This window comes from Ascaphus truei, chromosome 15 (genome assembly GCF_040206685.1).
Source record: "Ascaphus truei isolate aAscTru1 chromosome 15, aAscTru1.hap1, whole genome shotgun sequence".
Lineage (NCBI taxonomy): Eukaryota > Metazoa > Chordata > Amphibia > Anura > Ascaphidae > Ascaphus > Ascaphus truei.
In genome coordinates this window covers 44643316-44785576 of record NC_134497.1, presented here as the reverse complement: position 1 = coordinate 44785576, position 142261 = coordinate 44643316, and the positions used below count along the sequence as shown (strand labels likewise).

At 56.7% G+C, this 142261-nt stretch overlaps 2 protein-coding genes across 4 annotated transcripts; one reads left to right on the top strand and one right to left on the bottom strand.

Annotated features, from left to right (window-relative positions):
* Positions 1 to 39941: 39941 nt before the first annotated feature.
* On the bottom strand, positions 39942 to 65902 carry LOC142466889 (uncharacterized). Its single transcript, XM_075572475.1, has 3 exons — positions 65776 to 65902; positions 60957 to 61068; positions 39942 to 41452 (listed from the first exon to the last, which is right to left on the bottom strand). Exons 2-3 carry the CDS (start codon positions 61063 to 61065, stop codon positions 40035 to 40037), a joined length of 1527 nt encoding a protein of 508 aa, XP_075428590.1. The 5' UTR covers positions 61066 to 61068; positions 65776 to 65902; the 3' UTR covers positions 39942 to 40034.
* A 5425-nt stretch (positions 65903 to 71327) lies between these two features.
* On the top strand, positions 71328 to 131905 carry GSS (glutathione synthetase). Of its 3 annotated transcripts, none has more exons than XM_075572467.1 (13): positions 71328 to 71745; positions 74691 to 74829; positions 105115 to 105260; positions 105818 to 105893; positions 107955 to 108094; positions 114747 to 114863; positions 115168 to 115248; positions 116988 to 117065; positions 117571 to 117637; positions 122868 to 123062; positions 124822 to 124903; positions 127812 to 128001; positions 129845 to 131905. In XM_075572467.1, exons 1-13 carry the CDS (start codon positions 71561 to 71563, stop codon positions 129966 to 129968), a joined length of 1620 nt encoding a protein of 539 aa, XP_075428582.1. In that variant the 5' UTR covers positions 71328 to 71560; the 3' UTR covers positions 129969 to 131905. The 3 variants fall into 3 exon arrangements, with proteins under 3 accessions (XP_075428582.1, XP_075428583.1, XP_075428584.1); XM_075572468.1 differs by lacking the exon at positions 71328 to 71745 and adding an exon at positions 72645 to 72728; XM_075572469.1 differs by lacking the exon at positions 71328 to 71745 and adding an exon at positions 72739 to 72812.
* The last annotated feature ends 10356 nt before the right edge of the window (positions 131906 to 142261 follow it).

Here is a 142261-nt window from a genome sequence, read left to right as displayed (position 1 = left end):
TGCAGGGGGGGGAGATGTGTGCCATGTGCAGGGGGGGGGGGAGATGTGTGCGATGTGCAGGGAGGGAGATGTGTGTGCGATGTGCAGGGGGGGAGATGTGTGTGCAATGTCCAGGGGGGGGAGATGTGTGCGATGTGCAGGGGGGGGGGGAGATGTGTGCGATGTGCAGGGGGGGGGAGATGTGTGTGCGATGTGCAGGGGGGGGGAGATGTGTGTGCGATGTGCAGGGGGGGGAGATGTGTGTGCGATGTGCAGGGGGGGAGATGTGTGCAATGTGCAGGGGGGGGAGATGTGTGTGCAATGTGCAGGGGGGGGAGATGTGTGTGCAATGTGCAGGGGGGGGAGATGTGTGCGATGTGCAGGGGGGGAGATGTGTGTGCGATGTGCAGGGGGGGAGATGTGTGCAATGTGCAGGGGGGAGATGTGTGCCATGTCCAGGGGGGGGAGATGTGTGCGATGTGCAGGGGGGGGGGGAGATGTGTGCGATGTGCAGGGGGGGGGAGATGTGTGTGCGATGTGCAGGGGGGGGGGAGATGTGTGTGCGATGTGCAGGGGGGGGAGATGTGTGTGCGATGTGCAGGGGGGGGGAGATGTGTGCGATGTGCAGGGGGGGAGATGTGTGCGATGTGCAGGGAGGGAGATGTGTGCGATGTGCAGGGGGGGGGAGATGTGTGTGCGATGTGCAGGGAGGGAGATGTGTGTGCGATGTGCAGGGAGGGGAGATGTGTGTGCGATGTGCAGGGGGGGAGATGTGTGCGATGTGCAGCGGGGGAGATGTGTGCGATATGCAGGGGGGGAGATGTGTGTGCGATGTGCAGGGGGAGAGATGTGTGTGCGATGTGCAGCGGGGGAGATGTGTGCGATGTGCAGCGGGGGAGATGTGTGCCATGTGCAGGGAGGGAGATGTGTGTGCGATGTGCAGGGGGAGAGATGTGTGTGCGATGTGCAGGGGGGGAGATGTGTGCGATGTGCAGGGGGGGAGATGTGTGTGCGATGTGCAGGGTGGGAGATGTGTGTGCGATGTGCAGGGTGGGAGATGTGTGTGCGATGTGCAGGGGGGGGGAGATGTGTGCCATGTGCAGGGGGGAGATGTGTGCCATGTGCAGGGGGGGGAGATGTGTGCCATGTACAGGGGGGGGAGATGTGTGCGATATGCAGGGGGGGAGATGTGTGCGATATGCAGGGGGGGAGATGTGTGCGATGTGCAGGGGGGGAGATGTGCAGGGGGGGGAGATGTGTGCCATGTGCAGGGGGGGGGGAGGGAGATGTGTGCCATGTGAAGGGGGGGGGAGATGTGTGCCATGTGCAGGGGGGAGGAGATGTGATCGATGTGCAGGGGGGGACATGTGCCATGTGCAGGGGGGGGGCGATGTGTGCGATGTGCAGGGGGGAGATGTGTGCCATGTGCAGGGGGGAGATGTGTGCCATGTGCAGGGGGGGGGAGATGTGTGCAATGTGCAGGGGGGTGGGGAGATGTGTGCAATGTGCAGGGGGGGAGATGTGTGCGATGTGCAGGGGGGGAGGTGTGCGATGTGCAGGGGGGGAGATGTGTACGATGTGCAGGGGGGGGGGAGATGTGTGTGCGATGTGCAGGGGGGGAGATGTGTGTGCGATGTGCAGGGGGGGGATGTGTGTGCGATGTGCAGGGGGGGGGAGATGTGTGCGATGTGCAGGGGGGGGAGATGTGTGCGATGTGCAGGGGGGGGAGATGTGTGCGATGTGCAGGGGGGGGGAGATGTGTGCGATGTGCAGGGAGGGAGATGTGTGCGATGTGCAGGGGGGGGAGATGTGTGTGCGATGTGCAGGGGAGGGAGATGTGTGTGCGATGTGCAGGGGGGGAGATGTGTGCGATGTGCAGGAGGGAGGTGTGTGTGCGATGTGCAGGGGGGGAGATGTGTGTGCGATGTGCAGGGGGGGAGATGTGTGTGCGATGTGCAGGGGGGGGAGATGTGTGCCATGTGCAGGGGGGAGATGTGTGCCATGTGCAGGGGGGGGAGATGTGTGCCATGTACAGGGGGGGGAGATGTGTGCGATGTGCAGGGGGGGGAGATGTGTGCGATATGCAGGGGGGGAGATGTGTGCGATATGCAGGGGGGGAGATGTGTGCGATATGCAGGGGGGGGAGATGTGCAGGGGGGGGAGATGTGTGCCATGTGCAGGGGGGGGGGAGATGTGTGCCATGTGAAGGGGGGGGAGATGTGTGCCATGTGCAGGGGGGAGGAGATGTGATCGATGTGCAGGGGGGGACATGTGTGCCATGTGCAGGGGGGGGGCGATGTGTGCGATGTGCAGGGGGGGAGATGTGTGTGCGATGTGCAGGGGGGGAGATGTGTGCAATGTGCAGGGGGGAGATGTGTGCAATGTGCAGGGGGGAGATGTGTGCCATGTCCAGGGGGGGGGAGATGTGTGCGATGTGCAGGGGGGGGGGAGATGTGTGCGATGTGCAGGGGGGGGGAGATGTGTGTGCGATGTGCAGGGGGGGGGAGATGTGTGTGCGATGTGCAGGGGGGGGAGATGTGTGTGCGATGTGCAGGGGGGGGGAGATGTGTGCGATGTGCAGGGGGGGAGATGTGTGCGATGTGCAGGGAGGGAGATGTGTGCGATGTGCAGGGGGGGGGAGATGTGTGTGCGATGTGCAGGGAGGGAGATGTGTGTGCGATGTGCAGGGAGGGAGATGTGTGTGCGATGTGCAGGGGGGGAGATGTGTGCGATGTGCAGCGGGGGAGATGTGTGCGATATGCAGGGGGGGAGATGTGTGTGCAATGTGCAGGGGGGGAGATGTGTGCGATGTGCAGGGGGGGGAGATGTGTGCGATGTGCAGGGGGGGGGGGGGAGATGTGTGCGATGTGCAGGGGGGGGGAGATGTGTGCGATGTGCAGGGAGGGAGATGTGCAGGGGGGGGAGATGTGTGCCATGTGCAGGGGGGGGGGAGGGAGATGTGTGCCATGTGAAGGGGGGGGAGATGTGTGCCATGTGCAGGGGGGAGGAGATGTGATCGATGTGCAGGGGGGGGACATGTGTGCCATGTGCAGGGGGGGGGCGATTGTGTGCGATGTGCAGGGGGGGAGATGTGTGCCATGTGCAGGGGGGAGATGTGTGCCATGTGCAGGGGGGGGGAGATGTGTGCAATGTGCAGGGGGGGGGAGATGTGTGCAATGTGCAGGGGGGGGAGATGTGTGCGATGTGCAGGGGGGGAGGTGTGCGATGTGCAGGGGGGGAGATGTGTACGATGTGCAGGGGGGGGGGAGATGTGTGTGCGATGTGCAGGGGGGGAGATGTGTGTGCGATGTGCAGGGGGGGGGATGTGTGTGCGATGTGCAGGGGGGGGGAGATGTGTGCGATGTGCAGGGGGGGGAGATGTGTGCGATGTGCAGGGGGGGGAGATGTGTGCGATGTGCAGGGGGGGGGAGATGTGTGCGATGTGCAGGGAGGGAGATGTGTGCGATGTGCAGGGGGGGGAGATGTGTGTGCGATGTGCAGGGGAGGGAGATGTTGTGTGCGATGTGCAGGGGGGGAGATGTGTGCGATGTGCAGGGAGGGAGGTGTGTGTGCGATGTGCAGGGGGGAGATGTGTGTGCGATGTGCAGGGGGGGAGATGTGTGCGATATGCAGGGGGGGAGATGTGTGCGATGTGCAGGGGGGGGAGATGTGTGCCATGTGCAGGGGGGGGGAGGGAGATGTGTGCCATGTGCAGGGGGGGGAGATGTGTGCCATGTGCAGGGGGGAGGAGATGTGATCGATGTGCAGGGGGGGGGGAGATGTGTGCCATGTGCAGGGGGGAGATGTGTGCCATGTGCAGGGGGGGGGGGAGATGTGTGCGATGTGCAGGGAGGGAGATGTGTGTGCGATGTGCAGGGGGGGAGATGTGTGTGCAATGTGCAGGGGGGGAGATGTGTGCGATGTGCAGGGAGGGAGATGTGTGTGCGATGTGCAGGGGGGGGAGATGTGTGTGCGATGTGCAGGGGGGGGGAGATGTGTGCGATGTGCAGGGGGGGGAGATGTGTGCGATGTGCAGGGGGGGAGATGTGTGCAATGTGCAGGGGGGGGGAGATGTGTGTGCAATGTGCAGGGGGGGAGATGTGTGTGCAATGTGCAGGGGGGGGAGATGTGTGCGATGTGCAGGGGTGGGAGATGTGTGTGCGATGTGCAGGGGGGGAGATGTGTGCGATGTGCAGGGAGGGAGATGTGTGCGATGTGCAGGGGGGGGGAGATGTGTGTGCGATGTGCAGGGAGGGAGATGTGTGTGCGATGTGCAGGGAGGGAGATGTGTGTGCGATGTGCAGGGGGGGAGATGTGTGCGATGTGCAGCGGGGGAGATGTGTGCGATATGCAGGGGGGGAGATGTGTGCCATGTGCAGGGAGGGAGATGTGTGTGCGATGTGCAGGGGGAGAGATGTGTGTGCGATGTGCAGGGGGGAGATGTGTGCGATGTGCAGGGGGGGAGATGTGTGTGCGATGTGCAGGGGGGGAGATGTGTGTGCGATGTGCAGGGGGGGGAGATGTGTGCCATGTGCAGGGGGGAGATGTGTGCCATGTGCAGGGGGGGGAGATGTGTGCCATGTACAGGGGGGGGAGATGTGTGCGATGTGCAGGGGGGGGAGATGTGTGCGATATGCAGGGGGGGAGATGTGTGCGATATGCAGGGGGGGAGATGTGTGCGATGTGCAGGGGGGGAGATGTGCAGGGGGGGGAGATGTGTGCCATATGCAGGGGGGGGGGGGAGATGTGTGCCATGTGAAGGGGGGGGGAGATGTGTGCCATGTGCAGGGGAGAGGAGATGTGATCGATGTGCAGGGGGGGACATGTGTGCCATGTGCAGGGGGGGGGGCGATGTGTGCGATGTGCAGGGGGGGAGATGTGTGCCATGTGCAGGGGGGAGATGTGTGCCATGTGCAGGGGGGGGGGAGATGTGTGCAATGTGCAGGGGGGGGGAGATGTGTGCAATGTGCAGGGGGGGGAGATGTGTGCAATGTGCAGGGGGGAGATGTGTGCAATGTGCAGGGGGGGGAGGTGTGCGATGTGCAGGGGGGAGATGTGTGCGATGTGCAGGGGGGGGGGAGATGTGTGTGCAATGTGCAGGGGGGGAGATGTGTGTGCGATGTGCAGGGGGGGGGAGATGTGTGTGCGATGTGCAGGGGGGGGAGATGTGTGTGCGATGTGCAGGGGGGGGGAGATGTGTGCGATGTGCAGGGGGGGAGATGTGTGCGATGTGCAGGGAGGGAGATGTGTGCGATGTGCAGGGGGGGGGGAGATGTGTGTGCGATGTGCAGGGAGGGAGATGTGTGTGCGATGTGCAGGGAGGGAGATGTGTGTGCGATGTGCAGGGGGGGAGATGTGTGCGATGTGCAGCGGGGGAGATGTGTGCGATATGCAGGGGGGAGATGTGTGTGCGATGTGCAGGGGAGAGATGTGTGTGCGATGTGCAGCGGGGGAGATGTGTGCGATGTGCAGCGGGGGAGATGTGTGCCATGTGCAGGGAGGGAGATGTGTGTGCGATGTGCAGGGGGAGAGATGTGTGTGCGATGTGCAGGGGGGGAGATGTGTGCGATGTGCAGGGGGGGAGATGTGTGTGCGATGTGCAGGGTGGGAGATGTGTGTGCGATGTGCAGGGGGGGAGATGTGTGCCATGTGCAGGGGGGAGATGTGTGCCATGTGCAGGGGGGGGAGATGTGTGCCATGTACAGGGGGGGGAGATGTGTGCGATATGCAGGGGGGGGAGATGTGTGCGATATGCAGGGGGGGAGATGTGTGCGATGTGCAGGGGGGGAGATGTGCAGGGGGGGGAGATGTGTGCCATGTGCAGGGGGGGGGAGGGAGATGTGTGCCATGTGAAGGGGGGGGAGATGTGTGCCATGTGCAGGGGGGAGGAGATGTGATCGATGTGCAGGGGGGGACATGTGTGCCATGTGCAGGGGGGGGGCGATGTGTGCGATGTGCAGGGGGGGGAGATGTGTGCCATGTGCAGGGGGGAGATGTGTGCCATGTGCAGGGGTGGGGGAGATGTGTGCAATGTGCAGGGGGGGGGAGATGTGTGCAATGTGCAGGGGGGGAGATGTGTGCGATGTGCAGGGGGGGAGGTGTGCGATGTGCAGGGGGGGAGATGTGTACGATGTGCAGGGGGGGGAGATGTGTGTGCGATGTGCAGGGGGGGAGATGTGTGTGCGATGTGCAGGGGGGGGATGTGTGTGCGATGTGCAGGGGGGGGGAGATGTGTGCGATGTGCAGGGGGGGGGAGATGTGTGCGATGTGCAGGGGGGGGAGATGTGTGCGATGTGCAGGGGGGGGGAGATGTGTGCGATGTGCAGGGAGGGAGATGTGTGCGATGTGCAGGGGGGGGAGATGTGTGTGCGATGTGCAGGGGAGGGAGATGTGTGTGCGATGTGCAGGGGGGGAGATGTGTGCGATGTGCAGGGAGGGAGGTGTGTGTGCGATGTGCAGGGGGGAGATGTGTGTGCGATGTGCAGGGGGGGAGATGTGGTGCGATATGCAGGGGGGGAGATGTGTGCGATGTGCAGGGGGGGAGATGTGCAGGGGGGGGAGATGTGTGCCATGTGCAGGGGGGGGGAGGGAGATGTGTGCCATGTGCAGGGGGGGGAGATGTGTGCCATGTGCAGGGGGGAGGAGATGTGATCGATGTGCAGGGGGGGGGAGATTGTGTGCCATGTGCAGGGGGGAGATGTGTGCCATGTGCAGGGGGGGGGGAGATGTGTGCGATGTGCAGGGAGGGAGATGTGTGTGCGATGTGCAGGGGGGGAGATGTGTGTGCAATGTGCAGGGGGGGAGATGTGTGCGATGTGCAGGGAGGGAGATGTGTGTGCGATGTGCAGGGGGGGAGATGTGTGTGCGATGTGCAGGGGGGGGAGATGTGTGCGATGTGCAGGGGGGGGAGATGTGTGCGATGTGCAGGGGGGGAGATGTGTGCAATGTGCAGGGGGGGGGGAGATGTGTGTGCAATGTGCAGGGGGGGGAGATGTGTGTGCAATGTGCAGGGGGGGAGATGTGTGCGATGTGCAGGGGGGGAGATGTGTGTGCGATGTGCAGGGGGGGAGATGTGTGCGATGTGCAGGGAGGGAGATGTGTGCGATGTGCAGGGGGGGGGAGATGTGTGTGCGATGTGCAGGGAGGGAGATGTGTGTGCGATGTGCAGGGAGGGAGATGTGTGTGCGATGTGCAGGGGGGGAGATGTGTGCGATGTGCAGCGGGGGAGATGTGTGCGATATGCAGGGGGGGGAGATGTGTGCCATGTGCAGGGAGGGAGATGTGTGTGCGATGTGCAGGGGGAGAGATGTGTGTGCGATGTGCAGGGGGGAGATGTGTGCGATGTGCAGGGGGGGAGATGTGTGTGCGATGTGCAGGGGGGGAGATGTGTGTGCGATGTGCAGGGGGGGGAGATGTGTGCCATGTGCAGGGGGGAGATGTGTGCCATGTGCAGGGGGGGGAGATGTGTGCCATGTACAGGGGGGGGAGATGTGTGCGATGTGCAGGGGGGAGATGTGTGCGATATGCAGGGGGGGAGATGTGTGCGATATGCAGGGGGGGAGATGTGTGCGATGTGCAGGGGGGGAGATGTGCAGGGGGGGGAGATGTGTGCCATGTGCAGGGGGGGGGGGGGAGATGTGTGCCATGTGAAGGGGGGGGAGATGTGTGCCATGTGCAGGGGGGAGGAGATGTGATCGATGTGCAGGGGGGGACATGTGTGCCATGTGCAGGGGGGGGGCGATGTGTGCCATGTGCAGGGGGGGAGATGTGTGCCATGTGCAGGGGGGAGATGTGTGCCATGTGCAGGGGGGGAGGTGTGCGATGTGCAGGGGGGGGAGATGTGTGTGCGATGTGCAGGGGGGGGGGAGATGTGTGTGCGATGTGCAGGGGGGGAGATGTGTGTGCGATGTGCAGGGGGGGGGATGTGTGTGCGATGTGCAGGGGGGGGGGAGATGTGTGCGATGTGCAGGGGGGGGAGATGTGTGCGATGTGCAGGGGGGGGAGATGTGTGCGATGTGCAGGGGGGGGGGGAGATGTGTGCGATGTGCAGGGGGGGGGGGAGATGTGTGCGATGTGCAGGGAGGGAGATGTGTGCAATGTGCAGGGGGGGGAGATGTGTGTGCGATGTGCAGGGGAGGGAGATGTGTGTGCGATGTGCAGGGGGGGAGATGTGTGCGATGTGCAGGGAGGGAGGTGTGTGTGCGATGTGCAGGGGGGGAGATGTGTGTGCGATGTGCAGGGGGGGAGATGTGTGCGATATGCAGGGGGGGAGATGTGTGCGATGTGCAGGGGGGGAGATGTGCAGGGGGGGGAGATGTGTGCCATGTGCAGGGGGGGGGGGGGGAGATGTGTGCCATGTGCAGGGGGGGAGATGTGTGCCATGTGCAGGGGGGAGGAGATGTGATCGATGTGCAGGGGGGGGGAGATGTGTGCCATGTGCAGGGGGGAGATGTGTGCCATGTGCAGGGGGGGGGGAGATGTGTGTGATGTGCAGGGAGGGAGATGTGTGTGCGATGTGCAGGGGGGGAGATGTGTGTGCAATGTGCAGGGGGGGAGATGTGTGCGATGTGCAGGGAGGGAGATGTGTGTGCGATGTGCAGGGGGGGAGATGTGTGTGCGATGTGCAGGGGGGGGGGAGATGTGTGCGATGTGCAGGGGGGGGAGATGTGTGCGATGTGCAGGGGGGGAGATGTGTGCAATGTGCAGGGGGGGGAGATGTGTGTGCAATGTGCAGGGGGGGGAGATGTGTGTGCAATGTGCAGGGGGGGGAGATGTGTGCGATGTGCAGGGGGGGAGATGTGTGTGCGATGTGCAGGGGGGGAGATGTGTGCAATGTGCAGGGGGGAGATGTGTGCCATGTCCAGGGGGGGGGAGATGTGTGCGATGTGCAGGGGGGGGGGGAGATGTGTGCGATGTGCAGGGGGGGGGAGATGTGTGTGCGATGTGCAGGGGGGGGGAGATGTGTGTGCGATGTGCAGGGGGGGGGATGTGTGTGCGATGTGCAGGGGGGGGGAGATGTGTGCGATGTGCAGGGGGGAGATGTGTGCGATGTGCAGGGAGGGAGATGTGTGCGATGTGCAGGGGGGGGGAGATGTGTGTGCGATGTGCAGGGAGGGAGATGTGTGTGCGATGTGCAGGGGGGGGAGATGTGTGCCATGTGCAGGGGGGGGGAGATGTGTGTGCGATGTGCAGGGAGGGAGATGTGTGCGATGTGCAGGGGGGGGGAGATGTGTGTGCGATGTGCAGGGAGGGAGATGTGTGTGCGATGTGCAGGGAGGGAGATGTGTGTGCGATGTGCAGGGGGGAGATGTGTGCGATGTGCAGCGGGGGAGATGTGTGCGATATGCAGGGGGGGGAGATGTGTGTGCGATGTGCAGGGAGGGAGATGTGTGTGCGATGTGCAGGGGGAGAGATGTGTGTGCGATGTGCAGGGGGGAGATGTGTGCGATGTGCAGGGAGGGAGATGTGTGTGCGATGTGCAGGGGGGGAGATGTGTGCGATGTGCAGCGGGGGAGATGTGTGCGATATGCAGGGGGGGAGATGTGTGCCATGTGCAGGGAGGGAGATGTGTGTGCGATGTGCAGGGGGAGAGATGTGTGTGCGATGTGCAGGGGGGAGATGTGTGCGATGTGCAGGGGGGGAGATGTGTGTGCGATGTGCAGGGGGGGAGATGTGTGTGCGATGTGCAGGGGGGGGAGATGTGTGCCATGTGCAGGGGGGAGATGTGTGCCATGTGCAGGGGGGGGAGATGTGTGCATGTACAGGGGGGGGAGATGTGTGCGATGTGCAGGGGGGAGATGTGTGCGATATGCAGGGGGGGAGATGTGTGCGATATGCAGGGGGGGAGATGTGTGCGATGTGCAGGGGGGGAGATGTGCAGGGGGGGGAGATGTGTGCCATGTGCAGGGGGGGGGGGGGAGATGTGTGCCATGTGAAGGGGGGGGAGATGTGTGCCATGCAGGGGGGAGGAGATGTGATCGATGTGCAGGGGGGGACATGTGTGCCATGTGCAGGGGGGGGCGATGTGTGCCATGTGCAGGGGGGGAGATGTGTGCCATGTGCAGGGGGGAGATGTGTGCCATGTGCAGGGGGGGAGGTGTGCGATGTGCAGGGGGGGGAGATGTGTGTGCGATGTGCAGGGGGGGGGAGATGTGTGTGCGATGTGCAGGGGGGGAGATGTGTGTGCGATGTGCAGGGGGGGGATGTGTGTGCGATGTGCAGGGGGGGGGGAGATGTGTGCGATGTGCAGGGGGGGGAGATGTGTGCGATGTGCAGGGGGGGGAGATGTGTGCGATGTGCAGGGGGGGGGGAGATGTGTGCGATGTGCAGGGGGGGGGGGAGATGTGTGCGATGTGCAGGGAGGGAGATGTGTGCAATGTGCAGGGGGGGGAGATGTGTGTGCGATGTGCAGGGAGGGAGATGTGTGTGCGATGTGCAGGGGGGGAGATGTGTGCGATGTGCAGGGAGGGAGGTGTGTGTGCGATGTGCAGGGGGGGAGATGTGTGTGCGATGTGCAGGGGGGGAGATGTGTGCGATATGCAGGGGGGGAGATGTGTGCGATGTGCAGGGGGGGAGATGTGCAGGGGGGGGAGATGTGTGCCATGTGCAGGGGGGGGGGGGGGGAGATGTGTGCCATGTGCAGGGGGGGAGATGTGTGCCATGTGCAGGGGGGAGGAGATGTGATCGATGTGCAGGGGGGGGGGAGATGTGTGCCATGTGCAGGGGGGAGATGTGTGCCATGTGCAGGGGGGGGGGAGATGTGTGTGATGTGCAGGGAGGGAGATGTGTGTGCGATGTGCAGGGGGGGAGATGTGTGTGCAATGTGCAGGGGGGGAGATGTGTGCGATGTGCAGGGAGGGAGATGTGTGTGCGATGTGCAGGGGGGGAGATGTGTGTGCGATGTGCAGGGGGGGGGAGATGTGTGCGATGTGCAGGGGGGGGAGATGTGTGCGATGTGCAGGGGGGGAGATGTGTGCAATGTGCAGGGGGGGGAGATGTGTGTGCAATGTGCAGGGGGGGGAGATGTGTGTGCAATGTGCAGGGGGGGGAGATGTGTGCGATGTGCAGGGGGGGAGATGTGTGTGCGATGTGCAGGGGGGGGAGATGTGTGCAATGTGCAGGGGGGAGATGTGTGCCATGTCCAGGGGGGGGAGATGTGTGCGATGTGCAGGGGGGGGGGGAGATGTGTGCGATGTGCAGGGGGGGGGAGATGTGTGTGCGATGTGCAGGGGGGGGGAGATGTGTGTGCGATGTGCAGGGGGGGGGATGTGTGTGCGATGTGCAGGGGGGGGGAGATGTGTGCGATGTGCAGGGGGGAGATGTGTGCGATGTGCAGGGAGGGAGATGTGTGCGATGTGCAGGGGGGGGGGAGATGTGTGTGCGATGTGCAGGGAGGGAGATGTGTGTGCGATGTGCAGGGGGGGGAGATGTGTGCCATGTGCAGGGGGGGGGAGATGTGTGTGCGATGTGCAGGGAGGGAGATGTGTGCGATGTGCAGGGGGGGGGAGATGTGTGTGCGATGTGCAGGGAGGGAGATGTGTGTGCGATGTGCAGGGAGGGAGATGTGTGTGCGATGTGCAGGGGGGAGATGTGTGCGATGTGCAGCGGGGGAGATGTGTGCGATATGCAGGGGGGGAGATGTGTGTGCGATGTGCAGGGAGGGAGATGTGTGTGCGATGTGCAGGGGGAGAGATGTGTGTGCGATGTGCAGGGGGGAGATGTGTGCGATGTGCAGGGGGGAGATGTGTGTGCGATGTGCAGGGGGGGAGATGTGTGTGCGATGTGCAGGGGGGGAGATGTGTGCCATGTGCAGGGGGGAGATGTGTGCCATGTGCAGGGGGGGGGAGATGTGTGCCATGTACAGGGGGGGGAGATGTGTGCGATGTGCAGGGGGGGAGATGTGTGCGATATGCAGGGGGGGAGATGTGTGCGATATGCAGGGGGGGAGATGTGTGCGATGTGCAGGGGGGGAGATGTGCAGGGGGGGGGAGATGTGTGCCATGTGCAGGGGGGGGGGAGGGAGATGTGTGCCATGTGAAGGGGGGGGAGATGTGTGCCATGTGCAGGGGGGAGGAGATGTGATCGATGTGCAGGGGGGGACATGTGTGCCATGTGCAGGGGGGGGGCGATGTGTGCGATGTGCAAGGGGGGAAATGTGTGCCATGTGCAGGGGGGGAGATGTGTGCCATGTGCAGGGGGGAGATGTGTGCCATGTGCAGGGGGGGGGGGAGATGTGTGCAATGTGCAGGGGGGGGGAGATGTGTGCAATGTGCAGGGGGGGGAGATGTGTGCAATGTGCAGGGGGGAGATGTGTGCAATGTGCAGGGGGGGAGGTGTGCGATGTGCAGGGGGGGAGATGTGTGCGATGTGCAGGGGGGGGGAGATGTGTGTGCAATGTGCAGGGGGGGGGAGATGTGTGTGCGATGTGCAGGGGGGGGGATGTGTGTGCGATGTGCAGGGGGGGGGGAGATGTGTGCGTGTGTGTGCGATGTGCAGGAGGGGGAGATGTGTGTGCGATGTGCAGGGGGGGGGATGTGTGTGCGATGTGCAGGGGGGGGGAGATGTGTGCGATGTGCAGGGGGGGGAGATGTGTGCGATGTGCAGGGGGGGGAGATGTGTGCGATGTGCAGGGGGGGGGGGAGATGTGTGCGATGTGCAGGGGGGGGGAGATGTGTGCGATGTGCAGGGAGGGAGATGTGTGCGATGTGCAGGGGGGGGGAGATGTGTGTGCGATGTGCAGGGGAGGGAGATGTGTGTGCGATGTGCAGGGGGGGAGATGTGTGCGATGTGCAGGGAGGGAGGTGTGTGCGCGATGTGCAGGGGGGGAGATGTGTGTGCGATGTGCAGGGGGGGAGATGTGTGCGATATGCAGGGGGGGGAGATGTGTGCCATGTGCAGGGGGGAGGAGATGTGATCGATGTGCAGGGGGGGGAGATGTGTGCCATGTGCAGGGGGGGGGGGGAGATGTGTGCGATGTGCAGGGGGGGGAGATGTGTGCCATGTGCAGGGGGGAGGAGATGTGATCGATGTGCAGGGGGGGGAGATGTGTGCCATGTGCAGGGGGGGGGGGGAGATGTGTGCGATGTGCAGGGAGGGAGATGTGTGTGCGATGTGCAGGGGGGGAGATGTGTGTGCAATGTCCAGGGGGGGGAGATGTGTGCGATGTGCAGGGGGGGGGGGGAGATGTGTGCGATGTGCAGGGGGGGGGAGATGTGTGTGCGATGTGCAGGGGGGGGGAGATGTGTGTGCGATGTGCAGGGGGGGGGAGATGTGTGTGCGATGTGCAGGGGGGGAGATGTGTGCAATGTGCAGGGGGGGGAGATGTGTGTGCAATGTGCAGGGGGGGGAGATGTGTGTGCAATGTGCAGGGGGGGGAGATGTGTGCGATGTGCAGGGGGGGAGATGTGTGTGCGATGTGCAGGGGGGGAGATGTGTGCCATGTGCAGGGGGGAGATGTGTGCCATGTCCAGGGGGGGGAGATGTGTGCGATGTGCAGGGGGGGGGGAGATGTGTGCGATGTGCAGGGGGGGGGAGATGTGTGTGCGATGTGCAGGGGGGGGGAGAGTGTGTGTGCGATGTGCAGGGGGGGAGATGTGTGTGCGATGTGCAGGGGGGGGAGATGTGTGCGATGTGCAGGGGGGGAGATGTGTGCGATGTGCAGGGAGGTAGATGTGTGCGATGTGCAGGGGGGGGGGGAGATGTGTGTGCGATGTGCAGGGAGGGAGATGTGTGTGCGATGTGCAGGGAGGGAGATGTGTGTGCGATGTGCAGGGGGGGAGATGTGTGCGATGTGCAGCGGGGGAGATGTGTGCGATATGCAGGGGGGGAGATGTGTGTGCGATGTGCAGGGGGAGAGATGTGTGTGCGATGTGCAGCGGGGGAGATGTGTGCGATGTGCAGCGGGGGAGATGTGTGCCATGTGCAGGGAGGGAGATGTGTGTGCGATGTGCAGGGGGAGAGATGTGTGTGCGATGTGCAGGGGGGGAGATGTGTGCGATGTGCAGGGGGGGAGATGTGTGTGCGATGTGCAGGGTGGGAGATGTGTGTGCGATGTGCAGGGGGGGGAGATGTGTGCCATGTGCAGGGGGGAGATGTGTGCCATGTGCAGGGGGGGGAGATGTGTGCCATGTACAGGGGGGGGAGATGTGTGCGATATGCAGGGGGGGAGATGTGTGCGATATGCAGGGGGGGAGATGTGTGCGATGTGCAGGGGGGGAGATGTGCAGGGGGGGGGAGATGTGTGCCATGTGCAGGGGGGGGGGAGGGAGATGTGTGCCATGTGAAGGGGGGGGAGATGTGTGCCATGTGCAGGGGGGAGGAGATGTGATCGATGTGCAGGGGGGGACATGTGTGCCATGTGCAGGGGGGGGGCGATGTGTGCGATGTGCAGGGGGGGAGATGTGTGCCATGTGCAGGGGGGAGATGTGTGCCATGTGCAGGGGGGGGGGAGATGTGTGCAATGTGCAGGGGGGGGGAGATGTGTGCAATGTGCAGGGGGGGGAGATGTGTGCGATGTGCAGGGGGGGAGGTGTGCGATGTGCAGGGGGGGAGATGTGTACGATGTGCAGGGGGGGGAGATGTGTGTGCGATGTGCAGGGGGGGAGATGTGTGTGCGATGTGCAGGGGGGGGGATGTGTGTGCGATGTGCAGGGGGGGGGAGATGTGTGCGATGTGCAGGGGGGGAGATGTGTGCGATGTGCAGGGGGGGGAGATGTGTGCGATGTGCAGGGGGGGGGGAGATGTGTGCGATGTGCAGGGAGGGAGATGTGTGCGATGTGCAGGGGGGGGAGATGTGTGTGCGATGTGCAGGGGAGGGAGATGTGTGTGCGATGTGCAGGGGGGGAGATGTGTGCGATGTGCAGGGAGGGAGGTGTGTGTGCGATGTGCAGGGGGGGAGATGTGTGTGCGATGTGCAGGGGGGGAGATGTGTGCGATATGCAGGGGGGGAGATGTGTGCGATGTGCAGGGGGGGGAGATGTGTGCCATGTGCAGGGGGGGGGAGGGAGATGTGTGCCATGTGCAGGGGGGGAGATGTGTGCCATGTGCAGGGGGGAGGAGATGTGATCGATGTGCAGGGGGGGGGAGATGTGTGCCATGTGCAGGGGGGAGATGTGTGCCATGTGCAGGGGGGGGGGAGATGTGTGCGATGTGCAGGGAGGGAGATGTGTGTGCGATGTGCAGGGGGGGAGATGTGTGTGCAATGTGCAGGGGGGGAGATGTGTGCGATGTGCAGGGAGGGAGATGTGTGTGCGATGTGCAGGGGGGGAGATGTGTGTGCGATGTGCAGGGGGGGGGAGATGTGTGCGATGTGCAGGGGGGGGAGATGTGTGCGATGTGCAGGGGGGGAGATGTGTGCAATGTGCAGGGGGGGAGATGTGTGTGCAATGTGCAGGGGGGGGAGATGTGTGTGCAATGTGCAGGGGGGGGAGATGTGTGCGATGTGCAGGGGGGGAGATGTGTGTGCGATGTGCAGGGGGGGAGATGTGTGCGATGTGCAGGGAGGGAGATGTGTGCGATGTGCAGGGGGGGGGAGATGTGTGTGCGATGTGCAGGGAGGGAGATGTGTGTGCGATGTGCAGGGAGGGAGATGTGTGTGCGATGTGCAGGGGGGGAGATGTGTGCGATGTGCAGCGGGGGAGATGTGTGCGATATGCAGGGGGGGAGATGTGTGCCATGTGCAGGGAGGGAGATGTGTGTGCGATGTGCAGGGGGAGAGATGTGTGTGCGATGTGCAGGGGGGAGATGTGTGCGATGTGCAGGGGGGGAGATGTGTGTGCGATGTGCAGGGGGGGAGATGTGTGTGCGATGTGCAGGGGGGGGAGATGTGTGCCATGTGCAGGGGGGAGATGTGTGCCATGTGCAGGGGGGGGAGATGTGTGCCATGTACAGGGGGGGGAGATGTGTGCGATGTGCAGGGGGGGAGATGTGTGCGATATGCAGGGGGGGAGATGTGTGCGATATGCAGGGGGGAGATGTGTGCGATGTGCAGGGGGGGAGATGTGCAGGGGGGGGAGATGTGTGCCATGTGCAGGGGGGGGGGGAGATGTGTGCCATGTGAAGGGGGGGGAGATGTGATCGATGTGCAGGGGGGGACATGTGTGCCATGTGCAGGGGGGGGGCGATGTGTGCGATGTGCAGGGGGGGAGATGTGTGTGCGATGTGAAGGGGGGGAGATGTGTGCAATGTGCAGGGGGGAGATGTGTGCCATGTCCAGGGGGGGGAGATGTGTGCGATGTGCAGGGGGGGGGGGAGATGTGTGCGATGTGCAGGGGGGGGGAGATGTGTGTGCGATGTGCAGGGGGGGGGAGATGTGTGTGCGATGTGCAGGGGGGGGAGATGTGTGTGCGATGTGCAGGGGGGGGGAGATGTGTGCGATGTGCAGGGGGGGAGATGTGTGCGATGTGCAGGGAGGGAGATGTGTGCGATGTGCAGGGGGGGGAGATGTGTGTGCGATGTGCAGGGAGGGAGATGTGTGTGCGATGTGCAGGGAGGGAGATGTGTGTGCGATGTGCAGGGGGGGAGATGTGTGCGATGTGCAGCGGGGGAGATGTGTGCGATATGCAGGGGGGGAGATGTGTGTGCGATGTGCAGGGGGAGAGATGTGTGTGCGATGTGCAGCGGGGGAGATGTGTGCGATGTGCAGCGGGGGAGATGTGTGCCATGTGCAGGGAGGGAGATGTGTGTGCGATGTGCAGGGGGAGAGATGTGTGTGCGATGTGCAGGGGGGGAGATGTGTGCGATGTGCAGGGGGGGAGATGTGTGTGCGATGTGCAGGGTGGGAGATGTGTGTGCGATGTGCAGGGGGGGGAGATGTGTGCCATGTGCAGGGGGGAGATGTGTGCCATGTGCAGGGGGGGGAGATGTGTGCCATGTACAGGGGGGGGGAGATGTGTGCGATATGCAGGGGGGGAGATGTGTGCGATGTGCAGGGGGGGAGATGTGCACGGGGGGGAGATGTGTGCCATGTGCAGGGGGGGGGAGGGAGATGTGTGCCATGTGAAGGGGGGGGAGATGTGTGCCATGTGCAGGGGGGAGGAGATGTGATCGATGTGCAGGGGGGGACATGTGTGCCATGTGCAGGGGGGGGGGTGATGTGTGCGATGTGCAGGGGGGGGAGATGTGTGCCATGTGCAGGGGGGAGATGTGTGCCATGTGCAGGGGGGGGGGGGAGATGTGTGCAATGTGCAGGGGGGGGGGGAGATGTGTGCAATGTGCAGGGGGGGGAGATGTGTGCGATGTGCAGGGGGGGGAGATGTGTGCGATGTGCAGGGGGGGGGGAGATGTGTGCGATGTGCAGGGGGGGGGGAGATGTGTGCGATGTGCAGGGAGGGAGATGTGCAGGGGGGGGAGATGTGTGCCATGTGCAGGGGGGGGAGGGAGATGTGTGCCATGTGAAGGGGGGGGAGATGTGTGCCATGTGCAGGGGGGAGGAGATGTGATCGATGTGCAGGGGGGGACATGTGTGCCATGTGCAGGGGGGGGCGATGTGTGCGATGTGCAGGGGGGGAGATGTGTGCCATGTGCAGGGGGGAGATGTGTGCCATGTGCAGGGGGGGGGAGATGTGTGCAATGTGCAGGGGGGGGGAGATGTGTGCAATGTGCAGGGGGGGGAGATGTGTGCGATGTGCAGGGGGGGAGGTGTGCGATGTGCAGGGGGGGAGATGTGTACGATGTGCAGGGGGGGGGAGATGTGTGTGCGATGTGCAGGGGGGGAGATGTGTGTGCGATGTGCAGGGGGGGGGATGTGTGTGCGATGTGCAGGGGGGGGAGATGTGTGCCATGTGCAGGGGGGAGATGTGTGCCATGTGCAGGGGGGGGAGATGTGTGCCATGTACAGGGGGGGGAGATGTGTGCGATATGCAGGGGGGGAGATGTGTGCGATATGCAGGGGGTGAGATGTGTGCGATGTGCAGGGGGGGAGATGTGCACGGGGGGGAGATGTGTGCCATGTGCAGGGGGGGGAGGGAGATGTGTGCCATGTGAAGGGGGGGGAGATGTGTGCCATGTGCAGGGGGGAGGAGATGTGATCGATGTGCAGGGGGGGACATGTGTGCCATGTGCAGGGGGGGGGCGATGTGTGCGATGTGCAGGGGGGGAGATGTGTGCCATGTGCAGGGGGGAGATGTGTGCCATGTGCAGGGGGGGGGGGGGAGATGTGTGCAATGTGCAGGGGGGGGGGGAGATGTGTGCAATGTGCAGGGGGGGGAGATGTGTGCGATGTGCAGGGGGGGGAGATGTGTGCCATGTGCAGGGGGGGGGGAGGGAGATGTGTGCCATGTGCAGGGGGGGAGATGTGTGCCATGTGCAGGGGGGAGGAGATGTGATCGATGTGCAGGGGGGGGGGAGATGTGTGCCATGTGCAGGGGGGAGATGTGTGCCATGTGCAGGGGGGGGGGAGATGTGTGCGATGTGCAGGGAGGGAGATGTGTGTGCGATGTGCAGGGGGGGAGATGTGTGTGCAATGTGCAGGGGGGGAGATGTGTGCGATGTGCAGGGAGGGAGATGTGTGTGCGATGTGCAGGGGGGGAGATGTGTGTGCGATGTGCAGGGGGGGGGAGATGTGTGCGATGTGCAGGGGGGGGAGATGTGTGCGATGTGCAGGGGGGGAGATGTGTGCAATGTGCAGGGGGGGGGAGATGTGTGTGCAATGTGCAGGGGGGGGAGATGTGTGTGCAATGTGCAGGGGGGGGAGATGTGTGCGATGTGCAGGGGGGGAGATGTGTGTGCGATGTGCAGGGGGGGAGATGTGTGCGATGTGCAGGGAGGGAGATGTGTGCGATGTGCAGGGGGGGGGAGATGTGTGTGCGATGTGCAGGGAGGGAGATGTGTGTGCGATGTGCAGGGAGGGAGATGTGTGTGCGATGTGCAGGGGGGGAGATGTGTGCGATGTGCAGCGGGGGAGATGTGTGCGATATGCAGGGGGGGAGATGTGTGCCATGTGCAGGGAGGGAGATGTGTGTGCGATGTGCAGGGGGAGAGATGTGTGTGCGATGTGCAGGGGGGAGATGTGTGCGATGTGCAGGGGGGGAGATGTGTGTGCGATGTGCAGGGGGGGAGATGTGTGTGCGATGTGCAGGGGGGGGAGATGTGTGCCATGTGCAGGGGGGAGATGTGTGCCATGTGCAGGGGGGGGAGATGTGTGCCATGTACAGGGGGGGGAGATGTGTGCGATGTGCAGGGGGGGAGATGTGTGCGATATGCAGGGGGGGAGATGTGTGCGATATGCAGGGGGGGAGATGTGTGCGATGTGCAGGGGGGGAGATGTGCAGGGGGGGGAGATGTGTGCGATGTGCAGGGGGGGGGGAGATGTGTGCCATGTGAAGGGGGGGGAGATGTGATCGATGTGCAGGGGGGGACATGTGTGCCATGTGCAGGGGGGGGGCGATGTGTGCGATGTGCAGGGGGGGAGATGTGTGTGCGATGTGAAGGGGGGGAGATGTGTGCAATGTGCAGGGGGGAGATGTGTGCCATGTCCAGGGGGGGGAGATGTGTGCGATGTGCAGGGGGGGGGGGAGATGTGTGCGATGTGCAGGGGGGGGGAGATGTGTGTGCGATGTGCAGGGGGGGGGAGATGTGTGTGCGATGTGCAGGGGGGGGAGATGTGTGTGCGATGTGCAGGGGGGGGGAGATGTGTGCGATGTGCAGGGGGGGAGATGTGTGCGATGTGCAGGGAGGGAGATGTGTGCGATGTGCAGGGGGGGGGAGATGTGTGTGCGATGTGCAGGGAGGGAGATGTGTGTGCGATGTGCAGGGAGGGAGATGTGTGTGCGATGTGCAGGGGGGGAGATGTGTGCGATGTGCAGCGGGGGAGATGTGTGCGATATGCAGGGGGGGAGATGTGTGTGCGATGTGCAGGGGGAGAGATGTGTGTGCGATGTGCAGCGGGGGAGATGTGTGCGATGTGCAGCGGGGGAGATGTGTGCCATGTGCAGGGAGGGAGATGTGTGTGCGATGTGCAGGGGGAGAGATGTGTGTGCGATGTGCAGGGGGGGAGATGTGTGCGATGTGCAGGGGGGGAGATGTGTGTGCGATGTGCAGGGTGGGAGATGTGTGTGCGATGTGCAGGGGGGGGAGATGTGTGCCATGTGCAGAGGGGAGATGTGTGCCATGTGCAGGGGGGGGAGATGTGTGCCATGTACAGGGGGGGGGAGATGTGTGCGATATGCAGGGGGGGAGATGTGTGCGATGTGCAGGGGGGGGAGATGTGCACGGGGGGGAGATGTGTGCCATGTGCAGGGAGGGAGATGTGTGTGCGATGTGCAGGGGGAGAGATGTGTGTGCGATGTGCAGGGGGGAGATGTGTGCGATGTGCAGGGGGGGAGATGTGTGTGCGATGTGCAGGGGGGGAGATGTGTGTGCGATGTGCAGGGGGGGGAGATGTGTGCCATGTGCAGGGGGGAGATGTGTGCCATGTGCAGGGGGGGGAGATGTGTGCCATGTACAGGGGGGGGAGATGTGTGCGATGTGCAGGGGGGGAGATGTGTGCGATATGCAGGGGGGGAGATGTGTGCGATATGCAGGGGGGGAGATGTGTGCGATGTGCAGGGGGGGAGATGTGCAGGGGGGGGAGATGTGTGCCATGTGCAGGGGGGGGGGGAGATGTGTGCCATGTGAAGGGGGGGGAGATGTGATCGATGTGCAGGGGGGGACATGTGTGCCATGTGCAGGGGGGGGGCGATGTGTGCGATGTGCAGGGGGGGAGATGTGTGTGCGATGTGAAGGGGGGGAGATGTGTGCAATGTGCAGGGGGGAGATGTGTGCCATGTCCAGGGGGGGGAGATGTGTGCGATGTGCAGGGGGGGGGGGAGATGTGTGCGATGTGCAGGGGGGGGGAGATGTGTGTGCGATGTGCAGGGGGGGGGAGATGTGTGTGCGATGTGCAGGGGGGGGAGATGTGTGTGCGATGTGCAGGGGGGGGGAGATGTGTGCGATGTGCAGGGGGGGAGATGTGTGCGATGTGCAGGGAGGGAGATGTGTGCGATGTGCAGGGGGGGGAGATGTGTGTGCGATGTGCAGGGAGGGAGATGTGTGTGCGATGTGCAGGGAGGGAGATGTGTGTGCGATGTGCAGGGGGGGAGATGTGTGCGATGTGCAGCGGGGGAGATGTGTGCGATATGCAGGGGGGGAGATGTGTGTGCGATGTGCAGGGGGAGAGATGTGTGTGCGATGTGCAGCGGGGGAGATGTGTGCGATGTGCAGCGGGGGAGATGTGTGCCATGTGCAGGGAGGGAGATGTGTGTGCGATGTGCAGGGGGAGAGATGTGTGTGCGATGTGCAGGGGGGGAGATGTGTGCGATGTGCAGGGGGGGAGATGTGTGTGCGATGTGCAGGGTGGGAGATGTGTGTGCGATGTGCAGGGGGGGGAGATGTGTGCCATGTGCAGGGGGGAGATGTGTGCCATGTGCAGGGGGGGGAGATGTGTGCCATGTACAGGGGGGGGGAGATGTGTGCGATATGCAGGGGGGGAGATGTGTGCGATGTGCAGGGGGGGAGATGTGCACGGGGGGGAGATGTGTGCCATGTGCAGGGGGGGGGAGGGAGATGTGTGCCATGTGAAGGGGGGGGAGATGTGTGCCATGTGCAGGGGGGAGGAGATGTGATCGATGTGCAGGGGGGGACATGTGTGCCATGTGCAGGGGGGGGGGGTGATGTGTGCGATGTGCAGGGGGGGGAGATGTGTGCCATGTGCAGGGGGAGATGTGTGCCATGTGCAGGGGGGGGGGGGAGATGTGTGCAATGTGCAGGGGGGGGGGGAGATGTGTGCAATGTGCAGGGGGGGGAGATGTGTGCGATGTGCAGGGGGGGGAGATGTGTGCGATGTGCAGGGGGGGGGGAGATGTGTGCGATGTGCAGGGGGGGGGGAGATGTGTGCGATGTGCAGGGAGGGAGATGTGCAGGGGGGGGAGATGTGTGCCATGTGCAGGGGGGGGAGGGAGATGTGTGCCATGTGAAGGGGGGGGAGATGTGTGCCATGTGCAGGGGGGAGGAGATGTGATCGATGTGCAGGGGGGGACATGTGTGCCATGTGCAGGGGGGGGCGATGTGTGCGATGTGCAGGGGGGGAGATGTGTGCCATGTGCAGGGGGGAGATGTGTGCCATGTGCAGGGGGGGGGAGATGTGTGCAATGTGCAGGGGGGGGGAGATGTGTGCAATGTGCAGGGGGGGGAGATGTGTGCGATGTGCAGGGGGGGAGGTGTGCGATGTGCAGGGGGGGAGATGTGTACGATGTGCAGGGGGGGGGAGATGTGTGTGCGATGTGCAGGGGGGGAGATGTGTGTGCGATGTGCAGGGGGGGGGATGTGTGTGCGATGTGCAGGGGGGGGAGATGTGTGCCATGTGCAGGGGGGAGATGTGTGCCATGTGCAGGGGGGGGAGATGTGTGCCATGTACAGGGGGGGGAGATGTGTGCGATATGCAGGGGGGGAGATGTGTGCGATATGCAGGGGGGGAGATGTGTGCGATGTGCAGGGGGGGAGATGTGCACGGGGGGGAGATGTGTGCCATGTGCAGGGGGGGGAGGGAGATGTGTGCCATGTGAAGGGGGGGGAGATGTGTGCCATGTGCAGGGGGGAGGAGATGTGATCGATGTGCAGGGGGGGACATGTGTGCCATGTGCAGGGGGGGGGCGATGTGTGCGATGTGCAGGGGGGGAGATGTGTGCCATGTGCAGGGGGGAGATGTGTGCCATGTGCAGGGGGGGGGGGGGAGATGTGTGCAATGTGCAGGGGGGGGGGGAGATGTGTGCAATGTGCAGGGGGGGGAGATGTGTGCGATGTGCAGGGGGGGGAGATGTGTGCCATGTGCAGGGGGGGGGGAGGGAGATGTGTGCCATGTGCAGGGGGGGAGATGTGTGCCATGTGCAGGGGGGAGGAGATGTGATCGATGTGCAGGGGGGGGGGAGATGTGTGCCATGTGCAGGGGGGAGATGTGTGCCATGTGCAGGGGGGGGGGAGATGTGTGCGATGTGCAGGGAGGGAGATGTGTGTGCGATGTGCAGGGGGGGAGATGTGTGTGCAATGTGCAGGGGGGGAGATGTGTGCGATGTGCAGGGAGGGAGATGTGTGTGCGATGTGCAGGGGGGGAGATGTGTGTGCGATGTGCAGGGGGGGGGAGATGTGTGCGATGTGCAGGGGGGGGAGATGTGTGCGATGTGCAGGGGGGGAGATGTGTGCAATGTGCAGGGGGGGGGAGATGTGTGTGCAATGTGCAGGGGGGGGAGATGTGTGTGCAATGTGCAGGGGGGGGAGATGTGTGCGATGTGCAGGGGGGGAGATGTGTGTGCGATGTGCAGGGGGGGAGATGTGTGCGATGTGCAGGGAGGGAGATGTGTGCGATGTGCAGGGGGGGGGAGATGTGTGTGCGATGTGCAGGGAGGGAGATGTGTGTGCGATGTGCAGGGAGGGAGATGTGTGTGCGATGTGCAGGGGGGGAGATGTGTGCGATGTGCAGCGGGGGAGATGTGTGCGATATGCAGGGGGGGAGATGTGTGCCATGTGCAGGGAGGGAGATGTGTGTGCGATGTGCAGGGGGAGAGATGTGTGTGCGATGTGCAGGGGGGAGATGTGTGCGATGTGCAGGGGGGGAGATGTGTGTGCGATGTGCAGGGGGGGAGATGTGTGTGCGATGTGCAGGGGGGGGAGATGTGTGCCATGTGCAGGGGGGAGATGTGTGCCATGTGCAGGGGGGGGAGATGTGTGCCATGTACAGGGGGGGGAGATGTGTGCGATGTGCAGGGGGGGAGATGTGTGCGATATGCAGGGGGGGAGATGTGTGCGATATGCAGGGGGGGAGATGTGTGCGATGTGCAGGGGGGGAGATGTGCAGGGGGGGGAGATGTGTGCGATGTGCAGGGGGGGGGGAGATGTGTGCCATGTGAAGGGGGGGGAGATGTGATCGATGTGCAGGGGGGGACATGTGTGCCATGTGCAGGGGGGGGGCGATGTGTGCGATGTGCAGGGGGGGAGATGTGTGTGCGATGTGAAGGGGGGGAGATGTGTGCAATGTGCAGGGGGGAGATGTGTGCCATGTCCAGGGGGGGGAGATGTGTGCGATGTGCAGGGGGGGGGGGAGATGTGTGCGATGTGCAGGGGGGGGGAGATGTGTGTGCGATGTGCAGGGGGGGGGAGATGTGTGTGCGATGTGCAGGGGGGGGAGATGTGTGTGCGATGTGCAGGGGGGGGGAGATGTGTGCGATGTGCAGGGGGGGAGATGTGTGCGATGTGCAGGGAGGGAGATGTGTGCGATGTGCAGGGGGGGGGAGATGTGTGTGCGATGTGCAGGGAGGGAGATGTGTGTGCGATGTGCAGGGAGGGAGATGTGTGTGCGATGTGCAGGGGGGGAGATGTGTGCGATGTGCAGCGGGGGAGATGTGTGCGATATGCAGGGGGGGAGATGTGTGTGCGATGTGCAGGGGGAGAGATGTGTGTGCGATGTGCAGCGGGGGAGATGTGTGCGATGTGCAGCGGGGGAGATGTGTGCCATGTGCAGGGAGGGAGATGTGTGTGCGATGTGCAGGGGGAGAGATGTGTGTGCGATGTGCAGGGGGGGAGATGTGTGCGATGTGCAGGGGGGGAGATGTGTGTGCGATGTGCAGGGTGGGAGATGTGTGTGCGATGTGCAGGGGGGGGAGATGTGTGCCATGTGCAGAGGGGAGATGTGTGCCATGTGCAGGGGGGGGAGATGTGTGCCATGTACAGGGGGGGGGAGATGTGTGCGATATGCAGGGGGGGAGATGTGTGCGATGTGCAGGGGGGGGAGATGTGCACGGGGGGGAGATGTGTGCCATGTGCAGGGGGGGGGAGGGAGATGTGTGCCATGTGAAGGGGGGGGAGATGTGTGCCATGTGCAGGGGGGAGGAGATGTGATCGATGTGCAGGGGGGGACATGTGTGCCATGTGCAGGGGGGGGGGTGATGTGTGCGATGTGCAGGGGGGGGAGATGTGTGCCATGTGCAGGGGGGAGATGTGTGCCATGTGCAGGGGGGGGGGGAGATGTGTGCAATGTGCAGGGGGGGGGGGAGATGTGTGCAATGTGCAGGGGGGGGAGATGTGTGCGATGTGCAGGGGGGGGAGATGTGTGCGATGTGCAGGGGGGGGGGAGATGTGTGCGATGTGCAGGGGGGGGGGAGATGTGTGCGATGTGCAGGGAGGGAGATGTGCAGGGGGGGGAGATGTGTGCCATGTGCAGGGGGGGGAGGGAGATGTGTGCCATGTGAAGGGGGGGGAGATGTGTGCCATGTGCAGGGGGGAGGAGATGTGATCGATGTGCAGGGGGGGACATGTGTGCCATGTGCAGGGGGGGGGCGATGTGTGCGATGTGCAGGGGGGGAGATGTGTGCCATGTGCAGGGGGGAGATGTGTGCCATGTGCAGGGGGGGGGAGATGTGTGCAATGTGCAGGGGGGGGGAGATGTGTGCAATGTGCAGGGGGGGGGAGATGTGTGCGATGTGCAGGGGGGGAGGTGTGCGATGTGCAGGGGGGGAGATGTGTACGATGTGCAGGGGGGGGAGATGTGTGTGCGATGTGCAGGGGGGGAGATGTGTGTGCGATGTGCAGGGGGGGGGATGTGTGTGCGATGTGCAGGGGGGGGAGATGTGTGCCATGTGCAGGGGGGAGATGTGTGCCATGTGCAGGGGGGGGAGATGTGTGCCATGTACAGGGGGGGGAGATGTGTGCGATATGCAGGGGGGGAGATGTGTGCGATATGCAGGGGGGGAGATGTGTGCGATGTGCAGGGGGGGAGATGTGCACGGGGGGGAGATGTGTGCCATGTGCAGGGGGGGGGAGGGAGATGTGTGCCATGTGAAGGGGGGGGAGATGTGTGCCATGTGCAGGGGGGAGGAGATGTGATCGATGTGCAGGGGGGGACATGTGTGCCATGTGCAGGGGGGGGGCGATGTGTGCGATGTGCAGGGGGGGAGATGTGTGCCATGTGCAGGGGGGAGATGTGTGCCATGTGCAGGGGGGGGGGGAGATGTGTGCAATGTGCAGGGGGGGGGGAGATGTGTGCAATGTGCAGGGGGGGGAGATGTGTGCGATGTGCAGGGGGGGGAGATGTGTGCGATGTGCAGGGGGGGGGGAGATGTGTGCGATGTGCAGGGGGGGGGGAGATGTGTGCGATGTGCAGGGAGGGAGATGTGCAGGGGGGGGAGATGTGTGCCATGTGCAGGGGGGGGAGGGAGATGTGTGCCATGTGAAGGGGGGGGAGATGTGTGCCATGTGCAGGGGGGAGGAGATGTGATCGATGTGCAGGGGGGGACATGTGTGCCATGTGCAGGGGGGGGGCGATGTGTGCGATGTGCAGGGGGGGAGATGTGTGCCATGTGCAGGGGGGAGATGTGTGCCATGTGCAGGGGGGGGGGGAGATGTGTGCAATGTGCAGGGGGGGGGGAGATGTGTGCAATGTGCAGGGGGGGGAGATGTGTGCGATGTGCAGGGGGGGAGGTGTGCGATGTGCAGGGGGGGAGATGTGTACGATGTGCAGGGGGGGGGAGATGTGTGTGCGATGTGCAGGGGGGGAGATGTGTGTGCGATGTGCAGGGGGGGGGATGTGTGTGCGATGTGCAGGGGGGGGGATGTGTGTGCGATGTGCAGGGGGGGGGAGATGTGTACGATGTGCAGGGGGGGGGAGATGTGTGTGCGATGTGCAGGGGGGGAGATGTGTGTGCGATGTGCAGGGGGGGGGATGTGTGTGCGATGTGCAGGGGGGGGGAGATGTGTGCGATGTGCAGGGGGGGGAGATGTGTGCGATGTGCAGGGGGGGGAGATGTGTGCGATGTGCAGGGGGGGGGAGATGTGTGCGATGTGCAGGGAGGGAGATGTGTGCGATGTGCAGGGGGGGGAGATGTGTGTGCGATGTGCAGGGGAGGGAGATGTGTGTGCGATGTGCAGGGGGGGAGATGTGTGCGATGTGCAGGGAGGGAGGTGTGTGTGCGATGTGCAGGGGGGGAGATGTGTGTGCGATGTGCAGGGGGGGAGATGTGTGCGATATGCAGGGGGGGAGATGTGTGCGATGTGCAGGGGGGGGAGATGTGTGCCATGTGCAGGGGGGGGGGAGGGAGATGTGTGCCATGTGCAGGGGGGGAGATGTGTGCCATGTGCAGGGGGGAGGAGATGTGATCGATGTGCAGGGGGGGGGAGATGTGTGCCATGTGCAGGGGGGAGATGTGTGCCATGTGCAGGGGGGGGGGAGATGTGTGCGATGTGCAGGGAGGGAGATGTGTGTGCGATGTGCAGGGGGGGAGATGTGTGTGCAATGTGCAGGGGGGGAGATGTGTGCGATGTGCAGGGAGGGAGATGTGTGTGCGATGTGCAGGGGGGGAGATGTGTGTGCGATGTGCAGGGGGGGGGAGATGTGTGCGATGTGCAGGGGGGGGAGATGTGTGCGATGTGCAGGGGGGGAGATGTGTGCAATGTGCAGGGGGGGGGAGATGTGTGTGCAATGTGCAGGGGGGGGAGATGTGTGTGCAATGTGCAGGGGGGGGAGATGTGTGCGATGTGCAGGGGGGGAGATGTGTGTGCGATGTGCAGGGGGGGAGATGTGTGCGATGTGCAGGGAGGGAGATGTGTGCGATGTGCAGGGGGGGGGAGATGTGTGTGCGATGTGCAGGGAGGGAGATGTGTGTGCGATGTGCAGGGAGGGAGATGTGTGTGCGATGTGCAGGGGGGGAGATGTGTGCGATGTGCAGCGGGGGAGATGTGTGCGATATGCAGGGGGGGAGATGTGTGCCATGTGCAGGGAGGGAGATGTGTGTGCGATGTGCAGGGGGAGAGATGTGTGTGCGATGTGCAGGGGGGAGATGTGTGCGATGTGCAGGGGGGGAGATGTGTGTGCGATGTGCAGGGGGGGAGATGTGTGTGCGATGTGCAGGGGGGGGAGATGTGTGCCATGTGCAGGGGGGAGATGTGTGCCATGTGCAGGGGGGGGAGATGTGTGCCATGTACAGGGGGGGGAGATGTGTGCGATGTGCAGGGGGGGAGATGTGTGCGATATGCAGGGGGGGAGATGTGTGCGATATGCAGGGGGGGAGATGTGTGCGATGTGCAGGGGGGGAGATGTGCAGGGGGGGGAGATGTGTGCCATGTGCAGGGGGGGGGGGAGATGTGTGCCATGTGAAGGGGGGGGAGATGTGATCGATGTGCAGGGGGGGACATGTGTGCCATGTGCAGGGGGGGGGCGATGTGTGCGATGTGCAGGGGGGGAGATGTGTGTGCGATGTGAAGGGGGGGAGATGTGTGCAATGTGCAGGGGGGAGATGTGTGCCATGTCCAGGGGGGGGAGATGTGTGCGATGTGCAGGGGGGGGGGGAGATGTGTGCGATGTGCAGGGGGGGGGAGATGTGTGTGCGATGTGCAGGGGGGGGGAGATGTGTGTGCGATGTGCAGGGGGGGGAGATGTGTGTGCGATGTGCAGGGGGGGGAGATGTGTGTGCGATGTGCAGGGGGGGGGAGATGTGTGCGATGTGCAGGGGGGGAGATGTGTGCGATGTGCAGGGAGGGAGATGTGTGCGATGTGCAGGGGGGGGGAGATGTGTGTGCGATGTGCAGGGAGGGAGATGTGTGTGCGATGTGCAGGGAGGGAGATGTGTGTGCGATGTGCAGGGGGGGAGATGTGTGCGATGTGCAGCGGGGGAGATGTGTGCGATATGCAGGGGGGGAGATGTGTGTGCGATGTGCAGGGGGAGAGATGTGTGTGCGATGTGCAGCGGGGGAGATGTGTGCGATGTGCAGCGGGGGAGATGTGTGCCATGTGCAGGGAGGGAGATGTGTGTGCGACGTGCAGGGGGAGAGATGTGTGTGCGATGTGCAGGGGGGGAGATGTGTGCGATGTGCAGGGGGGGAGATGTGTGTGCGATGTGCAGGGTGGGAGATGTGTGTGCGATGTGCAGGGGGGGGAGATGTGTGCCATGTGCAGGGGGGAGATGTGTGCCATGTGCAGGGGGGGGAGATGTGTGCCATGTACAGGGGGGGGGAGATGTGTGCGATATGCAGGGGGGGAGATGTGTGCGATGTGCAGGGGGGGAGATGTGCACGGGGGGGAGATGTGTGCCATGTGCAGGGGGGGGGAGGGAGATGTGTGCCATGTGAAGGGGGGGGAGATGTGTGCCATGTGCAGGGGGGAGGAGATGTGATCGATGTGCAGGGGGGGACATGTGTGCCATGTGCAGGGGGGGGGTGATGTGTGCGATGTGCAGGGGGGGGAGATGTGTGCCATGTGCAGGGGGGAGATGTGTGCCATGTGCAGGGGGGGGGGGAGATGTGTGCAATGTGCAGGGGGGGGGGGAGATGTGTGCAATGTGCAGGGGGGGGAGATGTGTGCGATGTGCAGGGGGGGGAGATGTGTGCGATGTGCAGGGGGGGGGGAGATGTGTGCGATGTGCAGGGGGGGGGGGAGATGTGTGCGATGTGCAGGGAGGGAGATGTGCAGGGAGGGAGATGTGCAGGGGGGGGAGATGTGTGCCATGTGCAGGGGGGGGAGGGAGATGTGTGCCATGTGAAGGGGGGGGAGATGTGTGCCATGTGCAGGGGGGAGGAGATGTGATCGATGTGCAGGGGGGGACATGTGTGCCATGTGCAGGGGGGGGCGATGTGTGCGATGTGCAGGGGGGGAGATGTGTGCCATGTGCAGGGGGGAGATGTGTGCCATGTGCAGGGGGGGGGAGATGTGTGCAATGTGCAGGGGGGGGAGATGTGTGCAATGTGCAGGGGGGGGAGATGTGTGCGATGTGCAGGGGGGGAGGTGTGCGATGTGCAGGGGGGGAGATGTGTACGATGTGCAGGGGGGGGGAGATGTGTGTGCGATGTGCAGGGGGGGAGATGTGTGTGCGATGTGCAGGGGGGGGGATGTGTGTGCGATGTGCAGGGGGGGGAGATGTGTGCCATGTGCAGGGGGGAGATGTGTGCCATGTGCAGGGGGGGGAGATGTGTGCCATGTACAGGGGGGGGAGATGTGTGCGATATGCAGGGGGGGGAGATGTGTGCGATATGCAGGGGGGGAGATGTGTGCGATGTGCAGGGGGGGAGATGTGCACGGGGGGGAGATGTGTGCCATGTGCAGGGGGGGGGAGGGAGATGTGTGCCATGTGAAGGGGGGGGAGATGTGTGCCATGTGCAGGGGGGAGGAGATGTGATCGATGTGCAGGGGGGGACATGTGTGCCATGTGCAGGGGGGGGGCGATGTGTGCGATGTGCAGGGGGGGAGATGTGTGCCATGTGCAGGGGGGAGATGTGTGCCATGTGCAGGGGGGGGGGGGGAGATGTGTGCAATGTGCAGGGGGGGGGAGATGTGTGCAATGTGCAGGGGGGGGAGATGTGTGCGATGTGCAGGGGGGGGAGATGTGTGCCATGTGCAGGGGGGGGGGAGGGAGATGTGTGCCATGTGCAGGGGGGGAGATGTGTGCCATGTGCAGGGGGGAGGAGATGTGATCGATGTGCAGGGGGGGGGAGATGTGTGCCATGTGCAGGGGGAGATGTGTGCCATGTGCAGGGGGGGGGGAGATGTGTGCGATGTGCAGGGAGGGAGATGTGTGTGCGATGTGCAGGGGGGGAGATGTGTGTGCAATGTGCAGGGGGGGAGATGTGTGCGATGTGCAGGGAGGGAGATGTGTGTGCGATGTGCAGGGGGGAGATGTGTGTGCGATGTGCAGGGGGGGGGAGATGTGTGCGATGTGCAGGGGGGGGAGATGTGTGCGATGTGCAGGGGGGGAGATGTGTGCAATGTGCAGGGGGGGGGAGATGTGTGTGCAATGTGCAGGGGGGGGAGATGTGTGTGCAATGTGCAGGGGGGGGGGAGATGTGTGCGATGTGCAGGGGGGAGATGTGTGTGCGATGTGCAGGGGGGGAGATGTGTGCGATGTGCAGGGAGGGAGATGTGTGCGATGTGCAGGGGGGGGGAGATGTGTGTGCGATGTGCAGGGAGGGAGATGTGTGTGCGATGTGCAGGGAGGGAGATGTGTGTGCGATGTGCAGGGGGGGAGATGTGTGCGATGTGCAGCGGGGGAGATGTGTGCGATATGCAGGGGGGGAGATGTGTGCCATGTGCAGGGAGGGAGATGTGTGTGCGATGTGCAGGGGGAGAGATGTGTGTGCGATGTGCAGGGGGGAGATGTGTGCGATGTGCAGGGGGGGAGATGTGTGTGCGATGTGCAGGGGGGGAGATGTGTGTGCGATGTGCAGGGGGGGGAGATGTGTGCCATGTGCAGGGGGGAGATGTGTGCCATGTGCAGGGGGGGGAGATGTGTGCCATGTACAGGGGGGGGAGATGTGTGCGATGTGCAGGGGGGGAGATGTGTGCGATATGCAGGGGGGGAGATGTGTGCGATATGCAGGGGGGGAGATGTGTGCGATGTGCAGGGGGGGAGATGTGCAGGGGGGGGAGATGTGTGCCATGTGCAGGGGGGGGGGAGATGTGTGCCATGTGAAGGGGGGGAGATGTGATCGATGTGCAGGGGGGGACATGTGTGCCATGTGCAGGGGGGGGGCGATGTGTGCGATGTGCAGGGGGGGGAGATGTGTGTGCGATGTGAAGGGGGGGAGATGTATGCAATGTGCAGGGGGGAGATGTGTGCCATGTCCAGGGGGGGGAGATGTGTGCGATGTGCAGGGGGGGGGGGAGATGTGTGCGATGTGCAGGGGGGGGGAGATGTGTGTGCGATGTGCAGGGGGGGGGAGATGTGTGTGCGATGTGCAGGGGGGGGAGATGTGTGTGCGATGTGCAGGGGGGGGGAGATGTGTGCGATGTGCAGGGGGGGAGATGTGTGTGCGATGTGCAGGGAGGGAGATGTGTGCGATGTGCAGGGGGGGGGAGATGTGTGTGCGATGTGCAGGGAGGGAGATGTGTGTGCGATGTGCAGGGAGGGAGATGTGTGTGCGATGTGCAGGGGGGGAGATGTGTGCGATGTGCAGCGGGGGAGATGTGTGCGATATGCAGGGGGGGAGATGTGTGTGCGATGTGCAGGGGGAGAGATGTGTGTGCGATGTGCAGCGGGGGAGATGTGTGCGATGTGCAGCGGGGGAGATGTGTGCCATGTGCAGGGAGGGAGATGTGTGTGCGATGTGCAGGGGGAGAGATGTGTGTGCGATGTGCAGGGGGGGAGATGTGTGCGATGTGCAGGGGGGGAGATGTGTGTGCGATGTGCAGGGTGGGAGATGTGTGTGCGATGTGCAGGGGGGGGAGATGTGTGCATGTGCAGGGGGGAGATGTGTGCCATGTGCAGGGGGGGGAGATGTGTGCCATGTACAGGGGGGGGGAGATGTGTGCGATATGCAGGGGGGGAGATGTGTGCGATGTGCAGGGGGGGAGATGTGCACGGGGGGGAGATGTGTGCCATGTGCAGGGGGGGGGAGGGAGATGTGTGCCATGTGAAGGGGGGGGAGATGTGTGCCATGTGCAGGGGGGAGGAGATGTGATCGATGTGCAGGGGGGGACATGTGTGCCATGTGCAGGGGGGGGGGGTGATGTGTGCGATGTGCAGGGGGGGGAGATGTGTGCCATGTGCAGGGGGGAGATGTGTGCCATGTGCAGGGGGGGGGGGAGATGTGTGCAATGTGCAGGGGGGGGGGGGAGATGTGTGCAATGTGCAGGGGGGGGAGATGTGTGCGATGTGCAGGGGGGGGAGATGTGTGCGATGTGCAGGGGGGGGGGAGATGTGTGCGATGTGCAGGGGGGGGGGAGATGTGTGCGATGTGCAGGGAGGGAGATGTGCAGGGGGGGGAGATGTGTGCCATGTGCAGGGGGGGGAGGGAGATGTGTGCCATGTGAAGGGGGGGGAGATGTGTGCCATGTGCAGGGGGGAGGAGATGTGATCGATGTGCAGGGGGGGACATGTGTGCCATGTGCAGGGGGGGGGCGATGTGTGCGATGTGCAGGGGGGGAGATGTGTGCCATGTGCAGGGGGGAGATGTGTGCCATGTGCAGGGGGGGGGGAGATGTGTGCAATGTGCAGGGGGGGGGAGATGTGTGCAATGTGCAGGGGGGGGAGATGTGTGCGATGTGCAGGGGGGGAGGTGTGCGATGTGCAGGGGGGGAGATGTGTACGATGTGCAGGGGGGGGGAGATGTTGTGTGCGATGTGCAGGGGGGGAGATGTGTGTGCGATGTGCAGGGGGGGGGATGTGTGTGCGATGTGCAGGGGGGGGAGATGTGTGCCATGTGCAGGGGGGAGATGTGTGCCATGTGCAGGGGGGGGAGATGTGTGCCATGTACAGGGGGGGGAGATGTGTGCGATATGCAGGGGGGGAGATGTGTGCGATATGCAGGGGGGGAGATGTGTGCGATGTGCAGGGGGGGAGATGTGCACGGGGGGGAGATGTGTGCCATGTGCAGGGGGGGGGAGGGAGATGTGTGCCATGTGAAGGGGGGGGAGATGTGTGCCATGTGCAGGGGGGAGGAGATGTGATCGATGTGCAGGGGGGGACATGTGTGCCATGTGCAGGGGGGGGGCGATGTGTGCGATGTGCAGGGGGGGAGATGTGTGCCATGTGCAGGGGGGAGATGTGTGCCATGTGCAGGGGGGGGGGGAGATGTGTGCAATGTGCAGGGGGGGGGGAGATGTGTGCAATGTGCAGGGGGGGGAGATGTGTGCGATGTGCAGGGGGGGGAGATGTGTGCGATGTGCAGGGGGGGGGGAGATGTGTGCGATGTGCAGGGGGGGGGAGATGTGTGCGATGTGCAGGGAGGGAGATGTGCAGGGGGGGGAGATGTGTGCCATGTGCAGGGGGGGGAGGGAGATGTGTGCCATGTGAAGGGGGGGGAGATGTGTGCCATGTGCAGGGGGGAGGAGATGTGATCGATGTGCAGGGGGGGACATGTGTGCCATGTGCAGGGGGGGGGCGATGTGTGCGATGTGCAGGGGGGGAGATGTGTGCCATGTGCAGGGGGGAGATGTGTGCCATGTGCAGGGGGGGGGGAGATGTGTGCAATGTGCAGGGGGGGGGGAGATGTGTGCAATGTGCAGGGGGGGGAGATGTGTGCGATGTGCAGGGGGGGAGGTGTGCGATGTGCAGGGGGGGAGATGTGTACGATGTGCAGGGGGGGGGAGATGTGTGTGCGATGTGCAGGGGGGGAGATGTGTGTGCGATGTGCAGGGGGGGGGATGTGTGTGCGATGTGCAGGGGGGGGGGAGATGTGTGCGATGTGCAGGGGGGGGAGATGTGTGCGATGTGCAGGGGGGGGAGATGTGTGCGATGTGCAGGGGGGGGGAGATGTGTGCGATGTGCAGGGAGGGAGATGTGTGCGATGTGCAGGGGGGGGAGATGTGTGTGCGATGTGCAGGGGAGGGAGATGTGTGTGCGATGTGCAGGGGGGGAGATGTGTGCGATGTGCAGGGAGGGAGGTGTGTGTGCGATGTGCAGGGGGGGAGATGTGTGTGCGATGTGCAGGGGGGGGAGATGTGTGCGATATGCAGGGGGGGAGATGTGTGCGATGTGCAGGGGGGGGAGATGTGTGCCATGTGCAGGGGGGGGGAGGGAGATGTGTGCCATGTGCAGGGGGGGAGATGTGTGCCATGTGCAGGGGGGAGGAGATGTGATCGATGTGCAGGGGGGGGGAGATGTGTGCCATGTGCAGGGGGAGATGTGTGCCATGTGCAGGGGGGGGGGAGATGTGTGCGATGTGCAGGGAGGGAGATGTGTGTGCGATGTGCAGGGGGGGAGATGTGTGTGCAATGTGCAGGGGGGGAGATGTGTGCGATGTGCAGGGAGGGAGATGTGTGTGCGATGTGCAGGGGGGAGATGTGTGTGCGATGTGCAGGGGGGGGGAGATGTGTGCGATGTGCAGGGGGGGAGATGTGTGCGATGTGCAGGGGGGGAGATGTGTGCAATGTGCAGGGGGGGGGAGATGTGTGTGCAATGTGCAGGGGGGGAGATGTGTGTGCAATGTGCAGGGGGGGGAGATGTGTGCGATGTGCAGGGGGGGAGATGTGTGTGCGATGTGCAGGGGGGGAGATGTGTGCGATGTGCAGGGAGGGAGATGTGTGCGATGTGCAGGGGGGGGAGATGTGTGTGCGATGTGCAGGGAGGGAGATGTGTGTGCGATGTGCAGGGAGGGAGATGTGTGTGCGATGTGCAGGGAGGGAGATGTGTGTGCGATGTGCAGGGGGGGAGATGTGTGCGATGTGCAGCGGGGGAGATGTGTGCGATATGCAGGGGGGGAGATGTGTGCCATGTGCAGGGAGGGAGATGTGTGTGCGATGTGCAGGGGGAGAGATGTGTGTGCGATGTGCAGGGGGGAGATGTGTGCGATGTGCAGGGGGGGAGATGTGTGTGCGATGTGCAGGGGGGGAGATGTGTGTGCGATGTGCAGGGGGGGGAGATGTGTGCCATGTGCAGGGGGGAGATGTGTGCCATGTGCAGGGGGGGGAGATGTGTGCCATGTACAGGGGGGGGAGATGTGTGCGATGTGCAGGGGGGGAGATGTGTGCGATATGCAGGGGGGGAGATGTGTGCGATATGCAGGGGGGGAGATGTGTGCGATGTGCAGGGGGGGAGATGTGCAGGGGGGGGAGATGTGTGCCATGTGCAGGGGGGGGGGGAGATGTGTGCCATGTGAAGGGGGGGGGAGATGTGTGCCATGTGCAGGGGGGAGGAGATGTGATCGATGTGCACGGGGGGGAGATGTGTGCCATGTGCAGGGGGGGGGAGGGAGATGTGTGCCATGTGAAGGGGGGGGAGATGTGTGCCATGTGCAGGGGGGAGGAGATGTGATCGATGTGCAGGGGGGGGACATGTGTGCCATGTGCAGGGGGGGGGCGATGTGTGCGATGTGCAGGGGGGGAGATGTGTGCCATGTGCAGGGGGGAGATGTGTGCCATGTGCAGGGGGGGGGGGGAGATGTGTGCAATGTGCAGGGGGGGGGGAGATGTGTGCAATGTGCAGGGGGGGGAGATGTGTGCGATGTGCAGGGGGGGGAGATGTGTGCGATGTGCAGGGGGGGGGGAGATGTGTGCGATGTGCAGGGGGGGGGGGAGATGTGTGCGATGTGCAGGGAGGGAGATGTGCAGGGGGGGGAGATGTGTGCCATGTGCAGGGGGGGGAGGGAGATGTGTGCCATGTGCAGGGGGGAGGAGATGTGATCGATGTGCAGGGGGGGACATGTGTGCCATGTGCAGGGGGGGGCGATGTGTGCGATGTGCAGGGGGGGAGATGTGTGCCATGTGCAGGGGGAGATGTGTGCCATGTGCAGGGGGGGGGGAGATGTGTGCAATGTGCAGGGGGGGGGGAGATGTGTGCAATGTGCAGGGGGGGGAGATGTGTGCGATGTGCAGGGGGGGAGGTGTGCGATGTGCAGGGGGGGAGATGTGTACGATGTGCAGGGGGGGGGAGATGTGTGTGCGATGTGCAGGGGGGGGAGATGTGTGTGCGATGTGCAGGGGGGGGGATGTGTGTGCGATGTGCAGGGGGGGGGAGATGTGTGCGATGTGCAGGGGGGGGGAGATGTGTGCGATGTGCAGGGGGGGGGAGATGTGTGCGATGTGCAGGGGGGGGGAGATGTGTGCGATGTGCAGGGAGGGAGATGTGTGCGATGTGCAGGGGGGGGAGATGTGTGTGCGATGTGCAGGGGAGGGAGATGTGTGTGCGATGTGCAGGGGGGGAGATGTGTGCGATGTGCAGGGAGGGAGGTGTGTGTGCGATGTGCAGGGGGGGAGATGTGTGTGCGATGTGCAGGGGGGGAGATGTGTGCGATATGCAGGGGGGGAGATGTGTGCGATGTGCAGGGGGGGGAGATGTGTGCCATGTGCAGGGGGGGGGGAGGGAGATGTGTGCCATGTGCAGGGGGGGAGATGTGTGCCATGTGCAGGGGGGAGGAGATGTGATCGATGTGCAGGGGGGGGGGAGATGTGTGCCATGTGCAGGGGGGAGATGTGTGCCATGTGCAGGGGGGGGGGAGATGTGTGCGATGTGCAGGGAGGGAGATGTGTGTGCGATGTGCAGGGGGGGGAGATGTGTGTGCAATGTGCAGGGGGGGAGATGTGTGCGATGTGCAGGGAGGGAGATGTGTGTGCGATGTGCAGGGGGGAGATGTGTGTGCGATGTGCAGGGGGGGGGAGATGTGTGCGATGTGCAGGGGGGGGAGATGTGTGCGATGTGCAGGGGGGGAGATGTGTGCAATGTGCAGGGGGGGGGAGATGTGTGTGCAATGTGCAGGGGGGGAGATGTGTGTGCAATGTGCAGGGGGGGGAGATGTGTGCGATGTGCAGGGGGGGAGATGTGTGTGCGATGTGCAGGGGGGGAGATGTGTGCGATGTGCAGGGAGGGAGATGTGTGCGATGTGCAGGGGGGGGGAGATGTGTGTGCGATGTGCAGGGAGGGAGATGTGTGTGCGATGTGCAGGGAGGGAGATGTGTGTGCGATGTGCAGGGGGGGAGATGTGTGCGATGTGCAGCGGGGGAGATGTGTGCGATATGCAGGGGGGGAGATGTGTGCCATGTGCAGGGAGGGAGATGTGTGTGCGATGTGCAGGGGGAGAGATGTGTGTGCGATGTGCAGGGGGGAGATGTGTGCGATGTGCAGGGGGGGAGATGTGTGTGCGATGTGCAGGGGGGGAGATGTGTGTGCGATGTGCAGGGGGGGGAGATGTGTGCCATGTGCAGGGGGGAGATGTGTGCCATGTGCAGGGGGGGAGATGTGTGCCATGTACAGGGGGGGGAGATGTGTGCGATGTGCAGGGGGGGAGATGTGTGCGATATGCAGGGGGGGAGATGTGTGCGATATGCAGGGGGGGAGATGTGTGCGATGTGCAGGGGGGGAGATGTGCAGGGGGGGGAGATGTGTGCCATGTGCAGGGGGGGGGGGAGATGTGTGCCATGTGAAGGGGGGGGAGATGTGTGCCATGTGCAGGGGGGAGGAGATGTGATCGATGTGCAGGGGGGGACATGTGTGCCATGTGCAGGGGGGGGGCGATGTGTGCGATGTGCAGGGGGGGAGATGTGTGCCATGTGCAGGGGGGGGGGAGATGTGTGCGATGTGCAGGGGGGGGGGGAGATGTGTGCGATGTGCAGGGGGGGGGGAGATGTGTGCGATGTGCAGGGAGGGAGATGTGTGCGATGTGCAGGGGGGGGGAGATGTGTGTGCGATGTGCAGGGGAGGGAGATGTGTGTGCGATGTGCAGGGGGGGAGATGTGTGCGATGTGCAGGGAGGGAGATGTGTGTGCGATGTGCAGGGGGGGAGATGTGTGTGCGATGTGCAGGGGGGAGATGTGTGCGATATGCAGGGGGGGAGATGTGTGCGATGTGCAGGGGGGGAGATGTGCAGGGGGGGGGAGATGTGTGCCATGTGCAGGGGGGGGAGGGAGATGTGTGCCATGTGCAGGGGGGGAAGATGTGTGCCATGTGCAGGGGGGAGATGTGATCGATGTGCAGGGGGGGGAGATGTGTGCCATGTGCAGGGGGGAGATGTGTGCCATGTGCAGGGGGGGGGGGGGGAGATGTGTGCAATGTGCAGGGGGGAGATGTGTGCAATGTGCAGGGGGGGAGGTGTGCGATGTGCAGGGGGGGAGATGTGTGCGATGTGCAGGGGGGGAGATGTGTGTGCGATGTGCAGGGGGGGGAGATGTGTGTGCGATGTGCAGGGGGGGGAGATGTGTGCCATGTCACCTACTTTTTCCCCCCGCTCCCCCCCCCCCTCTTCACCAACGCTTCTTCCCACCCTCCCGGGCCCTACTCATTTAGCATGGTGGGCAGAGTCTGCCTGTGCCCTACCCCAGTGCCCGAGAGGGCCCACCCTGGGAGACAATACCAGAGTTTGGCTTCCGTGTTTGTCCCCCACCCCGGGGGAGAATTGTCTGTTAACTGCGTTCATTTCAGCCCCCAGTACCCCACCCTGATCCCCCGAGATAAATAATAAACACCAGGAAAGGTAGCGCCTGCCCTTCTGTGTATTTAAACCCCCAATCATGTGGGCCAACAGGAAGCTGCGGTGTGCCAACAGGAAGCTGCGATGTGCCAACAGGAAGCTGCGGTGTGCCAACAGGAAGCTGCGGTGTGCCAACAGGAAGCTGCGATGTGCCAACAGGAAGCTGCGGTGTGCCAACAGGAAGCTGCGGTGTGCCAACAGGAAGCTGTGGTGTGCCAACAGGAAGCTGCGGTGTGCCAACAGGAAGCTGCGGTGTGCCAACAGGAAGCTGCGATGTGCCAACAGGAAGCTGCGGTGTGATCCGCGTGACCTGGGAGATGTAACTGCCATTTTGTTACCTGTACACGTACGAATCTCAGGAACCAGAGAACATAGCACGCTGAAGCTCCAGAGACCCCCGTCCTCCCACCCATGTGAAAAAGAAGGGGGTGGTAAAAAAAAATTAAATAAGAGTACGGGGGACTGGGCATACTTTGAACTAATCTAGGACACTTGGTAGCAGCCGTTTCATCGCGACCAGTTGACCGCCAGTTTTAGCCGCAAGTCAACGCAGCAACAGCGCTAAGGCAAGTCTCTACCCTTAGCCCTTACCCTCAAACCCCCTAATCTTCACCTCTCACACTAACGCTACACCATATCCTACAAACCTTAACCCCATAGACTAAAGTTAACCCCACTCCCGCAAAACGTACCTTATCGTAGCAGCGCCAGCGGTAGAGAAGTCCAGAAGGGGAGCAGCCGCGGGTCCCTCTGCGGCCACACGCCGCAACCAAATGTCCTATTCCGACTTTGAATATTACTTCATACCAACCAACAAAAGTCTCCCAAAACTGGGGTGAAATACAGCCCGGTCGTCCAGCAGTTGTAGAGCCGGACGACTCTTTAAAAAAACCCTCTCAGTGTTGATTGAACTTGTGATCCCAACCGGGACGATTTTTCGAAACTGTCGACACTACCCATAATCCTTTGAAATCGAAAAAGGGACCAACAATGTGAGATCGTGACAAAGAAGAACCCACACACAAGACATGCCCCGTTTACAATCAGACCCACAATTATTATCTCAGCTTTATTATGTTTGTCGCTGGAAACTTGCAATGAAACAGAACAATGTCTCGGCTGTGAAGCCATTTTATTTCCCCTCTAAGCGGTGTCCATTCTTGATTCGAGTCACTCGGTTTAGCCTTCGACTTAAATGTACACTAATTCTATCCGCTGCAATGGCCACATTCATTTACAGTGACTACGTTTGAAAAATGGCAATCTGTATGACTAACACTATTGGCTCTGGTATTGTCCGTCCCCATCTTCACCCAATCCATCTCGTCCCTCTTGGCCTGGTGGCTGATCCCATTCGTTTCAAAATACATCCGCGCCTCATTAAACCGATTGCTCTCGTTCATCATCCGGTTAACCTCTTGCACTGAAGAAAACCGCACCGGAAGGATGACCTCTTGGGCAGACTCATGGACCATCTTCGTGTCTTGGGTATTGTGGCAACAGTGCCTTGAAAACGTGTGTTTGCAGGTGTGCTGCCCCAAATCTCTCTTTCTGATTTCAAAACGAGAAGTTTCTGCCACAGGTCCATTCGGAAAAATCCCACTCTGTGGCAAACGGCCGCAACTGCAAAAGACGCCGTGTCCCGACACGTTCCGCTGCGCAGCACGTTGGGCTTCCTTGCAGGTCAATGCTTGTAGAGACGTGTTTTCCTCTCCACCGAAAGACTCTGAGAAACTATTGATCTCGTTGTGTTGGTGCTCCTGGCATAGTACAATTCCTGCATCCATTCTGTTGTGCTTACAAACGTAGGGCTGTGTTGAACACCGCGCTACCTCCGCCTCGAACAAAACACCACCCGACTTCTCTTTTGCACAGTTGCACTGCTTCGTATACGTTGTCCCTCTGAAGCACGACTTCCTACAACCGCGACAGCACTCGCATTCCTTCAAAGACAAACTGTTGCTCGCGTTCTCCGGCCCGACGATATTAACGCTCGACTCCCAAAAATCTACCGACTTCCCAACCCTATTGAATTTTGGATGAAGACGACACCCATCGAAATCCCGGCAAACGTATCCCACCGACTGGTTATTTAAAATGGTGCACTGGTTCTCTCTGCAATAGTTCTTTCTTGGCGGTTCCTTTAAAACGATAGTTATGTTGCGGTCTCCGGGACGCCCTATGCTTTCGGTTTTGACAGTCTTGGTGCTGAAATATTGCCGGTCAACCAAAGGCGGTGCTTTTGATGCGTGTAACGTATTAGTGTCTAAAGAATGGGCTCTAACACACATACAAGGGTCTACGTGTGAACTATTACAATCCGTTAAGCGGAGTTTCTCGGCCTTTCTTTGGTAGGTAACATTTTCCTTCGACGCAGCACAGCAGGCATCCTGGTTGCAGTTAAAGCGGTCACTGGTATAATTACTTCGGTTTGCTTGCAATGATGGCCGGTGGGAACATGCATGGGAGCTGCAATCACGGAAAACCTCTGCTTGCTTGTGCCGGCTTTCATGTGGTACACAAGAACACACCACGGAAGGACGTATTAGGCATTGGTCTTCAACGCCAATGTTGTTGTGCGAATCGCAGACTAATGTAGAAGTTGTTTGGAACGAATCCTTGGATTCTAGAACAAGAAATGGGGAGGGGGATTGTGACATGAATTACATCTCTTAATAGCCAACGGTTGTGGTCATAAAACAGAGATCGAGTCAATGTTATTGCAAGCTGTGGCGTACACGGCTGATTCAAAGCAATGACCGCTTCTCCTGCTGCAGAGCGCCATGGATTGCACCAACATTGGCTCTACACCTGTAGTTGAATCCTGTTCTTTTCAGGCAGTGATACCTACTATTGGCAGAATATAAACCAGGAGTGGCCAACTCCAGTCCTCATGAGCCACCAACAGCTCAGGTTTTAAGAATATCCCTGCTTCAGCACAGGTGGCTCAATCAGAGGCTCAGTCTTTGACTGAGCCTCTGATTGAGCCACCTGTGCTGAGCAGGGATATCCTTAAAACCATCAGAGGCTCAGTCTTTGACTGAGCCTCTGATTGAGCCATCTGTGCTGAAGCAGGGATATCCTTAAAACCTGAGCTGTTGGTGGCTCATGAGGACTGGAGTTGGCCACTGCTGACACAAACATTAGCCAGAAAATGTTTTACCACAGTTATTTGAAAAGTCACCTAGGACTGTTGGTCATTGGTCCCAGCACCAAGCTTAACCCTGTCACTGCCAGAGGGTGCATGCAACCCATTGGGCAACTAAAGGGTACAGATTGAGAGTACCACGTTTGGCGTGCAATGGAAGAACGCTGCGACTCAGTCATTATTACTGTTCAATAGTGATCCTACTTCACTTTTGTATAGTGATACTAAAAAGCACATAGAGATGTAGTAAGGCTCACTGTCCCATCTCCTGAGACCCAGGAAGTCACGAGGAGGGAGGGTTGAGAGGTTTGGAGGATCCATTTAGCAAATGCTCACTCGTGTTGTTCTCATGTATTAATTGTCGTGTTTCTGTGTGTTCCCCTCTCTGGGCTTGTAATGAAGCTGGACGCGCCGGGACTGCAGAAACATCAGATTAACTTGTAAAATGACTACGCACTGACACGGGACAGAGAACGCGACAGGTTCCCACAGAGCGAGAGGTGCACAGACACTCTGACCCAGACAAACACACAGACACTCTGACCCAGACACACACACAGACACTCTGACCCAGACACACACACAGACACTCTGACCCAGACAAACACACAGACACTCTGACCCAGACAAACACACAGACACTCTGACCCAGACACACACACAGACACTCTGACCCAGACACACACACAGACACTCTGACCCAGACAAACACTCTGACCCAGACACACACACACAGACACTCTGACCCAGACAAACACACAGACACTCTGACCCAGACACACACACAGACACTCTGACCCAGACACACACACAGACACTCTGACCCAGACAAACACACAGACACTCTGACCCAGACAAACACACAGACACTCTGACCCAGACAAATACACAGACACTCTGACCCAGACAAACACACAGACACTCTGACCCAGACAAACACACAGACACTCTGACCCAGACAAACACACAGACACTCTGACCCAGACACACACTCTGACCCAGACACACACACAGACACTCTGACCCAGACACACACACAGACACTCTGACCCAGACAAACACACAGACACTCTGACCCAGACAAACACACAGGCACTCTGACACAGACACTCTGACCCAGACAAACACACAGACACTCTGACCCAGACAAACAGGGGAAACACACAGACACTCTGACCCAGACAAACACACAGACACTCTGACCCAGACACACACACAGACACTCTGACCCAGACACACACACAGACACTCTGACCCAGACAAACACACAGACACTCTGACCCAGACAAACACACAGACACTCTGACCCAGACACACACACAGACACTCTGACCCAGACACACACACAGACACTCTGACCCAGACACACACACAGACACTCTGACCCAGACAAACACACAGACACTCTGACCCAGACACACACACAGACACTCTGACCCAGACAAACACTCTGACCCAGACACACACACAGACACTCTGACCCAGACAAACACACAGACACTCTGACCCAGAGAAACACACAGGCACTCTGACACAGACACTCTGACCCAGACAAACACACAGACACTCTGACCCAGACAAACAGGGGAAACACACAGACACTCTGACCCAGACAAACACACAGACACTCTGACCCAGACACACACACAGACACTCTGACCCAGACACACACACAGACACTCTGACCCAGACAAACACACAGACACTCTGACCCAGACACACACACAGACACTCTGACCCAGACAAACACTCTGACCCAGACACACACACAGACACTCTGACCCAGACAAACACACAGACACTCTGACCCAGACAAACACGCAGACACTCTGACCCAGACACACACACAGACACTCTGACCCAGACACACACACAGACACTCTGACCCAGACAAACACACAGACACTCTGACCCAGACAAACACACAGACACTCTGACCCAGACAAATACACAGACACTCTGACCCAGACAAACACACAGACACTCTGACCCAGACAAACACACAGACACTCTGACCCAGACAAACACACAGACACTCTGACCCAGACACACACTCTGACCCAGACACACACACAGACACTCTGACCCAGACACACACAGACACTCTGACCCAGACAAACACACAGACACTCTGACCCAGACAAACACACAGGCACTCTGACACAGACACTCTGACCCAGACAAACACACAGACACTCTGACCCAGACAAACAGGGGAAACACACAGACACGCTGACCCAGACAAACACACAGACACTCTGACCCAGACAAACAGGGGAAACACACAGACACTCTGACCCAGACATACACACAGACACTCTGACCCAGACAAACACACAGACACTCTGACCCAGACACACACACAGACACTCTGACCCAGACAAACACACAGACACTCTGACCCAGACAAACAGGGGAAACACACAGACACTCTGACCTAGACAAACACACAGACACTCTGACCCAGACAAACACTCTGACCAAGACATACACACAGACACTCTGACCCAGACAAACACACAGACACTCTGACCCAGACAAACACGCAGACACTCTGACCCAGACAAACACACAGACACTCTGACCCAGACAAACACACAGACACTCTGACCCAGACAAACACACAGACACTTTGACACTCTGACCCAGACACACACACAGACACTCTGACCCAGACACACACACAGACACTCTGACCCAGACAAACACGCAGACACTCTGACCCAGACAAACACGCAGACACTCTGACCCAGACAAACACACAGACACTCTGACCCAGACAAACAGGGGAAACACACAGACACTCTGACCCAGACAAACACACAGACACTCTGACCCAGACAAACACTCTGACCCAGACATACACACAGACACTCTGACCCAGACAAACACACAGACACTCTGACCCAGACAAACACACAGACACTTTGACACTCTGACCCAGACACACACACAGACACTCTGACCCAGACACACACACAGACACTCTGACCCAGACACACACACAGACACTCTGACCCAGACACACACACAGACACTCTGACCCAGACAAACACGCAGACACTCTGACCCAAACACACAGACACTCTGTCTGGGTCAGAGTGTTTGTCTGGGTCAGAGTGTCTGTGTGTGTGTCTGGGTCAGAGTGTCAGAGTGTCTGTGTGTTTGTCTGGGTCAGAGTGTTTGTCTGGGTCAAACACACAGACACTCTGACCCAGACAAACACACACTCTGACACTCTGACCCAGACAAACACACAGACACTCTGACCCAAACACACACACAGACACTCTGACCCAGACAAACACACAGACACTCTGACCCAGACAAACACTCTGACCCAGACAAACACACAGACACTCTGACCCAGACACACACACAGACACTCTGACCCAGACAAACACACAGACACTCTGACCCAGACAAACAGGGGAAACACACAGACACTCTGACCCAGACAAACACACAGACACTCTGACCCAGACAAACACTCTGACCCAGACATACACACAGACACTCTGACCCAGACAAACACACAGACACTCTGACCCAGACAAACACACAGACACTCTGACCCAGACAAACACACAGACACTTTGACACTCTGACCCAGACACACACACAGACACTCTGACCCAGACAAACACGCAGACACTCTGTGTGTTTGTCTGGGTCAGAGTGTCTGCGTGTTTGTCTGGGTCAGACACTCTGACCCAGACAAACACGCAGACACTCTGACCCAAACACACAGACACTCTGTCTGGGTCAGAGTGTTTGTCTGGGTCAGAGTGTCTGTGTGTGTGTCTGGGTCAGAGTGTCAGAGTGTCTGTGTGTTTGTCTGGGTCAGAGTGTTTGTCTGGGTCAAACACACAGACACTCTGACCCAGACAAACACACACTCTGACACTCTGACCCAGACAAACACACAGACACTCTGACCCAGACACACACACAGACACTCTGACACTCTGACCCAGACAAACACACAGACACTCTGACCCAGACAAACACACAGACACTCTGACCCAGACAAACACTCTGACCCAGACATACACACAGACACTCTGACCCAGACAAACACACAGGCACTCTGACCCAGACAAACACTCTGACCCAGACATACACACAGACACTCTGACCCAGACAAACACACAGGCACTCTGACCCAGACAAACACACAGACACTCTGACCCAGACAAACACTCTGACCCAGACATACACACAGACACTCTGACCCAGACATACACACAGACACTCTGTCTGGGTCAGAGTGTCTGTGTGTTTGTCTGGGTCAGAGTGTCTGTGTGTTTCCCCTGTTTGTCTGGGTCAGAGTGTCTGTGTGTTTCCCCTGTTTGTCTGGGTCAGAGTGTCTGTGTGTTTGTCTGGGTCAGAGTGTCAGTGTGTTTGTCTGGGTCAGAGTGTCTGTGTGTTTGTCTGGGTCAGAGTGTCTGTGTGTTTGTCTGGGTCAGAGTGTCTGTGTGTTTGTCTGGGTCAGAGTGTCTGTGTGTTTGTCTGGGTCAGAGTGTCTGTGTGTTTGTCTGGGTCAGAGTGTCTGTGTGTTTGTCTGGGTCAGAGTGTCTGTGTGTTTGTCTGGGTCAAACACACAGACACTCTGACCCAGACAAACACACAGACACTCTGACCCAGACAAACAGGGGAAACACACAGACACTCTGACCCAGACAAACACACAGACACTCTGACCCAGACACACACACACAGACACTCTGACCCAGACAAACACTCTGACCCAGACAAACACACAGGCACTCTGACCCAGACAAACACACAAACACTCTGACCCAGACATACACACAGACACTCTGACCCAGACAAACACACAGACACTCTGACCCAGACAAACAGGGGAAACACACAGACACTCTGACCCAGACAAACACACAGACACTCTCACCCAGACAAACATGGGAAACACACAGACACTCTGACCCAGACAAACACACAGGCACTCTGACCCAGACACACACACACAGACACTCTGACCCAGACAAACACACAGGCACTCTGACCCAGACACACACACACAGACACTCTGACCCAGACAAACACACAGGCACTCTGACCCAGACAAACACACAGGCACTCTGACCCAGACAAACACACAGACACTCTGACCCAGACACACACACAGACACTCTGACCCAGACAAACACACAGACACTCTGACCCAGACAAACACTCTGACCCAGACATACACACAGACACTCTAACCCAGACACACACACAGACACTCTGACCCAGACACACACACAGACACTCTGACCCAGACACACACACAGACACTCTGACCCAGACAAACACACAGGCACTCTGACCCAGACACACACACAGACACTCTGACCCAGACAAACACACAGACACTCTGACCCAGACAAACACACAGACACTCTGACCCAGAAAAACACTCTGACCCAGACAAACACTCTGACCCAGACATACACACAGACACTCTGACCCAGACACACACACACACTCTGACCCAGACAAACACACAGACACTCTGACCCAGACACACACACACAGACACTCTGACCCAGACACACACACAGACACTCTGACCCAGACACACACACACTCTGACCCAGACTAACACACAGACACTCTGACCCAGACAAACACACAGACACTCTGACCCAGACACACACACAGACACTCTGACCCAGACAAACACGCAGACACTCTGACCCAGACACACACGCAGACACTCTGACCCAGACACACACACAGACACTCTGACCCAGACACACAAACACCCAGACACTCTGACCCAGACACACACGCAGACACTCTGACCCAGACAAACACGCAGACACTCTGACCCAGACAAACACGCAGACACTCTGACCCAGACAAACACGCAGACACTCTTACCCAGACAAACACACAGACACTCTGACCCAGACAAACACACAGACACTCTGACCCAGACAAACACACAGACACTCTGACCCAGACAAACACACAGACACTCTGACCCAGACAAACAGGGGAAACACACAGACACTCTGACCCAGACAAACACACAGACACTCTGACCCAGACAAACAGGGGAAACACACAGACACTCTGACCCAGACAAACACGCAGACACTCTGACCCAGACAAACACACAGACACTCTGACCGAGACAAACACTCTGACCCAGACATACACACAGACACTCTGACCCAGACAAACACACAGACACTCTGACCCAGACAAACACTCTGACCCAGACAAACACTCTGACCCAGACAAACACTCTGACCCAGACAAACACGCAGACACTCTGACCCAGACAAACACTCTGACCCAGACAGACACTCTGACCCAGACAAACACACAGACACTCTGACCCAGACAAACACACAGACACTTTGACACTCTGACCCAGACACACACACAGACACTCTGACCCAGACACACACACAGACACTCTGACCCAGACACACACACAGACACTCTGACCCAGACACACACACAGACACTCTGACCCAGACAAACACGCAGACACTCTGACCCAAACACACAGACACTCTGTCTGGGTCAGAGTGTTTGTCTGGGTCAGAGTGTCTGTGTGTGTGTCTGGGTCAGAGTGTCAGAGTGTCTGTGTGTTTGTCTGGGTCAGAGTGTTTGTCTGGGTCAAACACACAGACACTCTGACCCAGACAAACACACACTCTGACACTCTGACCCAGACAAACACACAGACACTCTGACCCAAACACACACACAGACACTCTGACCCAGACAAACACACAGACACTCTGACCCAGACAAACACTCTGACCCAGACAAACACACAGACACTCTGACCCAGACACACACACAGACACTCTGACCCAGACAAACACACAGACACTCTGACCCAGACAAACAGGGGAAACACACAGACACTCTGACCCAGACAAACACACAGACACTCTGACCCAGACAAACACTCTGACCCAGACATACACACAGACACTCTGACCCAGACAAACACACAGACACTCTGACCCAGACAAACACACAGACACTCTGACCCAGACAAACACACAGACACTTTGACACTCTGACCCAGACACACACACAGACACTCTGACCCAGACAAACACGCAGACACTCTGTGTGTTTGTCTGGGTCAGAGTGTCTGCGTGTTTGTCTGGGTCAGACACTCTGACCCAGACAAACACGCAGACACTCTGACCCAAACACACAGACACTCTGTCTGGGTCAGAGTGTTTGTCTGGGTCAGAGTGTCTGTGTGTGTGTCTGGGTCAGAGTGTCAGAGTGTCTGTGTGTTTGTCTGGGTCAGAGTGTTTGTCTGGGTCAAACACACAGACACTCTGACCCAGACAAACACACACTCTGACACTCTGACCCAGACAAACACACAGACACTCTGACCCAGACACACACACAGACACTCTGACACTCTGACCCAGACAAACACACAGACACTCTGACCCAGACAAACACACAGACACTCTGACCCAGACAAACACTCTGACCCAGACATACACACAGACACTCTGACCCAGACAAACACACAGGCACTCTGACCCAGACAAACACACAGACACTCTGACCCAGACAAACACTCTGACCCAGACATACACACAGACACTCTGACCCAGACATACACACAGACACTCTGTCTGGGTCAGAGTGTCTGTGTGTTTGTCTGGGTCAGAGTGTCTGTGTGTTTCCCCTGTTTGTCTGGGTCAGAGTGTCTGTGTGTTTCCCCTGTTTGTCTGGGTCAGAGTGTCTGTGTGTTTGTCTGGGTCAGAGTGTCAGTGTGTTTGTCTGGGTCAGAGTGTCTGTGTGTTTGTCTGGGTCAGAGTGTCTGTGTGTTTGTCTGGGTCAGAGTGTCTGTGTGTTTGTCTGGGTCAGAGTGTCTGTGTGTTTGTCTGGGTCAGAGTGTCTGTGTGTTTGTCTGGGTCAGAGTGTCTGTGTGTTTGTCTGGGTCAGAGTGTCTGTGTGTTTGTCTGGGTCAAACACACAGACACTCTGACCCAGACAAACACACAGACACTCTGACCCAGACAAACAGGGGAAACACACAGACACTCTGACCCAGACAAACACACAGACACTCTGACCCAGACACACACACACAGACACTCTGACCCAGACAAACACTCTGACCCAGACAAACACACAGGCACTCTGACCCAGACAAACACACAAACACTCTGACCCAGACATACACACAGACACTCTGACCCAGACAAACACACAGACACTCTGACCCAGACAAACAGGGGAAACACACAGACACTCTGACCCAGACAAACACACAGACACTCTCACCCAGACAAACACACAGACACTCTGACCCAGACAAACATGGGAAACACACAGACACTCTGACCCAGACAAACACACAGGCACTCTGACCCAGACACACACACACAGACACTCTGACCCAGACAAACACACAGGCACTCTGACCCAGACACACACACACAGACACTCTGACCCAGACAAACACACAGGCACTCTGACCCAGACAAACACACAGGCACTCTGACCCAGACAAACACACAGACACTCTGACCCAGACACACACACAGACACTCTGACCCAGACAAACACACAGACACTCTGACCCAGACAAACACTCTGACCCAGACATACACACAGACACTCTAACCCAGACACACACACAGACACTCTGACCCAGACACACACACAGACACTCTGACCCAGACACACACACAGACACTCTGACCCAGACAAACACACAGGCACTCTGACCCAGACACACACACAGACACTCTGACCCAGACAAACACACAGACACTCTGACCCAGACAAACACACAGACACTCTGACCCAGAAAAACACTCTGACCCAGACAAACACTCTGACCCAGACATACACACAGACACTCTGACCCAGACACACACACACTCTGACCCAGACAAACACACAGACACTCTGACCCAGACACACACACACAGACACTCTGACCCAGACACACACACAGACACTCTGACCCAGACACACACACACTCTGACCCAGACACACACACAGACACTCTGACCCAGACAAACACACAGACACTCTGACCCAGACACACACACAGACACTCTGACCCAGACAAACACGCAGACACTCTGACCCAGACACACACGCAGACACTCTGACCCAGACACACACACAGACACTCTGACCCAGACAAACACGCAGACACTCTGACCCAGACAAACACGCAGACACTCTGACCCAGACAAACACGCAGACACTCTTACCCAGACAAACACACAGACACTCTGACCCAGACAAACACACAGACACTCTGACCCAGACAAACACACAGACACTCTGACCCAGACAAACAGGGGAAACACACAGACACTCTGACCCAGACAAACACACAGACACTCTGACCCAGACAAACAGGGGAAACACACAGACACTCTGACCCAGACAAACACGCAGACACTCTGACCCAGACAAACACACAGACACTCTGACCGAGACAAACACTCTGACCCAGACATACACACAGACACTCTGACCCAGACAAACACACAGACACTCTGACCCAGACAAACACTCTGACCCAGACAAACACTCTGACCCAGACAAACACGCAGACACTCTGACCCAGACAAACACTCTGACCCAGACAAACACACAGACACTCTGACCCAGACAAACACACAGACACTCTGACCCAGACAAACACTCTGACCCAGACAAACACTCTGACCCAGACAAACACACAGACACTCTGACCCAGACAAACACGCAGACACTCTGACCCAGACAAACACGCAGACACTCTGACCCAGACAAACACGCAGACACTCTGACCCAGACAAACACGCAGACACTCTGACCCAGACAAACACGCAGACACTCTGACCCAGACAAACACACAGACACTCTGACCCAGACACACACACAGACACTCTGACCCAGACAAACACACAGACACTCTGACCCAGACACACACACAGACACTCTGACCCAGACACACACACAGACACTCTGACCCAGACAAACACTCTGACCCAGACACACACACAGACACTCTGACCCAGACACACACACAGACACTCTGACCCAGACACACACACAGACACTCTGACCCAGACACACACACAGACACTCTGACCCAGACAAACACTCTGACCCAGACAAACAGGGGAAACACACAGCTACACGAATGCATTATAAATATGCCAAGGGGACAGGGGGGAAAGAGATAGGGAAAAACGAAACTAGGGGGGGCGGGGAAGTTCCTCATACCGCACAAGTGGCAGGTCTGCCAGGGACACTGGACAAGAGGGTATATAGATAAAAATCAAAACGGACAAATAAAAAAAATGATATAAAAGAGGACAAAACTATATATAGTATATAAAATAAAAACAATAATGAAGCTAAAATATCCCCCAGGAGGGACGAGGGCTAAAAGATTAGTATCCAATGAGAGCCACCTGGGTACTTAGATTGTAAGCTCCCCGGAGCAGGGACTCATCTTCCTTAATGTTACTTCTATGTCTGAAGCACGTATTCCATGACCTGTTATTTACATAATTTATATGATTACCCCGTGTATTACTGCTATGAAGCGCTATGTACATTAATGGCGCTATATAAATAAAGACATACAATAGAAAAGAACACTCCTCTGGAAAAAATAACGAGTCCAAGTGTCATAAAAAGTGAAACGTTTACAGTTTACAATATGTTATTAAGGTGGTTGAACAAAATGATGTGTTGGGAAATGGCTAGAATTACACAGGTTTCTCAGGAATGGAATAGCATCAGAGGACAGGGAAGGAGCAAAGAACATATAAAATACCTACACGAATAATAACCGGGAATGTCAAGGGGCTTAATAATCCTATTAAACGCAGAAAAGTACTACATTTTTTGAAGACGCAAAACGCAGATATAGCCTACCTGCAAGAAACACGCCTGGACTCAAAGGAAAGTTGTAGAGTACAAAGGGACTGGGGTTGGTCAGAGTATCTTTTCCCCAGTCATGGGTAAAAAGGCGGGAGTAGCCATCCTTACAAACAAAAAGTTACCGATAGAGGTGATAAAAACGGAGAGTGACAGTGAGGGACGATTCGAAGCCACGGAAATTAAAATTGGAGGGTCGGACTACCTATTAGGGAACATATACGGCCCAAACGATCATAAATCAGAATTTCCCAGGAAATAACAAAAATATAAGTTACTAAAATATAAAAATCAGGAACATTATACTGGGGGGGAGGCTGGAATGCTATCCAAGATACATTTCTCCATACATCAAGCTCTACGAGCAAAACACCTAAAACAAACACGGAGCAGATGAGGATAACACCCAAACACGGAGCAGATGAGGATAACACCCAAACACGGAGCAGATGAGGATAACACCCAAACACGGAGCAGATGAGGATAACACCCAAACACGGAGCAGATGAGGATAATACCCAAGCACGGAGCAGATGAGGATAATACCCAAACACGGAGCAGATGAGGATAACACCCAAACACGGTGCAGATGAGGATAATACCCAAGCACGGAGCAGATGAGGATAACACCCAAACACGGTGCAGATGAGGATAATACCCAAACACGGAGCAGATGAGGATAATACCCCAAACCCGGAGCAGATGAGGATAACACCCAAGCACGGAGCAGATGAGGATAACACCCAAACACGGTGCAGATGAGGATAATACCCAAACACGGAGCAGATGAGGATAATACCCCAAACCCGGAGCAGATGAGGATAACACCCAAACCCGGAGCAGATGAGGATAACACCCAAACACGGAGCAGATGAGGATAACACCCAAACACGGAGCAGATGAGGATAACACCCAAACACGGAACAGATGAGGATAACACCCAAACACGGAGCAGATCAGGATAACACCCAAACACGGAGCAGATGAGGATAACACCCAAACACGGAGCAGATGAGGATAACACCCAAACACGGAGCAGATGAGGATAATACCCCAAACCCGGAGCAGATGAGGATAATACCCCAAACCCGGAGCAGATGAGGATAACACCCAAACACGGAGCAGATGAGGATAACACCCAAGCACGGAGCAGATGAGGATAACACCCCAAACCCGGTGCAGATGAGGATAACAACCAAAAACGGAGCAGATGAGGATAATACCCAAACACGGAGCAGATCAGGATAATACCCAATCACGGAGCAGATGAGGATAATACCCAAGCACGGAGCAGATGAGGATAATACCCAAACACGGAGCAGATGAGGATAATACCCAAACACGGAGCAGATGAGGATAATACCCAAACACGGAGCAGATTATTTATTTATTTATTTATAAAATATTTTACCAGGAAGTAATACATTGAGAGTTTACCTCTCGTTTTTACGTATGTCCTGGGCACAGAGTAAGACAAATAATACATGGTTACAAGTACAGTTACATAAATGAACAGGGTATACATTATATACAAGACATTGCGTGCACAGTTAAAGAAAATATATATTATGGGCGTATGAAACAGTTACAGATCAGATTAAAGTGTGAGACAAAACGAAGTTTTGGTGAGATAAGGTGCTCAAAGTGTGCTATACACAAGAAGGAGGGGAGTACACTCTGGGTATTAAAGCATTGATAGATGTATACACTTGAGCATCAAACAATGGGGCACCAGATACCCTGAAGGTCGGGGTAGGTAGTCCAAGGACAGCCTCCCCTACCTCATTGGGTTAGCCCTAAGTACTCACGGTATTCACTGCCACCAGAGTCTCCCCTCCACCGCGTGCTGCTGTAGAGAAATGGAGTCCAGCAATGTAGAGAGTGATGCAGCGCACCACGATCAAAAAGAAGAACAGGTCTGGCCAAAAAGATGTATTCTTTAATGAAGTATCATAAAACCAAGGGATGCAGCCCTTCTACGCGTTTCGTGTCTAGCACTTTATCAAGAAGTGCTTCCACACGGTATACAGAACATTTAAATAGTAATGGCTGCCAAATCTCGCGATATCTGTGACGTCACATCTCCATCGTAGCCAATGGGATCTAACTATCTGGCGCATGCTCCCCGAGACCCAGAATAGGGGAGTAACCAGCCATCACGCAGTCCCCACATCACTATTGAGGAACGCCCCTGGGGGAGTGCCACAAAGGGAAAGATGGATATGACGGAGGCTGCATCCGCCCCCATCCTGCCTCTACGTGCCCGCTACTGATAGTAAACAGCAAAAAAATAGGAACATGTGATCTCAGATACATAAAAACAAGGAAATTACTAATTATTAACCCCATCACAGCGCATATTGCACCCACATGTTATGGGAGGTTAACCATCCAAATTCCAGCCTACTCATCATCCATAGTGGATACCACAGGAGAGAGTTAAGAAATGGAACATGGTGTGTATCCCCCAGTCATGCGGTATACATATAAGTTGAGAGAAATAAACAAAATATATGGAATAATGTAAGAAACAATAACAGACAGAATATTAGTCTACTCAAACTTCTATGAACTAATAAGGGCTGTTGAATCAATTAAATCGTGGATGGGTTATATACACCAAAAATACATAGCGACACTGGGCAGCCAATAACAACAATATCAAAACATACAATTTTATTAATTAAAAATATGACAAAAACATCTAAAAAGAATTTTTAAAGTATGCAATATACTCGTGTAAAAACAAATGAGCATCCTTGTGATGACAGTGAGGTATAATTGATTCAGACACTCATATTGTACATTTCATTCTGTGGGGTACCTGAGGAAAGTTATTATTCATATTAACAATGGCATTAACAATATATACAAAATATACAAACCAATCAATATCCCTTTGAAGACAAAACATCTTGTATTATCATAATTTTAGCAGGGAATATTGCAAAGGTTGTGTATTAACATTATAGCAAACAATGTTTTTTCTGCTATACAGAACATTTGGCAACAATTAATTTTCTAGCGTGTATATGCAGCTTATTCAAAAAGATGAATCTTATACAATGATAGGGGATTAAGTCAAAAAGAGCTATCTGGTCTTCACCAGTACAGGGAGGCTTTATCAGGGAGAGATTGGAGTGTCATTAATGTTTAGTGATGTCTATTTATTTGTTGAGATACTTAGTTATTCATCTCAAAAAATGGTTAATAGTCCACTCTATATTTATCCCTTCGGGAAATCTCGTTCTCAACGTAAATATCCAAAAGGACTCTCTACAGTTCAAGGTGTTCACAATATCTCCCCCTCTCTCCTTTTTTGTAATTTTCTCAATACCCAAGAAAGAGAAGTTTCTAATGCCCCCCTTGTCACATTCTGAAAAGTGCTTTGATACAGGATGCTCTAGGTCTTTTTTCCGAATTAATCTGCAGTGTTCCTGCATCCTTGTCTTCAAAGCTCTTGTAGTCCTACCGACATATCTCTTCCCACAACCACAGCTAATCAAATAGACCACCATATTCGTATTACAATTGATGAAGCTATTGATATTATACTGCTTATGTGGATTGTGGGAAAAGACATGTCTGGATGGTCTCATAAATTCGCACATGTTACATTGATTGCACCTAAAAGACCCTCTGGTCAGGAAACGGTCTGGATTACCCAATGGGGTGGAAATAACGCTTGGTGAGATAAATGCAGCCAGCGTTTTGGCACGCCTATATACACACTTTGGGCCTTGCTTAGTGTATTCACATAAGATGGGATCCATTTGTAGTATGTCCCAATGTTTGTTTATAATTTTTTGGACCTGACCACTAGATTTGCTGTATTGTGATATAAACATGGGACACATGTCATGTCGTATAATTGAGTACAGGGAGACCACATCCAAGGATAACACCCAAACACGGAGCAGATGGGGATAATACCCAAACACGGAGCAAATGAGGATAATACCCAAACCCGGGGCAGATCCTCGAAATCTGAATTTTATAGACCGATCTCCCAGATAAACCAGGATACCAAAATATTCACCAAAATTATGGTGGATAGATTAGCAAATATCCTGCCCTCACTCTAGATACATTTGGATTGAACGGATAATGTAATATGATAAAATAAGTGTATAATAAACCTTTGGCCAGAATAATAGCAGCTGGATGCCTCTCGGACCCTTTTCAGCTATTTAGAGGAACACGTCAGGGAAGACCCTTGTCGCCCCTATTGTCCAATCTCGTCATAGAACCCCTAGCTATATATTTGGGACAAATGAAGGAATTTAGGGGGATCAATATGGATAAATTAGTTTAGTTCTATGTATGTTCGCTGACGACATCCTGATGTTCCCAACTCACCCAAATAAATGTATTGGAAGTATACTGCAGCAAATAGACATTTCTGGCTCCTTCGCAGGATTTAAAATTAATATCTCCAAGACCGAAATGATCTATATTAATGAACTGGTTCACAGGCAAGAGTCGAACACTTTACCAGTAAAAATTACCAAAAAACCTATAAGATACCCGGGGAAACTATTGGAAGCAGATCTCTCACTATGAGACAACAATTTCAGGCCAATAATAAAAAAAGATAGTAGAGGAATAAAGAAACTGGAGGGCCCTACCACTGTCACTCTTTGTCAGAGTAAATGTGTTTACAATGATATCATTTGCCAGACTTCTATACCTTATGCAAACCCTTCCCTTATTACTGAGACACGCAGATGGTAACATACTACATATAAAGGGATGACATGATTCCTATGGTGCACCAAGAGAAGTAGGATATCTTACAAAAAACTACACCTACCAAGGCAAATGGGGGGGTATTAACATACCGAACATTAGAGACAATAATATAGCGTAATGAGACGCGTAGGGGATTGGATTCAAGATAGACATTATTATTCCACCCTGGAACTAGAAAACGACATTTCTCCCAGTCTTTCATTGAGATAGCTACAGTAATGCACCGGGGGTGGAGTGATAGCCCACAAACCCAAAGAAACAATATTTTGTTCAAGGACACTATAGTCACCTGGAAAACAGTCAGGAGAAAATAGAAGCCTTTTTACACAATTTCAAGATGCAACGGTCGGTTTTGTCCCAGATTCTGAGGAATTCCATGAACATGTCGGGGGAAATCCTCAGCACAGTCCATAGACGCTGTAATGGCCCATTGGATTAACACTGTGGGGGTCCCGCTGTGTGAATCCTACCGCGCTGCGAGTCCCATTCAAACGCAGGGACCCCCGCTGTGTTAATCTGATGGGCCATTACAGCGTCTATGGACTGTGCTGCAGAGTGTTTGGGAGATGCTTGTTGATTTTCCTCACACGCTGGCTGCAAAACCGGCAGTTGCATCTGTGCTTACTAATTCAAGGAAACTCCAAATTTACACCCGGATCCAATCTATCCTCATTCCAACCATGGAAAGCGAAGGGCATCACACGTTTAGATCATCTAATTAACAGGGATAAAACAGGAATTTCTGCAATTCCAGGAATTTGCCGAAAAATGGCACATCCCCCAAAATCAAATTCACTCTCTTATACGCACAGATAATCAGCTACTGTAAAAAGATGCTTGGCTATAAAACAGCCATACTGCCGAATAACAAAATTGTTAACTATTTTAATCCAAATGTACAAAAAAAAAAAATGCACATTATCAGAATGACACAATATTATAAGAGATCAGAATACAGAGATCACACGCTAATACACTCAGTGTTTGGAGAATAGACTTCCCGGAGATACAAAGTACTGTATGGATCAACTGATAAAAGGCAATCAGATAATCCATACTGTAGGTTTACACCATCTGAGACCTGAAGGGAATGTAGTGCAAAATTACACACAGGGCTTACATAGCCTTCACAAGACAAATACGAACTAGGACAGAAGACACAACAAAATGCCCACAATGTAAGAACCAAAGGCTGACCTCAAACATTGTCTCTGGACTTGTGACCACATATCCAAATATTGGGACGTGGTATTGGGATATATCAAGTCAAAATTAAAGATAGTTTGGGCCAAAGATCCAATCTCATTGATTTTCGCTAACACGGAGACCTGGACGTATGAGACAAATTAGCAAGACAGTGTTAAGACCCACGGAAGTTATCCTTCTACCAGCGAGAAAGACAATCATGTTCAACTGGTGATCACCAGACCAACCATCATTGGAGAATCTCCACAATGTACTATATAAGCTAATGACTATTGTCAGGCTGGAAACCTGTTTAGACAGAAATAGGACATTGGGGGACTTCCGCCTAATATGGAACTGGTTCCTGGAAGGGACAAATATGGGTCTGAAGGACGTTCTAGGACCAAAACGGTCAGATTTAAGAACAGGTTGAACAACCAGGGGATTGACCATTAATTACAAGCCCTATAGAGACATGGTGCGCTGTCCTATAAGGAGATATATAAATATGAACGAATCCTACTGATCCCTGTGAAGAAAGACATCTGGATTTGAGAGAAATGAATCTACCAACACTAATAGAGGAGTTAAAAGTTAGATCAATGTTTCACCAGCAAATTGCCTGAATGTATTATATCTTTATCAAGATTTGAAAAGAAAATTGTATTAAGAAAGGAAAATAAAGAAAAGTGAAGATGTTTTAACAGGAGGACATAGCTCCGATAGAATGCAAAATGGATATATACAAGCTTCCTGAAAACATCAATGAGGGAGCGATAGCAAATTACTCCCAGCGCCGGTGAATCACAAATAATTGCCAAGGAAAAACGTATCAAATGAATAACTGCAACAAGCGCAGCCGTGTCCCTCCCCACTACACGTGTTTAAGGAGAAATCAGATTTGTTGGCTCTAACAACTGTATGTAATCTACTATGTTCTCTGTTGTAGATGAAAACCAAGTATAAACAAGATGTACGTATCTCTAATTTAGATATTGGTCAAAACAAACAAAAAAAACAACAACAACTTTCCAACAACTTTGAAAGAACCCGCAAACTATTCAAACTTCTGCCGCCAAAAGTTACCCGTTTATAGCAGGGGCGGCCATCTCCAGTCCTCAAGGGCCCCAACACGTCCCAATTTCGGGATATCCCTGATTGAGCCACCTGTGCTGAAGCAGGGATATCCCCAATACCTGACGTGTTGGTGGCCCTTGAGGACTGGAGATGGCCACCCGCCCCTGCTATAAACGGACTCTTTAGGGTTTGCGTCATGTTCAATTTGGCGGACGATTTGACGCAGTTGCTCTTTTTGTGACGCGCAGAAACAAGATGCCGCGCTTATTTCCGGAAGCAAGGGGTCCCCAGAGCTGAAATTAATGGGGTTCAGACCCCAGAGACCCCCTGCTTCTAACCCATCTTAAAACATTTAAATAAATATTTTTTTAAAAAGGAGCATCATCATTTTAATCCCATAATTCCCGATGAGGCAGGTTCCCCCAGAGCTGACCGTCGCCATTTTCAGTTTCCTGGACCCCCTGCCTCCCAGGTTCGTTGCCGGCATTTCAGCCACCACCGGGGAAATTAAAAGGGTCGCCAAATCCCGCGCGTTACCCAGGCCGTCTGTGCAGAGAAATGGAACTGTTTAACTGCCGGTGTTGCTTCCTGTATTAAAAAAAAGACAAATGGCGCCCCTTGCGCCTTTTTGCTGGATGACCACAGGCACTAAACACAGGCCGCTAAACAGTTACATACTCTGCACCTGGTCGGGTCCCAGGAGATTAAAAATAGCCCGGTTCAGCTCGCGAGGTCCCACTGGTTTCTATATATGTGACCAAAAAGTGGCGGCCCAAGACGTGATCACCACGTCATACGGTCCGGCGCTCCCGGCGCTCAAGGCACGCGCTCGGTTTGCCCGAGTTACGGGCCGTACTTTGCCGGGCGGGACCATGGCACTCACAGAACTCCACACATCAGTTTTGCGGTTGGGAGACCTTCAGAACCTACCAGAACGGCGGCTGCCGGTAAGTGGCTTTTCTTTTTGGCGCTGTTTATTTCCGCACGCATTCCCAATGTCCTACCCCTAACAATGCCCCGAAAGCTAAAAAAGATGCGAAACGCTAGCTCTGATTTTACCTTGTATGTTGTTGTCTCTGTCCGAGTTAGCCTGCCAGACGGTCCGCAGTTCGAGGCTGCAGCTCGACTCGCTTCGCGTCTTCAATCCTGATGTACTCTTATGGGACATTACCTGCAGAGACATCACTTAAACTGTTAGTGCACAAAGACACACAGAGTAATATTTACACGGAGGCGGTCTCAGGAATCTTGCTCTTTAACCCTTTGAGTGCCGGAGAGCCGTCACCTGTCTGATTACGGGGTTTCTCCATCGCTGATGACAGAATGGTTATCCCCCTCCCATCCACCATCAGTGCAGATCGGAGAGAGGGACGCGATCTGAACAGGCGGAAGGGGGAAGGCATATTTTTATTTATTTTTATAAACGTTGCTACTGCATCATGGGGATCCCGGACCCTATAACGTGGTAGACCGATTTTCAACCGGGGTACCATGGGCACCCCTCAACCCTTAAGGGTCCGGGGACAGGGGGAGAGAACTGTGACGACTCTCCCAACTGTCCCTGACCCGGCGGCTCCCCGCGAGCCAGTGACCCGGCGTCTCCCCTGCAGCAGCCCAGTCACTGCGATCCTTCCTCTCCCTCCTCCGGTCGGGAGTGGGGTCTAACTTTCCGACCAGCGCAGCACTGCTGGCCCGGCCCCAAGTGGGTGTGAGGGAGTCTAAGGGGAGAAGTGGGAGTGAGGGAGTCTAAGGGGAGAAGTGGGAGTGAGGGAGTCTAAGGGGAGAAGTGGGAGTGAGGGAGTCTAAGGGGAGAAGTGGGAGTGAGTGAGTCTAAGGGGAGAAGTGGGAGTGAGGCAGTCTAAGGGGAGAAGTGGGAGTGAGGGAGTCTAAGGGGAGAAGTGGGAGTGAGGGAGTCTAAGGGGAGAAGTGGGAGTGAGGGAGTCTAAGGGGAGAAGTGGGAGTGAGGGAGTCTAAGGGGAGAAGTGGGAGTGAGGGAGTCTAAGGGGAGAAGTGGGAGTGAGGGAGTCTAAGGGGAGAAGTGGGAGTGAGGGAGTCTAAGGGGAGAAGTGGGAGTGAGGGAGTCTAAGGGGAGAAGTGGGAGTGAGGGAGTCTAAGGGGAGAAGTGGGAGTGAGGGAGTCTAAGGGGAGAAGTGGGAGTGAGGGAGTCTAAGGGGAGAAGTGGGAGTGAGGGAGTCTAAGGGGAGAAGTGGGAGTGAGGGAGTCTAAGGGGAGAAGTGGGAGTGAGGGAGTCTAAGGGGAGAAGTGGGAGTGAGGGAGTCTAAGGGGAGAAGTGGGAGTGAGGGAGTCTAAGGGGAGAAGTGGGAGTGAGGGAGTCTAAGGGGAGAAGTGGGAGTGAGGGAGTCTAAGGGGAGAAGTGGGAGTGAGGGAGTCTAAGGGGAGAAGTGGGAGTGAGGGAGTCTAAGGGGAGAAGTGGGAGTGAGGGAGTCTAAGGGGAGAAGTGGGAGTGAGGGAGTCTAAGGGGAGAAGTGGGAGTCTAAGGGGAGAAGTGGGAGTCTAAGGGGAGAAGTGGGACTGAGGGAGTCTAAGGGGAGAAGTGGGAGTGAGGGAGTCTAAGGGGAGAAGTGGGAGTCTAAGGGGAGAAGTGGGACTGAGGGAGTCTAAGGGGAGAAGTGGGAGTGAGGGAGTCTAAGGGGAGAAGTGGGAGTGAGGGAGTCTAAGGGGAGAAGTGGGAGTGAGGGAGTCTAAGGGGAGAAGTGGGAGTGAGGGAGTCTAAGGGGAGAAGTGGGAGTGAGGGAGTCTAAGGGGAGAAGTGGGAGTGAGGGAGTCTAAGGGGAGAAGTGGGAGTGAGGGAGTCTAAGGGGAGAAGTGGGAGTGAGGGAGTCTAAGGGGAGAAGTGGGAGTGAGGGAGTCTAAGGGGAGAAGTGGGAGTGAGGGAGTCTAAGGGGAGAAGTGGGAGTGAGGGAGTCTAAGGGGAGAAGTGGGAGTGAGGGAGTCTAAGGGGAGAAGTGGGAGTGAGGGAGTCTAAGGGGAGAAGTGGGAGTCTAAGGGGAGAAGTGGGAGTGAGGGAGTCTAAGGGGAGAAGTGGGAGTCTAAGGGGAGAAGTGGGACTGAGGGAGTCTAAGGGGAGAAGTGGGAGTCTAAGGGGAGAAGTGGGAGTCTAAGGGGAGAAGTGGGAGTCTAAGGGGAGAAGTGGGACTGAGGGAGTCTAAGGGGAGAAGTGGGAGTCTAAGGGGAGAAGTGGGACTGAGGGAGTCTAAGTGGAGAAGTGGGACTGAGGGAGTCTAAGTGGAGAAGTGGGAGTGAGGGAGTCTAAGGGGAGAAGTGGGAGTCTAAGGGGAGAAGTGGGAGTCTAAGGGGAGAAGTGGGACTGAGGGAGTCTAAGGGGAGAAGTGGGAGTCTAAGGGGAGAAGTGGGACTGAGGGAGTCTAAGTGGAGAAGTGGGAGTGAGTGAGTCTAAGGGGAGAAGTGGGACTGAGGGAGTCTAAGTGGAGAAGTGGGACTGAGGGAGTCTAAGGGGAGAAGTGGGACTGAGGGAGTCTAAGTGGAGAAGTGGGACTGAGGGAGTCTAATAAGGGGAGAAGTGGGACTGAGGGAGTCTAAGGGGTGAAGTGGGAGTGAGGGAGTCTAAGGGGAGAAGTGGGAGTGAGGGAGTCTAAGGGGAGAAGTGGGACTGAGGGAGTCTAATAAGGGGAGAAGTGGGACTGAGGGAGTCTAAGGGGTGAAGTGGGAGTCTAATAAGGGGAGAAGTGGGACTGAGGGAGTCTAAGGGGTGAAGTGGGAGTCTAAGGGGAGAAAATAGAAGGAGGTAGGCTAAGGGGGAGGGGGGAAAAGAGGGCGGAAAGAGCGAGTGTAAGGGCGGGGAAGAGAGAGAGAGTCTAAGGGGGGGAGGGCGGAAGAAGGGAGTGTGGGGGGGGGGAGGGGAAGAGCGAGTGAGGGAGTCGAGTGAGTGGCGGGAGGGACGGATCGGGGTTCCCAAGAATTTCACAATACAATGCCTTAGCCAAAAGTGAATCACTGATGAAGTAGCTGCGCCCCAGGGCACTAAAAGGGCCACAGTTACATTTTTATGGAAATGTCACCTTTAAGGTTCTGTCTCTCGTGCTATAGCAGCAGGTCCCCGTCCCCCCCCCCCACCTTTAACAGGGTGCAAAGCAGTGGGTCCCCGGATTTTCACCCCCCGGCTCCTGAGATACTCACCGGTAAAGGTAGCGCCAGGACATCCTGGTGTAAATCCCCCGCGTCACGCAGGGCCGAAAGGAAGCCGCGACGTAGTAACATTTCCACCGGCCCCACGTCACCCGGGAAATTTAAACGGCCATTTTGTATCCCCTGCAGGGGACTAAAATGCTGGTACCTTTACTGGTATCTTGTGAACCAGGGCATAAAATAGCACGTTTCCGGCCCAAAGCGCGCAGTTAGAGCGCTGCTGCTGTGTCTGACATTCTCCTGCCCACACACGCAGCACAGAGCTGTCTCCCATGCAGACTGGGAGACACAAGGAGCAAGGACCCAATCATAGCACTCACTACCCTGAATGAATGATTGATGATTTAAAATACTAATTTTTTAATGTTCAACAGATTAAAATAATGGGGTTTAAAATCCAAAGATTGGACACACATGTAATCCTATGCTGAGTGCTTGAAGCGCTCTGGGTTATGTAAAGATAGGAACAACTGAGTGAGATTAAATCAATGTTCCTAAGGGAGCTGGTGTGCAGTCTGCCCTGGTGAGGTGTTCTTTAACACAGCAGGGATGGGACGAGGATGGGATGGGGATGGGACGGGGGCTCATAAAAATATGGATTTATTTTAGAAACACTAATTTAAAATCGCTTTTGATAGTGATAGCTATGGTAAATTAAATACTAATTGATGGATTTCCAAGGTGAACCTATTGTAAATAGCCCAAATCCTGGAACAACCCTATTAACACTTGTATTTCCACCCCATCTTCATCTTCCTTATCCCAAAGCCAGGAAAAGAAACCCCATTACCAGGCTGGAACTACTAGCATTAATTAGGTACATAATTACCATTTCCCACAAGGATCATGATGAGGCTTAAGTATTGATTGACAGATCCCAGAAATTGGGTCATACTGTACCAACAGTTTCATTGCAGGATAACAAGACACACACAGCATACAATATCATTCAGATCTTACTAGTTACACTAAGTTACAGTAAATACCAATTCACAGATTTATAAACAGTTTAAGTAAAATATTAAACACTTATTTGCCCCCACCCCAGATACCCCTTATCACCCCGAAATCCCCCCTCCCTGTCCCCACATACCCCTTCTCACCCCCAAATCCCCCCTCCCCACATACCCCTTCTCACCCCCACATACCCCTTATCACCCCGAAATCCTCCCTCCGTCCCCACATATCCCTTCTCACCCCCAAATCCCCCCTCCCTGTCCCCACATACCCCTTCTCACCCCCAAATCCCCCCTCCCCACATACCCCTTCTCACCCCCACATACCCCTTATCACCCCGAAATCCTCCCTCCGTCCCCACATATCCCTTCTCACCCCCAAATCCCCCCTCCCTCCGTCCCCACATATCCCTTCTCACCCCCAAATCCCCCCTCCCTCCGTCCCCACATATCCCTTCTCACCCTCAAATCCCCCCTCCCTGTCCCCACATATCCCTTCTCACCCCCAAATCCCCCCTCCCTGTCCCCACATACCCCTTCTCACCCCCAAATCCCCCCTCCCTGACCCCACATACCCCTTCTCACCCCACATACCCCTTCTCACCCCCAAATCCCCTCTCCGTGACCCCACATACCCATTCTCACCCCACATACCCCTTCTCACCCCCAAATCCCCTCTCCGTGACCCCACATACCCATTCTCACCCCACATACCCCTTCTCACCCCCAAATCCCCTCTCCGTGACCCCACATACCCATTCTCAACCGCATACCAGCAGCTCCCACTCAGGATCATGTCCACCAGAGCACGTGTGCTGATCTCTCTGTCTCCTGTCACGTGGTCCCCGCCTCAACCCCTCTCAGCCACGCCCAGGCGCAGACGTCACAACCGGAAGTCAGAGAGGGTGGGAAATGGCGGCGCGCAGCCCCCTCCCCTGAGGTGATTTGGCGGTTGCTTTTCTCCCCGGCATGCTTTGCGTGTGGGACCCGGGAAGGATCACACCGGCCTTCCGCCCCCGATATATCATAATTTATGTGTATATATTATATATATATTATATATATATGCATATATCATATTCATATGTATAGGAAGGAAATACATCTAAATAGATTGCAGTATTGCTGTGCATCTCTTACTGGCATATATGTGTGTGTATGTATGTATATGTACATACATACATACATACATATACACACACACACACACACACACACGAAAACAACAGAGAGAAAGCAACCTTGTAAAAAGCACACGGACATAAATTAAAGTGTAACAAAAGAGAATTTATTAAAGTGAGTAAAACGGGATAAAGTTTAAAAGAAGAGGGGGGCTCAACACTACCAGACAATGTGGACCTGGAGGCAAGGGTATAAACATAGATCCAAAGCAAGACATGCACAGGACACAGGGGGCTCTATATGAGCACACCTGTATAATAATCAGCCTACACTGAGATAATGTAACCACATTGAGAATCACCATATACGCTGTACAATGGTTGCATGGTGTGGATACAAAAGTTGTATTAATAACAAAGTGAGATATACGTCACCACTCGGTGTATGGATGTCACAGGCAGAAAGACTCCATGTCAGGTGAAAGAAGGTAGGGGCCCCCCTCAACAAGACTCCCACTCAAACGCGTTTCGACGAGAAACTGTCTTCTTCTGGGACTTGGTGAAACACAGAGCTTTAGCGCAGCTCTCCCCTCTATGGACACAGCCTTAAGGCGATCTGGCGGTCAGACTGGCGAGACGTGCAGTACACCAGCGGTTCTCTCCCATGTATATATTTTTTATCACTAAAATGTGGGTGCAATTGTTCTACTTGTTATTTGTGCAATACATCATTCATACAGAATTATACTATTGCGAAATCTCTCTTCTTTCCATTTGGGATATTACCTGATGAGGACAAGTAACACAAAATAGAGGGTGTATTGCAACACGGGACTCCAACCGAAGAATATACAAAAGGGCTCCTATCAGAGAGAGATGGATCTCTGATACGTCACATGATATAAGAAGAACATTATGAGTAAGACCGACACAAAACTGATAGATAACAATATATTTCCCCCACTGGCTACACTATTATCTTGGTTTCTTTTTTCTCTTCATATATCACCTGATTCACCAAGCGCTCCCCCCTTACCTGGAAGACGTAAACTACTACAACGAAGATAGAATACCCATTACTGTATCAGGTCCACCATAAGTAGTCCCAAACACAGGTGAAATTACTTAAAATCTTGTCCGGTTCTCCCACGTATGTCTCCCTCGGTCTCTTCCGCATTCCGGCATGTGGGCGCGCATCAGGGTCCCTGCTCCGTTCCGGATGACGTCATCACGTTGTCGTGTCTTCAGTCTTGGATCCCGATTGGCCCGTCCGTCTCGCGATACTTCCCTCAGATGCGTCCTCTGATGCGGAGGTTGGGGATCCCGGCTTCCCATCAGTAATGTCTGTGATATCCTTCCTTGCGCATGCGCAGAAATATCTGCAGACTTGTGCATCCTCCAGCTTCACAGTGAAGATCAGGGAGGTGGGATACGTAGTATATGGGTATGATGTTCACATGAGGAGAGAGATAGAGAGGACATGGGTGAGAATCCGGTAAACAAACCAAGTGCTATACCCCACCATATAAAAAAACACATCCCCACAATAAAAATGTCATAAGTGTAAAAAGGAAAGTGAAGGGGGGGAGGGGGAAGTGGAGGAACGAAGTCACTAGGCTTATTATCAAACCATCTATGTCAATAAAATCAACATAACATCATAAATCAGAGGTTTAATGTTTAAAGAAAATAAGACACACATGAGGAGGAGGTCAGCAGCAGCAGCAGCATCCAGTGAACCTATGGATGAGAGACAAGTACGCATGCCCCTATTATCTAATATCAAGAAAACAATTGAGGGACATGAAGTCATTAAGTCCCCTCAGCGAAACTATCAAGTGTTGAATGTCCAGAACGCTTCTCTTTCTAAGGCCGCGGGCATGGTCAGCGCTTAGGCGCTGACCCGCGCTGACACTCGCCAGTGAGCCCCTGCAGCCGCAATGAGAGTGACTTTAGCAGGGGCTCGCGCACGCCTGCGGAAGCGTAGCCGACAATCCAATTTTAGTTTTGGCGCTCACGGGAGCTCCGTGACGTCACTGGCCCGCCCCCCGACGGCACGCGAACTAAGGCCAGGGAAATCACTTGCTTTCCTTCAGCCTCAGCGCGCCTCCGCACGGCTGCAGTTACCATGGACTCAGCCTTAGGGAGCAGTGTCCTTTTCTGACCCTGAGAAAGTCTTCTGTACTTGATCAATTCCCATTAGTTTTAGTGAGGACACCGTATGTTTAAACTCAGTGCAGTGAGAAATCAAAGCAGTCTCCTCTTTTTTAGCATTAATCTTACTCCGGTGTTCGATAAATCACGTTTTCAACATCCTATTGGTTTTGCCAACGTACACTAGTCCACGTGGGCATGTGATTGTGTATATGACGTTGGTTGTGGTGCATGTAAGTCTGTTGTTAATTTTATATTTCTGCCCACTTCTAGGATGACAAAATTTGTCCCCAGTATTTAAACTGTTGCACACGGAGACTCCGTAGCATTTATAACAACCTGGCTTCGGTTTGAGGAAATGTGGTGCACTGTAATATTTCTTATCATCTGCAGAGATTAAAATGTCCAAAATGTTTTGTCCTCTTTGAAAAGCAAATCTCGGTTTCTCCTTACATACTGTACTTAATGAATCATCCAGCTGTAAAAGCTTCCAATGCCGATACTCCAAGGAGTATTGAGAAAGGGCTGTATAGCCTGAAACGCGTGGGAGAATTCCCTTGTTTTGTCCTTAGTTTGTTTTTTGTTTTTTAACTATGTAGTCGAATAAAACTTTTTTATTTTTTCATCTACCCGGCGATGATACCCATCAAGGTTGAAACATGTCTGTGAGTGTGTAAGGTCCGGGGGAACACCTCTCCCTAAGGGGGTTCCTCCCGCGACCTCACTTACCTCTGCTCCGGCTCTCCCCCGCCGACGCGGGCGGGATCTTCCTTCCCCTCCGCTCCCCGCGGCGGCTACTGAATGCGCGCATGCGCGCGCACGGCCGAGGACTTTTACGTCCTCAGGGGGAGTTCCCGTCCCCAGCTGAGTCCGCGCGCGCCTCTCCCGCGCGGCGCAGACACGCCTGATGCGCGTGCACCGCTCACAAGCTGCATATCCAGCGCAGCTGTGGTAAGTTTTTCCCTACCAATCTCCATCTTCCCTGGGGCCGCTCCCTCGTTACTCCCCCTCTCCCTATTGGGCCGTCCTCCTACTTATACCTTGCTCAGCCATTCCTTCTTTGGCTGAGCATAGCTTTGTATGACCTGTGTTAACCACGGTCGTGCCAGCCTCAGTTCCTGTCTCTTTGTCTCCTTAGTGATCGCTTGCGTACCGAACCGGCCTGGCTGTGGATCCGCTCTGGTCTTCTACCCTTGGTTTGTATCCTGACCTCCTGGACTTCCCGACCCCTTCACCTCGGTTTGCGGATTCCTACCTACCTCCCGGCTCTGGACACCAGGCTCTCGGTACCACCTATCTTCTGGAATCTCCCTTCTCGTCTGGCGAGTATCTTACTTTATCTTATACTCCCAGACGGTTCCAGACGCCTATTTTTCAGTTTCCAGACGTGTCCCCGTAGCTGTGGGTGCAGTTTGTTACCCATCTCACCTCAGTTTCGAGGTCCCTCCTTGTCCGTGGTGAGCACAGCGTAACAAAGTGGTTTGTACTTGCTTTGCTAGTCTCATGCTGTGCTTAAAAGTTGTGTGATTGGCGATGCATCAGTTTAAATGGGCTCCATGTGAATAGATATTCCAGGCAAAAGGTGACACTTTGTGACCTCATTTGCATGTCATTGCCCAGAATCCCTTGCTGCAGTGGGAGCACTGTATGCTAGGTGATAATGGTTGAAAGGCAGGGTTGCAGACCTGTCTAAGACATGTAAAGTGCTCACAAGTGATATTCTTTATTGGCTATATGCTAACGGTGGAGGTTTCTGTCGCCTTTTTCTCCCACAATAACTTAAAATGTATATCTATATATATAAAACTGAAAATCTTGGTTGTGTCTAGACAATTTGATTGGTCCGTCGGTCCGTCCGTTGGTCCGCCCGCCCTCCCACGGCTCTCATTGTGTCCCGCCCCCATGTGTCCCACCCCCCAATGGCTCTCATTGGCCGGTGCTCTCTAACCCAGGGCTCCCCAACCCCCAGGCACACTGCTGCTGCTGCCTGTGGTGAGTAAATGCTTCCTGGTGGTGGTATCGGCTGTTGTTGCTGGGGGGAGGCTTAACTGAGATTGTGAGTTCCCCCCAGCTCCGTTTTTGCCCCCCAGCTCCGTCGCTCCGTTTTTGCCCCCCCCAGCTCTGCTTTTGCCCCCCCGGCACACACAGTGACACACACACTAACAGACGCAGTGACACCCCCCCTTCCCTGCCTTCCCCCCCGCCTGCCCCTGCCTTCCCCCCACTGCCTTCCCCCCCACCCCTGCCTTCTCCCCCACCCCACCTCTGCCTTCTCCCCCACCCCTGCCTTCTCCCCCACCCCACCCCTGCCTTCTCCCCCACCCCTGCCTTCTCCCCCACCCCACCCCTGCCTTCTCCCCCACCCCACCCCTGCTTCCCCCCCGCCGCCCCTGCCTTTTCCGCCCCTCCTTACCACACTAGCCTCTCCACCCGCCCTCCTGCCCTCCCACCTCTGCCTTTCACCCACTCCTGCCGCACGCACTCCTGTCGCCCTCTCGCCTCTGCTTTCACCCTACCGCCACCCACCCTTCCGCTTCTGCCTTTCACCCACCTGCCCTCCCGCCACCCGTACTGAACACCCACCCGCCGCCTCACACCCGCTCACACCCTAGCGGGACACACCCCTCACATTTTTACATCACTTATGTCACCAAAATATACATTGTACTGTGGTGTGTTTACAATAAACCCTTTTTAAACAACATCGTATTACAGTTTCTTCCATGTTTCTTTTCAACCTCTCCACCAAATAGTGAACCTATTGTTCCCCTATTTATAAATAATACTACCTATTACGGATTTACATCCCGGGCAACGCCAGTGCAGGGGTTAGTTCCTCACAAGGCCCAGTAATTTTAAGTGTTTCTATAATGTTGCCTTGTAAAGGGCAAAGCTAGTCACCTAGTTCTAGAAACTGCCAGTTAGGTCACATGACATGCTGTGACCAGGTTGCAACATTACTTCTGCCCGGATACTGGGGTGGGATGTTGGCCACGCCCCCTGGGTATAAAAGGTGGGGATCCACCATTTTGTAGCCAGACCCCATTTTACCATCATGAAGATCACCTGGACAATCCAGAGTGACGGCTCCCAAGGAAAAGGAACCAAAGCCATTCCATTCACTGAGGGAGTCGTCTCCATCACCGGGCCGAGGCCTGGGCGGCTGCGGGCTTCTCCTGACTGTGGGATAGTGTCCAGCAAGGCACAGGGCTCTTTATAGAGATAAGCCACTATGTGACTCAAGAGCTGGACGAACCTTTTTGATATGCTAAACCCTGTCCTGTTTCATCCCGAATGCACTGTGCATATGAAGACGTGTTACAAGTTATTAAACCCAGTTGAAAAGCTCCTGGCACCTGTACAATTATTCCAACCTACTCCTTATACAAGGCAGCCCGGATCCAGCTACCCCGAGACGCACCCTAAAACCGGTCCTGTTGATACAAGCAGGTAATCCACTGAGCAGTTTACACACTTCAGACCCACACCTGTTTAAAGTGACAGAGACGGTTTAATACCCTCCTTTACACTACTCCCTGTCTCTGGTCAGGGGGGGGGAGATAGGGGTATTACATATATATATATATATATACATATAAATATATAATCCACAATGCACTCTCTTAAAAGAAATGATTACCAACACTAAAACAATCAGTATAGGTGTGCGTGTGTATATATAATATACAGATATATTTCTGTATGCCTGGAGGACAGATGCTTCCATGATCAAGCAATAGTGCAAATACATTAAGTGAAAATTATGTCATGTCGGTGAGAATTATCTTGCATGCATATAGTCTTAGGCAGGTCTAGGACACGTGAATGTGCTCACAAGTGATCTTTTTATTTGCTATATGCAATACTGTGGATGTTTCTTGTTGCCTTTTTCACCCACCATAACTTAAAACGTGATGGGGGGGGGGGGGAGAATGTGTGTGTGTGTGTGTTAGTGTTACTTTGCTCTGTGTGTCATTTGGAGTCTCGGGAAGTAGTATCCTCAATGACAATTAAGTTTATGTTCACTGCCTTTGAACTGCTTTATTTTTCTGGTACAGTAACTTCATACTTTGTGTGGATATATATATAGGTAACTGAAAGGCGTGTACTGCGGTGTCGGGAGGGGGAGGGACTGGCAGTAACAGACTGGTGCTTTTTGGCGGGAGCTGAGGTTTATGAGGCTTACCCGCACGCGCTTCGCTCTGATTGGACGTCTGTCGCTCGCTGGACACGCCCACCCTGGGTTCTCAGACCGCTATTTTGCCCAGTCATGCTGATCTTGCGCCCGCTGATTTTACAGCCAATCAGAGCAAGTTGAGCGACCCTCGCGTTGCAAGCCTCGTTGTGGCTGACCAATGGCGAGGCGTGGCCAGGCAGTCCTGTCGCGGATGAGAGTGGCAGTTGGAAGTGGCAGTTGTGTTATTGCCGCGCAGGTAAGGGGGGCAGTTACTGGCCCTTGTAGGAATCGCAGTCACTAGTCTCCCCATACCTGGGAATGCAAGCGCTCGTCACATAGAGTAATGTTCATTATCTTTACATTGCCTGTTTCTTGCTCTTCGCAGTTTTAGATTGTCATCCTGTTTAATTTGTGCTGGGCATCTGTAATGCCAAGCAGTATAACTAGTGATCGTTAACCTGAAAGTGACTACGTGTGACTGCTGGCGTCCTTATGAGCAGAGTCTCCTGGCTGTTATGTTATGAATGTTTTATTTTGTACCATACACGGTTATTGGGTCGCTGTATATGTTATAACAGGGTCTGGCCGTACAAATCCCCTTAGTGCTCCGGACACGTGACTGTAATCCCCCAAATTGTTACCGCTGTGTCTGCGGGTGCAGCTCGGCCCCTCTGCTAATCCCGGGCTTATTTCCCAGGGAACTGGTTGCCAGGTTTATTTATCAAACAGCACTCCCCCCCCCTATACAAAACCCGGTCATGCGAGGGGTGCACCCGGGAATAAGGCAGTTACCGCTCCTCTCCCCCTTGTTACTGAGAGAGGACTCTTATTGCTGCTCTTCTTGCTCTTTCCAAAGCTGTATTTATTTGTTATATCTGATGCTCCGTTTAGGAGACATGTGTATGGGACATTTGGAAGTTACAATGGGGTTCTCTCTCCCCCCAGTGCGGGGTAACCGTTACCATGGCAACCTCAAGCTAGAGATAACAATCCGGTTTTAACACAAAAAAGCACTTTCCAAAAAAATAAAGTGTGTTTAGGGGACAAGATACTAACATTGAGTTCACCTTCTGTATGCTTGTGTGTGGGGGGGGGGGGGGGGGGATTGCTGCTGTAATGAGTGTATCATTAATAGGGGTTAGAGATTATTGATGCCGTTACCGCACCTATAATGAATAAACCCTGACTGTGCGCTGTGCGCTTTCCCTGCAGGGCTGGGGCGTGTAAGGGTGAGTGTGTAACGTCGCACGCTATGTGCTGACTTATTTAAAGGGTCGTTCCCTCCTGGGACACGCGTGATCCACGGACAGCAGCGGCGTGTTTAACCCCTTCAGTGCCGGAGGGTCCTGCTGCACCTGCGGTTTAGGGCCCTTTCCGGACACTTCCTGATCATGTGATCACATGACCTCATTGTCCGCGCTCTGCGCGATCCAACCACCTCGGAAAGGAGCCCAGCGCCGTGATCTGCAGCAGGGGGGGGGGGGGGGGGGGGCAACCAGCAGGCCAGGTTTGTAGGATATCCCTGCTTCACCACAGATTGCTCAGACTGAGCCTCTGATTGAACCACCTGTGCTGAAGCCGGGATATCTTTTAAAACCTGACCTGTTGGTGACCGTTGCGGACTAGAGTTGGCCAGCCCAGATCTGCAGGGTACATAGTAAGGTGTGCGTATCGCGTATACTGTGTTCATGCAGCACTAAAGGGGTTAATAGGGGCAATTGATCTAATTAATAGAAGTATTTGAAAATAATTATTACCATTTTTACAGTAAACCAAATCTTTGCTGCGTTTTGTACCATCTTTATCCAACGTCTTTTGGCGACAAGACGGTCAGTTCTCAAAGCCGGAGGAAATTTTGTTCCCAAAGTAATTACATTAATCAGAGCGACACGAATTCAGTGTTCCCGGAGAAAAGTACCCTTTTCATTTATTCACTCGATAAAAATAAGACCGGGAATTGAATCTTTCTGAAGAAGCCGATTACGCTGAGATATTCACAAAAACGTTACTTTTATGATCTGATGCATAGGATCTAACTTTTAACACCTCACTGCGAAAGAGTGTTTAACCTTCGCAGTGCCCCAATGATGTGCCAGACACGTCTCGGGCACTCGCCTGTATTCTGGGGGCGCATCGGCTGACGGGACAGGTAAACTTAGATTGTCAGCAGCCTGGACCGCTGCCTCATGCGTTTGTCCTTTCTCTCCTAACTCCACAGCGTTTGTTCAATGGCGGCCCTATGGGGAGATATCTACGGGAATACACCGCTCCTGGAGGAAGTGGCGCCCATCGCTGTGGATGCAGCTTTGTTACATGGAGTCCTGATGAGAACAAAGGAGAATCCAAATTCATCTGAAGTAAGCATAATAAAGAAATAAATACATCAGCGTCGTCGTGTTTCCTCTGGGATGATATATGAGGGCCATAATAGAAAATGTTTTATTGTGCTGGCGCACGGTCTTACAGCCATTCCTTGTGCATGCGCACACACACTGCTACGTTTCTGTATACACAGACACACACAGGCAGAGATACACAGACGCACACAGGCAGAGATACACAGACGCGCGCACAGGCAGAGATACACAGACGCACACAGGCAGAGATACACAGACGCGCGCACAGGCAGAGATACACAGACGCGCGCACAGGCAGAGATACACAGACGCGCGCACAGGCAGAGATACACAGACGCGCGCACAGGCAGAGATACACAGACGCGCGCACAGGCAGAGATACACAGACGCGCGCACAGGCAGAGATACACAGACGCGCGCACAGGCAGAGATACACAGACGAGCGCACAGGCAGAGATACACAGACGCGCGCACAGGCAGAGATACACAGACGCGCGCACAGGCAGAGATACACAGACGCGCGCACAGGCAGAGATACACAGACGCGCGCACAGGCAGAGATACACAGACGCGCGCACAGGCAGAGATACACAGACGAGCGCACAGGCAGAGATACACAGACGCGCGCACAGGCAGAGATACACAGACGCGCGCACAGGCAGAGATACACAGACGCGCGCACAGGCAGAGATACACAGACGCGCGCACAGGCAGAGATACACAGACGCGCGCACAGGCAGAGATACACAGACGCGCGCACAGGCAGAGATACACAGACGAGCGCACAGGCAGAGATACACAGACGCGCGCACAGGCAGAGATACACAGACGCGCGCACAGGCAGAGATACACAGACGCGCGCACAGGCAGAGATACACAGACGCGCGCACAGGCAGAGATACACAGACGCGCGCACAGGCAGAGATACACAGACGCGCGCACAGGCAGAGATACACAGACGCGCGCACAGGCAGAGATACACAGACGCGCGCACAGGCAGAGATACACAGACGCGCACAGGCAGAGATACACAGACGCGCGCACAGGCAGAGATACACAGACGCGCGCACAGGCAGAGATACACAGACGCGCGCACAGGCAGAGATACACAGACGCGCGCACAGGCAGAGATACACAGACGCGCACAGGCAGAGATACACAGACGCGCGCACAGGCAGAGATACACAGACGCGCGCACAGGCAGAGATACACAGACGCGCGCACAGGCAGAGATACACAGACGCGCGCACAGGCAGAGATACACAGAGCAGAAAGAACAGCGCAAAAGATCTCAGGGAAGGAAGTATTTAAAGGATGAAAATTCAATCAGCAGGTAATATATGCATGTACATCAAATATAATGTATATCAGCAAGACCTGTTATGTACGTGTTACCACACGGGAACAGGCAGCTCCTCCGCACATCGATCGGTGCCACAGTCTTTAACCTGGATGGAGCTCCTCGTCCTAAGCTGGGGAGGAGCTGCCTGTTCCCGTGTGGTAACACGTACATAACAGGTCTTGCTGATATACATTATATTTGATGTACATGCATATATTACCTGCTGATTGAATTTTCATCCTTTAAATACTTCACTATGAGATATTTTGCTCTGTTTTGTTTCTGTAATAGCCTCATAGGATGTTGAGCCATCCTCTATAACAGGCCTGCACAACGTGTAAAGTGAGACGGGCCGAGCTGCTCCAAGGAAAACCGTTTCGGGCCGCACAGGTAAGGCTGTGTTTATAGTACTTGCGACATCACACTGCAAGTACATGCTGTAGGTTGCGGGTGCCCATAGTGGGTTCGACGTCGCGGTCGATCGCCTTTTGTCAAAATAATTTGAGACTTGCTGCGGCGGCAGCGTGATGTCAACGGCAAGTGAGCGGTTCTGCCAATGAGGGCGAACCACTCACGGCCTTCCCCTGGTTGCCCTCTCGTCTCCTGCACCATAGTGCAGGAATCGCTATTGGGACGGCAACGGCTGACATCATGCTGTCACGTCGCCGTCACCTGCACTATAAGCGCTGCCTGAAACTGCATTTATTCAAAATTATACATTTATTTACCATGTTTACTTGAAACAAAATTACATTTAAAATAATTTGAATTAAAGTATCTAATTTCCTAATCATCTCACAAACTTAATGAGGTATTTTACCTCTTCAGCAACAAGCTTGCTCATCATCATCTTATCTCCCCCTGCCTCCCTCATCATCATATCTCCCCCCCCCCCAGATCATGATCATCATATCTCTCTCCCCCCCCCTCCAGATCATGATCATATAATCTCCCCCCCCCCCATATGCCTACCTGATTAGGAGTCACGGAGACGGGCAGGGGGAGATGCTGGTATGCTGCGGTCGGGCAGCAGAGGTGTCTGAGCAGAGCAGGCAGGACCGCACGAGGTAGGAAGCGCGCACCTGAAGTGCCGGGTCACACTACTAGAACGCGCTCCTACCCTGCCGGACTCTGACTCGGGAGAGGTGTCTGAGAACGGGCTCGGGGGGGAGGAGGGGGAGAGCGAGCAAAGCTGTCGCAGGCCGCATAGTGAGCGCAGGGGGGCCTTATGCTGTGCAGGCTGCTCTATAACCAGCAGCAGATTCTCAAGTTTGGTCCTAACAAAGGTTTAAACACTAATTTTTTTTTGTTGATTTTTCACTATATATCTATCCATCATCTCTCCTCCATCATCTCTCCTCCATCATCTCTCCTCCATCATCTCAGAAAAAGAATTGTAACTATAGCACTAAAGTATAAATACCTACTTAGTGATACAAACAGTGATAAATATCCTTTAAATAAAGGTAGGCTGCCTAGTACAAACCGAATACAACATGGAAAAAAGAAAAACCTGGCGCCAAATGTGCAGAATGGTAAGTGCTGTGATCCTCAGAGAATCTGCACGAGTGCTTCACAGGCCATGAAACGAGAGAAGAGAAAACAAACACAAATCATGGCGTACAACTGCTGGGTAACTCAGTCTACCACTATACAACATATAAACAATAAGACTCCTAGTGAACAAACTAAATATAACATTTATTTTAAAATGAACTCTGTCATAAAGGACAGCAATGGAGCAGTAGAGAGCAGCTGGTCATCCGGTGATGGTAAAAATCAAAACCCTACTTACGACAAGCAAGGTGATAACAAGCGATGTATTAACAGTGCCTCTCGGCGCAGGGAATGTCCTGGCAGAGTATACACTCTGCTCCGCCGGTACTCTCGCCCGGAATCCCTTCCGATGTGCACAGGAAACGTGCCGGTGGTGGAAACGGTCTCTCCGGGGTTCACATGCCAACAGCACGTGCGGCTGGTTCCCTTCCTTCTCCTATCCTGGCAATAGACACGCGCCCGCATGCGAGTGTGCCCGTGCTCGTAAAGGGATAAGGGCTGTTGTCTGGATGCCGGTGACTGACAGTAAAAAATGAAAGTGCTTGACAAGCTGCTCATAGAAATGCTCAATGCAGTCCTCAGGGTGACACCTGCCACCCACCCTACGCGTTTCGTAGAAATGATTCTACGCTATGATTTGTGTTTGTTTTCTCTTCTCTCGTTTCATGGCCTGTCAAGCACTCGTGCAGATTCTCTGAGGATCACAGGACTTAACATTTTGAACATTTGGCGCCAGGTTTTTCACTAATACTGATTCTCACACACACTGACCTGACGGACTGATTGACATACCTATTACATATATATATATATAGCGGAAGAATAGGTTTGGGATTTGGTAGAAATGTTGGATAAAAAAGGTGAAAACAAACATGCAGGTAAGCTTCATATGATGTTTTTCTTTAGAAATGCTTTATTGTCAAGACACCACAATACAATGTCGTGTTTGGTTCTAAAAATAAGCCAAAAAGTTGAAGTTTAGGTAAAAAAAATATGTGGATATTCCTGAGAATAATGATGGGTGACATCTCCATGGTAGGGTGTGATGCGGGGGTAGGGGGGCGAGTGCTCTGTGTGATGCGGGGGTAGGGGGGCGAGTGCTCTGTGTGATGCGGGGGTAGGGGGGCGAGTGCTCTGTGTGATGCGGGGGTGGGGGGGGTGAGTGCTGTGTGTGATGCGGGGGTAGGGGGGCGAGTGCTCTGTGATGCGGGGGGTGGGGGGGGCGAGTGCTCTGTGTGATGCGGGGGGTGGGGGGGGCGAGTGCTCTGTGATGCGGGGGTGGGGGGCGAGTGCTCTGTGTGATGCGGGGGTAGGGGGGCGAGTGCTCTGTGTGATGCGGGGGTAGGGGGGGCGAGTGCTCTGTGTGATGCGGGGGTGGGGGGGCGAGTGCTCTGTGATGCGGGGGTAGGGGGGCGAGTGCTCTGTGTGATGCGGGGGTAGGGGGGCGAGTGCTCTGTGTGATGCGGGGGTGGGGGGCGAGTGCTCTGTGTGATGCGGGGGGTAGGGGGGGCGAGTGCTCTGTGATGCGGGGGTAGGGGGGCGAGTGCTCTGTGATGCGGGGGTAGGGGGGCGAGTGCTCTGTGTGATGCGGGGGTAGGGGGCGAGTACTCTGATGCGGGGGTAGGGGGCGAGTGCTCTGTGTGATGCGGGGGGTGGGGGGGCGAGTGCTCTGTGTGATGCGGGGGTAGGGGGGCGAGTGCTCTGATGCGGGGGTAGGGGGCGAGTGCTCTGTGATGCGGGGGTGGGGGGGCGAGTGCTCTGATGCAGGGGTAGGGGGGCGAGTGCTCTGTGTGATGCGGGGGGTAGGGGGCGAGTGCTCTGTGTGATGCGGGGGGTGGAGGGGGCGAGTGCTCTCTGTGATGCGGGGGTGGGGGGGCGAGTGCTCTGTGTGATGCGGGGGGTGGAGGGGGCGAGTGCTCTCTGTGATGCGGGGGTGGGGGGGCGAGTGCTCTGTGATGCGGGGGGGGTGGGGGGCGAGTGCTCTGTGTGATGCGGGGAGTGGGGGGGCGGAGTGCCTGTGTGATGCGGGGGTGGGGGGGGGCGAGTGCTCTGTGATGCGGGGGTGGGGGGGCGAGTGCTCAGTGATGCGGGGGTAGGGGGGCGAGTGCTCTGTGTGATGCGGGGGTGGGGGGGCGAGTGCTCTGTGATGCGGGGTAGGGGGCGAGTGCTCTGTGATGCGGGGGTAGGGGCGAGTGCTCTGTGTGATGCGGGGGTGGGGGGGCGAGTGCTCTGTGTGATGCGGGGGTGGGGGGGCGAGTGCTCTGTGTGATGCGGGGGTAGGGGGGCGAGTGCTCTGATGCAGGGGTAGGGGGGCGAGTGCTCTGTGTGATGCGGGGGTAGGGGGGCGAGTGCTCTGTGTGATGCGGGGGTGGAGGGGGCGAGTGCTCTCTGTGATGCGGGGGGTGGGGGGGGGGGCGAGTGCTCTGTGTGATGCGGGGGGTGGAGGGGGCGAAGTGCTCTGTGTGATGCGGGGGGTGGGGGGGGCGAGTGCTCTGTGTGATGCGGGGGGTGGGGGGGCGAGTGCTCTGTGTGATGCGGGGGGTGGGGGGGGCGAGTGCTCTGTGTGATGCGGGGGTGGGGGGGCGAGGTGCTCTGTGTGATGCGGGGGTAGGGGGGCGAGTGCTCTGTGATGCGGGGGTAGGGGGGCGAGTGCTCTGTGTGATGCGGGGGTAGGGGGCGAGTGCTCTGTGTGATGCGGGGGTAGGGGGGCGAGTGCTCTGTGTGATGCGGGGGTGGGGGGGGCGAGTGCTCTGTGTGATGCGGGGGTGGGGGGGCGAGTGCTCTGTGTGATGCGGGGGGTGGGGGGGGCGAGTGCTCTGTGTGATGCGGGGGTGGGGGGGCGAGTGCTCTGTGTGATGCAGGGGTAGGGGGGCGAGTGCTATGTGATGCGGGGGTAGGGGGGCGAGTGCTCTGTGTGATGCGGGGGTAGGGGGCGAGTGCTCTGTGTGATGCGGGGGTAGGGGGCGAGTGCTCTGTGTGATGCGGGGGTAGGGGGACGAGTGCTCTGTGATGCGGGGGGGTGGGGGGGGTGAGTGCTGTGTGTGATGCGGGGGTAGGGGGGCGAGTGCTCTGTGTGATGCGGGGGTAGGGGGGCGAGTGCTCTGTGTGATGCGGGGGTAGGGGGGCGAGTGCTCTGTGTGATGCGGGGGTAGGGGGGGCGAGTGCTCTGTGTGATGCGGGGGTAGGGGGCGAGTGCTCTGTGTGATGCGGGGGTAGGGGCGAGTGCTCTGTGTGATGCGGGGGTGGGGGGGCGAGTGCTCTGTGTGATGCGGGGGTAGGGGGGCGAGTGCTCTGTGTGATGCGGGGGTGGGGGGGCGAGTGCTCTGTGTGATGCGGGGGTAGGGGGGCGAGTGCTCTGTTTGATGCGGGGGTGGGGGGGGCGAGTGCTCTGTGTGATGCGGGGGTGGGGGGGCGAGTGCTCTGTGTGATGCGGGGGGTGGGGGGCGAGTGCTCTGTGTGATGCGGGGGTGGGGGGGCGAGTGCTCTGTGTGATGCGGGAGTGGGGGGGGCGAGTTCTCTGTGATGCGGGGGTGGGGGGGCGAGTGCTCTGTGTGATGCGGGGGTAGGGGGGCGAGTGCTCTGTGTGATGCGGGGGTGGGGGGGCGAGTGCTCTGTGTGATGCGGGGGTAGGGGGGGCGAGTGCTCTGTGTGATGCGGGGGTGGGGGGGCGAGTGCTCTGTGTGATGCGGGAGTGGGGGGGCGAGTGCTGTGTGTGATGCGGGGGTAGGGGGGCGAGTGCTCTGTGTGATGCGGGGGTGGGGGGGCGAGTGCTCTGTGTGATGCGGGGGTGGGGGGGCGAGTGCTCTGTGTGATGCGGGGGTAGGGGGCGAGTGCTCTGTGTGATGCGGGGGTGGGGGGGCGAGTGCTCTGTGTGATGCGGGGGTGGGGGGGCGAGTGCTCTGTGTGATGCGGGGGTGGGGGGGCGAGTGCTCTGTGTGATGCGGGGGTAGGGGGGCGAGTGCTCTGTGTGATGCGGGGGTGGGGGGGGCGAGTGCTCTGTGTGATGCGGGGGTAGGGGGGCGAGTGCTCTGTGTGATGCGGGGGTAGGGGGCGAGTGCTCTGTGTGATGCGGGGGTAGGGGGGCGAGTGCTCTGTGTGATGCGGGGGTAGGGGGGCGAGTGCTCTGTGTGATGCGGGGGTAGGGGGGCGAGTGCTCTGTGTGATGCGGGGGTGGGGGGGCGAGTGCTCTGTGTGATGCGGGGGTGGGGGGGCGAGTGCTCTGTGTGATGCGGGGGTAGGGGGGCGAGTGCTCTGTGTGATGCGGGGGGTGGGGGGGGCGAGTGCTCTGTGTGATGCGGGGGTAGGGGGGCGAGTGCTCTGTGATGCGGGGGTGGGGGGGCGAGTGCTCTGTGTGATGCGGGGGTAGGGGGGGCGAGTGCTCTGTGTGATGCGGGGGTAGGGGGCGAGTGCTCTGTGTGATGCGGGGGTAGGGGGGCGAGTGCTCTGTGTGATGCGGGGGTGGGGGGGCGAGTGCTCTGTGTGATGCGGGGGGTGGGGGGCGAGTGCTCTGTGTGATGCGGGGGGTGGGGGGGGCGAGTGCTGTGTGTGATGCGGGGGTAGGGGGGCGAGTTCTCTGATGCGGGGTAGGGGGGCGAGTGCTCTGTGTGATGCGGGGGTGGGGGGGGCGAGTGCTCTGTGTGATGCGGGGGGTGGGGGGGGCGAGTGCTCTGTGTGATGCGGGGGTAGGGGGGCGAGTTCTCTGATGCGGGGGTAGGGGGGCGAGTGCTCTGTGTGATGCGGGGGTAGGGGGCGAGTGCTCAGTGTGATGCGGGGGTAGGGGGGCGAGTGCTCAGTGATGCAGGGGTAGGGGGGCGAGTGCTCTGTGATGCGGGGGTGGGGGGGCGAGTGCTCTGTGTGATGCGGGGGTGGGGGGGCGAGTGCTCAGTGATGCAGGGGTAGGGGGGCGAGTGCTCTGTGATGCGGGGGTGGGGGGGCGAGTGCTCTGTGTGATGCGGGGGTAGGGGGGCGAGTGCTCTGTGTGATGCGGGGGTAGGGGGGCGAGTGCTCTGTGTGATGCGGGGGTGGGGGGGCGAGTGCTCAGTGATGCGGGGGTGGGGGGGCGAGTGCTCAGTGTGATGCGGGGGTAGGGGGCGAGTGCTCTGATGCGGGGGTAGGGGGCGAGTGCTCTGTGTGATGCGGGGGGTGGGGGGGCGAGTGCTCTGTGTGATGCGGGGGTAGGGGGACGAGTGCTCTGTGATGCGGGGGGGTGGGGGGGGTGAGTGCTGTGTGTGATGCGGGGGTAGGGGGGCGAGTGCTCTGTGTGATGCGGGGGTAGGGGGGCGAGTGCTCTGTGATGCGGGGGGTGGGGGGGGCGAGTGCTCTGTGTGATGCGGGGGTGGGGGGGGCGAGTGCTCTGTGATGCGGGGGTAGGGGGCGAGTTCTCTGTGTGATGCGGGGGGGTGGGGGGGCGAGTGCTCTGTGTGATGCGGGGGTGGGGGGGCGAGTTCTCTGATGCGGGGGTGGGGGGGCGAGTGCTCTGTGTGATGCGGGGGTGGGGGGGCGAGTGCTCTGTGTGATGCGGGGGTAGGGGGGCGAGTGCTCTGTGTGATGCGGGGGTAGGGGGGCGAGTGCTCTGTGTGATGCGGGGGTAGGGGGGCGAGTGCTCTGTGATGCGGGGGGTAGGGGGGCGAGTGCTCTGTGATGCGGGGGGGGGTAGTGTGTGGTGGATGGGGGTGGGGTGCTGTGTGTGTGATGCGGGGGTAGGGGGGGCGAGTGCTCTGTGTGATGCGGGGGTAGGGGGGCGAGTGCTCTGTGATGCGGGGGGGTGGGGGGGGTGAGTGCTGTGTGTGATGCGGGGGTAGGGGGGCGAGTGCTCTGTGATGTGGGGGGGGTGGGGGGGGTGAGTGCTGTGTGTGATGCGGGGGTAGGGGGCGAGTGCTCTGTGATGCGGGGGGTGGGGGGGCGAGTGCTCTGTGATGCGGGGGTAGGGGGGCGAGTGCTGTGTGTGATGCGGGGGTGGGGGGGCGAGTGCTCTGTGATGCGGGGGTAGGGGGGGCGAGTGCTCTGTGTGATGCGGGGGTAGGGGGGCGAGTTCTCTGATGCGGGGGGTAGGGGGGGCGAGTGCTCTGTGTGATGCGGGGGTGGGGGGGCGAGTGCTCTGTGATGCGGGGGTGGGGGGGCGAGTGCTCTGTGTGATGCGGGGGTAGGGGGGGCGAGTTCTCTGATGCGGGGGTAGGGGGGCGAGTGCTCTGTGTGATGCGGGGGGTGGGGGGGCGAGTTCTCTGATGCGGGGGTAGGGGGGCGAGTGCTCAGTGATGCAGGGGTTAGGGGCGAGTGCTCTGTGTGATGCGGGGGTAGGGGGGGCGAGTGCTCAGTGTGATGCGGGGGTGGGGGGGCGAGTGCTCTGTGTGATGCGGGGGGTAGGGGGGCGAGTGCTCTGTGTGATGCGGGGGGTGGGGGGGGCGAGTGCTCAGTGTGATGCGGGGGTGGGGGGCGAGTGCTCTGTGTGATGCGGGGGTAGGGGGGCGAGTGCTCTGTGTGATGCGGGGGTGGGGGGGCGAGTGCTCTGTGTGATGCGGGGGTAGGGGGGCGAGTGCTCTGTGTGATGCGGGGGTAGGGGGGCGAGTTCTCTGATGCGGGGGTAGGGGGGCGAGTGCTCTGTGTGATGCGGGGGTAGGGGGGCGAGTGCTCTGTGATGCGGGGGGTAGGGGGGCGAGTGCTCTGTGATGCGGGGGTAGGGGGGCGAGTGCTCTGTGTGATGCGGGGGGTAGGGGGGCGAGTGCTCTGTGTGATGCGGGGGTAGGGGGGCGAGTGCTCAGTGTGATGCGGGGGGTGGGGGGGGGCGAGTGCTCTGTGTGATGCGGGGGTGGGGGGGCGAGTGCTCTGTGTGATGCGGGGGTAGGGGGGCGAGTGCTCAGTGTGATGCGGGGGTGGGGGGGCGAGTGCTCTGTGTGATGCGGGGGGTGGGGGGGGCGAGTGCTCTGTGATGCGGGGGTAGGGGGCGAGTGCTCTGTGATGCGGGGGTAGGGGGGCGAGTGCTCTGTGATGCGGGGGTAGGGGGGCGAGTGCTCTGTGATGCGGGGGTAGGGGGGCGAGTGCTCTGTGATGCGGGGGTAGGGGGGCGAGTGCTCAGTGTGATGCGGGGGTGGGGGGGCGAGTGCTCTGTGTGATGCGGGGGTGGGGGGGCGAGTGCTCTGTGTGATGCGGGGGTAGGGGGCGAGTGCTCTGTGTGATGCGGGGGTGGGGGGGCGAGTGCTCAGTGTGATGCGGGGGTGGGGGGGCGAGTGCTCAGTGTGATGCGGGGGTGGGGGGGCGAGTGCTCAGTGTGATGCGGGGGTGGGGGGGCGAGTGCTCTGTGATGCAGGGGGGTGGGGGGGCGAGTGCTCAGTGTGATGCGGGGGTGGGGGGGCGAGTGCTCTGTGTGATGCGGGGGTAGGGGGCGAGTGCTCTGTGTGATGCGGGGGGTGGGGGGGCGAGTGCTCTGTGTGATGCGGGCGTGGGGGGGCGAGTGCTCAGTGTGATGCGGGGGGTGGGGGGGCGAGTGCTCAGTGTGATGCGGGGGGTAGGGGGGCGAGTGCTCAGTGTGATGCGGGGGGTAGGGGGGCGAGTGCTCTGTGATGCGGGGGGGTGGGGGGCGAGTGCTCAGTGTGATGCGGGGGTGGGGGGGCGAGTGCTCTGTGTGATGCGGGGGGTGGGGGGGCCAGTGCTCAGTGTGATGCGGGGGTAGGGGGGCGAGTGCTGTGTGTGATGCGGGGGGTGGGGGGGGCGAGTGCTCAGTGTGATGCGGGGGTGGGGGGGCGAGTGCTCTGTGTGATGCGGGGGTGGGGGGGCGAGTGCTCTGTGTGATGCGGGGGTGGGGGGCGAGTGCTCTGTGTGATGCGGGGGTAGGGGGGCGAGTGCTCTGTGATGCGGGGTAGGGGGGCGAGTGCTCTGTGTGATGCGGGGGGTGGGGGGGGCGAGTGCTCAGTGTGATGCGGGGGTGGGGGGGCGAGTGCTCTGTGTGATGCGGGGGGTGGGGGGGGCGAGTGCTCAGTGTGATGCGGGGGTGGGGGGGCGAGTGCTCTGTGATGCGGGGGGTGGGGGGGGCGAGTACTCTGTGATGCGGGGGTGGGGGGGCGAGTGCTCTGTGTGATGCGGGGGGTGGGGGGGGTGAGTGCTCTGTGTGATGCGGGGGTAGGGGGGCGAGTGCTCTGTGTGATGCGGGGGGTGGGGGGGGGCGAGTGCTCTGTGTGATGCGGGGGGTGGGGGGGTGAGTGCTCTGTGTGATGCGGGGGTGGGGGGGCGAGTGCTCTGTGTGATGCGGGGGTAGGGGGGCGAGTGCTCTGTGTGATGCGGGGGGTGGGGGGGGGCGAGTGCTCTGTGTGATGCGGGGGGTGGGGGGGGTGAGTGCTCTGTGTGATGCGGGGGTGGGGGGGCGAGTGCTCTGTGTGATGCGGGGGTAGGGGGGCGAGTGCTCTGTGTGATGCGGGGGGGTGGGGGGGGGGGGCGAGTGCTCTGTGTGATGCGGGGGGTGGGGGGGGTGAGTGCTCTGTGTGATGCGGGGGGTGGGGGGGCGAGTGCTCTGTGTGATGCGGGGGTAGGGGGGCGAGTGCTCTGTGTGATGCGGGGGTAGGGGGGCGAGTGCTCTGTGTGATGCGGGGGTGGGGGGGCGAGTGCTCTGTGATACGGGGGTAGGGGGGGCGAGTGCTGTGTGTGATGCGGGGGTAGGGGGGCGAGTGCTCTGTGTGATGCGGGGGTGGGGGGGCGAGTGCTCTGTGTGATGCGGGGGTGGGGGGGGCGAGTGCTCTGTGTGATGCGGGGGTGGGGGGGGTGAGTGCTGTGTGTGATGCGGGGGTGGGGGGGCGAGTGCTCTGTGTGATGCGGGGGTAGGGGGGCGAGTGCTCTGTGATGCGGGGGTAGGGGGGCGAGTGCTGTGTGTGATGCGGGGGTAGGGGGGCGAGTGCTCTGTGTGATGCGGGGGTAGGGGGGCGAGTGCTCTGTGATGCGGGGGTAGGGGGGCGAGTGCTGTGTGTGATGCGGGGGTGGGGGGGCGAGTGCTCTGTGTGATGCGGGGGTGGGGGGGCGAGTGCTCTGTGTGATGCGGGGGTAGGGGGCGAGTGCTCTGTGTGATGCGGGGGTAGGGGGGCGAGTGCTCTGTGTGATGCGGGGGTGGGGGGGCGAGTGCTCTGTGTGATGCGGGGGTAGGGGGCGAGTGCTCTGTGTGATGCGGGGGTGGGGGGCGAGTGCTCTGTGTGATGCGGGGGTGGGGGGGCGAGTGCTGTGTGTGATGCGGGGGTAGGGGGGGCGAGTGCTCTGTGATGCGGGGGTAGGGGGGCGAGTGCTCTGTGATGCGGGGGTAGGGGGCGAGTGCTCTGTGTGATGCGGGGGTAGGGGGGCGAGTGCTCTGTGTGATGCGGGGGTGGGGGGGCGAGTGCTCTGTGTGATGCGGGGGTGGGGGGGCGAGTGCTGTGTGTGATGCGGGGGTAGGGGGGCGAGTGCTCTGTGTGATGCGGGGGTAGGGGGGCGAGTGCTCTGTGTGATGCGGGGGTAGGGGGGCGAGTGCTCTGTGTGATGCGGGGGTGGGGGGGCGAGTGCTCTGTGTGATGCGGGGGTAGGGGGCGAGTGCTCTGTGTGATGCGGGGGTAGGGGGCGAGTGCTCTGTGTGATGCGGGGGTGGGGGGGCGAGTGCTCTGTGTGATGCGGGGGTGGGGGGGGCGAGTGCTGTGTGTGATGCGGGGGTAGGGGGGGCGAGTGCTCTGTGTGATGCGGGGGTAGGGGGGCGAGTGCTCTGTGTGATGCGGGGGTAGGGGGGCGAGTGCTCTGTGTGATGCGGGGGTAGGGGGGCGAGTGCTCTGTGTGATGCGGGGGTAGGGGGGCGAGTGCTCTGTGATGCGGGGGTAGGGGGCGAGTGCTCTGTGTGATGCGGGGGGTAGGGGGGGCGAGTGCTCTGTGATGCGGGGTAGGGGGGCGAGTGCTCTGTGTGATGCGGGGGTGGGGGGCGAGTGCTCTGTGTGATGCGGGGGGTGGGGGGGGGGCGAGTGCTCTGTGTGATGCGGGGGGTGGGGGGGGGCGAGTGCTCTGTGTGATGCGGGGGTAGGGGGCGAGTGCTCTGTGATGCGGGGGTAGGGGGCGAGTGCTCTGTGTGATGCGGGGGTAGGGGGGCGAGTGCTCTGTGTGATGCGGGGGTGGGGGGGCGAGTGCTCTGTGTGATGCGGGGGTAGGGGGGCGAGTGCTCTGTGTGATGCGGGGGTAGGGGGGCGAGTGCTCTGTGTGATGCGGGGGTAGGGGGGCGAGTGCTCTGTGTGATGCGGGGGTAGGGGGGCGAGTGCTCTGTGTGATGCGGGGGTGGGGGGGGTGAGTGCTGTGTGTGATGCGGGGGGTGGGGGGGGGCGAGTGCTCTGTGTGATGCGGGGGGGTGGGGGGGGCGAGTGCTCTGTGATGCGGGGGTAGGGGGACGAGTGCTCTGTGTGATGCGGGGGTGGGGGGGGGGCGAGTGCTCTGTGTGATGCGGGGGTGGGGGGGCGAGTGCTCTGTGTGATGCGGGGGTGGGGGGGGCGAGTGCTCTGTGTGATGCGGGGGTAGGGGGGCGAGTGCTCTGTGTGATGCGGGGGTGGGGGGGCGAGTGCTCTGTGTGATGCGGGGGTAGGGGGCGAGTGCTCTGTGATGCAGGGGTAGGGGGGCGAGTGCTCTGTGATGCGGGGGTAGGGGGGCGAGTGCTCTGTGTGATGCGGGGGTGGGGGGGGTGAGTGCTCTGTGTGATGCGGGGGTAGGGGGGCGAGTGCTCTGTGTGATGCGGGGGGTGGGGGGGGCGAGTGCTCTGTGTGATGCGGGGGTAGGGGGCGAGTGCTCAGTGTGATGCGGGGGTAGGGGGGCGAGTGCTCTGTGTGATGCGGGGGTGGGGGGGCGAGTGCTCTGTGTGATGCGGGGGTAGGGGGCGAGTGCTCTGATGCGGGGGTGGGGGGGGGCGAGTGCTCTGTGTGATGCGGGGGTAGGGGGGCGAGTGCTCTGTGTGATGCGGGGGTAGGGGGCGAGTGCTCTCTGTGATGCGGGGGGGTGGGGGGCGAGTGCTCTGTGTGATGCGGGGAGTGGGGGGGGCGAGTGCTCTGTGTGATGCGGGGGTAGGGGGGCGAGTGCTCTGTGATGCAGGGGTAGGGGGGCGAGTGCTGTGTGTGATGCGGGGGTAGGGGGGCGAGTGCTCTGTGTGATGCGGGGGTAGGGGGGCGAGTGCTCTCTGTGATGCGGGGGGTGGGGGGGGCGAGTGCTCTGTGTGATGCGGGGGGTGGGGGGGGCGAGTGCTCTGTGTGATGCGGGGGTAGGGGGGGCGAGTGCTCTGTGTGATGCGGGGGGTGGAGGGGGCGAGTGCTCTCTGTGATGCGGGGGTAGGGGGGGCGAGTGCTCTGTGATGCGGGGGGGTGGGGGGCGAGTGCTCTGTGTGATGCGGGGAGTGGGGGGGGCGAGTGCTCTGTGTGATGCGGGGGTAGGGGGGCGAGTGCTCTGTGATGCAGGGGGTAGGGGGGCGAGTGCTGTGTGTGATGCGGGGGTAGGGGGCGAGTGCTCTGTGTGATGCGGGGGTGGGGGGGGGCGAGTGCTCTGTGTGATGCGGGGTGGGGGGCGAGTGCTCTGTGTGATGCGGGGGTAGGGGGGCGAGTGCTCTGTGTGATGCGGGGGGTGGGGGGGCGAGTGCTCTGTGTGATGCGGGGGTGGGGGGGCGAGTGCTCTGTGTGATGCGGGGGTGGGGGGGCGAGTGCTCTGTGATGCGGGGGTAGGGGGGCGAGTGCTCTGTGTGATGCGGGGGTAGGGGGGCGAGTGCTCTGTGTGATGCGGGGGTAGGGGGGCGAGTGCTCTGTGTGATGCGGGGGTGGGGGGGCGAGTGCTCTGTGTGATGCGGGGTGGGGGGGCGAGTGCTCTGTGATGCGGGGGTAGGGGGGCGAGTGCTCTGTGTGATGCGGGGGTAGGGGGGCGAGTGCTCTGTGTGATGCGGGGGTGGGGGGGCGAGTGCTCTGTGATGCGGGGGTAGGGGGGGCGAGTGCTCTGTGATGCGGGGGGTGGGGGGGCGAGTGCTCTGTGATGCGGGGGGTGGGGGGGCGAGTGCTCTGTGATGCGGGGGTAGGGGGGGCGAGTGCTCTGTGATGCGGGGGTAGGGGGGGCGAGTGCTCTGTGATGCGGGGTAGGGGGGCGAGTGCTCTGTGTGATGCGGGGGTGGGGGGGGCGAGTGCTCTGTGTGATGCGGGGGTAGGGGGGGCGAGTGCTGTGTGTGATGCGGGGGTGGGGGGGGCGAGTGCTCTGTGATGCGGGGGTAGGGGGGCGAGTACTCTGTGTGATGCGGGGGTAGGGGGGCGAGTGCTCTGTGTGATGCGGGGGTAGGGGGGGCGAGTGCTCTGTGTGATGCGGGGGTAGGGGGGCGAGTGCTCTGTGTGATGCGGGGGTGGGGGGGCGAGTGCTCTGTGATGCGGGGTAGGGGGGCGAGTACTCTGTGTGATGCGGGGGTAGGGGGGCGAGTGCTCTGTGTGATGCGGGGGTAGGGGGGCGAGTGCTCTGTGTGATGCGGGGGTGGGGGGGCGAGTGCTCTGTGTGATGCGGGGGTAGGGGGGCGAGTGCTCTGTGTGATGCGGGGGTGGGGGGGCGAGTGCTCTGTGTGATGCGGGGGGTGGGGGGGCGAGTTCTCTGTGATGCGGGGGTGGGGGGCGAGTGCTCTGTGTGATGCGGGGGTAGGGGGGGCGAGTGCTCTGTGTGATGCGGGGGTAGGGGGGCGAGTGCTCTGTGTGATGCGGGGGGTGGGGGGGGCGAGTGCTGTGTGTGATGCGGGGGGTGGGGGGGCGAGTGCTCTGTGTGATGCGGGGGTATGGGGGCGAGTGCTCTGTGTGATGCGGGTGGGGGGGCGAGTGCTCTGTGTGATGCGGGGGGTGGGGGGGGCGAGTGCTCTGTGTGATGCGGGGGTAGGGGGGCGAGTGCTCTGTGTGATGCGGGGGGTGGGGGGGGCGAGTGCTCTGTGTGATGCGGGGGTAGGGGGGCGAGTGCTCTGTGTGATGCGGGGGTGGGGGGGCGAGTGCTCTGTGATGCGGGGGTAGGGGGGCGAGTGCTCAGTGATGCAGGGGTAGGGGGGCGAGTGCTCTGTGTGATGCGGGGGTAGGGGGGCGAGTGCTCTGTGTGATGCAGGGGTAGGGGGGCGAGTGCTCTGTGATGCGGGGGTAGGGGGGCGAGTGCTCTGTGTGATGCGGGGGTGGGGGGGCGAGTGCTCAGTGTGATGCGGGGGTAGGGGGCGAGTGCTCTGATGCGGGGGTAGGGGGCGAGTGCTCTGTGTGATGCGGGGGGTGGGGGGGGCGAGTGCTCTGTGTGATGCGGGGGGTGGGGGGGGCGAGTGCTCTGTGTGATGCGGGGGTAGGGGGGCGAGTGCTCTGTGTGATGCGGGGGTAGGGGGGCGAGTGCTCTGTGTGATGCGGGGGTAGGGGGGCGAGTGCTCTGTGATGCGGGGGGTTGGGGGGGGCGAGTGCTCTGTGTGATGCGGGGGTGGGGGGGACGAGTGCTCTGTGATGCGGGGGGGTGGGGGGGGTGAGTGCTCTGTGTGATGCGGGGGTAGGGGGGCGAGTGCTCTGTGATGCGGGGGTGGGGGGGCGAGTGCTCTGTGTGATGCGGGGGTGGGGGGGGCGAGTGCTCTGTGATGCGGGGGTAGGGGGGCGAGTGCTCTGTGTGATGCGGGGGTAGGGGGGCGAGTGCTCTGTGATGCGGGGGTAGGGGGGCGAGTGCTCTGTGTGATGCGGGGGTAGGGGGCGAGTTCTCTGATGCGGGGGTGGGGGAGCGAGTGCTCTGTGTGATGCGGGGGTGGGGGGGCGAGTGCTCTGTGTGATGCGGGGGGTGGGGGGGCGAGTGCTCTGTGTGATGCGGGGGTAGGGGGGCGAGTTCTCTGATGCGGGGGTGGGGGAGCGAGTGCTCTGTGTGATGCGGGGGTGGGGGGGCGAGTGCTCTGTGTGATGCGGGGGTAGGGGGGCGAGTGCTCTGTGTGATGCGGGGGTAGGGGGGCGAGTGCTCTGTGATGCGGGGGTAGGGGGGTGAGTGCTGTGTGTGATGCGGGGGTAGGGGGGCGAGTGCTCTGTGTGATGCGGGGGTAGGGGGGCGAGTGCTCTGTGATGCGGGGGGGTGGGGGGGGTGAGTGCTGTGTGTGATGCGGGGGTAGGGGGGCGAGTGCTCTGTGATGTGGGGGGGTGGGGGGGGTGAGTGCTGTGTGTGATGCGGGGGTAGGGGGGCGAGTGCTCAGTGATGCAGGGGTAGGGGGGCGAGTGCTCTGTGTGATGCGGGGGGTGGGGGGGCGAGTGCTCTGTGATGCGGGGGTAGGGGGGCGAGTGCTCTGTGTGATGCGGGGGTAGGGGGGCGAGTTCTCTGATGCGGGGGTAGGGGGGCGAGTGCTCTGTGTGATGCGGGGGTGGGGGGGCGAGTGCTCTGTGTGATGCGGGGGTAGGGGGGCGAGTTCTCTGATGCGGGGGTAGGGGGGCGAGTGCTCTGTGTGATGCGGGGGGTTTGGGGGGCGAGTTCTCTGATGCGGGGGTAGGGGGGCGAGTGCTCAGTGATGCAGGGGTAGGGGGGCGAGTGCTCTGTGTGATGCGGGGGGTGGGGGGGGCGAGTGCTGTGTGTGATGCGGGGGGTGGGGGGGGCGAGTGCTCTGTGTGATGCGGGGGTAGGGGGCGAGTGCTCTGTGTGATGCGGGGGTAGGGGGGCGAGTGCTCTGTGATGCGGGGGTGGGGGGGGCGAGTGCTCTGTGTGATGCGGGGGTAGGGGGGGCGAGTGCTCTGTGTGATGCGGGGGTGGGGGGGCGAGTGCTCTGTGTGATGCGGGGGTAGGGGGGCGAGTGCTCTGTGATGCGGGGGTAGGGGGGCGAGTGCTCTGTGTGATGCGGGGGTGGGGGGGCGAGTGCTCTGTGTGATGCGGGGGTAGGGGGCGAGTTCTCTGATGCGGGGGTAGGGGGGCGAGTGCTCTGTGTGATGCGGGGGTAGGGGGGCGAGTGCTCTGTGTGATGCGGGGGTAGGGGGGCGAGTGCTCTGTGTGATGCGGGGGTAGGGGGGCGAGTGCTCTGTGTGATGCGGGGGTAGGGGGGCGAGTGCTCTGTGTGATGCGGGGGTGGGGGGGCGAGTGCTCTGATGCGGGGGTAGGGGGGCGAGTTCTCTGATGCGGGGGTAGGGGGGCGAGTGCTCTGTGTGATGCGGGGGTGGGGGGGGCGAGTGCTCTGTGTGATGCGGGGGGTAGGGGGGCGAGTGCTCAGTGTGATGCGGGGGTGGGGGGGCGAGTGCTCTGTGTGATGCGGGGGTAGGGGGGCGAGTGCTCAGTGTGATGCAGGGGTGGGGGGGCGAGTGCTCTGTGTGATGCGGGGGTGGGGGGGCGAGTGCTCTGTGTGATGCGGGGGTAGGGGGGCGAGTGCTCTGTGATGCGGGGGTAGGGGGGCGAGTGCTCTGTGATGCGGGGGTAGGGGGGCGAGTGCTCTGTGTGATGCGGGGGTGGGGGGGCGAGTGCTCTGTGTGATGCGGGGGTGGGGGGGGCGAGTGCTCAGTGTGATGCGGGGGTGGGGGGGCGAGTGCTCTGTGTGATGCGGGGGTGGGGGGGGCGAGTGCTCTGTGTGATGCGGGGGTGGGGGGGCGAGTGCTCAGTGTGATGCGGGGGTGGGGGGGCGAGTGCTCAGTGTGATGCGGGGGTGGGGGGGCGAGTGCTCTGTGTGATGCGGGGGGTGGGGGGGCGAGTGCTCTGTGATGCGGGGGGGTGGGGGGGCGAGTGCTCAGTGTGATGCGGGGGTGGGGGGGCGAGTGCTCAGTGTGATGCGGGGGTGGGGGGGCGAGTGCTCTGTGATGCGGGGGGGTGGGGGGGCGAGTGCTCAGTGTGATGCGGGGGTGGGGGGGCGAGTGCTCAGTGTGATGTGGGGGTGGGGGGGCGAGTGCTCAGTGTGATGCGGGGGTGGGGGGGCGAGTGCTCTGTGATGCGGGGGGGTGGGGGGGCGAGTGCTCTGTGTGATGCGGGGGTGGGGGGGCGAGTGCTCTGTGTGATGCGGGGGGTGGGGGGGCGAGTGCTCAGTGTGATGCGGGGGTAGGGGGGCGAGTGCTCTGTGTGATGCGGGGGGTGGGGGGGGCGAGTGCTCAGTGTGATGCGGGGGTAGGGGGTCGAGTGCTCTGTGTGATGCGGGGGTGGGGGGGGCGAGTGCTCAGTGTGATGCGGGGGTGGGGGGGCGAGTGCTCTGTGATGCGGGGGGTGGGGGGGGCGAGTACTCTGTGATGCGGGGGTAGGGGGGCGAGTGCTCTGTGTGATGCGGGGGGTGGGGGGGGCGAGTGCTGTGTGTGATGCGGGGGTGGGGGGGCGAGTGCTCTGTGTGATGCGGGGGGTGGGGGGGGCGAGTGCTCTGTGTGATGCGGGGGGTGGGGGGGGCGAGTGCTCTGTGTGATGCGGGGGGTGGGGGGGCGAGTGCTCTGTGTGATGCGGGGGTGGGGGGGCGAGTGCTCTGTGATGCGGGGGGTGGGGGGGGCGAGTGCTCTGTGTGATGCGGGGGTAGGGGGGCGAGTGCTCTGTGTGATGCGGGGGGTGGGGGGGGCGAGTGCTCTGTGTGATGCGGGGGTAGGGGGGCGAGTGCTCTGTGTGATGCGGGGGTAGGGGGGCGAGTGCTCTGTGTGATGCGGGGGTGGGGGGGCGAGTGCTCTGTGTGATGCGGGGGTGGGGGGGCGAGTGCTCTGTGATGCGGGGGTAGGGGGGCGAGTGCTCTGTGTGATGCGGGGGTAGGGGGGCGAGTGCTCTGTGTGATGCGGGGGTGGGGGGGCGAGTGCTCTGTGATGCGGGGGTAGGGGGGCGAGTGCTCTGTGATGCGGGGGGTGGGGGGGCGAGTGCTCTGTGATGCGGGGGGTGGGGGGGCGAGTGCTCTGTGATGCGGGGGTAGGGGGGCGAGTGCTCTGTGATGCGGGGGTAGGGGGGGCGAGTGCTCTGTGATGCGGGGGTAGGGGGGCGAGTGCTCTGTGTGATGCGGGGGTGGGGGGGCGAGTGCTCTGTGTGATGCGGGGGTAGGGGGGCGAGTGCTCTGTGTGATGCGGGGGTAGGGGGGCGAGTGCTCTGTGTGATGCGGGGGTGGGGGGGCGAGTGCTCTGTGATGCGGGGGTAGGGGGGCGAGTACTCTGTGTGATGCGGGGGTAGGGGGGCGAGTGCTCTGTGTGATGCGGGGGTAGGGGGGCGAGTGCTCTGTGTGATGCGGGGGTGGGGGGGCGAGTGCTCTGTGTGATGCGGGGGTAGGGGGGCGAGTGCTCTGTGTGATGCGGGGGTGGGGGGGCGAGTGCTCTGTGTGATGCGGGGGTAGGGGGCGAGTTCTCTGTGATGCGGGTGTGGGGGGGCGAGTGCTCTGTGTGATGCGGGGGTAGGGGGGCGAGTGCTCTGTGTGATGCGGGGGTAGGGGGGCGAGTGCTCTGTGTGATGCGGGGGGTGGGGGGGGCGAGTGCTGTGTGTGATGCGGGGGTGGGGGGGCGAGTGCTCTGTGTGATGCGGGGGTATGGGGGCGAGTGCTCTGTGTGATGCGGGGGTGGGGGGGCGAGTGCTCTGTGTGATGCGGGGGGTGGGGGGGGCGAGTGCTCTGTGTGATGCGGGGGTAGGGGGGCGAGTGCTCTGTGTGATGCGGGGGGTGGGGGGGGCGAGTGCTCAGTGTGATGCGGGGGTGGGGGGGCGAGTGCTCTGTGATGCGGGGGTAGGGGGGCGAGTGCTCAGTGATGCAGGGGTAGGGGGGCGAGTGCTCTGTGTGATGCGGGGGTAGGGGGGCGAGTGCTCTGTGTGATGCAGGGGTAGGGGGGCGAGTGCTCTGTGATGCGGGGGTAGGGGGGCGAGTGCTCTGTGTGATGCGGGGGTGGGGGGGCGAGTGCTCAGTGTGATGCGGGGGTAGGGGGCGAGTGCTCTGATGCGGGGGTAGGGGGCGAGTGCTCTGTGTGATGCGGGGGGTGGGGGGGGCGAGTGCTCTGTGTGATGCGGGGGGTGGGGGGGGCGAGTGCTCTGTGTGATGCGGGGGTAGGGGGGCGAGTGCTCTGTGTGATGCGGGGGTAGGGGGGCGAGTGCTCTGTGTGATGCGGGGGTAGGGGGGCGAGTGCTCTGTGATGCGGGGGGTTGGGGGGGCGAGTGCTCTGTGTGATGCGGGGGTGGGGGGGACGAGTGCTCTGTGATGCGGGGGGGTGGGGGGGTGAGTGCTCTGTGTGATGCGGGGGTAGGGGGGCGAGTGCTCTGTGATGCGGGGGTGGGGGGGCGAGTGCTCTGTGTGATGCGGGGGTGGGGGGGGGCGAGTGCTCTGTGATGCGGGGGTAGGGGGGCGAGTGCTCTGTGATGCGGGGGTAGGGGGGCGAGTGCTCTGTGATGCGGGGGTAGGGGGGCGAGTGCTCTGTGTGATGCGGGGGTAGGGGGCGAGTTCTCTGATGCGGGGGTGGGGGGGCGAGTGCTCTGTGTGATGCGGGGGGTGGGGGGGCGAGTGCTCTGTGTGATGCGGGGGTAGGGGGGCGAGTTCTCTGATGCGGGGGTGGGGGAGCGAGTGCTCTGTGTGATGCGGGGGTGGGGGGGCGAGTGCTCTGTGTGATGCGGGGGTAGGGGGGCGAGTGCTCTGTGTGATGCGGGGGTAGGGGGGCGAGTGCTCTGTGATGCGGGGGTAGGGGGGTGAGTGCTGTGTGTGATGCGGGGGTAGGGGGCGAGTGCTCTGTGTGATGCGGGGGTAGGGGGGCGAGTGCTCTGTGATGCGGGGGGGTGGGGGGGGTGAGTGCTGTGTGTGATGCGGGGGTAGGGGGGCGAGTGCTCTGTGATGTGGGGGGGTGGGGGGGGTGAGTGCTGTGTGTGATGCGGGGGTAGGGGGGCGAGTGCTCAGTGATGCAGGGGTGGGGGGGCGAGTGCTCAGTGTGATGCGGGGGTGGGGGGGCGAGTGCTGTGTGTGATGCGGGGGTGGGGGGGCGAGTGCTCTGTGATGCGGGGGTAGGGGGGCGAGTGCTCTGTGTGATGCGGGGGTAGGGGGGCGAGTTCTCTGATGCGGGGGTAGGGGGGCGAGTGCTCTGTGTGATGCGGGGGTGGGGGGGCGAGTGCTCTGTGTGATGCGGGGGTAGGGGGGCGAGTTCTCTGATGCGGGGGTAGGGGGGCGAGTGCTCTGTGTGATGCGGGGGGTTTGGGGGGCGAGTTCTCTGATGCGGGGGTAGGGGGGCGAGTGCTCAGTGATGCAGGGGTAGGGGGGCGAGTGCTGTGTGTGATGCGGGGGGTGGGGGGGGCGAGTGCTGTGTGTGATGCGGGGGGTGGGGGGGGCGAGTGCTCTGTGTGATGCGGGGGTAGGGGGCGAGTGCTCTGTGATGCGGGGGTAGGGGGGCGAGTTCTCTGATGCGGGGGTAGGGGGGCGAGTGCTCTGTGTGATGCGGGGGGTTTGGGGGGCGAGTTCTCTGATGCGGGGGTAGGGGGGCGAGTGCTCAGTGATGCAGGGGTAGGGGGGCGAGTGCTGTGTGTGATGCGGGGGGTGGGGGGGGCGAGTGCTGTGTGTGATGCGGGGGGTGGGGGGGGCGAGTGCTCTGTGTGATGCGGGGGTAGGGGGGCGAGTGCTCTGTGATGCGGGGGGGTGGGGGGCGAGTGCTCTGTGTGATGCGGGGGTGGGGGGGGCGAGTGCTCTGTGTGATGCGGGGGTAGGGGGGCGAGTGCTCTGTGATGCGGGGGTGGGGGGGGCGAGTGCTCTGTGTGATGCGGGGGTAGGGGGGCGAGTGCTCTGTGTGATGCGGGGGTGGGGGGGCGAGTGCTCTGTGTGATGCGGGGGTAGGGGGGCGAGTGCTCTGTGATGCGGGGGTAGGGGGGCGAGTGCTCTGTGTGATGCGGGGGTGGGGGGGCGAGTGCTCTGTGTGATGCGGGGGTAGGGGGCGAGTTCTCTGATGCGGGGGTAGGGGGGCGAGTGCTCTGTGTGATGCGGGGGTAGGGGGGCGAGTGCTCTGTGTGATGCGGGGGTAGGGGGGCGAGTGCTCTGTGTGATGCGGGGGTAGGGGGGCGAGTGCTCTGTGTGATGCGGGGGTAGGGGGGCGAGTGCTCTGTGTGATGCGGGGGTGGGGGGGCGAGTGCTCTGATGCGGGGGTAGGGGGGCGAGTTCTCTGATGCGGGGGTAGGGGGGCGAGTGCTCTGTGTGATGCGGGGGTGGGGGGGGCGAGTGCTCTGTGTGATGCGGGGGGTAGGGGGGCGAGTGCTCAGTGTGATGCGGGGGTGGGGGGGCGAGTGCTCTGTGTGATGCGGGGGTAGGGGGGCGAGTGCTCAGTGTGATGCAGGGGTGGGGGGGCGAGTGCTCTGTGTGATGCGGGGGTGGGGGGGCGAGTGCTCTGTGTGATGCGGGGGTGGGGGGGGCGAGTGCTCTGTGTGATGCGGGGGTGGGGGGGCGAGTGCTCTGTGTGATGCGGGGGTAGGGGGGCGAGTGCTCTGTGATGCGGGGGTAGGGGGGCGAGTGCTCTGTGATGCGGGGGTAGGGGGGCGAGTGCTCTGTGTGATGCGGGGGTGGGGGGGCGAGTGCTCTGTGTGATGCGGGGCTGGGGGGGCGAGTGCTCAGTGTGATGCGGGGGTGGGGGGGCGAGTGCTCTGTGTGATGCGGGGGTGGGGGGGGCGAGTGCTCTGTGTGATGCGGGGGTGGGGGGGCGAGTGCTCAGTGTGATGCGGGGGTGGGGGGGCGAGTGCTCAGTGTGATGCGGGGGTGGGGGGGCGAGTGCTCTGTGTGATGCGGGGGGTGGGGGGGCGAGTGCTCTGTGATGCGGGGGGGTGGGGGGGCGAGTGCTCAGTGTGATGCGGGGGTGGGGGGGCGAGTGCTCAGTGTGATGCGGGGGTGGGGGGGCGAGTGCTCTGTGATGCGGGGGGGTGGGGGGGCGAGTGCTCAGTGTGATGCGGGGGTGGGGGGGCGAGTGCTCAGTGTGATGCGGGGGTGGGGGGGCGAGTGCTCAGTGTGATGCGGGGGTGGGGGGGCGAGTGCTCTGTGATGCGGGGGGGTGGGGGGGCGAGTGCTCAGTGTGATGCGGGGGTAGGGGGGCGAGTGCTCAGTGTGATGCGGGGGTAGGGGGGCGAGTGCTCTGTGTGATGCGGGGGGTGGGGGGGCGAGTGCTCAGTGTGATGCGGGGGTAGGGGGCGAGTGCTCTGTGTGATGCGGGGGTAGGGGGGCGAGTGCTCTGTGTGATGCGGGGGGTGGGGGGGGCGAGTGCTCAGTGTGATGCGGGGGTAGGGGGTCGAGTGCTCTGTGTGATGCGGGGGTGGGGGGGGGCGAGTGCTCAGTGTGATGCGGGGGTGGGGGGGCGAGTGCTCTGTGATGCGGGGGGTGGGGGGGGCGAGTACTCTGTGATGCGGGGGTAGGGGGGCGAGTGCTCTGTGTGATGCGGGGGGTGGGGGGGGCGAGTGCTGTGTGTGATGCGGGGGTGGGGGGGCGAGTGCTCTGTGTGATGCGGGGGGTGGGGGGGGCGAGTGCTCTGTGTGATGCGGGGGGTGGGGGGGGCGAGTGCTCTGTGTGATGCGGGGGGTGGGGGGGCGAGTGCTCTGTGTGATGCGGGGGTGGGGGGGCGAGTGCTCTGTGATGCGGGGGGTGGGGGGGGCGAGTGCTCTGTGTGATGCGGGGGTAGGGGGCGAGTGCTCTGTGTGATGCGGGGGGTGGGGGGGGCGAGTGCTCTGTGATGCGGGGGGTGGGGGGGGCGAGTGCTCTGTGTGATGCGGGGGTAGGGGGGCGAGTGCTCTGTGTGATGCGGGGGGTGGGGGGGCGAGTGCTCTGTGATGCGGGGGGTGGGGGGGGCGAGTGCTCTGTGTGATGCGGGGGTAGGGGGGCGAGTGCTCTGTGATGCGGGGGTAGGGGGCGAGTGCTCTGTGATGCGGGGGTAGGGGGGCGAGTGCTCTGTGTGATGCGGGGGTAGGGGGGCGAGTGCTCTGTGATGCGGGGGTAGGGGGCGAGTGCTGTGTGTGATGCGGGGGTAGGGGGGCGAGTGCTCTGTGTGATGCGGGGGGTGGGGGGGCGAGTGCTCTGTGATGCGGGGGGTGGGGGGGGCGAGTGCTCTGTGTGATGCGGGGGGTGGGGGGGGCGAGTGCTCTGTGATGCGGGGGTAGGGGGGCGAGTGCTCTGTGTGATGCGGGGGTAGGGGGGGGCGAGTGCTCTGTGTGATGCGGGGGTGGGGGGGCGAGTGCTCTGTGTGATGCGGGGGTGGGGGGGGCGAGTGCTCTGTGTGATGCGGGGGTAGGGGGGCGAGTGCTCTGTGTGATGCGGGGGTGGGGGGGGCGAGTGCTCTGTGTGATGCGGGGGTAGGGGGCGAGTGCTCTGTGATGCGGGGGTAGGGGGGCGAGTGCTCTGTGTGATGCGGGGGTAGGGGGGCGAGTGCTCTGTGTGATGCGGGGGTAGGGGTGCGAGTGCTCTGTGTGATGCGGGGGTGGGGGGGGCGAGTGCTCTGTGTGATGCGGGGGTGGGGGGGCGAGTGCTCTGTGTGATGCGGGGGTAGGGGGGCGAGTGCTCTGTGTGATGCGGGGGTAGGGGGGCGAGTGCTCTGTGTGATGCGGGGGTAGGGGGGCGAGTGCTGTGTGTGATGCGGGGGTAGGGGGGCGAGTGCTCTGTGTGATGCGGGGAGTGGGGGGGGCGAGTGCTCTGTGATGCGGGGGGTAGGGGGGCGAGTGCTCTGTGATGCGGGGGTAGGGGGCGAGTGCTCTGATGCGGGGGTAGGGGAGCGAGTGCTCTGTGTGATGCGGGGGGTGGGGGGGGCGAGTGCTCTGTGTGATGCGGGGGTGGGGGGGCGAGTGCTCTGTGTGATGCGGGGGTAGGGGGGCGAGTGCTCTGTGTGATGCGGGGGTAGGGGGGCGAGTGCTCTGTGTGATGCGGGGGTGGGGGGGGCGAGTGCTCTGTGTGATGCGGGGGTAGGGGGGCGAGTGCTCTGTGTGATGCGGGGGTAGGGGGCGAGTGCTCTGTGATGCGGGGGGTGGGGGGGGCGAGTGCTCTGTGTGATGCGGGGGTAGGGGGGCGAGTGCTCTGTGTGATGCGGGGGTAGGGGGCGAGTGCTCTGTGATGCGGGGGTAGGGGGGCGAGTGCTCTGTGTGATGCGGGGGGTGGGGGGGCGAGTGCTCTGTGTGATGCGGGGGGTGGGGGGGGCGAGTGCTGTGTGTGATGCGGGGGTAGGGGGGCGAGTGCTCTGTGATGCGGGGGTAGGGGGGCGAGTGCTCTGTGTGATGCGGGGGTAGGGGGGCGAGTGCTGTGTGTGATGCGGGGGTAGGGGGGCGAGTGCTCTGTGTGATGCGGGGGTAGGGGGGCGAGTGCTCTGTGTGATGCGGGGGTAGGGGGGCGAGTGCTCTGTGTGATGCGGGGGTAGGGGGGCGAGTGCTCTGTGTGATGCGGGGGTAGGGGGGCGAGTGCTCTGTGTGATGCGGGGGTGGGGGGCGAGTGCTCTGTGATGCGGGGGGTGGGGGGGGCGAGTGCTCTGTGTGATGCGGGGGTGGGGGGGCGAGTGCTCTGTGATGCGGGGGTAGGGGGGCGAGTGCTCTGTGTGATGCGGGGGGTGGGGGGGCGAGTGCTCTGTGTGATGCGGGGGGTGGGGGGGGCGAGTGCTGTGTGTGATGCGGGGGTAGGGGGGCGAGTGCTCTGTGATGCGGGGGTAGGGGGGCGAGTGCTCTGTGTGATGCGGGGGTAGGGGGGCGAGTGCTCTGTGTGATGCGGGGGGTGGGGGGGCGAGTGCTCTGTGTGATGCGGGGGGTGGGGGGGGCGAGTGCTGTGTGTGATGCGGGGGTAGGGGGGCGAGTGCTCTGTGATGCGGGGGTAGGGGGGCGAGTGCTCTGTGTGATGCGGGGGTAGGGGGGCGAGTGCTGTGTGTGATGCGGGGGTAGGGGGGCGAGTGCTCTGTGTGATGCGGGGGTAGGGGGGCGAGTGCTCTGTGTGATGCGGGGGTAGGGGGGCGAGTGCTCTGTGTGATGCGGGGGTAGGGGGGCGAGTGCTCTGTGTGATGCGGGGGTAGGGGGGCGAGTGCTCTGTGTGATGCGGGGGTGGGGGGCGAGTGCTCTGTGATGCGGGGGGTGGGGGGGGCGAGTGCTCTGTGTGATGCGGGGGTGGGGGGGCGAGTGCTCTGTGATGCGGGGGTAGGGGGGCGAGTGCTCTGTGTGATGCGGGGGGTGGGGGGGCGAGTGCTCTGTGTGATGCGGGGGGTGGGGGGGGCGAGTGCTGTGTGTGATGCGGGGGTAGGGGGGCGAGTGCTCTGTGATGCGGGGGTAGGGGGGCGAGTGCTCTGTGTGATGCGGGGGTAGGGGGGCGAGTGCTGTGTGTGATGCGGGGGTAGGGGGGCGAGTGCTCTGTGTGATGCGGGGGTAGGGGGGCGAGTGCTCTGTGTGATGCGGGGGTAGGGGGGCGAGTGCTCTGTGTGATGCGGGGGTAGGGGGGCGAGTGCTCTGTGTGATGCGGGGGTAGGGGGGCGAGTGCTCTGTGTGATGCGGGGGTGGGGGGCGAGTGCTCTGTGATGCGGGGGGTGGGGGGGGCGAGTGCTCTGTGTGATGCGGGGGTGGGGGGCGAGTGCTCTGTGATGCGGGGGGTGGGGGGGGCGAGTGCTCTGTGTGATGCGGGGGTGGGGGGGCGAGTGCTCTGTGATGCGGGGGTAGGGGGGCGAGTGCTCTGTGTGATGCGGGGGGTGGGGGGGCGAGTGCTCTGTGTGATGCGGGGGGTGGGGGGGGCGAGTGCTGTGTGTGATGCGGGGGTAGGGGGGCGAGTGCTCTGTGATGCGGGGGTAGGGGGGCGAGTGCTCTGTGTGATGCGGGGGTAGGGGGGCGAGTGCTGTGTGTGATGCGGGGGTAGGGGGGCGAGTGCTCTGTGTGATGCGGGGGTAGGGGGGCGAGTGCTCTGTGTGATGCGGGGGTAGGGGGGCGAGTGCTCTGTGTGATGCGGGGGTAGGGGGGCGAGTGCTCTGTGTGATGCGGGGGTAGGGGGGCGAGTGCTCTGTGTGATGCGGGGGTGGGGGGCGAGTGCTCTGTGATGCGGGGGGTGGGGGGGGCGAGTGCTCTGTGTGATGCGGGGGTAGGGGGCGAGTTCTCTGATGCGGGGGTAGGGGGGCGAGTGCTCTGTGTGATGCGGGGGTGGGGGGGGCGAGTGCTCTGTGTGATGCGGGGGTAGGGGGGCGAGTGCTCTGTGATGCGGGGGGTGGGGGGGGCGAGTGCTCTGTGATGCGGGGGTAGGGGGGCGAGTGCTCTGTGTGATGCGGGGGTGGGGGGGCGAGTGCTCTGTGTGATGCGGGGGTAGGGGGGCGAGTGCTCTGTGTGATGCGGGGGTAGGGGGGCGAGTGCTCTGTGATGCGGGGGTAGGGGGGCGAGTGCTCTGTGATGCGGGGGTAGGGGGGCGAGTGCTCTGTGTGATGCGGGGGTAGGGGGGCGAGTGCTCTGTGTGATGCGGGGGTAGGGGGGCGAGTGCTCTGTGTGATGCGGGGGTAGGGGGGCGAGTGCTCTGTGTGATGCGGGGGTAGGGGGCGAGTGCTCTGTGATGCGGGGGTAGGGGGGCGAGTGCTCTGTGTGATGCGGGAGTGGGGGGGGCGAGTGCTCTGTGTGATGCGGGGGTAGGGGGGCGAGTGCTCTGTGTGATGCGGGGGTAGGGGGCGAGTGCTCTGTGATGCGGGGGTAGGGGGGCGAGTGCTCTGTGTGATGCGGGGGTAGGGGGGCGAGTGCTCTGTGTGATGCGGGGGGTGGGGGGGCGCGAGTGCTCTGTGTGATGCGGGGGTGGGGGGGCGAGTGCTCTGTGTGATGCGGGGGGTGGGGGGGGCGAGTGCTGTGTGTGATGCGGGGGTAGGGGGGCGAGTGCTCTGTGTGATGCGGGGGTAGGGGGACGAGTGCTCTGTGTGATGCGGGGGGTGGGGGGGTGAGTGCTGTGTGTGATGCGGGGATAGGGGGGCGAGTGCTCAGTGATGCGGGGGGGGGGGTGGGGGGTGAGTGCTGTGTGTGATGCGGGGGGTGGGGGGGGCGAGTGCTGTGTGTGATGCGGGGGTAGGGGGGCGAGTGCTCTGTGTGATGCGGGGGTAGGGGGACGAGTGCTCTGTGTGATGCGGGGGGTGGGGGGGGTGAGTGCTGTGTGTGATGCGGGGATAGGGGGGCGAGTGCTCAGTGATGCGGGGGGGGGGGTGGGGGGTGAGTGCTGTGTGTGATGCGGGGGGTGGGGGGGGCGAGTGCTGTGTGTGATGCGGGGGTAGGGGGGCGAGTGCTCTGTGTGATGCGGGGGTAGGGGGACGAGTGCTCTGTGTGATGCGGGGGGTGGGGGGGGTGAGTGCTGTGTGTGATGCGGGGATAGGGGGGCGAGTGCTCAGTGATGCGGGGGGGGGGGGTGGGGGGTGAGTGCTGTGTGTGATGCGGGGGTGGCCGGAGGTGAGTGCTCTGTGATGCGGGGGGGGAGGTGGCGAGTGCTGTGTGATTTGGCAGGGGGCGGCCGGAGGTGAGGAGCTGCGGGGGAGAGTGCGCTTTGTGATGAGGTGGGGTGTAGAGGTGAGGAGCGCCGGTGGGGTGGGTTGTGTGTAGCGTTTGAAGCGGGGGGGGTTGTAGGTGAGGAGCTGCGTGTGGAGGGTGTGAGCGGTGGGTGGGGTGGATGGTACCTGTCGGTCCCGCTATGGTGTTAGCTGCACGGCGTGTGTGTCTCGGTCAGAGGGGCACGTAGTGTGAGGAGGCTGAGGGTGAGGGCGTGTTGTGATGTCACCTCACCCCGCAGGCCAATCAGAGCGTGAGCCACCGCCAACCAATCAGCAACTATTTCTTTTTATTTTTTATTCACAATGTGGTGCGCGGTTTATTCACCTTTTTTTTATATACACAGCAGACCTGACTCAGACACACACAGTGGTTTTACAGAAGTATTCACCCCCTACCAATGTCACATTTTGTTGAATTACAAATAATGTAAAGTATGCAGTTTTTCAAACGTAATAAAAAAAAAATCAAAACTACAAAGCTGTAAGGGTTAAACTGAACACTGTTATATGAGGAGGAGGTTAAATCCCAGCAAAGGAAATGTACAAAATGCGCGGTACTGGTTGCATAAGTATTCAGACCCTTAAGTCAGTAGTCGGTAGAAGCCCCTTGTGCAGCAATTACTGCTGTGATAAATGTGCCATTGGATTCAAGTCAGGACTGGGACTGGGACTCTCAAGAACATGAACTATCTTCTTGTTCAACCCCCCGGTGTGGCTTTGTTGTTCGGCTCATTGTCCTACTGACGTGCATTCCCTCCCCAGTTTCAGAGTCTTGCTGACCCAAACCATGCTTGATAGTTGGGTGGTCGGAGCTGTTTGGCTGCCATCAAATCTCCCCTGGGGTTTCACTACAAGTGACCCCCCCCAGCCCGACCACCCAACTCATGGGCTCTTGTCTTCTACCAAAAAACACGTATTGGAGCTTGTGGCCATACTAAACCGTGCTATACATTGCAGCACATTCATAAAGGTCTATAGCATGAGTTTCTCATATATATCCCTGTCTCCCTGCCTGTCTCTCTCATAATATGTATTTTCCTTTGCCAGGTGGTGAGTTTTGCCCCCTTTGCTTTGCTCCCGTCCCCTGTACCCCGAGCTCTTTTTGAACAAGCCGAGGCCGTGCAGCTGGATTTTAACCTCTTGGTCGATGTGATCAGCCAGGACACCGCGTTCCTGGAACAAGCACTTTCCAGGTACAAAGGAAGCCCGAACTGTTCCCAGAGAGACTGGCAAAGCCCGTTTACAGAAGGACATGATATGGGTTCCCCAGATAACAGCCCAATATATCACCAAGTTTCCATATACGCGTCAATGGCAACGTTGCTGCAGAATATAGTAATCGATCATATTTGTAATAAATATAGCTTAAGTGAGAAGTTTCCCCTGGTGGCTTTTTGTTTGGATACATGAGTGAGAAGCGCGGGGTCCTCGAAGTTGAACAGCGTTCATTTCAGCTCCGAGGAACATCTGTAAAGGGGTCTGCGCTACCGACCCTTCCATGGGGATGTGTATCGCCTGCATTACTGCGACGGGATTTCCATACCAGGGAGTACCCGATAGCCAGGGGTCCGCGCAGCTAAAATGAACTCGTTCCAGCTCTGGAGACCCCCTGCTTTCTACCCATGTTAAACAAGACGTGGATTGCTCCTCTAGCCCTTCATGCTGCCGGGGATCGTGCTGAATGGCAGACCAGCGATTCTTTCAGTGCATCACTGGGATTTAATGTGATTTCCATGCTTTTATCTTTCAGCACAGTTAAAGTGGATGATTTTATAGAACGGCTTTTCAAAATCCACAAGCAAGTTCTAAAGGAGGGACTGGCGCAGGTAACGGTGCTACCCGTGTGTAACGGCTACAGGGTTCCCCCACTCGCTGTGATCAGAAGACACACACGGACCTTCCCTATATTCTGGTCCCCCCCTATATTCTGGTCCCGTCCCCTATATTCTGGTCCCCTGAAATGATACAATATTTACCAATAGTTCCCAGCACGAATCACCAGTCAAATACTTCATTTAAAAGACAAGGATTGTTTTACTCCTGAGGACGAGACGAATAACTATGCATACAAATCGTATCACAAATATTAAGAACCTGGTGGGCAATATGGAAACGGTCACAAAGCAATAAGTGCGACACAAATGAATGCAGTCTGATGTCGCAACTTATACTGTGCAGCAATCTAATTGCTTATAATTCCTGTCAAATGTTGATGTGCAGCACTGCGTACACTGCCAGTGCTACACAAGCAAAAACAATTATATTGGCTGGATCATTACTATAATGTTTTTTTCTTGTATAGCACTGACAATGTCATTTTTGCATCATGAGACATCATACGGCATCCGTTGTTATATCGCGCGTACTGCTTTGTGACACTACTTCCCTACTGAACATAACCATTTTCTGATTACGTATTTGACTCGTGCTTTGCTAGGAACTATTTTTTTTATTTATTTTTACTTTTTTTCTTACGTGCTACTCGCCAAGAAACTCGGTACTAGAGCGTGTGTGGGAACTTAGGGAGGATGCCCATCACAGACCTAGAACCGGGGCCTACCAAAAACATATAGGGGAACTAGGAAACCAACAAAGGCTGGGAAACAAGATGGCTGCCAGGGTATTGGGGTCCGTTTCCCAGGCGTTGTTTATAGATGAAGGTTTTTAATTCCTTTCTGAATGGAAGTAAAGCTTCCTGAGTTCTTAAAGCAGCAGGGAGCTTATTCCACAGTCTTGAGGCGGTCCTTTAACATCTCCCAGCTTTATTTACCTGAAACCGAGGCTCAATCAGCTGAGGGGCGATGGCAGATCTGAGAGCCCAGTTTGGGGGTAATTACTGATCAGGCAGTTCTGAAGGTAAGGGTGGGGCAAAACCATGGACAGCTTTAAAGGTACGGGTCAAGATCTTAAACTAAACCCTTTGTTCCACCGGGAGTCAGTGCAGATTTTGTAATAGTGGTGACGGGGTCTCACCGTGACGGCTGTAAGACGGGCAGTGACGGTTTGCTATTACTGTATGTTTTTGGAGACTCAACAGCAGAGAATTTTCTAAATCCAGTCTGGACCGGTAGATTTTGTATGATTTCAGAGTATGGGGGAGGTGGAATGGGACGTTTGGCTGCGACCAAATCGCTAACTGTCACCACTCGCCTCACTGCCGGTGACTTTGCTGCCATTTTTTAATGTCTTCCGAGAATCTCCCTAGCCTGCGGGTGCGCGCGCCTGCGCACTGGGGAGATCCTCCCTGGACATTTAAAAATGGCAGAAGGCGGCGACCAGAGGCAAGTTCCTGTTGGCAATTTGGTCGCAGCCAAATGTCCTAGACCGCAGGGGAGGTCCCGTTCCCTGTACACAACCATTATGAATACTTCACGTGTCTCTCTATACACACATGCTGAAAACTTCCACCCCTGGAGGTGTGTGGCTCCCAGCAGGCATGTTACCCCTGAAGAAGGTCCCTCTGGGGCCTGAAACGCTGGGCACGTGTGTGCATTTTGGACCCAATAAACCACTTTTTGTGATTATCTCTTGTGCGGTGCCGGTATATTTGATCTCTAGGGATCCTCATTGTAATTATTTACCCTTCACCGTACAGCACACCTACCTCTGCTGAGATTTTTTTTTTCAGTGTGTGCTGCCATCATCTACCCTCTCATCTACCCTCTCACCTACCCTCTCACCTACCCTTTTTTTTTACATTTATTTTACATGTATTTGTATTCTTTTACTCCTTTATATAAATATATTAATCATTTGACTCCAGCACCGCATCCATTTGGCCAATGCTCACACATTGCACGTGTATCATTGCGTTGTTCTGTTTGTTCTGACCCCTTTGCTGGCCCCTGCAGCATCCCCAGGGTTAAGCCGTGTGCTTTGTGTCTCAGTCTGTGTTTCTAGGCATCAATCGCTCCGATTACATGTTCCACTGCGGAGACAACGGGACGCCGTCCCTGAAGCAGATAGAAATAAACACCATCGCCGCTAGCTTCGGGGGGCTGGCATCACGGACACCTGCGGTGCATCGGTAAGAGAATCCTTTATTTAACAGAAAATACGAAGAGTCCTTGTCGGGGAGATATTGCGCCTGCAGTAAAAATGTGCGACACGTACACTTGAGGTCACGAACCAGGCGACCGTTTCCCGTTTAATTTTTATTTTTTTTATCGGCAAACCAACTCGCGGCGCCGTCAGAGTTCGCAGGATTTGGCAAACAGGAAGTCCATGTGCATGGCGTGTCACTTTAACCTTTTGTGTGCCGCAGGGGACACGGCATTCACCGTCACGTGGTCGCTCCGTCACTGGTCACGGAAAGGGAGTCCTTGTCTGCTCCTCTTCCTGATCGCGTTCTGGGTGCCAGAGCAGCGCACAACCCGATCTCCATTACAAACACGAGCGGGAAGATGATGACACGGCTACTACGTCACGGGACATCCTACAGCAGGGGTGGGGAACGTCGGGCCCGAGGGCCGTATCAGGCCCTCGAAATCATTTGGTCTGGCCCTGCTAAGGCAATTGCTAAAACCGTGGTCGTGCTAATTTTTAAAAAAATGCACTCCCCCGCAGCATTCCCCGCACTTCCCCCATGCTTCTCAAGCAGTTCCCCCCGCACTTACCCCAGCATCCACCCTACACGAACCCCCCAGCAGCAGCAGCAGCAACTACCAGAGGTAGGGGGCGGGGTTCTGCATGCCTGCCGTGTGCCTGCCTGTCTGTGTCTGTATGGCCCGCGAACGATGTTATAAATATCCAAATGGCTCTTGGCAGAAAAAAGGTTCCCCACCCCTGTCCTAGAGGGCCAGACTCCAAGACATAGTAGCTATGTCTATTGGGCACCCTAAGGGTTAATTTGCGAAGGTCTCTAAAATCGCTAGGTTCGTCTAATGCTGAGACTATATACAGAGGGCGCACACACTTAGATTGTAAGCTCTTTGGGGCAGGGACTAATTTTCCTATGGTTTTATGTCTGAAATGCTTATTCCCATTGTGTAACTCTAATATGTTGTGTATCGTAAAGCGCTATGTACCTGGGTTGCGCTATATAAAGATATACGTGCTTGCTGCCGAAATTGCGAAATCTAAGTCTCACTTTGCAGCATTATCAGCCCCTTGAGGCTCGGTAAAAAGTTTTGCAAGCGAAATTGGGGTGGAAAGCTCTAAAAATGGAGCGACATTTGACACTTACTGGTTGGCTCATATCTGTTCTGTAGCATTGAATCTCAGAGAAAGGGGGCGAGTGCTGGGTGTCTTTTTGTTTATTTTTAATTTTTAAAATCTATCCGTCATTGTGCCGTGAAAGGGAGGGGGACAGAAGCGAGGTCTTCCCGTCAGTATCCCAATGTCGGGGACAGGAGCGAGGTCTTCCCGTCAGTATCCCAATGTCGGGGACAGGAGCGAGGTCTTCCCGTCAGTATCCCAATGTCGGGGGGGACAGAAGCGAGATCTTCCCTTCCGTTTCCCAATGTCGGGGGGACAGAAGCGAAATCTTCCCTTCCGTATCCCAATGTCGGGGGGGGGACAGAAGCGAGGTCTTCCCGTCCGTAACCCAACGTCGGGGGGGACAGAAGCGAGATCTTCCCGTCCGTTTCTCAATGTCGGGGGGGACAGAAGCGAGGTCTTCCCATCCGTTTCCCAATGTCGGGGGGACAGAAGCGAGATCTTCCCGTCCGTTTCCCAATGTCGGGGGGGACAGAAGCGAGATCTTCCCTTCCATATCCCAATGTCGGGGGGACAGAAGCGAGGTCTTCCCGTCCATATCCCAACGTCGGGGGGACAAAAGCGAGGTCTTCCCGTCCGTATCCCAATGTCGGGGGGACAGAAGCGAGGTCTTCCCGTCCGTATCCCAATGTCGGGGGGACAGAAGCGAGATCTTCCCGTCCGTTTCCCAATGTCGGGGGGGACAGAAGCGAGATCTTCCCTTCCATATCCCAATGTCGGGGGGACAGAAGCGAGGTCTTCCCGTCCATATCCCAATGTCGGGGGGGACAAAAGCGAGGTCTTCCCTTCCGTTTCCCAATGTCGGGGGGACAGGAGCGAGGTCTTCCCGTCCGTTTCCCAATGTCGGGGGGGACAGGAGCGAGGTCTTCCCTTCCGTTTCCCAATGTCGGGGGGGACAGGAGCGAGGTCTTCCCTTCCGTATCCCAATGTCGGGGGGGACAGAAGCGAGGTCTTCCCTTCCGTTTCCCAATGTCGGGGGGACAGAAGCGAGGTCTTCCCTTCCGTTTACCAATGTCGGGGGGGACAGAAGCGAGGTCTTCCCATCCGTTTCCCAATGTCGGGGGGACAGAAGCGAGATCTTCCCGTCCGTTTCCCAATGTCGGGGGGGACAGAAGCGAGATCTTCCCTTCCATATCCCAATGTCGGGGGGACAGAAGCGAGGTCTTCCCGTCCATATCCCAACGTCGGGGGGACAAAAGCGAGGTCTTCCCGTCCGTATCCCAATGTCGGGGGGACAGAAGCGAGGTCTTCCCGTCCGTATCCCAATGTCGGGGGGACAGAAGCGAGGTCTTCCCTTCCGTATCCCAATGTCGGGGGGGGACAGAAGCGAGATCTTCCCGTCCGTATCCCAATGTCGGGGGGACAGAAGCGAGGTCTTCCCGTCCGTATCCCAATGTCGGGGGGGACAGAAGCGAGGTCTTCCCTTCCGTTTCCCAATGTCGGGGGGACAGGAGCGAGGTCTTCCCGTCCGTTTCCCAATGTCGGGGGGGACAGGAGCGAGGTCTTCCCTTCCGTTTCCCAATGTCGGGGGGGACAGGAGCGAGGTCTTCCCTTCCGTATCCCAATGTCGGGGGGGACAGAAGCGAGGTCTTCCCTTCCGTTTCCCAATGTCGGGGGGACAGAAGCGAGGTCTTCCCTTCCGTTTACCAATGTCGGGGGGGACAGGAGCGAGGTCTTCCCGTCCGTTTCCCAATGTCGGGGGGACAGAAGCGAGGTCTTCCCGTCCGTTTCCCAATGTCGGGGGGGACAGAAGCGAGGTCTTCCCTTCCGTTTCCCAATGTCGGGGACAGGAGCGAGGTCTTCCCTTCCGTATCCCAATGTCGGGGGGGACAGAAGCGAGGTCTTCCCTTCCGTTTCCCAATGTCGGGGGGGACAGAAGCGAGGTCTTCCCGTACGTTTCCCAATGTCGGGGGGACAGAAGCGAGGTCTTCCCTTCCGTTTCCCAATGTCGGGGGGGACAGAAGCGAGGTCTTCCCTTCCGTTTCCCAATGTCGGGGACAGGAGCGAGGTGTTCCCTTCCGTTTCCCAATGTCGGGGACAGGAGCGAGGTGTTCCCGTCCGTATCCCAATGTCGGGGACAGGAGCGAGGTCTTCCCTTCCGTTTCCCAATGTCGGGGGGGACAGAAGCGAGGTCTTCCCGTACGTTTCCCAATGTCGGGGGGACAGAAGCGAGGTCTTCCCTTCCGTTTCCCAATGTCGGGGGGGACAGAAGCGAGGTCTTCCCTTCCGTTTCCCAATGTCGGGGACAGGAGCGAGGTCTTCCCTTCCGTTTCCCAATGTCGGGGACAGGAGCGAGGTGTTCCCTTCCGTATCCCAATGTCGGGGGGACAGGAGCGAGGTCTTCCCGTCCGTAACCCAATGTCGGGGGGGACAGGAGCGAGGTCTTCCCTTCCGTTTCCCAATGTCGGGGGGACAGAAGCGAGGTCTTCCCTTCCATTTCCCAATGTCGGGGGGACAGAAGCGAGGTCTTCCCTTCCGTTTACCAATGTCGGGGGGGACAGGAGCGAGGTCTTCCCGTCCGTTTACCAATGTCGGGGGGACAGAAGCGAGGTCTTCCCTTCCGTTTACCAATGTCGGGGGGGACAGGAGCGAGGTCTTCCCGTCCGTTTCCCAATGTCGGGGGGACAGAAGCGAGGTCTTTCCTTCCCAATGTCGGGGGGACAGAAGCGAGGTCTTCCCTTCCGTATCCCAATGTCGGGGGGACAGAAGCGAGGTCTTCCCTTCCGTATCCCAATGTCGGGGGGACAGAAGCGAGGTCTTCCCGTCCGTTTCCCAATGTCGGGGGGACAGAAGCGAGGTCTTCCCGTCCGTATCCCAATGTCGGGGGGACAGAAGCGAGGTCTTCCCGTCCGTTTCCCAATGTCGGGGGGACAGAAGCGAGATCTTCCCTTCCATTTCCCAATCTCGTGGGGACAGGAGTGAGGTCTTCCCGTCCGTATCCCAATGTTGTGGGGGACAGAAGCGAGATCTTCCCTTCCATTTCCCAATCTCGTGGGGACAGGAGTGAGGTCTTCCCGTCCGTATCCCAATGTCGGGGACAGGAGCGAGGTCTTCCCTTCCGTTTACCAATGTCGGGGGGGACAGGAGCGAGGTCTTCCCATCCGTTTCCCAATGTCGGGGACAGGAGCGAGGTCTTCCCTTCCGTTTACCAATGTCGGGGGGGACAGGAGCGAGGTCTTCCCGTCCGTTTCCCAATGTCGGGGGGACAGGAGCGAGGTCTTCCCGTCCGTATCCCAATGTCGGGGGGACAGAAGCGAGGTCTTTCCTTCCCAATGTCGGGGGGACAGAAGCGAGGTCTTCCCGTCCGTTTCCCAATGTCGGGGGGACAGAAGCGAGGTCTTTCCTTCCCAATGTCGGGGGGACAGAAGCGAGGTCTTCCCGTCCGTTTCCCAATGTCGGGGGGACAGAAGCGAGGTCTTCCCTTCCGTTTCCCAATGTCGGGGGGACAGAAGCGAGGTCTTCCCTTCCGTTTCCCAATGTCGGGGGGACAGAAGCGAGGTCTTCCCTTCCGTTTCCCAATGTCGGGGGGGACAGGAGCGAGGTCTTCCCGTCCGTTTCCCAATGTCGGGGGGACAGAAGCGAGGTCTTCCCGTCCGTATCCCAATGTCTGGGGGACAGAAGCGAGGTCTTCCCGTCCATATCCCAATGTCGGGGGGACAGAAGCGAGGTCTTTCCTTCCCAATGTCGGGGGGACAGGAGCGAGGTCTTCCCTTCCGTATCCCAATGTCGGGGGGACAGAAGCGAGGTCTTCCCGTCCGTATCCCAATGTCGGGGGGGACAGGAGCGAGGTCTTCCCGTCCGTTTCCCAATGTCGGGGGGACAGGAGCGAGGTCTTCCCTTCCGTTTCCCAATGTCGGGGGGACAGAAGCGAGGTCTTCCCGTCCGTTTCCCAATGTCGGGGGGGACAGGAGCGAGGTCTTCCCGTCCGTTTCCCAATGTCGGGGGGGACAGGAGCGAGGTCTTCCCGTCCGTTTCCCAATGTCGGGGGGACAGGAGCGAGGTCTTCCCTTCCGTTTCCCAATGTCGGGGGGACAGAAGCGAGGTCTTCCCTTCCGTTTCCCAATGTCGGGGGGACAGAAGCGAGGTCTTCCCTTCTGTTTACCAATGTCGGGGGGGACAGGAGCGAGGTCTTCCCGTCCGTTTCCCAATGTCGGGGGGGGACAGGAGCGAGGTCTTCCCGTCCGTTTCCCAATGTCGGGGGGACAGGAGCGAGGTCTTCCCGTCCGTTTCCCAATGTCGGGGGGACAGAAGCGAGGTCTTCCCGTCCGTTTCCCAATGTCGGGGGGACTGGAGCGAGGTGTTCCCGTCCGTTTCCCAATGTCGGGGGGACAGAAGCGAGGTCTTCCCGTCCGTTTCCCAATGTCGGGGGGACAGGAGCGAGGTGTTCCCGTCCGTTTCCCAATGTCGGGGAGGTCGCTACAAACTGGATCATTTTATTTATATGGCGCCAACAGTGCACGCAGCACTTTACAGAATTACAATCACCGTAAGAGCTGATCTTCCCACGCGTTTCTTTCGGGTAAATGTAGAGCTGTGTTTTATGTGCTGGCTTCGAAGAATGAGCGGGATCCCACTGCTCTGCTGCACTGTTCAGAGTAGGTTCCGCCCCAAGACATCAAAATAGGTTTGCGTTATGGGGGCAGGTTTACGGCGGGCACACATTGTTTGATGGTGCGTCCTGCTTTGAATAGTGCGGTGTTAGAAAGTAAATAGAGTACAGACAATGGGGGTACGCGGTGCAGCTAAGTGACGACAGAAGGCAGAGGGAGTCCCTGCCCCGCAGCGCCTGCAGCTGCGTACATTCTGCTTCAGGCAGTGTGCGTTATACGTTGCTGCATGTCCCCTGCACACGGAGCCCACTGGTGCAGGGGACAGAGTCAGCAAGGCTTTGGGGAACAAAAAATGGCCACTAAGGAAAGGGAATGTGGTGGTTTTTGCTCTTTTGTTGGTCATCTTGGATAGCAAAATGTGGGCGATCTGTAACGTGTGTGTGTGTTTTATTATTTATTAAAAAATAAACATTGGTTAAAAAAAATAAAATATTTAATTTGTGCAGACACACAAATACGTACACACATGCACATACATACATATACATACATATATACACACATATACATACATATATACACACATATACATACATTTCAGCGCCGGTAGCGAAAATGATTCTATTCCCCGTCTTCGCCGCTGTCGGCCGTTTGCACGCTCACTGCCGTGTATAGAAGGGCTGACTAACCTCAGCCAATTATAAGTGCTGCGCACGGCGCCCCTATATAACAAGCCTAAGGCGCTACAACACAGCCCTTTATCAGCGCCCCGCCCACTGCAGCCGTGGCAGGCAGTCGTTTGCATTTTTAGCTCCAGCTGTATGAAATCCGGCGGTTATTTGATGTGGGAGGATCGCTCTTGTACGCTCTAGCAGCAAAGCGCCTCGCTGACCCCCGGTCTCTCTCGTTCAGGCACGTGCTGAAGGCGTTGGGGAAATCAGAGGAGGCTCGCAAAGTACTGTCAAACAATCCGTCCGCGGGGATCGCCGGCGGCATCGCAACGGCCTGGGAGCTGTACGGCTCGAAAACGTAGGTGTGAAAGGGGGGATACTTTACATCGTGACGTTTTCTTTACATATTTAGTTCACTATTAGGAAAACTCCTGAGAAATGACCCGTCTTAAAGGCAAGTTCAATGTTTAAAGCAGGATAGTTTCCTTTCTTTCCCCTTCGCGGTACTGGTAATTTCCGTATGCTTAAAAGAAACAAATGGTGATAAAATTAGCATCGGCTGTGTTGGTTTTACATGTCGTTGGGCGGTGGGATGGCACCGGTGACAGGGTAAGGTTATTTAAACGCAGAACGTAACCTGATTTACGCCGGGTTTCTTTCAGGGCGGTGGTCATGTTTCTGGTTGAAACCGTCCAGCGGAACATTTTTGATCAGCGGTACATAGAGAATGAGCTGTGGAACAGGTAATGTTTCAGGACTTGGAGATCAACGCCTTTGCAGTCAGTGAGGCCGGCAGCGCAAGCTGAATCCACTCGAGGAGAAACCGCCACCTCACAGGTCTTCAACTTTTTTGACATTGAAAAGACCTGGGAGAGCCGTTTTTTTCCCCTTGACTGGAATCTGTTTTGGCGACTACCCCTAAGGCTGCGCGTATAATGCCGGCGACGCGACCGATGACGTCCGCTGTCGCCATTGCGAAAGTTGCATTTCAAATTCAGGCGACGTCGCTGGCTACAAGGCCAGCGACGTCATAAAGGGGGAAGGCAGAGGGACGGAGACGCTCCTGATTGGCCACGAGGGGACACCGTCGCCGAAAAAATCAAATTTCGACGACTACCAGATTTTTGGTAGCACTGTCGCTTTGTCGCCGTCGCGTGCACTATAAGCGCCACCAATGGCGATGCATTTGTTTTGACGCGACCGTTGCGTCGCCGGGGCTATAAGCGCGGCCTAAGGGATTTAAGCGTTCACCCGAAGCAATGCGAGTACCCCGACCTTTGTATTTACTGGTACATCCCCCACACACAGCAGGGGAATGCGGAACATGGCAGCTCACAGATCCCTGCCTGGTATCACTTACCTGCATTTTACTTCTTTATTTTCTTTATTTGAATGGACATTTAGACCTTTTCTTATATGTGTTATTACCTTACATGGGATAAATGACGCCTATTCCAGCCTCACATAGCACAGCCAGTATAACCATCCCCACACTGAGGAGACCCACACGGGGGAAATAGCCGTCTGTGAGCAGGGTTACTGGCTCTGCACTTCTGTAACCCAGGCTGTGCTGCGATACGGCAGCCGTACGCTTATAGGGGTCCGTGATAAAGTGGGGAAGAAGCAAAAGGTAACCCACCGAGTGCTCATTTGTATGTCATTATCCAGAATCCCTGGCTGCAGTGGAAGCACTCTGTGCTAAGAGATAATGAGGAGCGGCAGGCTTGCACACCTGTCTGAGACGTGAATGTGCTCACACGCGGTATTTTTATTTACTGCATGGTGATGTGGGTCTCACATTTTTTACCCACCATAACGTATATAATGTTTGTCTTTGATACCTTACAATAAAACATTAGGCTTGCAAGTTTTCTCAGTTGGGATTTACTATTATTTTAAATGCCCCCTACCCCCCCGCACTTCTCTCTTCCTGTCGGAAGATCAGTTCTATCGCCCGGTTTGTCACGGGCAGCATCCATTCCATTACATTTCAAATATCTGTTATTTTATGTTAATATTGAACAGAGCTAAGCGCGCATGGTGTCTTCCACCACATTTTAACAGCAGCAGTGCCCCCAGAAAGCTTTTTTTTTTTTTTTTTGCCTCCTTGAATCACGGGGTCCCTCAGAGCTGATCTGTTCCTGAAAACTATATTAGGGTTTTTTTAAAGCCGATTTTTTGAGACAAAAAAAAAATCCTACATATAACTACGGGGTCAAGAACAAAGTTGGATGAGAAGAAAGTTGTTGCAACTTTCTATTGGCTGCCGTACCGAGCCTGACTTGGTGGCCATTTTGTGTCCACCGGACAAAATCGGTCAGACCCAGGAATACTAATTTGTGAGAGTGGGGAGTATTCTCCCACAGCTAAAGCAGAACAGTCTGGAACCCAGTTCTAGACCGTGGACCAATGATCCGTGACCGCTGCTCTAGAAAAGTAATGGTAACCCAACGTCCTCGATAAACTCAACGTTGTTTTACAGAAATATTCACGTGATCAGGAGGCGGCTGAAAGATGTGTTTGAGAGGGGTTCCTTAGATGCAGAGAAGCGTCTCCACGTGTAAGTTCTCGCGTTACTACTGGAAACGAAGCCTAACGTCGCTTCGGACCAGGCGGATTTATTTGGCGCCAACAAAAAAACAATAGCAAATTTCGATGCATCGTATTATAATATGGCGTCAGCTATCCCTTTCCCTGGCTCCTCTTATAACCACTCGCCAAAATGCTCTGAAGAGGTGCAAAGCATCATGGTACTGTGATGGAATTTGGCCCTAGGAGGGACTGACCCCTTAACCATGTCACTGCCATTAGTACACTTTGCCCCTAGGAGTGACTGACCCCTTAACCCTGTCACTGCCATTAGTACACTTTGCCCCTAGGAGGGACTGACCCCTTAACCATGTCACTGCCATTAGTACACTTTGCCCCTAGGAGGGATTGACCCCTTAACCATGTCACTGCCATTAGTACACTTTGGCCCTAGAGATTTAAGGAGGGGACATTGTTAGATGAGACATCTTGTGCAACAAACCACATTTAGCAGTTAATGCTGACCTGTGTTTTAGGGACGGGTATGAGGTTGCAGTGGCATATTTCCGAACTGGCTACATGCCTCAAGATTACGATGAACAGGTCAGTGTTTGTGTACAAGTCAAGGGAAGGAAAATCTGCTACTGTCCCATATAATCATTGACCAAGTTGCTTTAAAGGATCTCCCCCCACCCCCCTTTTTACATGGATGGGAAGTGGGGGGTTTCTGGAGCTGGAACAAGTTAATTTTAGCTTTGGGGATCCCCTGATTCCCAAGATATATACGAGGGAAAGATGATGCCGGTACTTTTGAATATTTAAATTCCTCGAGTCACGTGGGCGAGTAGGACGTGGGAGATGTTAACGGCCATTTTGTTTCCTCTGAAGCGGACGTAACCGGCTGTACATTCAGTGGGAAGTATCTCAGAGCGAGTCCCAGAGTTGGGTGGAGGTAACCGGCTGTACATTCAGTGGGAAGTATCTCAGAGCGGGTCCCAGAGTTGGGTGGAGGTAACCGGCTGTATATTCAGTGGGAAGTATCTCAGCGGGTCCCAGAGTTGGGTGTAGGTAACCGGCTGTATATTCAGTGGGAAGTATCTCAGAGCGAGTCCCAGAGTTGGGTGGAGGTAACCGGCTGTACATTCAGTGGGAAGTATCTCAGAGCGAGTCCCAGAGTTGGGTGGAGGTAACAGGCTGTATATTCAGTGGGAAGTATCTCAGAGCGGGTCCCAGAGTTGGGTGGAGGTAACCGGCTGTACATTCAGTGGGAAGTATCTCAGAGCGGGTCCCAGAGTTGGGTTGAGGTAACCGGCTGTATATTCAGTGGGAAGTATCTCAGCGGGTCCCAAAGTTGGGTGGAGGTAACCGGCTGTACATTCAGTGGGAAGTATCTCAGAGCGAGTCCCAGCGTTGGGTGGAGGTAACCGGCTGTAAATTCAGTGGGAAGTATCTCAGAGCGAGTCCCAGAGTTGGGTGGAGGTAACCGGCTGTACATTCAGTGGGAAGTATCTCAGAGCAGGTCCCTGAGTTGGGTGTAGGTAACCGGCTGTATATTCAGTGGGAAGTATCTCAGAGCGAGTCCCAGAGTTGGGTGTAGGTAACCGGCTGTATATTCAGTGGGAAGTATCTCAGAGCGAGTCCCAGAGTTGGGTGTAGGTAACCGGCTGTATATTCAGTGGGAAGTATCTCAGAGCGGGTCCCAGAGTTGGGTGGAGGTAACCGGCTGTATATTCAGTGGGAAGTATCTCAGAGCGGGTCCCAGAGTTGGGTGGAGGTAACCGGCTGTACATTCAGTGGGAAGTATCTCAGAGCGGGTCCCAGAGTTGGGTTGAGGTAACCGGCTGTATATTCAGTGGGAAGTATCTCAGCGGGTCCCAAAGTTGGGTGGAGGTAACCGGCTGTACATTAAGTGGGAAGTATCTCAGAGCGAGTCCCAGCGTTGGGTGGAGGTAACCGGCTGTAAATTCAGTGGGAAGTATCTCAGAGCGAGTCCCAGAGTTGGGTTGAGGTAACCGACTGTATATTCAGTGGGAAGTATCTCAGCGGGTCCCAGAGTTGGGTGGAGGTAACCGGCTGTACATTCAGTGGGAAGTATCTCAGAGCGAGTCCCAGAGTTGGGTGGAGGTAACCGGCTGTACAATCAGCGGGAAGTATCTCAGAGCGGGTCCCAGAGTTGGGTGGAGGTAACCGGCTGTAAATTCAGTGGGAAGTATCTCAGAGCGAGTCCCAGAGTTGGGTGGAGGTAACCGGCTGTACATTCAGTGGGAAGTATCTCAGAGCGAGTCCCAGAGTTGGGTTGAGGTAACCGGCTGTAAATTCAGTGGGAAGTATCTCAGAGCGAGTCCCAGAGTTGGGTGGAGGTAACCGGCTGTATATTCAGTGGGAAGTATCTCAGAGCGAGTCCCAGAGTTGGGTGGAGGTAACCGGCTGTACATTCAGTGGGAAGTATCTCAGAGCAGGTCCCTGAGTTGGGTGTAGGTAACCGGCTGTATATTCAGTGGGAAGTATCTCAGAGCGAGTCCCAGAGTTGGGTGTAGGTAACCGGCTGTATATTCAGTGGGAAGTATCTCAGAGCGAGTCCCAGAGTTGGGTGTAGGTAACCGGCTGTATATTCAGTGGGAAGTATCTCAGAGCGGGTCCCAGAGTTGGGTGGAGGTAACCGGCTGTATATTCAGTGGGAAGTATCTCAGAGCGAGTCCCAGAGTTGGGTGGAGGTAACCGGCTGTATATTCAGTGGGAAGTATCTCAGAGCGAGTCCCAGAGTTGGGTGGAGGTAACCGGCTGTACATTCAGTGGGAAGTATCTCAGCGGGTCCCAGAGTTGGGTGGAGGTAACCGGCTGTATATTCAGTGGGAAGTATCTCAGAGCGAGTCCCAGAGTTGGGTGGAGGTAACCGGCTGTACATTCAGTGGGAAGTATCTCAGCGGGTCCCAGAGTTGGGTGGAGGTAACCGGCTGTATATTCAGTGGGAAGTATCTCAGAGCGAGTCCCAGAGTTGGGTGGAGGTAACCGGCTGTACATTCAGTGGGAAGTATCTCAGAGCGGGTCCCAGAGTTGGGTGGAGGTAACCGGCTGTATATTCAGTGGGAAGTATCTCAGCGGGTCCCAGAGTTGGGTGTAGGTAACCGGCTGTATATTCAGTGGGAAGTATCTCAGAGCGAGTCCCAGAGTTGGGTGGAGGTAACCGGCTGTACATTCAGTGGGAAGTATCTCAGAGCGAGTCCCAGAGTTGGGTGGAGGTAACAGGCTGTATATTCAGTGGGAAGTATCTCAGAGCGAGTCCCAGAGTTGGGTGGAGGTAACCGGCTGTACATTCAGTGGGAAGTATCTCAGAGCTGGTCCCAGAGTTGGGTTGAGGTAACCGGCTGTATATTCAGTGGGAAGTATCTCAGCGGGTCCCAAAGTTGGGTGGAGGTAACCGGCTGTACATTCAGTGGGAAGTATCTCAGAGCGAGTCCCAGAGTTGGGTGTAGGTAACCGGCTGTATATTCAGTGGGAAGTATCTCAGAGCGGGTCCCAGAGTTGGGTGGAGGTAACCGGCTGTATATTCAGTGGGAAGTATCTCAGAGCGAGTCCCAGAGTTGGGTGGAGGTAACCGGCTGTATATTCAGTGGGAAGTATCTCAGAGCGAGTCCCAGAGTTGGGTGGAGGTAACCGGCTGTACATTCAGTGGGAAGTATCTCAGAGCGGGTCCCAGAGTTGGGTGTAGGTAACCGGCTGTACATTCAGTGGGAAGTATCTCAGAGCGAGTCCCAGAGTTGGGTGGAGGTAACCGGCTGTACATTCAGTGGGAAGTATCTCAGAGCGGGTCCCAGAGTTGGGTGGAGGTAACCGGCTGTATATTCAGTGGGAAGTATCTCAGAGCGAATCCCAGAGTTGGGTGGAGGTAACCGGCTGTATATTCAGTGGGAAGTATCTCAGAGCGGGTCCCAGAGTTGGGTGGAGGTAACCGGCTGTACATTCAGTGGGAAGTATCTCAGAGCGGGTCCCAGAGTTGGGTGGAGGTAACCGGCTGTACATTCAGTGGGAAGTATCTCAGCGGGTCCCAGAGTTGGGTGGAGGTAACCGGCTGTATATTCAGTGGGAAGTATCTCAGAGCGAGTCCCAGAGTTGGGTGGAGGTAACAGGCTGTATATTCAGTGGGAAGTATCTCAGAGCGAATCCCAGAGTTGGGTGGAGGTAACAGGCTGTATATTCAGTGGGAAGTATCTCAGAGCGGGTCCCAGAGTTGGGTGGAGGTAACCGGCTGTATATTCAGTGGGAAGTATCTCAGAGCGGGTCCCAGAGTTGGGTGGAGGTAACCGGCTGTACATTCAGTGGGAAGTATCTCAGCGGGTCCCAGAGTTGGGTGGAGGTAACCGGCTGTATATTCAGTGGGAAGTATCTCAGAACGGGTCCCAGAGTTGGGTGGAGGTAACAGGCTGTATATTCAGTGGGAAGTATCTCAGAGCGAGTCCCAGAGTTGGGTGGAGGTAACAGGCTGTATATTCAGTGGGAAGTATCTCAGAGCGAATCCCAGAGTTGGGTGGAGGTAACAGGCTGTATATTCAGTGGGAAGTATCTCAGAGCGAGTCCCAGAGTTGGGTGTAGGTAACCGGCTGTATATTCAGTGGGAAGTATCTCAGAGCGGGTCCCAGAGTTGGGTGGAGGTAACCGGCTGTACATTCAGTGGGAAGTATCTCAGAGCGGGTCCCAGAGTTGGGTGGAGGTAACCGGCTGTACATTCAGTGGGAAGTATCTCAGAGCGAATCCCAGAGTTGGGTGGAGGTAAAAAATAAAGTTGAGTAGCGGAAACAACTCCCTTTTTATGAGGTCTGTTTATCAACGGATTTTTCCCATTTAATTAATGCTTTGCAAGGTATTTACCTCCCAGCCTTATTCAATGGGCTGGGAAACGGCCTTCCCAGCGCCTTTCAAATAATTGGGGTTCAAATCTTCTCCAGCACGGGGAAAACGACATTATGGGACGTGACTTTGGACACTCCCGCAGTGAGTGACAGCGATACCCCCCCATGCTGCCTGCACACGCTAAGAAGCAGTTTGGGGGATTATAAAGGGTGTGTTCCCCCCATGAGCTCAGGAGACTATACTGCCTGGGATCACTCAGTCTGTTAGCGTTAGTCTGACGAGTCAGTGATGAGATTTATTCTTTAGGGCAGTGATTTCCAACCTTTTTTGTTTGGAGGAACTCTTGAAGTATTTCGAAAAATCTCGGGGAACCCCTATTCGGTTCGACGGGTAAATCACAACATTTCCCACCCTCTACCCATGTATTTCTCTCCCATCCGTCTCACTAACTCTCCCCCCTCCCGCCTCACATGTATTTATCCCTTGCGTCTCACTCTTACGCCCTCTTTTCCTCACTCGCTCCCTCTTGCCCCCCTCTCTTCTCTCACTCGCCCCATACCTTCCGTCAATTACCCCACTCTCTCTCAATCCACCCTACAAAATACATACCAAAAAACCCCACCCCCGGGGGGGGTGAGGGGGGTCTGTGGTCCATAGGAGGAACCCCTGAGACTGCACTGCCCTGAACCCTGGTTGGGAATCGCTGCATTAGGGGTTCGGGGAGATATTTTCTTGCTGGGAGCACAGGGTAAGAAAGGTTGGGAGACAATGATTTATATGAATTTATCGGCAGTTAGGGGATTCCTCCTCCTGTTTCCAGTCCATGCCAACAACACACAGGTCCATCGGTATATATTCAGACGAGGGGGCATCTTGTGAATCGAGAACAGTAGTAAACTTGGATAACGTAGCATCGAGGTTGGGTTGGAGTCTTTCATACATAGACGGACGGTTGGGTTTCATGTCGCGGTCCGGTCCCTTTCAGAATTGGGAAGCCCGGCTGTTGATGGAAAGGTCCAAAGCCGTGAAATGCCCCGATGTTGCAACCCAGCTGGTCGGTACCAAGAAGGTCCAGCAAGAGCTGAGCCGCCCGGGGACTCTGGAGACGTTCCTGCCGGGCAGACCGGAAGCTGTGACCCGAGTCCGAGACACTTTCACAGGCCTGTACTCGCTAGATATTGTAAGTGTTATAGCAGACGCCGCGCTGGTCGCCATTTTCTTACGTTAAGACGTCGCCTCTTGTCCTTTTCAAGGCTGTTTTATATTTGAACAATCCAATGCCCGGCTCAGGAGATGCGAATGAAACGCGCAGGGACCTGGGCGTTTTGCCGCATTAAAGGGGCAGCTCTAAAGTGGTCATATGAAAAACTCTGTGTGATTGGCTTCCTTAGGCCGGGTCCGCAGTGGCTGCAACGGCGTGCGCCGCACACAAGGTACGGCCACTGGTGGGGCCGGCCCCAGTAGCCGTGATGCACGACTACATTTTACAAAAACAAGGATTTTGTCTTGTGGCGACAGAGCGCTGGCCACGTGACGATGGCGGTTCAGCCAATGAGGGAGAACCAGCCGCGTGACGTCATGGCCGCGCCCCCGCCACGCCTCCCCGTCGCACGCTGCCTGGAGTCCACCATGTTGCGCTGCTGTCGGGAGAGCGCCGCCAGGCACCCCACGCCGCGCACCCTGGGGCCGTATCCTAAGAAATAAGAGCGTTACTATAGGGGGGCGGAGTCTTTCTTTCATGGGACGCATTAATACGCGCTGCGCTTCCCGTCCGATTCAAGCAGAGCGGCTGTGACTAATCGCATCAAAATGACTTTGCAGACAAAGAAACAGCTAAGATAACGATATTGACGACTGGCAGTCTGATCAACACAAGACATTAGATAAAGATTATAACAATAAAAAAACCCACAAAAGCTGCTGTTTCCGTGGAAATAGTAAGTTTAGAAAACTTATTTAAAAATACAGGTAACTCAGATAATATAATTCGTGTCAATAAGATCCACGTAACCCTGTTTGCTGCCACAGGGCCCTGAAAAGCACCATGTTTTATATTTATCTGTTTGTCAAGTCATTCTGAAGCAATCATTAGTCGAACAAAGGAACAGCGCAATGCGAACACATTGGTGGATGGCAAACAGTCTTATCAACAAGACATTGGTTAGAGCTTGTAAAACCCCCTCCAATGTATTATTATTTTATTTATTTTTTAACACCATGGAAATGTTAAAGGGGTAATTTCACCGGTATGTTAAAGGGGTAATTTCACCGGTATGTTAAAGGGGTAATTTCACCGGTATGTTAAAGGGGTAATTTCACCGGTATGTATGTCAGGAAGCCGGGGTCCCCTGAGCTGACAATAACGCGCTTCAGGGTCCCCTGTTTTCAACCATGTTAAAGAAAAGAGAAAAAAAAGATTTTTTTTTCTTTACAAAAATGAGCAGCCGGGATTTCTGCTGAAAAATACCCATCGTTCTTTTTAAAACGGTCGTCACTGCGCTACGTGTAAACTATTAAACGCCAGGGTCCTTAGTTCACTTTTATCCTACACATTAAAGCGTAACACATCTGCCCTTATCGGGGGTCCCCCTCCTGAAAATATCGCATGTAAATTTCCAGGGCAATAATTATTTTCCTACAGCGGTAACGTGGCCGGGAGGGGGGGGGGGGGGGAAGAGTGTCAACCTTATTCCAGTGGCCAATAGAAAGCCGCTTTGTCATTTCCACATGACATCACAGTTTCCTATTGGCTGACTGCAGGGATCTCTTCGGGTTCGGGCGCTCTTCCATGATCTCTTAGTGCAGGGGTGGAAAACTTCTCCCCCCCCCCCCCTTACTTTTGTCAGCACTTGCAGGGAGAAACAAAGATGGCTGCAGGGTTGGCATGGCTTGTTTAGTAAAGTAAATATTTTGACGTTATTTTATGAACCTTTCACCAGGGGGAAGAAGGAGATGGGGTCGTTAAAATAGCCATTGCGAACCCTGAACGTTTTGTGCTGAAACCCCAGCGGGAAGGAGGAGGTAAGGAATAGGATCGCCGGCCCCCAAACACACGTTTCTATGTTTTTGGGAAGTCCTTCCTTCTTGACCCCTTTGTAACACGTATCCGCGTCTCTCTGTGTAGCGGTCTGCTCACTTAAAGGTGGAATCCCACGTTCTGGAGGTGGCCCCCAAAACAACCTTTTGTAAACAATTTCGTTTTTCTTAAACTAATCTAAGACGTAGAGTTTGTAAAAGTATTCAAGAGAAACCGTATAAGGCCCGTAATATAGTGGGCGTGCTTGCTGCGCGCGCGGCACTTATATATAATTGGCTGTGGTTAACCAGCCATTGTAGGCTAGGGCCGCACGCGCGGCATGGAGCCGGGCAATCGGGGGGGAAGACTCCAAAAAGTAAGTATTCACGCCGCTACCGCTGAGTGTCTGCAGTGTGTCTGTCTGCGTGCGTGTGTGTGTGTGTGTGTCTGCGTGTGTCTGCGTGTGTCTGCGTGTGTGTGCGTGTGTGTGCGTGTGTGTCTGCGTGCGTGTGCGTGTCTGCGTGCGTGTGTGTGTCTGCGTGCGTGTGTGTGTCTGCGTTCGTGTGTGTGTCTGCGTGTGTGTGCGTGCGTGTGCGTGTCTGCGTGCGTGTGTCTGCGTGCGTGTGTGTGTCTGCGTTCGTGTGTGTGTCTGCGTGCGTGCGCGTGTGCGCGTGTGATAATTCTCAGCATGTTTTTTTTTTACATTTTTAATACGCACACACACAGCTTCCCCAGTGACACACACAGTACCTTCCAAACCTGTCGCCCACAGCAGCACGGACCGTACACACGAAAATAGTGCGTCACATGCACAAGCGTTCTCACAGGCGCGCGCGCCCACTATATTACGGGCCTAAGCCATTTCTTGGGGGCCTCTGATTGGGGAAGTGTTTGTCAATCGTATTTTCTTTACCCTTAACCCACCCTGTCCTTATCAGAGAGCCAGTAAGGGGAGGGGGAAGAGGGGTCTTTTCCTGTGCAAAATCTTGTTGAACACAGAGTGACATAGACAGAAGGGAGAAGGCAGAAGAAATCAAACCCCCTCCCACATCTCCGCTCATCGTGTGTACATAATAACTTAAACATAATTAAAAATACTTAAAGGTGTCATATTTGGGTAAAAAGGCATACATCACCCAGGTATAACCCCTTAACCATGTCACTGCCATTAGTACACTTTGCCCCTAGGAGGGACTGACCCCTTAACCATGTCACTGCCATTAGTACACTGCCCCTAGGAGGGACTGACCCCTTAATCATGTCACTGCCATTAGTACACTTTGCCCCTTGGAGGGACTGACACCTTAACCATGTCACTGCCATTAGTACACTTTGCCCCTAGGAGGGACTGACCCCTTAACCATGTCACTGCCATTAGTACACTTTGCCCCTAGGAGGGACTGACCCCTTAACCATGTCACTGCCATTAGTACACTTTGCCCCTAGGAGGGACTGTCCCCTTAACCATGTCACTGCCATTAGTACACTTTGTCCCTAGGAGGGACTGACCTCTTAACCATGTCACTGCCATTAGTACACTTTGCCCCTAGGAGGGACTGACCACTTAACCATGTCACTGCCATTAGTACACTTTGCCCCTAGGAGGGACTGACCCCTTAACCATGTCACTGCCATTAGTACACTTTGCCCCTAGGAGGGACTGACCCCTTAACCATGTCACTGCCATTAGTACACTTTGCTCCTAGGAGGGACTGACACCTTAACCATGTCACTGCCATTAGTACACTTTGCTCCTAGGAGGGACTGACCCCTTAACCATGTCAATGCCATTAGTACACTTTGCCCCTAGGAGGGACTGTACCCTTAACCATGTCACTGCCATTAGTACACTTTGCTCCTAGGAGGGACTGACCCCTTAACCATGTCACTGCCATTAGTACACTTTGCCCCGAGGGGGGACTGGTTTAGTTTTATTTTCCCCCATCTTTTGGGATCCTTTCTGCATTTCCTGTTTCGTGGCTCGTATCATTTCTGGAAGTCTAAATATTTCTCCTGATCTGCTTTTTTTATGTTGGGGCTCGTACCCCTTTTACCTAAATGCTATACTGGTCAGCACGGCCCTGATATTCATGGGTTAGTAGGTAGGTAAAGCATTCAAATGGGAAAACAATGTAATGTAAGTGCTAGTAAAAAGAAACGTGAGAATGTACTGTACAGTTTGTCAATACAAAATAAAATAGCGCTTACGGGCTCGTCATTGCAATGTCTTTCCAGGGTAGTATTGTGAGCCTTATTTTGAAATTACATTATGATATAAGATCGTATGGTTAATATTATAATGAATGAACACTGCACTGGATATAATACGTTTAAGAAGTGCCTAATATCTTATCATTCTTGTTGAAGTATTATACTATGTGCAGGGGGTTCAGTTTTCACACATTCCTGCAGTTGTGCTGGATAAGGACGGCAGTTGCAGGTAGAAACACGATAGTGATGGTTACCCGTTACACTGCGCTTAAGGTTGCACTTATAGTGCTGGCGACATCGGCCAAAAACGAATTTATTGGCAGCGACGCGAAATTTGGAAGCCGGTCAAATTTGATTTTTCAGAGGCTGTCGCCACACGTGACAGCCTCTGAACCAATCAAAGACCTGGTCGCCTGCGACGTCGCCGCAAAGCGAATTACAACTTTCGCTAGTGGCGACGGGTGACGTCACCCGTTGCGTTGCCGTCGCGCACACTATAAGCGCGGCCTTAGACGTACCAGGATACTCGCTCGTTTTCTCAGGGCAGATCAGGCCGACCAGTGTGACTGAACGGCCAACATGGTCCTGTGTCCCAGGTGCCATCGCTCCTGCCGGAGGTCGCCCGTCACTGAGAATACTGTAATAAGTGAGACATTGTTGTGAGACGAGCCTTACACTGTGTATTTTTACCTTTCTTTCAAGGGAACAATGTGTATGGAGAGGAGATGAAGGAAGTGTTGGAAAGGGTTGGAGACAGCACCGAGCGGACCTCTTATATACTGATGGATAAGATTAAGCCTCAGCCTGTGAAGAACTGCCTTCTTAAAGCAGGGAGCATGCTGGGAATATCAGACTGCATTTCTGAACTGGGGATCTTTGGAGTGTATGTAAGGTAGGGGCCCGTGTGTCTGTGTGTCTGTCTGTGTGTCTGTCTGTGTGTCTGTCTGTGTGTCTGTCTGTCTGTGTGTCTGTCTGTGTGTCTGTGTGTCTGTGTGTCTGTGTGTCTGTGTGTCTGTGTGTCTGTGTGTCTGTGTGTCTGTGTGTCTGTGTGTCCACTTTTAGTTTCTCAGGATGAGCAGCAGGCTGGGGGTCCCTGAGCAGAACCGCGTTAATTTCAGCTCCTCCTTCCTGAGATTGTTACCGATAGAAGTGGCGGCGCTTCCTGGTATTAAAATCCTTCGTGGTGTGCAGACCAATTAGAGGCTATAATGAACGTTGTCCCTTCCAATTATCCCACATATTGAAACCGCCATTTTTGTTTAATTGGGAGGGGATGGCAACATGCTATTTTTACCAGTATCTTGGGGTCCGGGGAAGAGCCTGATGCTGAAATTAGCGCGTTCCAGCTGTGGGGATTGCTGTTCTAAAAGTGTTGTACTGAAATAGACTCAAATTAACACCAAACTATGCTATAATGGAGAGAGAGCTCTATCTATATCTATATCGCTCTTATCAATGTACTGATGTCATAAGTTATCCATAAGATCAATACTTCTATAAAGCACCGTTAGTACAGCGATAGTGATAACAAAAGATGATAAATAGGCCTTTATGCATTATAAAGTATTGTCTCGCTGCTTTTGTAACCGAATAGTTTTCCCATTCTTCACATTTTCGGTTTAATTCAAATCCCGCACAGATACAGAAATACAGATTTAGTTGCATTTATTTTTATTTTTTCTAACTGGACAAAATCCGTTCCACGTATTCTTTAAATTTGTGTGTGTGTGTGTGTGTGTGTGTGTATCCCTTAAACCTCCCTCCAAATAACTTGGAGAGACACCTGTGGTCATAAAGGAGCACACCTGCGGTACGCTGGGAGATAGTAATGACTATGCAAAGTATATATTTAAATGAGTCACGTCCCACACTTCCCAAAAGGATTTCTATAAGAAGTATACAGTATAGAGTTGACAAGCCTAAGGCACCTAGTGATAGGAATAGTGTACTGCTGTCAAACCCAACAGGACTAGAAACCACAAGCACTCATTTTCTAGGCATCAGCTCTAGCAGTGTGAGCTAAACCAGCTGCTGGGTGGCATTACTGTCACTGTCCGCATATCCCCAAGGGATATCTATTGTGTTGAACTTTGATAAGGATTGCAATCATGCAGAGACTTCAAGAAGAAAGTAATACTATGCTAATAATCATTCTGTGTAGCATATTGCGAACATGAGTATCCGTATCTCCAATGCACGTTACTCTGTCGAGTAGTGCCCTTTAAGCTAGTTCTCCCAAGGGGCCAGATCAGAAAACATTTGAGTAGAAAGGCCACTAGCTTATTATAAGGTAATTTTTGATACATTTAAAGACTTAAAATATTATTTCGACATTTTGCCGTTTATACCATCTGTACCATATACATTTACACTGCCTTAACTTTAACTTACACGTGGGTTTCAGTGTGAAATTAGGAGCAGAGTCCAAGGGGTACCTCAAGGTCCCTGATGCTTGGGTTTTTTTCTGGGATGTTTTACTTTACAATAAGTGAATTGAAACCCATGTAGGAATTAAATAGCAGACCCCATAGGTTAATCTTTAGCAGTAGGAATACTCGTGATGTTTCCCCACGGGTTACTAAGAAATGCTACTTCACAAGACATCCACTGACACCAGAAGTACTTGTACAGCCCCTTGGTCGGAAGAGGTCTTATGGAGTTGCACTGTTTAGTTAACATGAGCGACTAAACATCGTCCAGTCAACTAGCTTTAATCCTTGGTTCTCCTTTCTCAGGCAAGGTAAAGAAACGAGACTGAATGAACGGGTCGGCCACCTCCTGAGGACCAAAGCCATAGAACATGCAGATGGTGGTGTAGCAGCAGGGGTTGCGGTGCTGGACAATCCGTACCTTGTTTAGGAAGGCGCCGTAGCACAGTGAAGAGGTATATCCACGGTAGTGTGCAGACCCTAATACTATCTGTGCCTTACTTCCTCTGGGCTGGCGGGAAGGGACTGCTACTTTTCAGTCCATCAAACCCGGTCTTTCCATTGATTTGTGCAGAAGAGAGACTCGTTTCCTCCTTCGATTAATAGACTTGTGTTTCAAAGTCTCCCGACTGCAAAACTTAGGGCACCGCCAGTGCAAAACCTTTGTGCCAGATGAAACATCTTCTTGGGGGGGGGGGGGGGGGTGTATATATTAACGCGGAGAAGTGCGTGTTTCAAATGGAAGAAATTGTATCTGCTATAGAATGATAGACTAGAACAGGGGTAGCCAACTCACTCTGACTGAGCCACCTGTGCTGGAGCAGGGATGTCCTGAAAACCTGACCCGTTGGTGGCCCTTGAGGACTGGAGTTGGCCACCCCTGGACTAGAACCACTGGTGGATTTTGTGGTGCGAATTACGTGCATAGAGACGTAGCATCCGAAACCCATTCCAATATCTGCGCCCTCTTACGCCTCGGGCGCTCCCCAAGCTGAAAGCTGGGGTATATGGGACCAAATTGGAGCAAAGTTCTTGGATACATAAGGGCATGTCAATTAGATGAACTGTTATAGTGCCCTAATAATGTTCTTGGCACGCCTGAGGCCCTTATGATATGCCAGGGACATTGTGGGCACTCGCTCGTTTTCTCAGATGGAGCAACCAGCCCGATCAAAACCGAAGCAGGGACGATATCTGGAGCCTGGTCATGTGATCGCCCAGGAGCAGAAGTACCGGAGTTCCGGTGGTATTTGTGGAATGCCAGCGGGTCTGGTGGTATCAATGTTAAAGCGCCAACCCCATGTTAACCCGGGGCTCCTCCAAACCTGGCCTGCGACACTCGAGCGCCAGGATTCCCCGGATTGCCGAGATATATTTGGTGAGAGAATAAGGATGGCCGCTGGGTCTTCCAATGCAATGTCCCCTCGCGATGATGTCACAGCTTTTAATTGGCTGACCGCAGCGGCCATATTGTTTCTCTCGGATCACACTCGTCGTAGTGGAATTTCAAAAATAAATATCCCGGGAACCTGGGTGTTCGAGTTCAGTTCTGGGGGGGGCCCTTGTTTCCAAAAAAGCTTCCAAAAATATATGTATATAAATGTAGTAGGAAAAAGGACTACGTTGATTGCTGCGATAAAATCCGGTTTACAGGCCGGAGACTTTCAGAAATGGATTCCAATATTTTAAAAGGTTTTTTTTTTTTTAGTTTAAAGTACTTTTAGTTTTTAGAAATACCACCCAATCTGGGCAATAACCTTTTTACAGATGCAGTTTCACCTAGGGGTAAAGTGAGTGAATGGTGGTTAATCCTTCTGCTTTAGTGTACTCCAAACCGATCTTAATTCGTATTGAATTTCGGTGTTTGATACTAAATGCCGTTCAATGGACTGATATTTCAGGTGTAACAATATACTGCTCCCATAGCCATTTGACATTAACTCCATCACTGCCAGGGGACCCCCCCTGGCAGCGAAAGGAGTCATATTTACTGAACCATGCAAAGATGTAAAAACCAGGCCATAATTGGCCCCAACACTTTATATTTCAGGTGGGGTTGAGAAGGATAACAGAGGGTCTTAAACTTTAAAGATGTGAACATTTGGCCAACAGTCAGTCACAAAATAGCTCTGCATTCTCCCCCCAACTTTGCATCCTGCCCCACCAAACACGTGGCCAATCCCTGAAAGGGCTAATAATCATTTCGCGAAAGGAGATTTTGTCGTTTCGCACGCGCTTTCAGTAAAATATCACCACACCGCGAGTGAAACGGGCTGTGTGCGCTGTATATACGGTCATGAGCGTGGCGGGAATCCAGTGATGTTAGAGAATTGCACAGATTAGCATATTAAATGACTTTGCAATGAACATTGATGTAATGCTTGAAACATCACTTGCAAACTCCCGATTTAAGCCGTAGCTTTTGTTTGTGACTCAAATGGCAAATTGTGACTTGCTTGTGACCTTAGGAACCGAAACAAAGGAACATGTAGTTGTATTACTGTACATTCAACACTTTCAAATCCTTATGGGTCCAGACTACAAAAAAAACAAGAGCGAGCAGATTTGATAGAAGGACTAGAATTGAAGCCTGGCCTGATAAAGTGGCAGTGAGAGAGGAGTGATGTAACCGGAACGTTTCGGGGACAAAAATATATCGAGAACTCCTGGCTTAGGCCGCGCTTATAGTGCCGGCGACACGACGTCGCCCAAAAACAAATACATTGCCGCCGCACTCTGACGCCGGCAAAATGTGATTTTTCAAGGGTCGTCACCCGTCATGTGACGGCCCTTGAACAAATCAAATTGCCGGAATACCGCGACCCCGCCGCCCAGCGAAGCATAACTTAACGCGAAAGGGTGACGTGGCCAACGACGGCACTATAGGCACGGCCTTAGAAACTCCTCGTCCCATTGTCAGAAATGCATGGGCGAGTTTCCCGGAAAAGGTGGAGGCGACTGGAAGAGCAGAGGGTTCTCTGTCTTTTTAAAGCAGGTTACAGTACAAAAATGTGTAGTGTAGGACCGACTGGTTCTAATAACTGTACTCCAGGGAGCTTACAATCCTTTTTTTTTTTATTTACATTTTATTGATTTAAAAAAAAATTTTTGCATAGATAATACAGTATTTCATCACATTCAGTAACATATGTAAGTAGTATTAACACAACGCTTGGTACAGATAAAACAAAAGAGGGGGGAAAAGGTGGGATGTGGGGGGGAGAAAGTGTTTAGATGGTCTAGTTTTTATATTTCTGGCCTCGTAACAGTCTCCTTTTGAGAGCCCCGACAAACCAATATGGTCATTCCCTTCCACCTGCGGCCCTTTGATATTTTTTTTTATATCCATCCTAAACGCTGGGTATTCCTGCTTCTAGTCAAAGGAGAACGCATCTGGAGCTATCATAGCAAAACCGGGACGGCATTCACTACTGGGATGTCTTATTCCATTTATTCTATCTGTATTAAACGGATTATATCACTAAGGGAGCGCCCCAGTTACCCAGTCCTATCACTACTGGGATGTCTTATTCCGTTTATTCTATCTGTATTAAACGGATTATATCACTAAGGGAGCGCCCCAGTTACCCAGTCCTATCACTACTGGGATGTCTTATTCCGTTTATTCTATCTGTATTAAACGGATTATATCACTAAGGGAGCGCCCCAGTTACCCAGTCCTATTACTACTGGGATGTCTTATTCCGTTTATTCTATCTGTATTAAACGGATTATATCACTAAGGGAGCGCCCCAGTTACCCAGTCCTATCACTACTGGGATGTCTTATTCCGTTTATTCTATCTGTATTAAACGGATCATATCACTAAGGGAGCGCCCCAGTTACCCAGTCCTATTACTACTGGGATGTCTTATTCCGTTTATTCTATCTGTATTAAACGGATCATATCACTAAGGGAGCGCCCCAGTTACCCAGTCCTATCACTACTGGGATGTCTTATTCCGTTTATTCTATCTGTATTAAACGGATCATATCACTAAGGGAGCGCCCCAGTTACCCAGTCCTATTACTACTGGGATGTCTTATTCCGTTTATTCTATCTGTATTAAACGGATTATATCACTAAGGGAGCGCCCCAGTTACCCAGTCCTATCACTACTGGGATGTCTTATTCCGTTTATTCTATCTGTATTAAACGGATTATATCACTAAGGGAGCGCCCCAGTTACCCAGTCCTATTACTACTGGGATGTCTTATTCCGTTTATTCTATCTGTATTAAACGGATTATATCACTAAGGGAGCGCCCCAGTTACCCAGTCCTATTACTACTGGGATGTCTGTCTGGGCCAACCAGGGCGTCCAGACTCTTTGGAATTTATCGCCAGTCATTCACTAGACTTGTTAACTTCTCCATCTGGCACACATACCAAATTCTGTTTCTAATCTAATCATCCCCAGACGACGGAATGATCCGCAAGCGAGCGGGGGAGCTGCCGTATTTCTCTGTGACAGATTAGCAGAGCTGTGCCGTCCTGCCCAGCTCATGTACATTCAGACACTGTCTGTTTCTATCAACCGTTTCACTGGCTGCGGCTATCATTATGCTGAACCACCGCCAAATATCCACAGAAACTCAAACACTTTTACCAGTTAATTCGCTGTAAACTTTATATTGGGAACCAGTGTCCCCCCCCCATCCCAGCCTCCCCCCCTGTCCCAGCCTTCCCCGTCCCCAGCCTTCTCAATTTCAGCAGCCAATCAATGTAAACGTCTGGACATTGATTGGCTGCAGAAGGTGACGTCGCGCTGCTGCAGCCTGGGATCACAGTTTTGAAAGACTCCAGCGACTGCAGCAGCGGCGACGCCGTGCTCTGCAGCCAATGGTAGTTTCAAAACTGAACACTACCATTGGCCGCAAGGGGTCGGTGACGAACGCGCGCGCACGAAAGTGCACGCACGTCGTGTAGCGGTGTGTGTGCGCTCCAGCCCTGAGTCAATTTAACCTCTCTTTGCTTCTTACGCCCTGCTGCTATATTGATATGTGCCCCTGAGTGTTGCATTATAGGCTTCCCAAAGTATTAGCCGTGACTCTACACTGTCTACATTGATTCTGATGCATTGCTCTATCTCCACCTTGAGATTCTGGGATACCTCTAATGATTGACCTATTTAGTTTCCAGTTTGCTCCTGCTCTGTCTAGATTAATTTGGGAGCCCCTGAGTTCTATAGGTGTGTGATCTGACCATGAAATATCATGGATCAGAGTTTCGTAGATCTTTGAGATCTTTGGGCCAGTCTGTTAGAAACAAAGAAGTAGTCTATTCTACTATAGCTGTCATGGGGGTGTGAGTAAAATGTGAAACCCTTGTCTCTCGGGTGAAGTTCCCTCCAGATATCAGATAGTTGGTTGTCTCTAAGACTACGTAAGAACTTATCTGTGCTTTTCTTCTTTACTCTTTTGGACTTGGCCGAACTATCAAGTTCAGGGTCTAGCACTACATCGAAGTCCCCTGCAAGGATTGTGTGACCTTTTGCTACCCTGCCTAGTGTATTGAAGGACGTAAAATTTTTAGAATCATTTTCGCAAGGGACATAGATGGTAGCAAGAGTTAAGTATTGACCCTGTAGTTTACCCACTAAAATTAGGAATCTCCCATCTCTATCCCTTTTAACATGTTCTATCACGAATAGGAATCTGTTATTAAGCAATATTGCTACTCCTCTTTTCTTGACACTGGCAGAGGAGAGGTACCACTGCCTATACTGCTTATCAAAATACTTTGGATGGCTTGACGTACTAAAGTGAGTGTCTTGTAAGAGAATGACATCTGCCATTTTCCTTTTGTAGTCTAGGAGTGCCAATCTTCTCTTGCCTGGGTTATTCAGCCCTTTTACGTTGTGTGAAATGATCACTAAAGACATGTGGGTGAGAGTGTGGCACTGCTTACCCTACCTTCATCCATACCAGAACCGCACAAGAGTCCCACCAGCCGTCGGAGACCTTTGAATTCTAGCTTGACCTTCCAAACAAACCTTGGGGGGGGGGAAAGGGGCGGGATTCTTGTATTCTTCATCTCTTAATTTAACTCCACAAACACTCCATATGTGACCCGTAAGATGTTGCACAGCCAACATACTGACTTAAATACTCTAAACCAGGGATGCGAAAAACCTTTTAGCCTGCTCGCGCCCCCTGTCTGCTCCTCTTACCCTTTATTGTCTGGCGCAGAACATCACGTTGCCATGGCAAAGTGGCATTTGCCCCCGCTGCGTCACCAGAAGGAGCCGGAGACCAGTAAAGTGCGTTTGCAGGCCTCCCGCGTGCTCCCCCGACATTTAATTTAATGCTGTAAGTGCCGCGCACCCCTGCTGTAAACAGATTCACCATAATTTAAGGGATGGGTTGTGCCTTATGAACTCAGATATACCAAGGAGATGGTAATTAGATAAATAATTTGTGTGTATATCTATATATCCTTGATGTGGTTGCAGCTTGATTATATTTTGGCCAAAAGATTGAACTAAATATCCCATACTGAATAGAAGAAAAGACATGGAAAGAAAAAAAATATTTTTTTTCATAGTGGATGTGCATTGGACTTTGTTACCTTTTTTGAGCAGGGACACCCCTGGAGGTTTTTTTATAGTTTTTGCCCATCCCTGCTCGTCCACCCTTACTCTCCCTCTTGCCCACACACACATGACTCTCGCCGCCGCGCTAACCACATCACACTCGCCTAAGCTCATTTTTCCCATATACGTCAAATGACTTTAAAAAAAAAGTTTTACTTGTTTTGCTGCACAGAAATGGCTTACACAAAAAAAGGAGATTTAGCACAGAATTAAGCTGCTCTTTATCACCCTGAAAATGGGTCTCTCTTTTGCCCTCTTATTCACCTGCATCTCACACAGCCTGTCTGCAGCCCTCTTGCTCCTCACAGGAATCGGAGACCCCTCTGCCTCTACTCCTGTTCACTAATTTCGGCCAAAAAGAAAGCGACGAGCACAACCTCAACGTGGGGAAATGGGAGAGAAATAATATTCCGTGGTGTACGTTCAGGCAAGAATAGAACTCAGTGAAGGGAGGTTCACGATGCACTTGCTCGCATGCAGCTTTAAATCCAGGCACTCAGTGTGAGTGTGTATCGTACCACCATTTACTTTGCATTCTATTTTTGCCTGAAAGTACATAATTTATATATATACACACATACATATATATATATATATACACACACACACACACACACACACACACACACACACACACACACACACACACACACACACACACACACACACACATCCCAATAAGAAGCACTCTGATCACAATAAATATGAATATAAATGTAAAGGGTTTATTAATCATGGACAAAAAAAAACACATGAAACATACTAAAAATAACATACATATAAAAACAATACCAGACGGGGAAAACACACTCAAACTCAAATCCCACAAATATGCTAAATGTACAAAAAGCCTCTAAACAGGATGCCCAGATGACAAAAAGACTGGGGCAAAGGAGGATGATCTACACAAACACAGAGGGAATCAAAAGATCCCACTGAATTTGATGACCGGCCGGTCCCAAACAAGATCCCATAAAGGGCAATAAGTATATCAGTAATCAGTTGAAATTCATTAGTTATAATAAACACATGAAAAAACCTGATATAAAGACATTTTAAAAAAAATGAGAAATGTCCCACAAAAATCAATGTTGTACAGAGCAAAATGAATGTTATAAAACAGAATGATACTCAGGTGAGGGCAGACAGAATCACCCAGAGGGTAATCAAAGCACTGAGAATATGTATACACACATGTGCTATCCCTCTAATGAAGCGTGACTAATTTGCTGCCCCCACACAGGGATGAGAGAAACATCAGACCACACTGATGTAGCAGAAATCACACAGAAATAATTAAATAATCTTATGATGTGCAAAAAATGCTAAATAAACCAAGTTTGGTAGAATAAAGTAAATGGAAGCTGGGTGCAGAGGACATCACCACACATATGTGGGAGATATGCTGATAGAAAAGGACCCTTGAAAAAACGGATGACAGTCATGGGTGTACTGACAATAACTCAGAGAAAATATCACCATTTGAGTGTCCCACGACTCCGTTCAGGGTATCCATCAGTCCTCCATAGTAAGGCCGCGAAGGGGTTAAGGCAAGCAAGCCACCATCGCCAAACCGGACAAGCAAAATTGCTGATGAGAGTGGAGAGCGAGGCTGAAATCAACCATGCGACTGTGTCCCACGTCAGGAAACTCCGACAGCTGTTTCACCACACGGACTTCTCCCGGGAGTGTAATTGCTGTTGCGAGTAGCAGATTTAAAGCGCTGCGCATCAGGTGACGTCACAGGTCAGCATCCTTCATAGGGCAGATAGATCGTGGTGTCAGATTACACAAAGAGCCGTGGCAGGAGCGCCAAAAGCTCATACCAGTTGCAAGGCAGGTTAATAACAGTAGTGACCACGTGATTGACAAGCCACGCTGTCGCAAGAGCCGCTTCCCCTCAATAGCTGCAGCTGCGTCCAGCTTTTCCTGCAGAATGCATTTCCCTGCATTGAGGTCTCTTTCTTTTCAGCATAAACTTTATTTGGATTAAGGAACAGTCTATTTTCCAGCAGCATTCTCTACGGAAAGAATGTGGTCACTTAGATTTTCACCTGTTTTTCTTACTTCACTTTTTTTTTTTTTTTTTTAAAATCACTGAGTACGTATTGTTATAGAGGTATTTAGCGCTTTATTTGTTTATATTTATCCATTACCTCACGGCACCAAGAATGGTCTTATTGTTCTGCTTTGGCCTCGCTGCTGCATGTTTCTGGGATCTTCTCCCCAGCCTTGGGAAGGGGAAGCAGCACTTCAGTGCAGAACGCTCCTCTTTCTCCTCATCCCTGGTATCTATGCATATGCACCTTGCTTCCTAGACTCCCAACGCCTCAGTGTTTTCAGGGGAGAAAGGGTGGCGGGTCAAGGCAGGCTCGGTGTGCTTGTTGCGTGGCTGGTACCTTGGGGTCAAGCTTGAGAAGAGAGGCTGCCGTGCGCTCTGGAACAGGTTCAGAGAGGCACTACAGAGGTCCTTACTGAGAGCGGGGGGGAATGTTTTTGAAAGTTAATTCAAGACACTGCAATGTGCCTGGTGGAGGGAATGGTTCCCACGAGAGGGATGTGATAAAAGGTTAATGGGGGTAGGTAAAGTTGTCTTACCCCTTCTTGCAGACCCCGTGTGAAATATCACTTCTCGGTTTGGGATGGTGCAGAATCGCTCTGTCGAGAGGGCTGGTTTCAAGGGGTATAAGGGTAAGGAAATACCATCTTACCTCCCTGCATGAGCCCAGTATCTGCCTTCAGCTCCCGTTCTCCTCAATTCGTCTGTACTGCACGTCCACAGTGGAAAGTCCTCTTCCTCCTCTCCCCTAGTGGTGCCGCCGAAGGGAAAATGAAAATAGTAGCAGTGGATGTTGCTCCGAGGCATTCACACACGTTCCGGATGGTCCCCATGCAAAGTAAAAAGCTAGAGTCTCCAAAATAGAGACAAAAAATAGGCTTTATTAGGACATACAAAAAGTGGTGAATTTTGAGTGCCTCGGAGCAACTTCCATTGCTACCTTGGGGTCAATCCTGGAGGTGACCTTGGACTCCTCTCGTCCAGCTCTATAGAGATGAAGTTGCTGAACACAGCTCCTGTGCTGCTGCACTCGGTCTGACACTGACAGCACGAAGGGCTCCACCTCCATGTGCTCCTCAACCTGCAGGAGACATGAAGGGTTTGTAAACATGAGCAGTGATACTCTTGACTTACTCAGCCTTGGATTTTGTGTCCCCTTCCCCATCTTGACAAAAAAACACTGAAACCATGGTGTGTGCGTATAACTTGTCACAGCATTTATTAAGTACAACATAACCAATAAACAACACACAACCTTTCTATCTTTCCCAGGGACCTGCCAGTTTGCTCTGATTTAGAAAGCCCCCATGATACCTGTAGGTTGTATATGGTAATCAAACAAATGCCTCAAAAATGCAGGTCTCCTCTAGGACCGAGGTACAAAGTAGTGCTCTACTCACAATAAAGGCAGAATTGCATTGTGAATGTGTAACAGCCAAAAACAGGAGAAACCACTTTTCAGGTACCATAAGGACATTTCATCAGGTGACATTTTACACCTGCACTTTGAGGAATTTGTTTGTCTATGTTGTGTTGCCTGCACAAGCAGGAATCTGCTCGCCTGAAACTTTCCCTGCTCTTTGGAACTGTTTATGGAAATCGCCACTGCAGCTCCCGGCCTGATGATGCATAATACATTGCTGGGAAGACACAACCACCACACCCGCTGTGTTAACCTCGTATGGTATCGCCTCATTACCAGTAATGAAGGGACTACGGCCTCCACCCACTACAGGAGAGACAACAGCCTCCTCCATAAGCCAAACCGGCAAGGTCCCCACCACTATACTCGCACCATTCCACCTTGAGCAAGGGCATTTAACCGCCTTAAACTGGCCTTGCAGCTACCTCCAAAAGTACCACCTTCTACAAGGCCCGCCACGAAGTTTGCCATTGCCCTGTTCACTTCCCTCAACCTCAACGGTCCTTACATTCCTCTCCCCCCCCCCCTCAACACTAACCTTGAGATCTTCGACCATACCAGCAACAGACTATCCAGATGCCACAACAACGCCGCTAATCCCACCACCTTCTACAAGGCTCTCTGCAAACTTAGGTTGAAGATATTGACTCCATAACCTGCCTCCCCATAATAAATCTGCCAACTTGCGCTCGAGATCAGTGTGCCTGATTTGCCAAACCACCTATTCCCTCAACAAAGTCTGCCATTGCACTGTTCACTTCACTCCTTGATCTCTCAACAGCCCTCACATTCCACGCCCCCCTCTACTCTAACCTGGGCTATCCAGAGGCCACAACAACTCTGCTTTGCCCCTTCTTAAAGTGCTCCATAAGCTCAGTGACTGCACTTCTGCCAAATCATTACCTCCTACATGCAGCACTAACACCTTTTGGTACCCCCACGGATCCCTTTTTAGTAGCAACGGCTATCACCTTAAACTTCTTTTCCACACCACAAAACCTTAACCCAACACAGACACAGCCACACCACGTACGCCCTTGTATTCGCTCTCTTCGATGCCCAGTGGATGTTTGTCATCACATATCACATATCCACACCTCAACAACCCAAATACCTGTGATAAATAAAATAGCATTACCTTTCTTTACACCGATGAAGGTCTCGCATAACTCCTGTATCGCTGTGAGTTCCATCTTCCCACTTTCTTGATCAACTCTTCCCCTAAACCTAACCTTGTGGCCTCAGACGCAGTACCAATTCTAAATGAGTGAGAGCTTGTCCTCCGTTCCAGATTTTATCCCTCCATACACATCCAAAACCCTTATGAACTGAAACTTCGATAAGGGAGACTGGTGTACCAGGAAAGACCCCCGCAACTTCCAGCTGTATCTCCAGGAATTCCCTGGCTAACTTAGCCGGGCAGATAGGACTCCCTTTCAGTTCCCCGGTAACAACCACTTACCCTTGCCTTTTTTTTATCAGTCTTGGACCTCCTTATTAGAAAGATAACCTTCCTTGATCCCACCATAACATCTTCCCCTCTTAAACCCACAGACCCCCTTTTTTCAGGCCGCCATCATCTCGCTCACCCTTATGGCCCAGAGAAAGGCCCAAGAAAATGACACCTTAAATAACTTGGCCTCAAACTCTGAAGAGCATACCGACTCTGTTTTTCCTACCAATACTGTCTCACATAGCCAGGGTAATGGGATCCCGGGCATCTTTCTTCCTTATCTGTCTCTTCCACCCCACTACCATCTTGCACAACATAAACTCCTTAGTCACATCCATAAACTCGTACAATTTAAGGAAAGGACAGACCCACTAACGCTCGCTCCATGCTGGCCCCTGACAAACCCTCACCCCGCTTGATCAACAAATACCCCTGCAATGTGAGAGACTATTGCAAGAGCTCCTCTACCATATGGAGCAGAAAATGCATGCAGGCCCCTCTGGCAGCAAAGGTGTTAAGACATTCAGAGCAATGCAGGTTGTATTGAGATATAGGGGTGTAGGAGGTAGGGGGAGAGTAAGAGAGGGGGGTTTGTGAGAAGGAGGCCGTGTAAGTGAAACCAGGGGGGCGGGGTTCTCACAAGTTTGCACACGTGGGTAGGGGCCCCAGTGGAAAGTCTGCGGCCCTGGGCATACAAGCTGAGTTACATGTAGAAAGGACAATAAGCCCCCTCTCCAAATTCTCTCGTTCAACTGGCTCCCGCTCTCTCTCTCTCTCTCTCTAGTCCAACTGGCACTGGCTCTCACTCTCTCTGTTACTGGCTCTCTAGTCCAACTGGCTCTCTCGCTCTCTGTGTAGTCCAACTGGCTCTCGCTCTCTCTCTCAAAATATGTAACTAAAGACCCTTATTTAATATACAGATATGCCAATCATTCAATAAATATTGAATAATTAGCCATATTAGGTGTGCATTTGGTTGTTTAATTTCCTAGGTTCACTGGTATTTGGAAGTGTCCCAGCTCCTCACACAGGGACCCCATGTAGTCAGATCTCGCCCCTATTTCATTCTGTTACTTGCCATATCAGACTGTGTTTTGATGCATTCTGAGGTTGCCCTATAATCAGATCTTACCCGTGGTGTCTCTTTCTCCCTGGGAAATGTTCTCTGCCTTCAAGCTGGGAAGCTCCTCTC

What these genes read in the sequence shown, in the direction of transcription:
- LOC142466889 (XM_075572475.1), bottom strand. Translation starts at nt 61,065, where the DNA reads ATGTCCCATAAGAGTACATCAGGATTGAAGACGCGAAGCGAGTCGAGC. An exon ending in CAGAGACAACAACATACAAG is followed by an intron (nt 41,453 to 60,956) that starts GTAAAATCAGAG and finishes TTCTTGTTCTAG; the next exon opens with AATCCAAGGATTCGTTCCAA.
- GSS (XM_075572467.1), top strand. Translation starts at nt 71,561, where the DNA reads ATGCTAAACCCTGTCCTGTTTCATCCCGAATGCACTGTGCATATGAAG. An exon ending in GCAGAGAAGCGTCTCCACGT is followed by an intron (nt 117,066 to 117,570) that starts GTAAGTTCTCGC and finishes CCTGTGTTTTAG; the next exon opens with GGACGGGTATGAGGTTGCAG. An exon ending in CTCAAGATTACGATGAACAG is followed by an intron (nt 117,638 to 122,867) that starts GTCAGTGTTTGT and finishes GGTCCCTTTCAG; the next exon opens with AATTGGGAAGCCCGGCTGTT.